Source organism: Mobula hypostoma, chromosome 1, assembly GCF_963921235.1.
Source record: "Mobula hypostoma chromosome 1, sMobHyp1.1, whole genome shotgun sequence".
In the NCBI taxonomy this organism is placed as follows: Eukaryota; Metazoa; Chordata; class Chondrichthyes; order Myliobatiformes; family Myliobatidae; genus Mobula; species Mobula hypostoma.
Window position 1 is genome coordinate 211,048,409 of NC_086097.1, and position 144,179 is coordinate 211,192,587.

Here is a 144,179-nt window from a genome sequence, read left to right on the forward strand (position 1 = left end):
ATATCCTTGAAAGATTGGTCACACATGACCTACCACACAAAAAGCCACATTTACTATCCTAATCAGGCTCTGACTATCCAAATACTTCTAAATCCTGTCCCTTAGAATATCTTCCAATAATTTACTCATAATTGACATAATTTCCCAGCTTATTTTTTAGAGCCTTTCTTGAACAACACAACATGAGCTCTGCTCTAGTCTTCCCACACCTTACCCAATGGCTAAGAATATTTTAAACATCTCTGCTTGATCCCTGCAATTTCTGCACTAGCTGCCCACAGGGTCTGAGGGGACTGCTTGTCAGGGCCAGGAGAATTATCCAACCAAATCTGCCTCAAGAAAGCAATGTGCAATCCATATATGATTCATGATCCTACCACTCAGTTATATAGCCTCTGCGTCTGTCTCCCGAGTAAATACAGATGCATATGATTTATTTTATTAAGATCTCCCCATCTCTTCCAGTTCCACACACAAATGACCACACTCATCATCAAGAGGACCTAATTTTTTCCTTGTTATCCTTTTGCTCTTAATATACCCATAGAAACCTTAGGGATTCTTCTTCACATTGTCTGCCCGAGCAACTTTATGTCCTCTTGTAACCCTCCTGATTTTTCCCTTAAACGTTCACCTGTGTTTCTTATACTCAAGCGCTTCATTTCATCCTTGAAGCCTTGGCTTCAGTTAATCCATCATCAAGGACCCCCACCATCCAGGCTACCCTCTCTTCTCACTGCTACCATCAGGAAGGTGGTACAGGAGCCTCAGGACTCATACCACCAGGTTTAGAAACAGTTATTACCCCTCAACCATCAGGCTCTTGAACCAGAGGGGATAACTTCATTGAACTTCACTCACCATCACTGTGAAATGTTCCCACAACCATGGTCTCACTTTCAAGAACTCTTTGTCTTTTGTTCTGTATATTTATATTTATTGCTTTATTGCCTCCTCTGCCCCTTCTCTCTTCAGTCCTGATGAAGGGTTCCGGCCTGAAATGTTGACTGATCATTTCCATGGATGCTGCCCGACCTGCTGAGTTCCTCCAGCGTGTTGTGAGTGTCGCTTTGACCCCAGCATCTGCAGAGTATTTTGTGTTAATAAAAGGACAATGTCTTGAAGAGAATGATGTAGTTTTGATGTAGCCATATAACCCAAAATGTTGACAATTCTGTCCCCCCACCCCAAGAATTCCTCCAGTTTATTTTTTTTTTATCTTGGAAACGATGGCATAAAAGGTGTCACCATCAGAACAAAATTATTTGAATGAACGTGTGAGAGCAGATGTTATCAAGCTGTGGGCTTGTAATGGATCTTGGTAACTTATCTGTCTCCTGAGTAGGGAGCAATAAGAAATAGATAGAGTAAAAGTAGTGTGAAGATTGGCAGAAAGGATGAACACAATTTCAAATTCCATATGGGAGCAGAAAGAATCAGAATCAGGTTTAATATCATTGGCATATGTCATGAAATTTAACTTAAAGGAGCAGTACAATGAAATCCGTAAGTAAATTATGGAGAAAGAAAATTGAATTACAGTAAGTATATGTACAGTGTCTATAAATGGTCATTAAAATAATAGTGCAAAAATAAGTAGAAATGGAAAGTAGAGAGGTAGTGTTCATGGGTTCAATGTCCATTTAGAAATTGGCTGGCAGAGGGAAGAAGCTGTTCCTGAATTGCTGAGTGTGTGCCTTCAGGCTTCTGACATCCTTCCTGACAGGAACAATGAGAAGAGGGCGTGACCTGGGTGGCGGGGATCTTTAATGCTGGATGCCGTCTTCCTAAGGCATCACTCCTGGAAGATGTCTTGGATACTACGGAGGTTAGTATCCATGATGGAGCTGTCCACAGTACATTTGTAGAGGATTGAGTGTTTTAGTTGACAAACCAAATCTCCTCAAACTCCTAAACATAGCAGCTGTATTGCCTTCTTTACAGCTGCGTCAATATGTTGCATCCATGTTAGATCTCACAGATCTTGACAATCAGGACTTGAAACTGCTCACCCTCTCTACTTTTGACCCCTCCATGAGGATTGGTTTGTGTTCCCTCAGCTTACCTTTCCGAAGTCCTCCAGTCAGTTCTTTGGTCTTGCTGACGCTGAGTACAAGGTTGTTGCTGTGACACCACTTAACTACCTGGTATATCTCACTCCTGTACGCCTTTTCATCACCAATTGAAATTCTTCCAACAATGGTTGCATCATCAGCAAATTTACAGATGGCATTTGAGCTATGCCTAGCCCCACAGTCATGGGTGTAGAGAGAGTAGAGCAGTGGGTTAAGCACACATCTTGTGGTATGCCAGTATGGTCAACGAGGTAGCGATGCTATTTCCAATCCGCACAGATTCTGGTCTTCCGGTTAGGAAGCTGGAGATCCGGTTGCAGAGGGAGGTTCAGAGGCCTCGGTTCTTTATCTTTTCAATCAGGACTGTAGGAACGGTGGTGTTAAATGCCGAGCTATAGTCAATAAACAGCATCCTGACATGGGTATTTGCAATGTCGAGAAGATCTAAGGCAGCATGGAGAACCCTTGAGATCATGTCTGCTGTAGACCTGTTGTGGCGATAGGCAAATTGTAGTGGGTCCAGGTCTTTAGAGAACATAGGACAGCACATAACAGGCACTTCGGCCCACAATGTTGTGCCAACCCTCAAACCCTGCCACCCATATAAGCCCCCACCTTAAGTTCCTCCATATATCTGTCTAGTAGTCTCTTAAACTTCACGAGTGTATCTGCCTCCACCACTGACTCAGGCAGTGCATTCCACACACCAACCACTCTCTGAGTAAAAAACCTTCCTCTAATATCCCCCTTGAACTTTCCACCCCTTACCTTAAAGCCATGTCCTCTTGTATTGAGCAATGGTGCCTTGGGGAAGAGGCGCTGGCTATCCACTCTATCTATTCCTCTTAATATCTTGTACACCTCTATCATGTCTCCTCTCATCCTCCTTCTCTCCAAAGAGTAAAGCCCTAGCTCCCTTAATCTCTGATCATAATCCATACTCTCTAAACCAGGCAGCATCCTGGCAAATCTCCTCTGTACTCTTCCCAATGCTTCCACATCCTTCTTATAGTGAGGCGACCAGAACTGGACACAGTACTCCAAGTGTGGCCCAACCAGAGTTTTATAGAGCTGCATCATCACATCGCGACTCTTAAACTCTATCCCTCGACTTATGAAAGCTAACACCCCATAAGCTTTCTTAACTACCCTATCCACCTGTGAAGCAATTTTCAAGGATCTGTGGACATGTACCCCCAGATCCCTCTGCTCCTCCACACTACCAAGTATCCTGCCATTTACTTTGTACTCTGCCTTGGAGTTTGTCCTTCCAAAGTGTACCATCTCACACTTCTCCAGGTTGAACTCCATCTGCCACTTCTCAGCCCACTTCTACATCCTATCAATGTCTCTCTGCAATCTTCAACAATCCTCTACACTATCTACAACACCACCAACCTTTGTGTTGTCTGCAAATTTGCCAACCCACCCCTCTAACCCCACATCCAGGTCGTTAATAAAAATCACGAAAAGTAGAGGTCCCAGAACAGATCCTTGTGGGACACCACTAGTCACAATCTTCCAATCTGAATGTACTCCCTCCACCACGACCCTCTGCCTTCTGCAGGCAAGCCAATTCTGAATCCACCTGGCCAAACTTCCCTAGATCCCATGCCTTCTGACTTTCTGAGTAAGCCTACCATGTGGAACCTTGTCAAATGCCTTATTAGAATCCATATAGATCACATCCACTGCACTACCCTCATCTATATGCCTGGTCACCTCCTCAAAGAACTCTATCAGGCTTGTTAGACACGATCTGCCCTTGACAAAGCCACGCTGACTGTCCCTGATCAGACCATGATTTTCTAAATGCCCAGAGATCCTATCTCTAAGAATCTTTTCCAACAGCTTTCCCACCACAAACGTAAGGCTCACTGGTCTATAATTACCCAGACTATCCCTACTACCTTTTTTGAACAAGGGGACAACATTCACCTCCCTCCAATCCTCTGGTACCATACCCGTGGGCAACGAGATAGGACTTAATTCTAGCCGTGACCAACTTCTCAAAGGATTTCATCACCATAGATGTGAGTGCTACTGGATGACAGTCATTAAGGCAACTCACGCTGTTGTTCTTTGGCACCGGTATAATTATTGCCCTATAAAGCAGGTGGAAGAATCACCAAAGATTCAATAGTTCAGACCGTTTTTGGTTTTGATTACATTTCAATGTAAATGAAATGGAAGCAGGTGGACTAAAACATGGACTGGTCCACAAAGAGAATGGCATAGTGTGGACCCATAGGTGCAGAGGGCAGTATGGGAGCTCAAGAACAGGATAGGTTGTTCTGAGATTTGGAGAATTGGGAGATTGGGAGTGGACGGTCTAAGAAAGGAGAGGCGAGTAGCAGACAGCAAGAAGAAGGACGAGTCTAGCAAAAGAGGAGAGTCCAAGAGTGGGAGAGAATAGTCTGCCGTTGGTTAATGCCAATCCAAATGCAGGATCATCCACAACGATGGCTGAAGAGACCAGTCAGACAGCAAGGGACACCAAATTCACTACAGGAGAGGACGTCCAGCTGTCCAATGTTCTTGAACTATTGCCTTTACATTTGCCAACCAGTGCCTTCCTAAATAAAATTTGTACATTACATCTGGAGGTGTGTGGCTCCATATCCGATCAGATCATAAACACTAATTACAATTACCTCCACTGTGTATTGCAGTCTAAAATTGAAATATATAATTTTATGCAAAATCATTTTACTTGTATTTCATCACAACTGCAGATTTCCCATTCTCTTTTTATCTGTCAAAATGTCTGACCTCCAGTTACCTACACAAGACTTTCTAGAACTCCTTTTTGAATCTGATGATCTGTCCATTATCTTTTAAGGCCCCTTATTAAAAGCAAACTCAGATTCTTCACATGCACAATGCAATGAACTGGTATTTTTTGCATGTTATTTTGATTATAATAATACATGGCATATTATATCAATTCTGTAAGACTAATGCAAAGTACTCAGACATGTTTAGTGAAAAAGAATTCAAAGTTAAATATTGCAGCACAAATACAAAGTTGTCAAAATGCTATTTAAGTAATCCATTTAGCTCTTTTATTATAAATGTTGTTACAAAAACATTGAATATACTAATTTCACACATTTGCATGACTTAAATCCTAAAATTAGCTATCGTTTATTTTTACCGATGCAAGCAATGTATTTGTTCAGTGAGTTGTACACTTTCAAATACAAAACATCAAAACTTCTTGCAAATCTTGGAAATAAAATGCAAGTAGCAACCCTGATTTAACACATTTATAAATAATGTTAACCAACAAAAATGCAACTTTATCATTTTGTAATAATGGAGAAGTGATTTGGGCAACATCAAAAATTGCAGTATTTAAGCATGCAATGCTGATTTTGTGATTTATATTAAGAATCACTTCTAAATACATTTCTTCACAAATAATATTTATGAATTATGTTCATAGTCTTTTGCAATACTTAATCAGGATACATCTGGTCCCACACCTAGCACAAAAAAGAACAGCAGCAAAATAATTTTATTAAAATTCTATATTGAGAAAATTAAATTTGTTAAACATGCAGTTTACATTCTACTTTACCATATTTAAATTCTATAACTCATTTTAAACTTTCCTCAGACTCTATACAATATAAGAAATAAAACTGTTAATGATTCAGCTGAAAGAGTTACATTTCTTAGAGATGGGTATGGAAGAAGTACTGTTTTTATTACTAACTACACAAAAAAACGACACTGTTTAATTTACAGTCTGTTAGATTAAACATGCTAATTGTTTCAGTACTTATTTTCTTGTGACAAGGAAGCACTGGAAAATTACTGAATAATTGCTCAGTTACTAGAGCAGTTTTTTAAGTTTTGGTTTGACTGATAAATACATATTGCAATTGAAAGAGTGTTATGGTGATATTTATTCCATGAACCATGAAGATACGGCTTCATGACCATAATTCAAGTGAAACAGACATAGTTCATGGAAATAATGACCGTCACCCTTTATCACTGTCACTCAAATGTGATTCTAAGTGCGAATTATAGATGAGAGATTCTGAAGATATTTCATCATCTTTCATTCCAAATCTGGGGTTTAGATTTCAATGTACACAACCTTTTTCAACTGCATATACAAGCACGATGAACCTTGCAGTATTCTCTTGATGCCTATTAAGTATTGTCGGTACTAGCAGCAACATAAATTTTTAATATTCATGTAAATACAAGTAATTCATAGTAACAAACCTTCATTTTCAGCAAGGAAATTCAGATTGCTTGCTGCTCTTTCACCCATCACACCCCTATTTGAGATGAAAGCCATCAGTGGTGCTAAATTACATCTGTTGAGGTGGTGGATAATACCTTAGCAATATGAAACATCTCATCATTAATAGTAGTATTCCGGGGAGTAAACAGGGCAATACATCACGAGTTTTATTGCTTGTTTATTGCCTTTTTGATATTTGATATCAAATTAGTATGAGATTGCATTATTGAACTAAAAATTCAGGAACCTAGGCTAATGACCTGGAGACAATGCTCAAATCACATCACAGCCCAATTGAAAACAAAATTAATTAAAACATGGAATAAAAAGCTTGCACCAATTGATTCGAAATGTCCCCGATTCATTGGTTCGTTCAGGAAAGAACGCCTATCTTTTGTGCCTTATGTAGCCAGTACGCATCTATAGATTGCCACCATGTTTGACTCCCACTTCACTTAGCAAACACTTAGTTACAATCTACCACACCAAATGATGAAAGGATACAATAAATGGACCACTCAGCATTGATCAAAGCATCAGATACAATAAACACAAACTTAGTCCAAACATCCTCTACTAAGTCCTCCCAACTAAGAACTACGTGCATAGCAAAGTTGGAACAGCTTTAACACATATATAAAATAAATACCTAGAGTTATATCTTGCACTCAGCTGCCCAGAATCTGTCATCACCAGCGCTGGGCATGTTGTGTCCATTTTAAAAAAAACTCTCATTAATTAGAAGGACCAGCTCATTTGGAGAGGTAATAAGCACTGAAAATTTTCAACATTGCCTCTGAACCCAAAGACTCATTATGGTAAATCAAATACAGGTAAGTGTAAATTTACAGATAAAATTTACAAGGGTGTTACCAGAATTTGAGGACTTGAATTACAAGGAAATGTTGAAAATGTGAGGAATTTATTCTCTAAAGCATAGAACGAGGGGTGATCTTATTATACAAAATTATAAGGGGAATAGGTAGTGTAAATACATTCACGAACAGAAAATCTGCAGGCAATGGAAATCCAACAACACACACAAAATGCTGGAGGAACTCAGCAGGCCAGGCAGCATCTATGGAGAAAAGTACAGTCCCCGTTTCAGGCCAGGACCTGCCGAAGGGTCTCGGCCCGAAATGTTGACTGTTCTCATTTCCATAGATGCTGCCCGTTCTGCTGAATTCCTCCAGCGTTTTGCGTGTGTTGTTGTGTAAATACATGCAGACTTTTCCTCAAGGTTGAGAGAGACTAGAACCACAGCTTTTAGGTTTTATGGTGAAAAGTGAAATGGTGAAATGTTTCAGGGGATCGTTTTCATTCAGAGGGTGGTGCGTGTGGAAAAAGCTGCCAGCAGAGGTGGTGGGTGTGAGTTCAACTTCAACATTTATAAGTTTCAATAGGTACATGGATGACACAGGTTTGGAGGGCTGTAGTACTGGTACGGGTACATGGGACTAGGCAGAACAACAGGTTGGCTGAGAATGAAAAGGCCAAATGGTGACTCCTGTGTAAACCTCCTACATCTATCATCTACATTCAATTGACGACATGGCACTCTTTTGTTTTGACTAATACTGACCAAGCTGGCCAGATCCTGGAGAATGTTTCTGCTAGAATAGCTTGAAAAAGATATTGAGAGAGAAAAATCGGCCTTGACTTTGTCTATTCTGTCATACTCTGACAAAAGCCCATGACAGTGTTGATGGGAGTACCTATACAGACCTTGTATACACCATCCTCACACTGAGGTTATCCTCGACCCAGTGTGCGGCTCAGCTATCATGCTAAATTCAGACAAAAACAGGACCAGCAATTCAAATCTCACATCATTGAGCCAAAGCACACCATCAGCATGAGGACAATTCTTTAAAGCATCTCAACAGGGCTTTCACTTCCAGGAATTCTGATCTAGAAGGACAACAAGTTGACTAACTTTCCTCTGAGTACAAGTTTCGGCACAATCAGCAGTTAAACCTTTTGCTTGTGGAGTGTAGGGGTAGAGAAAAATACTTTCTATTTGTTTAGTATTACCTAGCTACCAAAATATTTCTGAACACTTAACTCAACTAAAATGGCTTCAGGACTGTTTCTCCCATGTGGTACTTAAACATTAAAATTCAGTTTCCATTATTCTCTTAATTGAGTTAGGCTGTTCATTTATAATTCCCAGTTAGCTCTCTTGCTTGAATCAAAACACCTTCCTACAGACAAAAATTGATTTAGGATTATGTGAGATAATATTACTCAGTTTGCATTGCAAAACACTCCTATATTGTCTTAATGACCAGATATTAAGTAATGAAGGTAAACTCTCAAGTAATAACAAAAAGAATGACTTCAGATAGAAGTGTAATTAAATATAAGATGTCTAATTGAGCTATAGATTTCAACATAAAAATATTGGATTGCACCCCTCAAGAACACCACACCTCCCCCCTCCCCATATATTTTCAGGATATCCCCAAAGGATTTAAAACTAATGAAGTAATTTTAAAAAGTGATCACACTTATAACTAAAGGAACATACAGCAAATTTACACACTGCAAGATCCGACAAGGGAAATTGATAATGTCTAGAAAATGACCTCAATATTTTTCTGTAATGCCTGCAACTGTGCTACAAAGATGCCTGCAAGTGGGACATGAAGGCACTGGACATCAACCTTGAGTCTTGAGAGGAACTTGCAGGGGACCACAGCAGGTGGAGAGGCACCCTGAAACAACACCTTAAGTCAAGCCAGGAAATAATCCTGAAAGCAGAAGACAAACAGGCCCATAGAAAGGAACCATGCATCTCCAGTAGTGCTGAGGCCACACAGATGTGATGCTTGCAACAGTGACTGCCACCCTCATGTTTATCTCGTCAGCCATAGATGCCGCTGCACCAGCAACGCAAGACGCGGCATCAGTGGTCGACTTGACCAACAGAGGGCCACTGATGTTATCTGAGGGATAAATATTGCCCAAAAATACCTAATTCAAAATCATCCACCTATATACTGTAAATGTTTACTTATCAGGTTAATTGAAGAAATGCAAATAACATCCTTTCAAAAATGCACATAAAAATGTATCTTTAATTTCTCAGCACCAAAAACAAAACCAGATTTATGCTTGGAATAGTTATTGTAAAGTTCAGCAAAATTCAACAAATCCTTTCACTCGACATACAGGTTGTATTTCCAGGAACAAGAATCTAAATGAGTCCTCACATACTGAACTCTCATTGCAAAGCTCTGCCAAGCAAACATGAATATGGCTAAATTCAGTAAACTGTTCAGACATATTTCACACCTGATAAGCTTTGACAATTTATTTTGCTAATTTTTTTTTTGCAAAAATATTTTTCCTAGGACCAAGAAATCTGTACAGATTAGTGTTCTGCAGGGTGGTGTCAAACAAGAGCCGTGTACTTATATTCAAAATTGCGACAATCTATATTGGCAATAGCTGTTAGAAATTACAGTTGTTAATGTGTTTTTTTTTAAGAACATATAGGAAATTGCCATTTTCCTCTCCTATATCACCCTGCCGTTGTGTGGTTCCTGTGTTACAGTTCCACACAGTTGCCCATATACACAAGAACCCATAGGCAGAAATGGTCCTTTGACAGCAGAGCCTCACGAACATCAAAAATGCATAGTTCCAGAAGAGAACAAAGGGTGGTAATGGGGGAATGTGGAACCAAACTATCTCTCTTCTCAACCAGCGCCATCAAGGCTGATTGCAATGTCGAGATGAAATTAAGCATCTTATTTCAAAAAACTCCAGAGAATAAACCTGGGACTTCTGGTTATTTATCACACTAAATAAATTGTGAGTCATCCATAAAGCTTGCGTGTGGACACTTTACATCGATGACATACTCACAAGTATGATATTAAAATCTATAATGTAATCTACAGAGGTTCTTCAAAATATAAATAGCTTGCTACATGAATAATAAAAATAAGACAAAGCAACCATTGCAATAAGCTGAAATTGAAATATTTTCTACTTCAAGCTGTGTAAGAATGCAAAGCCAGCGCTTTCTAAAATCAACATAAATGCAAGAAGTCTTAAAAATAACTTTATCACCCTTAATGCTTTACAGTAAATGCACACAAAATTAAAGATTACTTTAGTTTCACAAATACTTCTCTTTACAAAAAGACTAACCCACTAAATAACTGTGCGATTTTGTCTGAAAATACAAATAGCACTTGGACAGAAAGACAAATAGAACAAGGACAATATGCAATCAAAGCACTAAAAGAAGTCAAATTGCAAGATTTGCTCCATTTGACTGGAAGGCTATTCAACTATTGGAAGAAGAATAACAATGTTCCGATCTGTTATTAAGGATCTGAAACTTGCTGTGAAATTTTTAATCTTCCCCTTTTGCACCGGTCTTTGCCATTGTTTCTGAGGTTTACCTTCAATTAGTACAAAACCAGATTGTGCTCATACTGCAAGATATATGTATATTGGATTACTTTAATAAATAAAAAAAATTAAATTTTTTGGTCAGAATGAGGGCTTCGACTTAACAGAATCCTAGTCAATCCTGGCTTAATTGGCAACACACTACCTATAATAGCACCCAGCTATATGAATAGTGCACAAGTTTCAAGCCTCAGCCTGTATAAGCTAACCAATTTTAGTTGGGAGAGGAAGGGACAGTCCTCCAGTTAGTTTCAAGTTGCATTCCATTTCCTATGCACTACCCAGTGGAGAATGCTGGAAGAGCTGAATCACCATCACTATCAGAGTACACCCAGAATGCTGGGTCCTTTATTCAAGGTACTTAAGAATTAATTATAACATATAAGACAGCATCTATAAGAGAAATATGGAGATAAGGATTCAAGGAACACAGAAATTCCAGTGTATTATCATCCTACTTAACGTAGACTTGCACATCCAATTATTCGTTATTGCCAAGTTATAATGCTGTAATTATTTAAAGAAGCACTTATACCAAAATGAAGAAGCCAGTTCAATTCAAATATTAATTTTCTTTAAATTTAGAAAACAATTAAAGGATTACATCAGGTTTTCCTCATTTACTTAACGGTGTATCTTGAAAAGTAAAGAAAATGTTTTCATTTTGGATACTTTCAATTCCTATTTGCATAAAGGTCATTAAAAAAAAAGTTTTCTATCTTAATGCTTCATCCAAACCGATTAGAAGAACAATAAAGAAAAGCTAGTTTTCAAACATTGTTTGAATATAATGGACTCTACAATTACAAGTTCCATAATTCTACACCCATAACTTATTAACTTAAAGGTATAAACATTCACATTAATACATTAAGCTTGACTACCATTTATACACACCCAGTAACACTGTTCAGCTGCCCATATTCACAATTTTAAAATCAGAATTGGTCCAACTAAGACCATTTTTTGCTCTGCAAAGCCACCCACACCCAAGCTCTCATCTTCATACACCAAGATTTGCTCGATTCCAACAGTATGAGGAGAAAGTTTAAATCAGACCAATTATGAGCATGTTATTTTTTGTTGTTTTAACAATGAAATAACTAGTTGGGAATTTCTACTGGGTTTTAAAAGATTTCAAACTTGGCAGTTTCTCAAGTAATGTTTTGTGAGAGAGACCAATAGTGGCAAAAATTCCACCATCATTCAACTCACTACTAGTATAGTCAATAGCCTTTCCTTGCAAAGTGGTCATTTGACCACCAAGTGCTTCCAAAAGGGCATTGCCAGCACAGATGTCCCACTTCTTGATATTGGTTATGTGTAGGTACACATCAGCATGGTCTGGCTGTTTATCATCAGGTATATTCAGCAGAGACAGCACTTTATAACCTACAAATCAAAGTAAATATTCATTAACAAGTTAATTCAATCCAAATAAAATCTAACAAAGATCCAAATTCTCAAAGACTTGAAATTTTTCATGTTAATCAGTCAAGTAATTTTGAATATTTGCTCTATATGCACTCCATATTCTGAATTATTTACACAATATTGGTTTGGAATTTGTACTGAATTATAAAACAGCAGCTTTTCAAGAACAGTGCCCACAAGGAATTAGTAACCTCTGCAGTTTGAATTTCGTTTTTGCCAAAATCAGTTGTAAGGCATCACTTGAGATGTTAGCTCAGACCTAAGACACAAGACATAGGAGCAGAATTAGGCCACTCGGCCCATCAAGTCTGCTCTACCATTTCATCCTGGCTGTTTTATTATCCTTCTCAAGCTCATTCTCCTGCCTTTTCCCCATAACCCATTATGCCCTGACAAACAAGAAATTATTAACCTCCACTTTAAATATACTTAATGACTTGGCCTACATAAGAATTAGTGGCAATGAATTCCACAGATCCCCCACCTTCTGGATAAAGAAATTCCTATTAATCTCTGTTCTAAACAGATGTCCCTCTATTCTAAGGTTGTGCCCTCTGACCCTAAACATCCTCTTCACATCTACTATCTAGAGGGATTTCAATATACAATAGGCTTCAACGAGTTCCCTACTCATTCTTCTAATCTCCAGCAAATACAGACTCAGAGCCAGCAAACACTCATATTTTAACCCTTTCATTTCTAGAATCATTCTTGAGAACCTCATCCAGAACCTCACCAATGCCAGCACATCTTTTCTTAGGTAAGAGGCCCAAAACCACTCAAAAGTACAGTCTTATAAAGCCTCTGGGTTACATCCTTGCTCTTATATTCTAGTCCTCTTGAAATGAATGGAATTTGCCTTCCTTATCACTGACCAAACCAGCAAGTTAGCCTTTAGGGAATCCTGCATGAGGACTCCCTAGTCTCTTTGCGCCTCTGATTATTGAGTTTTCTTCCTGTTAATAAAATAGTCTAGTCCTTTATTTCTTCTACAAGATTGCACGACCATACACTTCCTTACACTATATTCCATTTGCCACTTCTTTGCCCATTGCCCCTATCTATCCTTCTTCAACACTACCGGCCACTCCCCTTATCCTTATATTGTCTGCAAAATTGGCCACAAAGCCATTAATTCCATCAAGATAGTGTCTTCCAGTGAAGACTGACACAAAATATTCATTTAGTTCATTTGTCATTTCATTGCCCCCCCCCCCCATTTCTACCTCTCCAATGTCATTTTCCAATGATCCAATATCCACTCTCACCTTTCTTTTACTCACTTTGAATATCTGAAACAAACTTCTGGTATCCTCTTTTATATTATATATTATATTATTGGCTAGCTTACCTTCATATTTCATTTTTCCCCTCCTTATGGTTCTTTTAGCTGCCTTCTGTTGGTTTCTGAAAGCTTAACAAACATCTAACCTCCCACTAAATGTTGCTTATATTATACAGTTTCTTTTGCTTTTATACTCTCACTTCCCTTGTCAACCATAGTTGCCTCATCCTCCCTTTCAATTACTTCTTCATCGTTGGCATTTATTTATCCTGTACCTTCCAAATTACTCCCAGAAACTCCAGCCATTGCTGCTCTGCCATCATCCCTGCTAGTGTCCCCTTTCAATCAACTTTGACCAGCTCCTCGCTTATGCCTCTGTAATTCCCATGATTTTCCTCATAAATATCTAAAGAGAATATCAGGAACTTTTGTCAGAAAAGTTCCTAATGAACACTGCTAACTATCAGCCTGTAAACGTGTCCAGAATGAATTTACTACATCTGCAGAGTTTGTTCAGATTAGATTTCAACACCATTTTATCTTCTAATAATGCGAATTCACTTTCTATTGATTTCACTAACTTTCTACTTAAATGATTGTAACCAGCCCTTTATGTAATAAAGAAGTTTATGCTTCAGAGTACTCCTCCAAATTCAATAAAAAGTGCGAAATAAAACTTCTTAAAAAGGTTTTCTCCCAAACTTACCTGCTCCTCCAGCTTCTTTAATCTCACTGTCATTCCCAAATGCTTTCTGAGCAAATGCTTTTCCAGTGCCTGTATGTGACCGGGAAATTATAATTTTGGGATTCTTCTCATTGTATGATTTGCGCATGCTCACATTTGATCCTCCACGCACCATTCCCCATGCTGTCAGAGGGGAAAATTAAAATTAAAGCAGATCCAGTTTGCGCAAAATGCATTTTTAAATATCTTTACTTGGTAATTTAATTGCATATGGCACGATAAAAACATGTATCTATTGTGAAATTTTTTTCTACACGTTATAGACTGAACATTCTGTTTGGTCTCTACAAAAAGGATTAAAATTAAAAGTTAGAAAAAGAATTTAAAATAATCTATAGTAAATTGAGTCAGAGAAGTATGAAGGAAAAAATATCCTTAAGTTGTTGTGTGTTATGTGTACTACTGTGCATTACATCCTGATCTGGAGAAAATCTATTGTCTCGTTTGAAGGTAAACAAGTATGTATATATGTGTGTGTGTGTGTGTGTGTGTGTATGTGTATATATATATATATATATAATGTATGTATATGTATATATATATATGTATGTATATACATGTATATATATATGTATGTGTGTGTGTGTGTGTGTGTGTGTGTATATATATATGTGTGTGTGTATATATGTGTGTGTGTGTGTGTGTGTGTATATATATATATATGTTAAATAACAGTAAACTTGACTTAAGAGAAAATTATTTTCCGAAATATTCCTAAGACAGCTATAATTTCAAACATGTTGTTTTATTACTGAGAGGAACTGTGAAAACATAGAACAGTACAGCACAGTACAGGTCCTTTGGTCCTCAATGCTGTGCTGATCTCTATAATCATACTCCATGATCAAATCCTTCCATTTTACACAGCCCAATACCCTCCTTTTTTCTTACATCAACGTGCCTAAGAGTCTCTTAAATGTTCCTATTGTATTAGCTGATACCACCACCCCCAGCACCCACCACTGTGTAAAAAAACCTCTGACATTTCACTAAACTTTCCTCCACTCACCTTGAACACACGTTCTCTGGTTTTGGCCATTGCTGCCCTAGGGAAAAAGGTGCTGGCTGCCCAATGTCCCCCATAATCTTATATATCTCTATTAAGTTACCTCTCATCCTCCATTGCTCCAAAGACAAACCCTAGCTCGTTCAGCTTTTCCAAATTTCCTCTAATCCAGGTGGCATCCTGGGAAATCCCTTCTGAACCCTCTGAAAAGCTTCCATATCCTTCCTATAATGAGGCAAATAGAACTGAATAAATGTTCCAACTGTGATCTAACCAGAGTTTTATAGAACGCAACAAAACCTCTCAGCTCTTGAACTCAGTCCCTTGTCCAATGAAGTCCAACACAGTATATAGCTTCTTAACCACTCTACCAATTTGTATGTCAACTTTGACGGATTTGTGGACTTGAATCCCAAGAGTCCTCTGTTGCTGATTGAACTTGAAGGTGGAGTACAAGGTGAATGACAGTAATCTTACCAGTCTCGCCATTGACCTTGTATTCCACCATCAACTTCAATCTTCCAAACTATATCACCTCATATTTTTCTACAGTACTGTGCAAAATTCTTAGGCAACCTAGATCTTTAGTGCGATTTCAGATTGTGTGGCCGCCACAGAGCCCTGATCTCAACATCATTGAGGTTTTCTGGGATTACCTGGAGTGACAGCAGAAATCTGCAGAAGAACTCTGCGAGATGTTTGGAACAACCCACCAGCCGACTTTCTTATAAAAAGTGCACAACAGTGTCATTCAGAGAACTGATGCAGTTTTAAAGGCAAAGGCCGGTCATCAATGTTCCCTCTAACTTGTAATGATCAGTGTGTGCAAAAATCTTGTGCTGTGCACACCTTAGAGGAAACACTGACTGTCACATCAAATATTGATTTGATATAGGTTTTTAACTGTTTACTGCTTTTTACAGTATTTTTGATATTTAGAAACAGCTCATTTCATTATTTTTGCAAGTGTTTTTGCTTTACATAATTTTCTTACGTGTCTAAGACTTTTTAACACAGTATTGTAGCATGAACCTCATCTGCCACTTATCCACCCAACACCATGTCCTGCTGTACCATACAACAAACATCAACACTATCCACAACACATCCAACCTCTGTGTCACCTGTAACCATACTAACCCACCCCTCTACTTCATCATCCAAGTTCATTTATAAAAATTACTAAGTTCAGGGACCCCAGTATGGATCACCGTGGAAAACTATTAGTCATGAACTTCCAGGTAGAATGCTCTCATTCTAATACCACCCTCTGCCTTCTGTAGGCAAACTAATTCAGAATCTACACAGCCAAGTCCCCATGGATCGATCCCATGCCTCAACTTCCTGGACAAGCCTACCATGAGGAATCTTGTCAAAACACCTTACATATACACCCTGTCGATACTCCACCTTCATTGACTGAGTGTATAATTGAGAGCTGAACTAATAACATTGCAATGCCATGGTTAAGATTTTTACTGCTATGCTGTAGGTATTTCATTATTAGCAGTCTTCTGTAAAAGTAGTGTGTCATGCTGGAAAGCGTGCTTTGGCTTCAGCTAAGATGAAGACACATGTTTTCCAACTCAGGAATGTGAGTCAACCAATCAGGATTGTGGAGAAATTTTTCTCTAAAGTAGCCTGGTTCAAGGTCTTTTTAGCAGGAACTGCGAGAAGACAGGAGAGAAGATGGCTGAGGATGCCATTTAGGGTGCTTGGAGCAGATGAATAGATCCAAGGAGGAAGGGTCAATACTTTGCGACATTCCTGTTTGGTTGAACCCCAAATCATACCGACCCAAGACACCTATTGTTTATGAAAAGTGGCCTTCTCACTGCCGAGTCCTGTGGCTGTTAGCAGAGCTGGCTAACATGCCAAGTTTGCATACGAGCCCAGTGAGGGTATTAAATAATAGGGTAAAAGCTTTTCTACACGAGTTTTTGAGATGTAATTACATTCCATACCTGTAAAATCAGCAAATGGCTTGTGTATTACTCCAATAACTGGTTTTCCATTCACAGCTACGCACACCATTGTCGTAACATACTCCAAAAGATTTTCTACATAAAAGATGAAAACAGCAAGTTATATTAATATGCATGCACTGTAACATATAAACTTTTAAATTCCAATACTGGTCTGCAACAGCTTGTAGCTGTCTTAAATTTACAGAGTTATTTTAAAGAAAATCCTGGGCTTACTCAAGTTGGGAGGCAAATGGACTGTTCAACTTAATTTTGTAATTCTTATGCTGTAATATAGGGAAAGAGTAGAAGCATTTTACTATTCGGTGTTTGTTGGATACAAAATAGTGTTTTTCTGTGAAAACCATTTAAAACTAGGACAGATGTTTTGTTTCAGTCAGATAATAGAACCTACTGTTCTGCAGAAAACAAACCTGCATCAGATTTGGCTAAATCCAGCTGCCTAAACTGCTTGTAGCTGCCCTGGCCTTCGATCTCCTGTCTCCTCTATCTCTCACCTCCATTAACTGACTGCAAGGAGCTCCAGCATATTACCGCTGTCATTTCCCTTTCTCTCATCCAAACCCAACTTCTAACACAGGAAATGGTTACTTCGAGTGCCAGGCTTTAGGTGTTTCAGAAAGGACAGGGAAGAAGGCAAAAGAGGTGGGGGCGTGGCACTGCTGATCAGAGATAATGTCACGGCTGCAGAAAAGGAGGAAGTCATGGAGGGATTGTCTGCAGAGTCTCTGCGGGTGGAAGTTAGGAAGAGGAAGGGGTCAATAACACTACTGGGTGTTTTTTTTTATATAGACCACCCAAGAGTAACAGGGACAACGAGGAGCAGAAAGGGAGACAGATTCTGGAAAGGTGTAATAATAACAGGGCTGTTGTGGTAGGAGATTTTAATTTCCCAAATATCGACTGGCATGTCCCTAGAGTGAGGGACATAAAGGCCTGGCCTCAGCAGCTACCAGTGGCAAAGAATTCCAAAGATTCACCACCTTCTGGTTAAAGAAATGCCTTATTTCCATTCTAAAAACATACCCCTTTATTTTGATGCTGTGTCTTCTGGTCTTAACCTCTCCCACCATAGGAAACATCCTTTCCACATCTACTCTGTCAAGCCCTTTCACCATTCGATAGGTTTCAATGAGGTCACCCCTCCTTCTGAATTCTAGTGAATACAGGACCAGAGCAATTAGATGTTCTTCAGTCAAGTCATTCAATCCTATAATCATTTTCATGAACCTCCTTTGAACCCTCTCCAGTTTCAGCACATCCCATCTCAGCTAAGGCACCCAAACCTGCTCATGACAGTCCAAGTGAGGCCTCACCAGTGCTTTATAAAGTCTCAACATTACATCCTTGTTTTTATATTCTAGTCCTCTTGAAATGAATGCTAACATAGCATTTGCCTTCCTCTCCACAGACTCAACTTGCATATTAACCTTTAGGGAGTCCTGCACATGGACTCCTAAGTCCCTTTGCACCTCAGTTTTTTTGCATTTTCTCTCCATTTAGAAAATAGTCAACCCTTTAATTTCTTCCACCAATGTGCAAGACAATACACTTCTAGACACTGTTTTCCATCTGCCATTTCTTTGAACATTACCCTAATCTGACATGGTCCTCCTGTAGACTCTCTATTTCCTCAAAACTACCTGCCCCTCCACCTATCTTCATATCCTCTGCAAATTTTGCAACAAAGCAATCAATTCAATTATACAAATGATTGACATATAAAGTGAAAAGAATCGGTCCCAACACAGACCCATGTGGAACACCACTAGTAACCAGCAGCCAGTCAGAAAAGCCTCCCTTTATTCCCACTCTTTGCTTCCTGTCAATCAGCCACTGATCTATCCAGACTATAATCTTTCCTGTAATACCATGGGTGTGTACCTTGTTAAGCAGCCTGATGTGTAGAAGGTTGTAAAAGGGCTTCTGAAAATCAAAGTACACAAAAGCAACTGAACTTCATTTGGCTATCCTGCTTCTTATTTCTTCAATGAATTCCAACAGGTTTGTCAGGCAAGACTTCCCCCTGAGAAAACCATGCTGACTACGGCCTATTTTATCATGTGCCTTCAAGTACCCAAGTATCCTTAATAATCGACTCCAACATCTTCCCAACCACTGAGGACAGACTAGCTGGCCTATAATTTCCTTTCTCCTGCCTCTCTCCCTTCTTGAAGAATGGAGTAACATTTGTAATTTTCCAGTCTTCCAGAACCATTCCAGAATCCAGCGCTTCTTGCAAGATCATTTTTAATGCCTCTACAATCTCTTCATCCACCTCTTTCAGAACTCTGGGGTGTACACCATCTGGTCCAAGTAACTTATCTGCCTTTAGACCTTTCAGTTTCCCCAAGAACCTTCTCTCTGGTTATGGGGACCACAAACTTCACGCCCCCTGATTCCTGAAACTTCCACTATACTGTTCGTGGCTTTGACAGTGAAGACTGATGCAAAATATTTATTCAGTTTGGTTGTTATTTCGTTGAGCCCCATTATCACCACTCCAGCATCATTTTCTAGTGGTCCGATATCCACTCTCATCTCTCTTTTACATTATGTGTCTGAAGAAACTTTTGGTATTATCCTCTTTAATAATGTCAGCTAGCTTACTTTTGTATTCCATCTTTACCTTCTTAATGACTATTTAGTTGCCTTCTGTGACTTTGCTCTGTTAGATCATGTACAACCCCCGCCCCCCGACCATATCTAAAGTGATACGAGTGTTATTGAGGGGAATGGCAACAGGGGTACTCTGCACTGGATCGTTAACCCATTTCCTCTCCTGACTGTCACCCAGTTTCCTATGTCCTGCACCTTGGGTGTAACTACCTCTCTATATGTCCTGTCTATCACCCCTTCAGCATCCATAATGATCCAGCGTTCATCTAGTTCCAACTCAACATGGTTTGCTAGAAGCTGCACTGGATGCACTTCTTGCACTTGGAGTGGTCAGGGATACTGGAGGTCCCCCTGCTTTTCCACATCCCACAAGAAGAGCATTCCACTATCCTATCTGTCATCCCTATTGCCCTAGCTGAGCAGGAATAAAAACTTGAGCTTTTCTTTCCTTTGCTTTCTCCGAGTTATATCCTCCATTCCAAACCATTATTGCCCTCTAAATCGTTAACCCTCTTTCCTTTTAAACTATCATGCTTCTCAACCCTACCTTCTTCTTACTGTCTTCTGGCCTCCCAAATCTTGGTCCAATTTACCACGAAGTTCTGGTTAGCAAAATTTCTGTTCCTCCAACAGTACCAAAACAGCCCTACTCAACGTCCAGTGATTCTGGCAAAGGCAATCTATCCCTTCATGCCCTGTATGATCTACCTTTTAACTAGTCATATCACACTCCTTGTTGTTTGTCATCTATACCAATGATCTGGGTGATAATGTGGTTAACTGGATCAGCAAGTTTGTGGATGACACCAAGATTGGGTGTGTACTGCACAGCAAGGAAGACTACCAGTGCTTGCAGCGGGATCTGGATCAACTGGAAAAATAGACTGAAAAATGACAGATGGAATGCAGACAAGAGCGAGGCAAGATAGAAAACCTACAGCACAATACAGGCCCTTCGGCCCACAAAGTTGTGCCGAACCCGTTCTTACCTGAGAAATTACCTAGGGTTACCCATAGCCCTCTATTTTTTTTAAGCTCCATGTACCTATCCAGGAGTCTCTTAAAAGACCCTACCATTTCTGCCTCTACCACCACCGCCGGCAGCCCATTCCACGCACTTACCACTCTCTGCGTAAAAAACTTACCCCTGACATCTCCTCTGTACCTACTTCCAAGCACCTTAAAACTGTGCCTTCTTGTGCTAACCACTTCAGCCCTGGGAAAAAGCCTCTGACAATCCACACAATCAATGCCTCTCATCATCTCTTATACACCTCTATCAGGTCACCTCTCATCCTCTGTCGCTCCAAGGAAAAAGGCCAAGTTCACTCAAACTGTTCTCATAAGGCATGCTCCCCTATCCAGGCAACATCCTGATAAATCTCCGCTGCACCCTTTCTATGATTTTCACATCTTTCCTGTAGTGAGGTGACCAGAACTGAGCACAGTACTCCAAGTGGGGTCTGACCAGGGTCCTATATAGCTGTAACATTACCTCTCGGCTCCTAAACTCAATCCCATGATTGATGAAGGCTAATGCACCGTATGCTTTCTCAACCACAGAGTCAACCTGCGCAGCAGCCTTTGAGTGTCCTATGGACTCGAACCCCAAGATCCCCCTGATCCTCCACACTGCCAAGAGTCTTACCATTCCCAAGGGCGTTGCACTTTGGTAGGTAGGTCTTACACAGTGAATGGTAGAACACTGAGTGTGGTAGAACAAAGGGATCTGGGATTACAAGTCCATAATTCATTGAAAGTTGATAGGGTTGTAAAGAAAGCTTTTAGCACATTAATCTTCATAAATGAATGTATGAGTATAGGAGATGGGACGCTATTTTGAAGTTGTCTAATATATTGGTGAGCCCTAATTTGGAGTATTGTGTGCAGTTTTGGTCTCCTACCTACAGGAAAAATGTAAATAAGGTTGAAAGAGTAAAAAGAAAATTTACTGGAGGACCTGAATTATAAGGAAAGATTCAATAGCTTAGGACTTCATCAACTCTCCCCTCAGTCTTCTATGTTCCAAGGAATAGAGGTGTAAAAAATTATGAGAGGTATAGATAGGGTAAATGCAAGCAGGCATTTCCCCCCCCCCCACTGAGGCTAGGTGGGACTACAACTGGAGGTCATGAGTCAAGAGTGAAAGGTGCAAAGTTTAAGGGGAACATGAGGGAAAACTTCTTCACTCAAAAGGTCATGAGAATTTGGCAAGTGGTGCATGTAAGCTCGATTTTAACGTTTAACAGAAGTTTGGATAGGTACATGGATGGCAGGGGTATGCAGCACTATCGTGTGGGTGCAGGTTGATGGGATTAGGCAGTTTAAATAGTTTGTTATGGACTAGATGGGCTGAAGAGCCCGTTTCTGGGCTGTACTTTTCTATGACCCTCAGTGACTATCTAAATTTGTAAATACTAAAAAAGCAAAATAACTGACAGACTAAATTAAACATACTACAAAAAAGTGACATCTCACGCTGAACTTCCAAAGCATCAAGAAGTATAGCCAACATTCAAGAAACAAGCTCCATGGTAACACAAGTGGTTCAACGACCAAGCTCGTGAGACAACTGCCAGCACTGTCAGCTTGGATCACAGCACCCAACATCACAAGGAAAGAAAACAATACATCTTATTTTGTAAATCCTCTCTCTGATCTCTAATATTTTTTTGCTTTTGTCACAATAGTTCTTTAAAGCAGAATTGTCTTCTGCCTACAGCTGTTTTCAGTGTCAGTCAATTTTTTTTCTTCTGATGATATGTAACAACTGACTGTCCCACTCTTTAGTTTCAGGATTTTTTATAATCTAAGTGTTATCACCAAAGGCAAATGCAATGTAGTTAAAGAACATTTGACAGGAACTAGAAGCATGGCAAGCCAGGGATGATAAATTAAACACAACAGGCCTCAGTCTAATACTAATCTAGTTCAGTAAGCAATAAAATTTGCATAAAATATATTTTATATTCTGTGCAGCAAGTCAGTCAGAAAGTTCTCCCTCTCCCACCCACTCCCTCAATACTGATGCTCTTTATTTCTCCTGTTCTTTCATTTTCTATAACTCTATTCTCCAATGATTTTCATGTGATATTTTTCTGCCTATTCCTTTTTTAACAATCTTATTTTGCTTCACAGTAATATAAACCAGGTTGAAAAGAATTTTTAAAAGAACTCTTTTTCAAAATTCACGCTCCTTCAAAATGGCATATCTATTAATTTATACACAAATAGTACCATGGGAGATGTAGAAATAAAATTCATCTCCACAGTACAAGAATTGTATCATAATGGTCATTCTGCAGATTTTCAAAAACAACTGTCAAAATCTGGTCACCAGAGTAACTAAACCCTAATTGCACAAGCCACACAACACTCTCAGTCCTCTTCCAGCTCTCATTCCCTCACTCATTTTCACTTACTAAGTCCCACTTAAGTGCCCATTTCTTACCTCCAGGACAGATCAATGTCCCACTATCATTTCATACTTTTCTATGAAATAGCCAGACAGTCTTCCCGATTTCTGCCTATATGCAAATCTACCAGCTTAAGGCAACTTTAAAGGATCCCTGCCCATCCAATAACATATAATAAAAACATCCTTTCCTTATGACATAGATGGTTATTTCAGCCTATCAAGCCTATGCTGGCTCACAGAGCAAACCCACTGCTACACCAATTCTCCCATCAAACCATTCTCCCTACATTCTCATAAATTTGCCCCACACTCTACCGTGCACACCTTTCAGATACAGAAGAAAACCTAACCATCTGGTCGAAACCCAAAAAATCACAAAATGAATCTGAAAACTCTACACAGATAGCACTCACAGTTGCAGAAGCTACACCAGTGCAGTGCCCAATGGATCCCAATATCTTCCAAGAACAAGGCATCCACAGCATCACTTGGATTAAATAATAAAGGTAAAAATATACAGATATATACACACACACACAGAAAGGCAATCTCACAATTGTAAAGAAAAAGCAACATAATCTATTCTCTGACTTATTATGATCGATGTCACAACAATGCACTAGTTTAAAAGAAAAGCTGCAACTTAAATGACACATTGCAAGGATTCTCATGTACACAAAGTTAAATAATTAAAATCAAAAATTAAGTCTTAATTATTGAATTTCATTACCTGGCACAGTAATTTTAAGTACATCAAATTCAATAATAGATGTCACACCTGTATATTCCTGGGTGGCGTCAAGAGGGTCAATCCACACGGTAATGCTGTCAGAAGAAACTTCTTCAGCTGTAGTAATTTTGTCTAGGATTTCCTTTGGAATTACATGATCCCATGAAGGAATTTCTGGTATGGCACTGGTATCATGCTCTTCTGAGTACACCTAAGACAAAAAGAACTTTCAATCAGGTTGAGCCCAGTCAATTTCCAACACCATGTGACATTTGTTATTAAAGTATTAGAATAGAAATAGGCTCTTCATACCCATCCAATCGATTATACCCATCAAAACTCATCCCGTTAGCAAGTTTATCATGTTACAACATGCAACAAAATGAAGTTTAATGATCATCACATTTCATACCTATGCTACAAACATTCACATTCAAGTAAAGGGCTCCCTTTGGCTGAACTACTATGTAACACAATGTTTATACCACACAGTAAAAGTGAGAGATTTCATCTCCTGTTTATGGTGAGTTAGCTCATCTTTCCCAGCCAAAATTGGATCAGCCATGATGAAATGGCAGAGTAGACTCAATGGGCCAAATGGCCTAATTCTCCTCCGATATATGATGGCGTTATAGGATAGAGAAAGGAGACTCAGTGAAAGTTGTTTCCACAGATTTTCAGAAGGCCTTTGACATATATATTAATGATCTGGACGATGGGGTGGTAAATTGGATTAGTAAGTATGCAGATGATACTAAGATAGGTGGCATTGTGGATAATGAAGTAGGTTTTCAAAGCTTGCAGAGAGATTTAGGCCAGTTAGAAGAGTGGGCTGAAAGATGGCAGATGGAGTTTAATGCTGAAAAATGTGAGGTGCTACATTTTGGTACGACTAATCAAAATAGGATATACATGGTAAATGGTAGGGCATTGAAGAATGCTGTAGAACAGAGGGATCTAGGAATAATGGTGCATAGTCCCCTGAAGGTGGAATCTCATGTGGATAGGGTGGTGAAGAAAGCTTTTGGTATGCTGGTCTTTATTAATCAGAGCATTGAGTATAGGAGTTAGGATGTAATGTTGAAATTGTATAGGGCATTGGTAAGGCCAAATTTGGAGTATTGTGTACAGTTCTGGTCACCGAATTATAGGAAAGATGTCAACAAAATAGAGAGAGTACAGAGAAAGTTTACTAGAATGTTACCTGGGTTTCATCACCTAAGTTACAGAGGAAGGTTGAACAAGTTGAGTCTTTATTCTTTGGAGCGTAGAAGGTCGAGGGGGGACTTGATACAGGTGTTTAAAATTATGAAGGGGATTGATAGAGTTGACGTGGATAGGCTTTTTCCATTGAGAGTGGGGAAGATTCAAACAAGAGGACATGAGTTGAGAGTTAAAGGACAAAAGTTTAGGGGTAACATGAGGGGAAACTTCTTTACTCAGAGAGTGACGGCTGTGTGGAACCAGCTTCCAGGCAGGTTTGATGTTGTCATTTAAAGTTAAATTGGATAGATATATGGATAGGAAAGGAATGGAGGGTTATGGGCTGAGTGCAGGTCGGTGGGACTAGGTGAGAGTAAGAGTTTGGCACGGACTAAAAGGGCCCAGATGGCCTGTTTCCGTGCTGTAATTGTTATATGGTTATATGGACAAGGTGCAACACATGAGGCTGCTTAACAAGATTAGAGCCCAGGGTATTAAGGATAGAAGATTAGCTAACTGGCTGGAGTGGGGATAAATCGGGCCTATTCTGGTTGGCTGCTGGTGAATAACTGTGCTACGCAAGGGTCAGTGGTGATGATTTAGATGATGGAATTGATGGTGGCCAAATTTGCAAATAACACAAAACTAGGTGGAGGGGCAGGTAGTGTTGAAGAAGCAGGGGGTCTGCAGAAGGACTTTGGTATATTGGGAGAATGGGCAAAGAAGTGGCAGAAGGAAAGTAATGTAGGGAAATATATGGTCATGCACACTGATTGAAGAAATAAAGGCGCAGACTATTATTTTCTAAATGGAGAAAATTCAAAAATCAGAGGCGCATAGGGACTTGGGAGTCCTTGCGCGGGATTCTCTAAGGTTAACTTGCAGGCTGAGTTGGTGATAAGGAAGGCAAATGCAATATTAGCATTCGTTTTGACAGTACTTGAATACAAAAAGAAACTTGTAATTTTGTGGCGTTATCAGACATTAGTCAGACTGCGACTTGAGTATTGTGAGCAGTTTTGGGTCTCTTTTCCAAGAGCTTATGGTCTTATGGAAAAGATGTGCTGGCATCGGATAGGGTCCAGAGGAGATTCACAAGAATGTTTCTCGGAGAGAACAAAAGTGTGAAAAGATGAGGAGGATTTGATGGCTTTTGGCCAGTTCTCACTGGAATTTAGAAGAATAAGTGAAGATCTCAGTGAAACCTACCAAATATTGAATAGCTTAGATAGAATGACTGTTGGGAGGATGTTTACTACAGTGGAGGAGTTTAAAACCAGAGGGCAGAGACATCCATTTAGATTAGATAAAAGGAGGAATTTCTTTAGATAGAGGGCAGTGAATCTATGGAACTGATTACCAAGACAGTAAGGATATTTTAAGCAGTGCTTGATATGACCTTAATTAGTCAGAGTGTCAAAGGATACAGGGAGAAAGCAGGAGAATGGGGTGGAGAGGGATAATAAATCAGCCATGATGGAATGGCAGAGCAGGCTCAATGGGCCTAATTCTGCTCCTACACATGTCTTAAGGTTTTGTGGAATTGCAGAATGGTGTTGCAGAATCTAAATTCAATTCTAAACATATGAAAGTAAACTGTTGGTTAGTTATTTGGAGGCGACTGAGTCTCTGAAAAAGGAGATGAATGTTCTTTATGTGGAAACATGCACTGTGAGGTGACTTTTAAGAGGAGACACTCAGTTGTATCAAACTAGTAACAGTAACTGAAGGTCCACTAGCACTTTCTCAAAGTAAGTAAAAATTACCAGCTTTCCAGCCAGAAATGAATTTGAATTTTAAGTAGGAATTCATAGGGTATATACTTGATGACTAATCAGAGGAACAACAGGACAAGTTTCCAAAGATTTTTCTTACCCTGGAAAAGTGAAATAAAGCTATACTTTTGAACAAATTAATACATTTTAAAATATATCTATGTTTCAAGATCTATAAAGATTTCTAGTCTATCAAGAGACGGAAAAAAACTGATAATTATTTAACATATGAACCTAAGAAATAGGAGCAGGAGTAGGCAATCTGGTCTGATAAGCCTGCTACATGACTCAATAATGATTGATCTGACTCTGCCTACCTGTTCCCCCCCTCCCGCCCCACATAACTCATTCCGTATAATTTGCATTTGATGAGGTAGCCTCTACTACTTCCTTGAACAAATAATTCCAAATACACTACTCTCCAGGGAAAGCAGTTTCTCCTAATTTCCATCCTAAATCTGTTTCCCTGAACCTTGAAGCCAAGTCCCCAAGTTCTAGTCTCACTTACCAGAGGAAGCAAGCAATCAGATTAAGAGAACCGAAAATGGCAATCATAAAATAGCTAATGGAAGAATAGATTCAATGAGGTTAAAAGAAATATTTGGATAAAAATATAAGATTTGTCTGTATGTAATGCCCTGGTTCATATTTTTGACTGTTATGCTGTTCTGTATTTGATTCCGTGCAAGCTGCTTGTTTGGGTAACTGCTGAAGAAAAGAGATAGGAGAATTGTGTGCCATCCAATTAGGATAGCCGGATTAAGGAGAGGTTTCTCTGGTGAGGGACACTAAGGCTGGGCCTGGGTCTTTTGTTAAGGACAGGAAGAAAGAAACACCGGAGAAAAGTGTTATAGGATTTGATCTGGAGCGGGGCCATAATTCGACAAAGCCCAGGATGAGATTAAAGGAGGATCGGCGAAGGGAAACTGTGAGCGCCAACTTGTGCGCATTAGACGCTTTCATTAAAATGGGCCCTTTTCTTTTTTCTTTGTTCTTTCTTTACGAACCCTTCAAATTAAAAATATAAAACTAAATCTTTTAATTGTATGTGGCGTATTGTCTGCTATTTCACGGCACTTATTTGTAACAGGGTAACGAATCACGCAGCATCCACACAAACAGGGGGTTTCGGGGTGGGCTTGCGCCTCAGTCTCAAACATTTCCCTAGACTTAACACAGCTGATGGAATCACTGTTTCATGAAGAAAAGCAGAGAGATGAAAAAATCTAAAATAATTATAAGCATACCAGGTGAAGTTGAGAAACAATAAAATTTCTGTACTGTGAATTCCATATTATTGACAGAGGGATTAAAACAAACAGAAAAATAATAACAAAAAATTCAGTTACATTTTAATAAAAATGAGGGCGTAGACCAGGATGATTGGAAAGGCTAAAAGGACGGGGGAGAGAGGGGGAGAGATATATACACACACACACACACACACACACACACACACACACACACGTAATTAACTTAAATAAGTAGTGCAGAAAGGGAGGGAAAAAAGTAGTGAGGTAGTGTTCATTAGTTCAATGTCCATTCAGAAACTTGATGGCAAAGGGGAAGAAGCTGATCTTGAAACATTGTGTGTGTCTCTTTAGGCTCCTTTACTTCCTCCTTGATGGTAGCAATGAGAAATAGGCATGTCCTGGGTGATGGGGATTCTTAATGATGGAAGCCATCTTTTTAAGGAATTGCCTTTTGAAGACGTCCTGGATGCTGGGGAGACTCGTGCCCATGGTGCAGCTGGCTGAGTTTACAACTTTCTGCGGTTTTTCCAATCCTGTGCAGTGGCCTCTCCACACCAGATGGTGATGCAACTAGTTAGAATACTCTCCACAGTACATCTGTAGAAATTAGAAATTAGAAAGCCACAGTTTGAGGATAGAGGGGAAGCCTTTTAGGACTGAGATTAGGAAAAACTTCTTCACACAGAGAGTGGTGAATCTGTGGAATTCTCTGCCACAGGAAACAGTTGAGCCAGTTCATTGGCTATATTTAAGAGGGAGTTAGATATGGCCCTTGTGGCTACGGGGGTCAGGGGGTATGGAGGGAAGGGTGGGGCGGGGTTCTGAGTTGGAGGATCAGCCATGATCATAATAAATGGCGGTGCAGGCTCGAAGGGCCGAATGGCCTACTCCTGCACCTATTTTCTATGTTTCTATGTTTAGTGACATACCAATCCTTCTCAAACTCGTTACCAGGATAGATACTCAGAGATGTTGACACCTAGGAACTTGAAACTGCTCACTCTTTTCACTTCTGATCCCTTTGAGGGCTGGTGTGTTTCCTTGACATTCCCTTCCAAAAGTCCACAACCAATTCCTTGCTCTTATTGTCATTTGGGCGCATTGCTGTTGCTGCGACACCACTCAGCCACCTGATTTATCTCACTCTTGTACACCTCCTCGTCACCATCTGAATTTCTGCTCACAATTGCTCGGTTGTCAACAAATCTATAGATGCCATTTGAGTTGTGCCTAGCCACACAATCATGCATGTACAGACAGTAGAGCAGTGGCCTAAGCACGCATTCCTGAGGTGTGCCAGTGTTGATAGTCAACGAGGAGATGTTAAATTCGATCCACACAGACTGTGCTCTCCCAGTGAGGAAATCAAGGATCCAATTGCAGAGGGAGTTATCAAGGTCCAGGTTTTGGAACTTGTTGATTGGAACTGAGGGTATGATTGTGTTGAATGCTGAGCTGTAGTCAATAAACAGCAGCCTGACATAGGTATTACTATTGTGCAGATGATCTAAGGCAGAGTGGAGAGCAGTGAGATTGCATCTGCTGGAGACCTTGTGGCGATAGGCAAATTGCAGTGGGTTCAGGTCCTTGCTTAGGCAGAAGTTGGTTCTAGCTATGCCTCTCAAAGCACTTCTTCAAAGTAGACAACACACACAAAAAATGCTGGTGAACGCAGCAGGCCAGACAGCATCTATAGGAAGAGGTACAGTCGACAATTCGGGCCAAGACCCTTCATTCTTCCAATTTGTCCAAGTCCTGCTGCAATCACATTGCTTCCTCAGCACTACCTACCCCTCCACCTATCTTAACATCATCTGCAAACTTCGCCACAAAACCATCAATTCCATCATCCAAATCATTGACAAACAATGTGAAAAGTAGCAGTCCCAATACCGACCCCTGAGAAACAACACTAGTCATCTACAGCCAACCAGAAAAGGCCCCTTTTGTTCACACTCGGTGCCTTCTACCTGTCAGCCATTCCGCTATCCATGCCAGCATCTTTCTTGTAATGCTATAGGATTTTATTTTGTTTAGCAGCCTGTGTGACACCTTATCAAATGCCTTCTGTTAATCCAAATAAATGATATCCACTGCCTCTCCTTTGTCCACCCTGCTTGTTACTGCCTCGAAGAATTCCAACAGATCTGTCAGGCAGGATTTCCCTTGACAGAAACCATGCTGACTTTGACTTATTTTATCATTAGTCTCCAAGTACCCCAAAACCTCGCTCTTAATAATAGACTCCAACACGTTCCCAACCACAAAGGTTCGACTAACTAATCTATAATTTCCTTTCTTTTGACTTCCTCCCTTTTTAAAGAGTGGAGTGACTTTCACAATTTTCCAGTCCTCCGGGATCATGCCAGAATCAAGCGATTCCTGAAAGATCACGACTAATGCATCCATTATCTCTTCAGCAACCTCTTTATCAATCTTTTTATTAATTTAAAAAAGTACATATATACAAACAAGGAGGATTATCTCAGATATCTATATCAATAACAATACATATAAAAGGTAAAATAAACATTACCAAATGAAAAATGTTATCCCATTGATTATCTGAAAGTGACTGTCGAAATTCCAATTCCCACACACCTTTAATTTTATTGTTAGATACCTTTTGCAAATTCAATAACCATTTATAACTTATAGCTATCAGTCCTTTTTGAAATGGTTTAACCTGAAAAAGAGTATCTATCATATTGGGTGGATAAGCAGAGGGAAAATTTGGAAGTAAACTATGTAAAAAATTCCTAATTTGTAAATATTAAGAAGTCTGCATTAGATAAGTCATATTTGTCCACTAACTGAATGAAGGACATTAAACAATCCACCATAAACAAATCTAAAAAAGTTATTATTCCTTTGGTTTTCAAAATTAAAAGGTCTGCTCGGAAATTGATGGTTTAAAAAATAATTAAGATGGATTTTACTAGAAAGAACAAAGTTATTAAACTCAAAAAATCTACGAAACTGAAACCAAATTCTTAATGTATGTTTAATAATGGGTTGAGGTCTCAACTACCAATCTTAGAAAGCAAAAAAAGAAGAGAAGCTCCCAGTAAAGTGGCCAAAGAATACCCCTTCACCGAGTTTTTCTCCAAATCCACCCATAAAGGACAGTCATGTCTGTCTGAATAATGAATCCAAAATGAAATGCATCAAATATTAATTGCCCAGTAATACATTCTAAAATTTGGCAAAGCCATATCACCATGCTTTTTAAATTTCTGCAATAGAGGTTTACTCAATCTAGGATTTTTAATATTCCAAATACAAGATAAAATTTTTAGAGTCTATTCTATCAAAAAACCATCTAGTAACAAAGGAAGGGATTGCTTGAAATACATAAGAACTTCGGTAGCGCTATCATTTTAATAGCATTAATTCCACCAATAAATGATAGTGTCATAGGAGACCACTTAGAAAGTATTTGTTGCATGTATTCAATGACAGAAATCTCTCTCAGAACTCTGGGATGCAGTCCATCTGGTCCAGGTGACTTATGTACCTTAAGACCTTTCAGTTTGCCTAGCACTTTTTCCTTTGTAATAGCAATGGCACTCACTCCTGCTCCCTGACACTAACAGACCTCCGGCACACTGCTAGTGTCTCCCACAGTGACGACAGATGCAAGTACCCATTAAAGTTCATCTGCCACTTCTTTGACCCCCATTACTACCTCACCAGCATCATTCTCCAGTAGGCCAATATCAACTCTCACCTCCGTTTTACTCTTTATATAACTGAAAAAACTTTTGGTATCCTGCTTTATATTATTTGCTAGCCTGCCCTCACATTTCATTTTTTCCCTTCTTTTAGCTTTTTGGTTGCCTTTTGTTAGATTTTAAAAGCTTCCCAATCATCTAACTTCCCACTCACTTTTGTTGCCTTATAAGCCCTTTCCTTGGCTTTTATGCAGTCCTTGACTTCCCTTGTCAGCCACGGTTGCCTATTCCTACCATTTGAGAACTTCTTCCTTTGAGGGAGATACCTTTTGTGCGCCTTGTAAACTACTCCCAGAAACTTCAGCCATCTCAGCTGTAAAAAGCTATCTCGTAAGCATTCAACAAATTCCCTCTATTGTGATCTGACACCAGTCTGATTTTCCCTTGCATATTGAAGTCCTCCATTACAACTGAGTCATTAACTACCCTTATTACATGCCTTTTCCAGTCTCTTTCCATCTCTTACCAACAAAGCAACACCACCACCTATGCATTCCTGCCTGTCCTTTCGATACAAAGTATATCCTTTCATGTTAAGTTCCCAACTATGGGTTTCTTGCAGCCAAGATTCAGTGACGCCCAATGTCACACCAACCAATCTCTAATTGCTCCACGAGTTTGTCCACCTTATTCCAAATACTACACATATTTAAATACAGCACCTTCAATTCTGCAGTCTTTGCCCTTTTGAATTTTGTCTCTGTGGTGCAATTTAACTCTTTTCTCTATTTGCATTTGTACCCAGTCATTGTCTTGTCCTTCCTTACATTCATGTTACACCCGTCACCTACTTGTAAACCTGCTGGCTCATTCTCACTCTATCATACTGGCTCCCATTACCCTGCCATATTAGTTTAAATCACTTCTGACAGCTCCAGTAAATCTGCCCGCAAGAATATTGGTCCCCCTCGGACTTTCATAAGCATCAGTCAGGAGTGGCAAGTCTATTAACAATTGCAAAATACTAGGGAAAAAGGTGCTATACAATAGAAAGTCCAAGTTTATAATGTATCCAGCACAGTGATTCCCAGTGGGGCAGTACCACCCACCACAGGGACAATTACGTGTCCTAAGGGGGTGTCAGGGAATGTAGAAGAAGTGGGTGGGGGGGTTGAATGATGATTCTTGGGGGTGGGGCAGTAACCAGCAACCTAACTGGAGGCACAGGATCTGACCGACTGTATCAGCTCGCTGCCGTTGCCAACATCTGATAATTTTTTTTAATTTTAATTTAGCCCCATTAATGATGGATAACTATGTACAGTGTGATCTTTATGAGTCTCAGGGCGGTGAAGCCTTGAATTCTAACCCTGCTAAGAAACCGAAACTGCAGAAAGTGTGTCAATACAATGTTACGTACCTGGAGAATGGTTTTATTCTGTTCCTGTCAAATATTTGTAATTCTGTACTGTCTAAGGAAGCCATAAAGCCATCAAGTTTGCAGGATCACTTCCATAAAAGACACCATGAAAAGGCTGCTTATTGTACTACTGAGTTTCAGAAGATGAACGAAGCTCTTGAGAAGTGTTGCACGCCAGAGTCATTTGCCAAGTAAGCTAAAAATGACCTTGATAGTGGCCTCATTGCTTCTTCTAACATTTTCAAAATGATAGCAAATGTGAAAAATCTCATACAATTGGTGAAATATTAATAATGCCTGCTGTATCAGAAATCCTCAGCACTGTTCTCAGAATGGATACTAGTATTTTAAAATCGATTCCTCTGAGTAATAAATCTGTAGCTTGTCATATTGACAAAGTGGGTGAGACATTGAGTATCAATTATGCACAGAGCTACAAAAAAAAACAACAGTATTTGGAATACAACCGGATGAGTCAACTGTAAAAGACAACAGGACATTGATAATGGCATATGCACAGTTTCTCAAAAATGAATAAGTTTATGAAGAGATTCTCTTTAGTAAAAAGTTATCAACAAAGAATCAATCTACGATGAACTCAAAATATATATTGAAGATAAAAGTATTCCGATTAGGAACATGACTTTTTGTGCAATAGATGGAGCACCATATGACAGATCGCCATGCTGGTTTAGTGTCATTTACGAAAAAAGAAATTCAATCTGTTTGCAATCCATTGTATAATTCAATGTCAACATCTCGCAGCCAAAAGCCTCAGCTAGTGACTTTTTGAAGCATGACTTTTATAATAACTGTATCAACAAAATTAAAGCGCATCCATTAAATAGAATATTTTGCTGATTATGCCAAGATAACAATGAAGAGTTTGATGTTTGCTTCTTCACACTGAAGTTCATTGGCTGTCAAAAGGCTGCTGCTTAAAATGTTTCTTTGATCTTTTTGACACTGTGGTTGAATTTTTGCTCAAAGTCAACAAGAGCTTGGGAAACACACAGAAAATGCTAGAGGAACTCAGCATGCCAAGCAGCATCTATGAAAAAAAAGTACAGTCGACATATCAGGCTGAAACTCTTCAACAGGACTTGGCAAGAGCTCTTCAGCAAGAGCTTGGGAAACAAGATAGAATGTTTACATGGAAATTTGGCATACCTACTAATCTGTATGACAAATAAACATTCTAAATATGAAACTGCAGGGTGAGAAACTCACTTTAATCCAGGCAAAAAGTGCAGTGTTCACTTTCATTGGAAAATTGGAAATATACAAGCAAAATATTTGAAGAAAAATGTTCTCACAGCTTCCCTGCATGGAAAATATCTCTTTCACAGAATGCGATTCGTAAGAGTACTGCTTACACATGCAGTCACTGAAGTAAGGTTTTCAGAACCGATTCAAGGATCTGGAAATTCTGGAGTGGGTGTAAGTACAAGAAGAGAGCTTGCAAGAAGAAATTATCAAAATTCAGAATGATGAAGAAGCAAAACCACTTTTCAAAAATGTTGGCTTTTGTGCTATGTGGCTACAACGTCATACGAAGTTCCCTCGTCTTTGGAGAAGAGCCAAACTGCTCTTCATTGCATTTCCATCCTCCTACCTTGTTGAAAGAGGCTTAGATGCAGTGAACTGCATACTCAGAAACCATTTGGGCAGTGTTTTGCATGGGGGAATTGGGGCTTTTGTTGTCACAACTTAAACTAAATATTTCAACTCTTGTTAAAAACCATCAAGCTCAAGGATCACAGCTGCTGTATAGCGCACAGGTACTGTGCAAGTTGGGTTTAAAAGACAAATATTTAAAATTTAACAGAGAATCATTTTTCTTATTTTTGCATGTGGTAGACATGTTTTTGCTCTATGGGTACACCGGAAAGTATATTGTGCCTAAGAGGGGCGCTGGCAAATATGAAGGTGCTTTAGGGGGCCGTTGGACTAAAAACGGTTGAGAAACACTGATCTAGCACGAAGAATATAAAGAGGGAAGTTCAAGAATAAAGTCATCTTCAATTAAGATATTAAGCAAACTAATTGGACATATTTGGATAAACAGAAGGCCAGAAGGGATTTGCTAAGAGGAAAAAGAAAGATGTTAAACAACTTAATGAAGAGACATCAGAAGTAGCAGTCATAGATTTTTTTCATGCAAGTACAAGCTAGTGTGCCTCACATCAGGATAATTATTGGATAAAATCCTAGGAGATAACTGAGAAGATTGATGAAGGCCCAAGAGCAAACATGGTGTATATGGACTAGACTAAGAAATTTGACTAATTCTCATATGGGAGTTGATCCAGAAGCACAAGGCATTTGGAATCCAAAGCCAGTTGGCTAACTAGATCTAAAATTAACTTGATGACAGGAGGCAGAGGGTACTCGTGGAAGGCTGCTTTGCATGATTGCAAGTCTGTGATCAGTGGTGGGATCGGTGTTTATGGCATACAATATAAATCAACTGGATCTGAACTTTGAAGGTATGACTAACAGGTCTGCAGACGACATGAAAGTTGGTGGTGTTGTAGAGAGCAAGAAGGGCTGTTTGAGACTACAGCAGGATGCAAGTCAAATGAAAAGTTGGGTGGAGTGTTGGTAGATGGAATTTAGACCAAACAGATGCATGCTGATACATTTTAAGAAATCAAATAAGGGTAAAATATATACAATAAGTAGTAGAACATTAAGGAATGTTGATGGGCAGCAGGACCTTGGCACTCAGATCTATAGTTCACAGCAACAGGTAGACAGGAAGGCACATAGCATTCTGTCCTTCATATTTTTACATTAATATTCAATAATATTTACAATATAAGCTCTGGGCATAACTTTAAATCATCCGTCCACTCAAGCGTTTTGTGACTGGAACTAGATGAAAATCCAAAACATTAAATTGACCATCCCTGAAGCAATTGTCTGACTGCAATTACCAAGTATAAATTATAGAGCATAGAACATGCAGCACAGTATGGGCACTTCTGCTCATGATGTTGTGCTGACTGATGCAAACATTCTCTAACCCTTTCATCCTTGTGCTCATATAAGAGTGTCTTAAATCTCCCTATTCCATCAACTTTTACCATTACCCGGGCACCACTCTCTGTGTTAAAAATACTTTCCTGGGATATCTTCCCTAAATTTCCCTCCACGCACCTTCAATGCACATCCTCGAGTATTGTCCATTGTCACCTGGGAATCCACACGATGTATGCCTCTTATAATCTTATACACCTCCATCGAGTATCTGTAGAATGATCTCCATCACATCAAAGAGAAAAGTCCGAGCTCACCCAAATTTTCATAAGACCTTTCCTAATCCAGGCAGCATCCTGGTAAATCTTCTCTGAGCCTTCCGTAAAGTTTCCACATCCTTCCTATAGCGAGATGACTAGAGCTGAACACAGTAATTGAAGTCTTGTCTAACCACAGTTTTATAGAGGAATAAAGCTCTTGGGCTTCCAGCCAGATATAGGCATCGAAGACAAACTCTGCCATCTTCATTAGGGATGATTTATAGTTTTATAGAGCTTCAACAAACTTCATGGCTCTTGAGCTCAATCTCCTGACTTGAAAGCCAACACACCATACACCTTCTTAACCACCCTATAAACTTCCACAACAAATTATAATTGCTCCTCTATAGTTACATCAAATAGTCATAGAAAAGTATGTGCATAGAAATGTCAAACTGATAAACTCCACAAAAGTATTTGCTGATAATCCAGTAGCCTCTAATCATTAGTTTTCTGAGAAAGTCAATTAGGCAAGAGTGATTACAATGGAATCTCCAATAACATGAATTCTGCCAGTGTCAGCATAACACTACTTCTGTTCTTCAATCTAAATTGATTCCAAATCTCATTGGTGTCAGGGAAGGAAGTGGTCTTTAGCAGAAAAGGAGTAAGATTGCAGAAATTGATTATTGCTAATTATGGGATGAAAAGAGGTAGGAATCAATATGGTGAAATATCAGCTACTTAACGATGTATCAACTGAGGTTGTCGATAAGGATTTGACTACTAGTTTAGGTGCTATAAGGCTTAAGTTCAAGAATTCTAGGGTGTGTAGCAAGTTAAAAAATCTTTTATGAAGTTCTCCTCAACAAGAATAGAATAATTCTCAAATCATGGGTAGTCTAGCTAACGTGCAAATGTCTACACAAGAATAATAGTTTGGATTGTTTTGTGGAAATACAACAAATAATAAAGCTGTCAATAGAATGTTTAGTGTTGTATTAACACTGTAGATCAGTAGAAAATTAAATTAATTGTTTATAGATTTAAGTAAAACAAAGACTTTGAATTGTTCACATATCCAGACCTGAATACACCAATGAAATACGTGATTTCTCATTATGATTGAATCTATATTATTGCCACCAGATTGGGATGTATCAAAAAACTGGAAACTTTTCAGTATGAAACAAGCAGGTTATGTTGAACTTTGATGAAACCCAACAAATGTGGTGAAGCTTTTCTCCTTAGTGTAACATAATTTGAGATAAATTTTCAGAAACATGAAATATCTAGAAAAACAAATAGAAAGAAACTTTCATTATTAGCAGAAGAGTTAACATCCCCGATTCTTAAGTTACTAGCAAAATTATTAAACGAGGAAAGGGACTAAAGGGTAAAACCTCTTTAAATGATTGTTAATAGATGCTCACATTAAAAGCTATGTCTAGATTGTGCTAGGAAAATTGTAAGATTCCCCAATTGCAACTCCCTCCCTTTTCTATTAATGGTGAAAGTTAAAAATAGTAAACACCAATTTTTTTTAAAAATGCAAAAGCAACCAAAAATAAAAATGTGGAAGCACAGACTTCAGTGTTATCAAGCAACAGTCTGATGAACAATCTTCAAGGCTTCTGCTGGCTGCCATAACAACTTCTGTGGAAGTTCACCAGAAAAATAAAAACAAACAAATTTGTGTCTATTAATGGTGTCTACCATTTATACAGGGGTGCAGTGCAGCTGGAATTTATCCTTAACAAGTTTGTTAAAGAAATGAGTACGGTAGCAAAAAAGAAAAACAATGAAGGCCCAAAGAGAACAAAAAAAAAGGCAAAAGCCTCCAAGTGGAGAAACACTATTCCAAGTTCCCTCACCTTTCAAAAACGGGTATCTATCACTTTTCTTTCATCACTCCTAGCTCACATATACTCATGCTATTCTGTATAAAATGTTCAGAAATAACAGATGTATTGCAAAGCAAGAGGAAATGAGACTTGGTTGCTGTCAGAGGGGGAAAAAAGCCAAAACAAAATGAAAAAGTTGCTTCAAGATAGTCAAAACCATATTTTTGACTAAAATGATTTTCATTCCAGACAATAAAAGGAAAATCACATGTGTTTAAATATCTGTGAACAGAACAAAAAAAAGTATGAAAAGCAAAAATCTGAGGATTTTGAGAAGGAAGTTCTTCAATACTAAAAACCTTCTTTAAGATAAAGGAATGTGAGATCATGAAATCTGTTGGTTGGCACCATATTAACTTCAAACTTGAACATGCCTATAAATTGAGAACAACAGTTCACTCGTGCAATTTGCTAGTTAGTAGTTTCTAAAATAAAGACTGTATTCGATCTTACAGAAAACACGAAGACTCAAAGCAGATCCCACAATTAGCATCTCTACTGACTGCATTTGAACAAAGAATTAAACAAAATTCAGCCAACTTCCTCCATAAGAATCATGATACCCATCTACAGTACTCCCTTTTGCCCACATTAGAGTCATAACCCTCTAAGGACCAAACCAAATACTTCTAAATGTTGTGATTTTAATTGGCTTTACTGCCTACTCTGGCATAGCGTTTCTGATAACCACCACCATGTGTTCAAGACTCAAATATGGTCAAAGAATGTATAAATTATACAACCTTGAGATTTGCTTGCTCACAGGTAGCTACGAAGCAAGAAACCCGAAAGAACCCAATTTAACAAAAAAATAAAAATAAAAGACCAACACTCAATCCATGAAAGAAAGAAAAATACAAATCATGCAAACAGCTGAAGTGAACAATAGCATTCTGAAGCAAAATTGAGTACTCAGATACGAAATTTCGATTGCCTGACCTCAGTGGTTAGGGAAGTGTTGGAATCTATTATTAAAGATGAGGTTTCAGGGTACTTGAAGACTAATGATAAAATAAGTCAAAGTCAGCATGGCTTCATCAGGAAATCTTGCCTGACAAATCTGTTAAAGAGTTCTTTGATGAAGTAACCAGCAGTGTGGACAAAGGAGAGGCAGTGGATGTCATTTACTTGGATTTTCAGAAGGCATTTGACAAGGTGCCACACAAGAGGCTGCGTAACAAGAAAAAAATTCTTCAGGAAAGATACTGACATGAATAGAGAAATGGCTGACAGGTAAGAGGCAGCAAGTGGGAATAAAAAGGACGTTCTCTGGTTGGCTGCCAGTGACTACTGGTGCTCTTCAGAGATCAGTATTGGAACCGCTACTTTTCACGTTGTTTGTCAATATTTGGATAATGGAATTGATGGCTCTATGGCACAGTTTGCAGATGATAAGAAGATAGGTGGAGGGGTAGGTAGTGCTGAGGAAGCAATGCAATTGCAGCAGGAATCAGACAAATTAGAAGAATAGGCAAAAAAGTGACAGTGTTGGGAAATGTACGATATTGCATTTTGGTAAAAGGAACAATAGTGCAGACTATTATCTAACTGGGGAGAGGTTCAAACATCAGAGGTGCAGAGGGATTCCCAGAAGGTTAACTTACAGGCTGAGTCTTTGGTAAAGAAAGCAAATGCAATATTGACTGAATGTTGATTTAATTTCAAGGGGAATAGAATATAAAAGCAAGATAATGCTGAGCCATTATAAGACACTAGTCAGGCCACACTTGGAGTATCATCAACAGTTTTGGGCTCCATATCTCAGAAAGGATGTGTTGTCATTGGAGAGAGTCCAGAATAGTTTCAGGAGGATGATTCCGGGAATGAAGCGGTTAACATACAAGGAGCGTTGGGCAGCTTTGGGCCTCTACTCACTGGAACTTACAAGCGTTTGTAGAAGAATGCGCAGCAATCTCATTGAAACCTACCGAATGTTGAAAGGATGAAATAGGATGGATGTGGAGAGGATGTTTCCTATGGTGGGGGTATCCAGAACAAGACAGCACAGCCTCAAAATTGAGGGAAGACCTTTTAGAACAGAGGTAAGGAGAAATTTTTTTAGCCAGAGAGTAGTAAATCTGGGGAATGCTGTACTACAGACTCCAGTGGAGGCCAAGTCCTTGGGCATATTTAAGGCAGAAATTGATGTTTCTTGATCTGTCAGGGCATCAAAGGACATGGCGATAATGCAGGTGTATGGAGTTCAGTGGGATCCAGGATCAGCATTGATGGAATGGTGGAGAAGACTCGATGGGTGAATAGCCTAATTATTATGCTCCTATGTCTGATGGTCTGATGAAGCTTTTTTTAAAAATTTAATTCTAGATTTGCTTCGTTATTTACTGTAACCCCAGAGAAGGCCCAAAGCCTCACTTATCAGTTCCTCATATTAGTGGGCACAGAGCATAGCAGCAGGGGCAGTATTCATAGCTTCAGCACCATGAAGATGACGTTCACCGAGAACAAGCAAAATCTGCTCTCGTCCCAACACCCTTTATTTGCAGTCTATCTGCTCCTGATGAACCTCATTCCACCACATCCTTTCAGTACTGTGGTAATCAGAACTAAACAAGATAATCCAAATGCAGTCCAAAAAAGTATTTTGTACAGCTACAACATGATAACCCTACTCTTGTACACAGTACCCCAGCCTCCCATCAAAGGCCTTAAATGTCCTACTCACTGTGTCGTGTGTGCATGTGCGTGTGCGTGTGCGTGTAATAAAAAAAGAGGATCTTTTCTGATAACCAATTCTGGTGTTGTTTGCAAACCAGCTCATCAGACCCCCTACATTCTCATTCTGTTACTTGTGTACATTACAAACAACAAAAGGTCCCAGGTGATCCCCGGCATATGCTACTTGTTATTGACTTCCAGTCAGAAAAACACCTACCTACCTTCTATCACCATAGAAGCCATTCACCTGGTTTGCAAAGAATGCAAATGAGGTTGCACCATTAGAATAACTAACAAACATGATTTCCCAAACAATACCACACAATTAAAGTATTCACCCGAGCCTTAAGTGCTCTAGCAGGGATGTGCTGAAGGAATAGGAGGAATATGGTTAACCTATGCATGCTTAAGTACTTCACTTGCACTACTGCTGAAACATTTGCTTTGCTGCAAATACATCTGCAGATAGAAAATATTAAATTATCCATTCCTTCTACAAACATTCTCTTTCCTCCAAATGTTATTTTTCACAAAGCAGTCTACTGATGATGCTGGAGCGAAATAAATCTTCAAACATTTCACAAATGGCATTTTAATGTCGGAAATAGATAGAATCAATTTACACTTAGCCACCACAAACCTTGCAACAATCAATAATGCAAAGGCATGGGACATTCATCAACACACAACAGACATATTTGCCCAAGTTAACTTATTAGAGTTATGAAGGGAATTTAAAATTTAGATGCTAGGCAATTTCTAAACTTTTCACTTGCTTTCAGTAGGACGATCATTATGAAAGATGCAGCAAATTTTAAGATTGTGATAGTTCTTTAAGATGAATATAGAGAGAATGTTTCCTCTTGTGGGACAGGGTAAGATTTAAAAATAAGGGATCACCCATTTTAAGGCTTTTCTTTTCTATAGATGGTCTTTGAATTTCCCTTCCCCAAAGTGTGGTGGAAGCCTTGAAAACTTAAGGCAGTTGCAGATACAGTGCCTTCAAAAAGTATTCAGCCCCCAGAACTATTTTCACATTTTACTGTTTCATTTTCTAAATTTAAAACATATTGAAGGATTCTTTGAACTACAAAACATTGTGCAAAAGAAAAATCCCAAAACCTGTCAATTTACTAAAAATCAAAAACCAAAATTGTGAAGCTTAAAAAAAATTCATCCCTACTGTATTTACCCCACCAATATTCAATCTGTTGGTGCAAAAAATAGGAGGATCACCTATTTTCAATGAATTCATAAGAATACTGTAAATACTGCCCTCCTCCCTCTAAGATCCAACAGTATGGTAGATTTTCAGTAAACTAAACCAAATAGAAGACTAAAGAGCATTCAAAACAAGTCATGGAAATGGCAATAGAGAAGCACAAATCCGGGGAAGGTTACAAGACCATCTCAAAAGCACTAAACATACCTCAGAGCTCAGTGCAGTCCATTGTGAAAAAGTGGAAGTATGAAATCACAGCCACTCTCTCTAGGTAGGGCCACTCCTCTGAACTTAGTCGCTGGAGAAGAATGGCACTTGTAAGACAGGCTACTGTGACACCAACAGTTGCTCTTATTGAGCTGCAGAAGTCAGTGCCTGCAACTGGAAATGAAGCTCTTGGCTCCAGAATCTCTAGGACCTTGCAAACAGAGGGTACTTAAGGAAGAGTGGTAAGAAAGAGTGGTATATCCTTGGTTGTAAAAAATTTGCAAAGCATCACTTAGAAGATACAGTAAAGATGTGAATTACAGTCTTGAGACTAAAGTGGAACTTTCCGGCCTCAACACTAAGATTTACATGTGGCGTAAATCTAATACGGGCAGGTAACACCATCCCTACTGTAAAGTATGAAGGAGGTAACATCATGCCATGGGGATGCTTTTCAGAGACTGGAAATCTGGTCAGGATTGATGCTGCTAAATACTGGATAAAAAACTGCTAGCATCTGCCAGAAAGCATAAACTGGGGAGGAAATCACTCTTTCAGCAGGACAACAACCCAAAGTACACTTCCAGAGCAACCATAGTGGTTTCAAAATGAAGAAAACTAACCTGGGCAATGTTTGTGCAATTTTGCAAGGAGGAATGGACAAATCTTGCTATTAGTTGTGCAGAGCTAATAGAGACTACTGACTGTAATAGCTGCGAGAGGTGGTTCAACCAAGGGGCGGTGGGGGGGTGGGGAGAGGAGTGAATACTTTTGAACTGCTGACACTTCTGTTTTTGAATTTTTAGTTCTTTGTGTTTTACAATTTTCCCTGACTTTTTGGCTCTTCTGTAAAAAAAAAGAGCACATGATTCACAAATAAAAATTCTCAGTTAAATTGATAAAAATCCTTGGTCATAATACTCACTTATGGTAACAAAAAGGTTGTGTGCTTACAAAAGATAGATACTTCAGCATCAAGGTGTTAAAGGCATGTAGACAGGAATGCAAAATTGATATACAATCAGATCAGCCATAGTCGTATTAAATAGCAGAGCAGGATTGAGGGGTTTGGTCCTATTTGCTTCTTTTATTAGCCCTGAAAAAAATCAAAGCAATATAGGCACATTGTCACTGCATTCCTACAAAATCTACAGTAGTACAGTACTGAGAAGTTGTGCAACGTTAAGATGTTAAAATGAAGCCCTCTAACTCAATCCTAAAAATAGGCTTTTAACCAAGATTACTCATTCCACGCACTTTCAGGCTGGTGATGCACACGTGTGTTTTCACCCAGATTGGAACTTCATTTTTTAAAAGTTCCAGTCTGTTGTGATATCTGCCAAGTTTGTCTACACCCATTGGACCCATTTGATGGCTAGAAAAGTGAGGGAAATAACAAATACAAAGTTACAAATTTTTATAGAATACAATTATGATTTTGTTGATACACAATTTTCAGCCAAGTCTATTACGAATTTATCCAGTACAGTCAAATAGTAGTGAGATTATGCATGTCCTCATGCATGGGAATCCTTTCATTTTGCAGAAGCAGTCAAGTGGATTCATCAGTACTGATTGTATTTATGGTTATTAACATGCCCTTGCTAGTTTTAACTGTTTTTTGTAATGTGGAAGAATACTAACTCTTCAGCTGAGAGGGGTCTTGAACAGTATCGTGCAGGTCACAACAGACCCGATGCCACAAACGCCAACTGAAATTGATCAAAATTCCCCTTTCGTACAGACGATTTTGGCTGGTATTTTGCCAATAATAATCCTTCAATTAATGTCCAGAAAACAATTATCTCATCATTATAATATTAGCATTTGATAAAACATTTAGTGTGCAGAACAGCTATTGCATTTTCCTGCGTAGTATCAGCAACATAATGCTAATTGATTACTTAAGTAAAAAGAACATTGGGACAGTCTGATGTTACTAAAATCTAATTACCTGACTACAATGATCCCCTAATGTAAAATCAGAATGCAGTCTAAAAACATTTAAAAATTAAAATAGTTTTGAGAGTGGAATACTATTAATTTTCACTACCGAGAGTACCAAGTACTATACAGCAGGGCAAAAGTTATTCTGCCTCTCAGCTTCAGCAACCTGTACTGGATCAGACCTCGGGGTGCCTGCATGGCATTTGGCTTCCACACATTGTTCGAGTTTCCTTCCACATCAGCAACATACCATTCAGTTTGCTGGCTACTGAAAACACACTCCTCAGTATGGGCAAGTGGCAAAAGAATCAAAGGTAGCTGATGAGCTTGCAGGAGTGAATAAGATGTAAGACTACTGGAAATAAGAAGTATGGTCACGGAAAATAAAAACAGAAGATGCTCAAAATCCTCAGAAGGACAAGCCACATCTGTGAGAAAAGGAGTGAAGACTTCAGATTGAAGGCCCTTTATCAGAAAGATGTTCAACATGAAACAGGTAAAGCTTCTGTTGCCACTGAGTATTTGATTTTCACTCAAGGATAATAGGACTTGCATGATTGCTTCATGCGGGTGGCAGGCTGGAGATACGTCTCTACGTCACTCCTTCCCTCCGCTAGCCTACAAGTCACCCTTGGGCAAGGTGTAGCCCACCTTCCTCCCATGCCAGTAAGGATCATGTGAAACCATGGGAGCAGGTGGCAGGTGGTCATAAGTCCTGGTTATGTAAACATTGACGCCAGGCAGACAATCTCTGAAGAGTACTGATAATGGCTGGAGTCACCTGTCTTGTAAAGACACTGCCCAGAAGGCAATGGCACAGCACTTCGGTAGAAAAATTTGCCAATAACTTTTCATGCAAGGAACATGTTTCCTCACCCACTGCTGATTGATGCAATGAGACTTCAATGTGTCAAGTGTTGAGTTCTCTCTCCCACTTATGGCCATGGGACCATGATCACCTATGTCAAACGACACAGCACAGTGATGACGATTGCTCCATGGGAACCAGTCACTGGGTTAAATGGGTCCTCGTTTCATAAAGTGCATTGAATCTGAAGTAATTTTCAGGAAAATAAACCATCCCAGTTCTCCTTTCAGTCAACCTGGGGACTAATGATGATCAGTGGCAACAGACTTCACCACTGGTGTGAAGGGACCATTTGAAACTATAATGAAAGGAACAATAAACACCAATAGCACCTGGTACCTTCTGGCTATTTCAATGCAATCCATGAATTGTTGCCATGGTGATAACCAAAAACATAAATTTTCTCACAAAAAAAATCTGAAAAAATTAAAGATCAACTAGTTAATGCTAAATAAATTTCCTTTCCTTCAAATGATACAACATGACTATTACTACAGTGCACACACAGTGGTAGAAGGGTGGCAGAGAGAACTCAGCGCTTGACATATTGAAGTCTCATTGCATCAATCAGCTATGGGCAAGGAAACAAGTTCCTCCATTTTGGAAGAAGCACTGAAGATGGCAAGGACATAAAATGTGCTCAGGATGGGGTAACTTCATTAATCAAGAGTGTCTTGGCAACAGCACTGCTGACCAAGTCCTATAACACATGGCTGCCAGACTAGATCTGCAGCAAGTAGAGAGCAACCATCTCAAGGATCTTACCCCTCCCAAACAAACTGTGAAAGATACACCTGTCTATGGTAACACTGTTGGAAATAACTACTGCACAATCCTGATTCACTACACAGGCACCCTCCTTCACATTGTACAGCACCACAATCATACCAAAGATTTTCAAAACCAATCTAACAGCTCAAAAGTGAGTATCCATATTTTTCCTTAGTTTAAGGACAATAGTGATAATCTAGGAAATTATAAACCTGTGAGTTTCACATCAGTGGTAGGGAAGCTGAGGAAAGAATTCGGAGATCCAACTTACTCACAGTTGGAAAAAGCTTGGGTGTGTTAGGGATAGCCAGAGGGCAGATCACGTCTTACAAATTTCACTTTTTTTTGAGGTAGTGACAAAGTTGATTCATGAGGGTGGGGCAGTGGACTTTGTAAAAGCAAACAAAAATCAATAAAATTAAGATGCATAGGATCCACGGTGACTTGGTAGTTTGGGTTTAGAACTGGCTTGCCCATAGAAAGCAGAGTCATGATGGAAGTAGATTATTCTGGCGAGACGCCCATAACCAGTGGTGTTCCACCACAGATCAGTGCCAGGGCTTAATGCCTTGGATGGGTAGCACTGTAGCGCAGCGGTTAACGCAATCGCTTTACAGTACCAGGGATCATGGATTAGGATTCAATTCCTGCCGGTATTTAGGAGTCTGTACGTTCCCCCCCCCCCCATGAAAACATGGGGTCGCTCCAGGTGCACCCTCCCACATTCCAAAGACATATGATTAGGGCTAGTGAGTTGTGGGCATGCTACGTTGGCATCCCAAGCATGGCAACACTTGAGGGCTGCCCCCAGCACATCCTCAGATTGTGTCGGTCGTTGATGCAAAACAGCGCATTTCAATGAATGTTTCGATGTATCGATGTGCAGTACGTGTGACAAGTAAAGCTAATCTTCTTAAAAACATAGATGGGCTGAATCAGTACATTTGCAGATGACACAAAGGTTAATGGAGCTATGCAGAGGGCTACACTGACATAGCAAGATGTACGTCAGTTACAGATACAGTGGAGAAATGGTAGTGGAGTTTCATCCAAGCAACCGTGAGGTGTTGCACTTTGAGAGACAAATGTAAAGGGAAAGTATACTGTTAACAGCAGGACCCTAAAAGCACCGACATACAAAGAGATCTTGGGGTCCCAATCCACAGCTTAGTGAAAGTAGCTATACAAGTAGATGGGTAGGGGGGTAAACTAGGCATAGGACATGTTTCCCTTCACTGTTGGGGTATCAAGTATAGAAGAAAGGAAGACATGTAGCAACTATATAAAACGTCAGTTAGGCCGAAATTGGGAGCACTGTGTGCAATTCCGTCTGCCCCATTACAGGAGGCTTTGGAAGGTATGTACAACAAAGGAGAACTTGAATAAACTTGGGTTGTTTTCTCTGGAGTATATAAAGTGAGGGGAAACAGGATAGGTTTAGAAAATTATGAGAAGCATAGATTGAGAAGTAAAATCAGTAAGAATATTTTCTCCAGGGAAGAAACGTTAAACGCTAGAGGACTTGCATTTAAAAATAAAAGTGGGAAAGTTTAAAGAAGATGTAAGGGCAAGTCTATTTTTATGCACGGGGTAAGTGCCTGAAATAGGCAGGCAGGGGCAGTGGTGGCAGTAGATACAACAGTGGCATTTAGATAGAGACATGGATATGCAGAGAATAGCGGGATATACATTCAGTGGCCACTTTACCTGTAAACCTGTTCATTAATGCAAATATCATGCCACAGTAATAATGCATAAATGCATGCAGACATAGTCAAGAGGATCAGTCGTTCAGATCAAATATCAGAACACAAAAGAAATATGATCCAAGTAATTTCGGCCACGGAAAGATTGTTGACGTTAGACAGGGTGGTGTGAGCATCTCAGAAACTGCTGATCTCCTGGGATTTTAGTGCACAACAGTCCCCAGAGTTTACAGAGAGAATGGTGTGAAAAACAAAAAACATCCAGTGAGCCAGAGGTCAGAGGACAATGGCAAGACTGGTTCAAGATGAAGGGAATGTGACTGCAACTCAAAAAAAAACTGGTTACAACAGTGGTGTGCCGAAGAGTATCACTGAATGCAAAACACATTGAACCTTGAAATGGATGGGCTACAGTGGCAGAAACCCTCTAACATACACTCAGTGGCCACTTTATCAGATATAGACTGTACCTCATATAGCGGCTATTGAATAAACAGTCAATCATACACAGAAGAGATTTAACATCATGTTTGGCACAGAGATTATGGGCTGAAAGGCAAGTCGCTGTGCTGTACAGTTCTATGTTCCACTTTTTAATACTACAAAAACAGAATATGTTCCTGTGCTTTACTATTCTATTGTTCAATAATAAAAATACCAGATGAATATAAACTTTTAACTTTTCCTCATTTTAACTTGGAACATTAACTCCTTTTCTCTCACTATAGGTATCACTTGATCTACTAAATATTTCCAACATTTTAGCTCCAAGAAATTATCAAAGTACATATATGTCACCATATACAACCCTGAGATTTTCAGATTCAGGTTCACTATGATAACCAGCATCTGTCATGAGTTTTGTTCACTTAGCAGCAGCAGTACAATGCAAGACATGATAAATATAGAAAAAAATGAATTACAGTAAGTATATATGTATACTAAATAGTTAAATTAAAAATAGTAGTGCAAAAATAGAAATAATTTTAAAAGTGAGATAGTGTTTATGGGTTCAACGTCCATTTAGAAATTGGTTGGCAGAGGAGAAGAAGCCATTCCTGAAACACAATGTGCGCCTTCAGGCTTCTACACTTCCTTCTTGACGTTTATAATGACAAGAGGTCACGTTTTGGGTGATGGGGGTCCCTAATAATGGACAGCACCTTTGTGAGGCATCGCTCCTTAGAGATGTCTTGGATACTGTGGAGGATAGTACCCATGATGGAGCTGACTAATTTCTTAGACATTCACAGCAAATACCAAGAAACAACAGAATCAATGAAAGACTACTCACAATCAAAGTGCAAAAGGCAACAAACTGTACAAATACAAAAAGTAAAATAATAATAAATAAATAAGCAATAAGTTTCAAGAACAAGAGATGAATAATCCTTGAAAGTGAGTGCGGTTAGTTCTGTGTTGCGGTGAGTGAAGTTAACACCACTCGTTCAAGAGTCTGATGGTTGAGGAGTAGTAACCGTTTATGAACCTGGTGCTGTGCATCCTGAGGCTTCTGTAGGTCCATCCTGATGGCAGCAGCCAGAAGACAGCACGCCTTTGACAGTGGGGGTCCTTGATCACAGATGCTGCTTTCCTGTGACAGCACTCCAAAAGGTGAGGCAGTGCTCAAAGGTACGGCAGGCTTTACCTGTGATGAATTGGGCTGTATTCATTACTTTTTGTAGGCTTTTCCATTCAAGATTATTGGTGTTTCCATACCTGGCCAAGATGCAACCAGTCAATATGCTCACCACTGCACATCTATAGAAGTTTGTCAAAGTTTCAGATGATATACTGAATCTATGCTAACTTCTAAGAAAGTAGAGACACTGCCGTGCTTTCTTTGTAATGGCATCTACATGCTGGACACAGACAGATCCCCTGAGGTAATAACACAGAGGAATTTAAAGTTGCTGACCCTCTCCACCTCTGATCCCCTGCAGAGGATTGGCTTACGGACCTCCGTTTCCCTCCTCCTGAAGTCAATAAGCAGCTCCTTGGTCTTGTTAACACTGAGAGAGAGGTTGTTGTGGGGCACCACTCAGCCAGATTAGGCCAACCACAGTGGTGTCGTCAGCAAATCTGACTAAGGCATCGGAGCTCCGCTTAGCCTCATAGTAATAGTTGTAAAGCAAGTAGAGCAGGGGCTAAGCACACAGCTTTGTGGTGCCCCTGAGCTGATGGAGATTGTGGAGATGTTGGTGTCAATCTGAACTGACTGGGGTCTGCAAGTGAGGAAATCAAGGATCTAGATGCACAAGGAGGTATTGAGGCTTGGGTCATGGAGCATATTGATTAGTTTTGAAGAAATGACAGTATTGAATGCCGAGCTGCGATCAATGAAGAACACTCTGATGTACACATCTTCACTGTCCAGATGTTCCAATGTTGAATGAAGAGCTAATAAAATTTCATCTGCTGTTGACCTTTTGTAATGATAGGAAAATTGGAGCGGATCGAAGTCACTGATCATGCAGGAGTTGATAGATTTCATCACCATCCTCTCAAAGCACTACACCACAGTGGATGCAATTGTTAATTTTGGTTTACAGCTTTTGCACGTTTTTGCTCTTCAAATGTCTTTTATAATGATCCATACATGAACTGTGTTATGTATCTAAAATAAAACTTAATATCTTTATCAATGAAATGGGAGGGCAGAAATGAAATTTCTAGTTTTACATGTGAAATATTAACCTGTGTTTCATTCCACAGACACAGTCTGATCTGCTGCACGTTTCCACCAAGTTTCCAGCATCTGCAGGTTTTTTTTTGATTAATGAAACGAAAGGTACCAGGACAAGGAGGAGTTTAAGACTTGCATTTGAAAGATAAATAAGAGCAACTCCGAGGCCACAAAATCAGTGTTAACAAAGGTGAACTGACACATTAGATTAAGGGATTAGTCAGTCAGTAGCAGATAGTCAAGGAGATTTTTCAGGGGACAAAGATAAAGATAAGCTTTATTTGTCACATGTACATTGAAACATTTGACAATCATCGGGGGATCAGAGGTGGAGAGAGTCAGCAACTTTAAGTGCATTATTTGCATCAGATCAGTGAGGATTGTGCTGAGTAGCCCACAATTGTTGCCATTCTTCGGCACCATTATGGCATGCCCACAAAACACTAAACCTAAATGCACATATTTGGAATGCAGGAGGAAACTGGAGCACCCAGATTAAGCCCACACTGTCACCGGGAGAACATACAAACTCTTACAGACAGCAAGAATCAAACCGCGATTTTACAGCTGGCACTGAAAAGCAGAGTGCACTAACCACAACGCTACCATGCCACAAAGAAATGATTTAGCCGTCTGATAGTGAAGGGAGATCTCACTATCCACGGTTAACCAAAACCGTCAAAGATAACATCAAGCTTAAAGAAAAAGGACAGGATTGTGCAAAGACAGACAGCAGGCCAGAAGAGTGGATTGAAGAATGAACAGATCAGGGCAGTCTGCATAATGCTACTACAGAGCCAGCCACCTGGGTTTAAGTCCCGCCACTGTCTGTGAAGAGTTTGCACGTTCTCCCCGTTCCCTTCAAGTGCTCCATTTTCCTCCCACATTCCAAAGACACACAGGTTAATACAAACATTTGTAGATTAATTGGTCACTTGGGTGGCGTGGGTTCATGGGCCGGAAGGGCCTTTTACCGTACTGGGTCTCCAAATAGAAATAAATAAAACTAAAAATAATAAAAGGATTAATAGGGAAGCAAAATATTAGAACATGAAATAAGAGCAGCCAGTAACAGAAGTCCAAATAGCAATAGTTTCTATAGATACTTAATAGAGAGAAGAGTTAACAAATTGAGTACCGGTCCTATAGAAAGTGAATTTGATGATACTGAAAAACAAGAAGATGGCAGGTAATTTGCAAACATGTTCACTGTAGGGAATAAAAATTATATCCCATTAACAAGGTGGAGAGGAAGGGAGGAAAGAACACAAGAAAGTCACAATCACCAGGAAAGTGATATTGAATAAATTGTTGGATCTAGACACAGAACAGTGCAGCGCAGGAACAGTCTATGTGGTCTATCACAAGGCCAATCTAAACTACTCCCATCTGCCTGAACGTATTCCATAGCATACTATTCACTGTCTGTTCATATATCTGTCTGAATGACTTTAAAATATTGCTATCGTATGTGTTTCTACTACCTCCCCTGGCAGTGCACTCCAGGCACCATCCACTCTGAACAACAAGCTGGCCTCTCAAATCTGCTTTCACATTTTGGGCCAGGCGTGACCTGTACAAAATAGACGGGTTGCACTTGAATCCGAGGGGGACCAATATCCTGGCAGGGAGGTTTGCTAAGGCTTTTGGGGAGAGTTTAAACTAGAATAGCTGGGGGATTGGAACCGAACTGAGGAGACTGAGGAAGGGGCAGCTGGCTCACAAATAGAGACAGAGGAAGGGGTGGTTAGCATCAAAAAGAGACAGTGCTAGAGGGAGGAGAGTCAGGTGAAAGGGAAGGGATGCGCTCAGACTAATGGTTTGAGATGTGTCTATTTGTGGCCATTACAGAGACCTGGATGGCTTAGGAGCAGTTATGGTTACTTAGAGTGCCAGGCTTTAGATGTTTCAGAAAGGACAGGGAGGGAGGCAAAAGAGATGGGGGCATGGCACTGCTGATCAGAGATAGCGTCACAGCTGCAGAAGAGGAGGAAGTCATGGAGGGATTGTCTTTTGAGTTGCTGCGGGTGGAAGTTAGGAACAGGAAGGGGTCAATAACTCTACTGGGTGTTTTTTTTATATAGACCACCCAATATTAACAGGGATATCAAGGAGCAGATAGGGAAACAGATTCTGAAACAGTGCAGTACTAACAGGGTTGCCGTGATAGGGGATTTTAATAGGGATTGGCAGCTCCCTAGAGCAAGGGATTTAGATGGGGTGGAATTTGTTAGGTGTGTTCAGGAAGGTTTCCTGACACAATATGTAGATACGTGTACAAGAGGAGAGGCTGTACTTGATCTGGTATCAGGAAATTAACCTGGTCAGGTGTCATTTCTCTCAGTGGGAGAGCATTTTGGAGATAGTGATCACAATTCTATCTCCTTTACCATAGCATTGGAGAGGGATAGGATCAGACAAGTTAGGGAAACGCTTAATTGAAGTAAGGGGAAATATGAAGCTATCAGACAAGAACTTGAAAGCATAAATTGGGAACAAATGTTCTCAGGGAAATGTACAGCAGAAAAGTGGCAAATGTTCAGGGGATATTTGCGTGGCATTCTGCATAGGTATGTTCCAATGAGACAGGGTACAGCAGGTGTACAAAGGCTGTTGTTCTAGTCAAGAAGAAAAGAAAAGCTCACGAAAGGCTCAATAAAACTAGGCAATGATAGGGATCTAGAAGATTATAAGGCGAGAAGGAAGGAGCTTAAAAATGAAATTAGGAGAGCCAGAAGGGGCCATGAGAAGGCCTTGGCGAGCAGGATTAAAGAAAACCCCAAGGCATTCTACAAGTATGTGAAGAGCAAAAGGATAAGACGTGAGAGAATAGGACCAATCAAGTGTGACAGTGGAAAAGTGTGCATGGTATCGGGGGAGATAGCAGAGGTACTTAATGAATACTTTGCTTCAGTATTCACTATGGTAAAGGATCTTGGCGAATGTAGGGATGATTTACAGCGGACTGAAAAGATTGAGCATATAGACATTAAGAAAGAGGATGTGCTGCAGCTTTGGGAAAGCATCAAGTCGGATAGTCACGAGATGTACCCCAGGGTACTGTGGGAAGTGAGGGAGGAGATTGCTGAGCCTCTGGCAATGATCTTTGCATCATCAATAGGGACGGGAGAGGTTCCGGAGAATTGGAGGATTGCGAATGTTGTTCCCTTATTCAAGAAAGGGAGAAGAGATAGCCCAGGAAATTATAGACCAGTAAGTCTTACTTCAGTGGTTGGTAAGTTGATGGAGAAGATCCTGAGAGGCAGGATTTATGGACATTTGGAGAGGCATAATATGATTGGGGATAGTCAGCATGGCTTTGTCAAAGGCAAGTCGTGCCTTACGAGCCTGATTGAATTTTTTGGATGTAACTAAACACATTGATGAATGCAGAGCAGTAGATGTAGTGTATATGGATTTCAGCAAGGCATTTGATAAGGTACCCCATGCAAGGCTAATTGAGAAAGTAAGAAGGCATGGGATCCAAGGGGATATTGCTTTGTGAATCCAAAATTGGCTTACTCACAGAAGGCAAAGAGTGGTTGCAGACGGGTCATATTCTGCATAGTGCCTCAGGGATCTGTTTTGGGACCCCTTCTCTTTGTAATTTTTATAAATGACCTGGATGAGGAAGTGGAGGGATGGATTAGTAAATCTGCTTATGACACAAAGGTTTTGGGTGTTGTGGATAGTGTGGAGGGCTGTCAGAGGTTACAGCAGGGCATCGATAGGATGCAAAACTGGGCTGAGAAGTGGCAGATGGAGTTCAACCCAGATAAGTGTGAGGTGGTTCATTTTGGTAGGTCAAATATGATGGCACAATATCGTATTAATGGTAAGATTCTTGGCAGTGTGGAGAATCAGAAGGATCTTGAGGTCCGAGTCCATAGGACACTCAAAGCTGCTGCACAGGTTGACTCTGTGGTTAAGAAGGCATAAGGTGCATTGGCCTTCATTAATCGTGGGATTGAGTTTAAGAGCAGTGAGGTAATGTTACAGCTATATAGAACCCTGGTTCGACCCTATTTGGAGTACTGTGCTCAGTTCTGGTCACCTCACTACAGGAAGGATGTGGAAACTACAGAAAGGGTACAGAGGAGACTTACAAGGATGTCAGTTATGATCTCCGGTCAGAATAACACCCCACTGCCACTATCTTCTGTCCAAGCCAATTTTGCACCCAAATTACTAATTTACCATGTGACTTAACTTCCTGGATCAGCACATCTTCAAGGGCCTTCTCAAATGCTTCACTAAAGTCCATGCAGACCACATCCACTTTGTTACTTCATCAAAAAACAATCAAATCTGTGAGAGGGGACCTCACGCACACAAAACCACGTTGATGATCTCCAATGACTTCATGCCCTTCTAAATGTAAGTAAATCCCTTCTTCAACAATTTCCCCAGCACTGCTGCAAAATTTCACTAGCCTGTAACTTCCTGGATTATCCCTGTTGCCATTCTGAAACAAAGGAACAATACAGCCAATTCTCCAATCTTCTGGAATCTCACCTGGGGCTGAAGAGGATCCAAAGACCTCTGCCAAGGTCCCAGCAAATTTTTCTCTTGCCTCCTTCAGTGTCATAGAAATATGTTTCACGGACTTACCAACCATAACATTTTTCAATGCAATTCAATTCTTCTCTTTAATATCACATACCCCAATGGGAGGTACTCATTTAGGGGTTTATCCATAGAGCTAGAGGACACGTGTAAATTCCCTCCTTTGTCTTTGAATGAATCCAACACTTTCCTTATTTACTTCCCTTACTTCCCTTACTTTTAAATACATATAAATACTTTGGAGTTCTCCTGTGAGCTAATAGGCCCCTGTATTCCAAATTATTTGATCTTAAAGTACAAAACCTGCAAGTGAGGTAGTTGATGCATTGATTATAATCTGTCAAAGTTCCCTAGATTTAAGGATGCCATTCAAATGGGAAGCAGAAAATGCAATTCATTGATTCAAAGTGACACAGAAAACAGAATACTATAGGCCAATTAGGTTAATATCCGCCATATCAAATATTAGAAATTTATATTAAAGACCATATAGCATGCTACTTGGCAAACAATTGTGGTAACCATGGCAAGAAAATATGGTTTAGTGAAATGAAACTATGGTAAGTTTATTGCAGTTCAGTGGAGGTGCACCATGAATATACAGAAGTGAGACACAGCAGCTATTGAGTGGTATCCTCGTGCTCAACATCTGTAAGACGAAGGTATTGATTGTACACTTAAGTAAGGGAAAGTCGGGAGAACACACACCAATCCTTACCGAGCTGTCAGCAGTGGAAAGGGTGGCCAGCTTCAAGTTCCTGGTTGCCAACTTCACTAAAGATCTGTCCTAGGCACAACATATTGATCGGGCATGCCAACAGCTACATTTCATTAGGAGTTTGCAGAGCTTTGTATATTACCAAAGACTCTAGCAAATTTCTAAAGATGCACCAAGGGGAGCATTCCGATTGGTTTCATCTCCTTCTGGTATAGAGGCGCCAATGCACAAGATCTGAGAAAGCTGCTAAGGGTTGTAAACTCAGCCAGCCACATCATGGACCAGAGCCTCCCCACCGAGGGCATCTTCAAAAGGCGATGCCTCAAGGTGTCAATCATCATTAAACACCTTCACCATTTAGAAGGTGCCTCTTCCCATTACAACCATTAGAGAGGAGGGCACAGTAGTCTGAAGACACACACTCCATATATTAAGGAACAGCTTCTACCCCTCTGTCATCGGATTTCTTAATGGTTTATGAACACTTTCTTACTATTTTCTCTTTCAGAACTACAGTACGTCTTAACAAATATACATTACTATAACTTATATAATTTTATGTATTGCTGTCACAAAACAAAAAATTTATGACATATGCAAGTGATAATTTAACTTGACTCTGAGCTGCGAGGAATAGGAAGCCAGTGGGTGCATTATCCTTAGACTTTCAGAAGGCACTTAATAAGGTGCTGCATCAGAATCAGGTTTATTATCACCGGCATGTGACGTGAAATTTGTCAGAAGTTATTGCGGAAAATAAATGCTTGTAGTTAAAGCAATAACCTATTAGTGTTGGTAGAAACAGGCAAGAGTTCAGGAGTGCAATGATCTTTTGCTCAGTGGTAAATGTTACAAATGGGATGCCAGAGTCCTAATTGCCAGAGTTTAGAAGTATATTGGAAGATTTTAAAGAAAAAAAACAAGATCCTGAGGAGTCTTAACAGGGTATCTGTGTAGAAGAATACACAAAATGCTGGAGGAAATCAGCACGTCAGGCAGCATCTATGGAGAGGAATAAACAATCTACATTACAGGTCAAGACCTTTCATCAGGACTGGAAAGGTGAAGGGTCTTAGCCCAAAATGTCGACCGTTTATTCTTCCCCATAGATGCTGCCTAACCTGCAGAGTTCCTCCAGCATTTTGTGGTATGTTACTCTGGATTTCCAGCATCTGCAGAATCTCTTGTGAGTATCTGTGTAAAGGATGCACGGGCATAAATCTAGAACTCAGTGCCATCGATTAAAAATAAGGCACTTCATTCAGCACCCCCCCCAACCTTAAGGTAGAGATAAGCTTTATTTATGACTTTCTCTCTTCTTCAAATGTCTATGTACGGTCTTTGAACTTTTAAGGAGACAGAGAGTTAGACAGATATGATAATAAGATGGCAACTACCTTAATTCATATCCCCATTCCAACATGTCGAGCCATGGCTTCCACTTCTGCCACGATAAGGCCACCCTCAGGGTAGAGGAGCAACACCTCATATTCTGCCTAGGTAGCCTCCAAACTGATGGTGCCTTCCAGTAACCTTTTTGTTTTCTCCTTCCCTCTTCTTCTATTCCCTACTCTGGCCTCTTACCTCTTCTCGGCACCTGCCTATCACCTCCCCCCGATGTACCTCCTCCTTCCCCTTCTCCCACGTTTCACTCTCTTGTCCGATCAGGTTGTTGCTTCTCCAACCCTTTACCTTTCCTACCCACCTGGCTTCACCCATCACATTCTAACTTGTCCTCCTTTCCCTCCCCAATCTTTTTTTTTATTCTGGCGTCTTCCCCCTTCATTTCCAGCCCTGATAAAAGGGCTAAGGCCGGAACGTCATAGACGTTGCATTTTGCTCTGTGTTCCTCGGGATTTCCAGCATCTGCAGAATACGATAATGAGGGTGGAGGTGGTAGTGAAAGGTTATCACCAGGATATGAAAATGTTCAATTTACAACAGATCAGCCATAAATTTGTTAAATAGCAGAACAGCTTTGAGGTTCTGAGTGGGCAAGTCCTGATCCCAATTAGTATGCAAGACCAGTGGCGCACAAACTCTGGGATGTACTGTATAAATCAAAAATTAAAACTGTGGAGCACCAAGTAACATTTTGCACAATAACCGTGTAATTTTTCGGCAGTCCTGAAAACAAACCACCTTCTTCATAACTATCCAACTTCTTGAGGGCGACGGTAGTTTAAAATCGGGAAATGTTTGAAATTCTAAGGTTACGAATTCTATTCGTGACCGGCATTACTTACCACTGGAAACAGTTTACGATCATACTTACACATCTCCTCCAGGAATGAAAATATATTTACATCTTAATAAAAAAAAACACTCTATCACTCAACATATCAAGATTTCAACATAAAATCCAGACGGAGCATTCACTGTACACACCCCAAAAAAAAATATCCCCGCATTTCATTGCTCCAGCCACACCGCCTTGTTGCACCCCAAAACTCACCTGTATGGATGGAAATGTATTTTTAATTAAGTGATACATCTTTTGATGTGATAACAGATCTCCATTGGTGAGCATCTCATTTGCCCCTTCTTTAGTTTTCCCTTTGCTTTTCCCGTGGAGCTCGCCCTCTTCCATCACTCGCTTCACCTCTTTCCCTCCCCGGACGGTAGCTTCTACCGACAATGCCAGCAGCTCTCTCAGATCGATCCTGTCCGTCCCGGGCAGTTTTCTGAAGATGGCGATCCTGCCAGCCAGAAACCCCGAATAGAAATGATAGAGCACTCCGACAGCAAGCAATGCGAACACGGCTACGCCGAGCGGAGACAGCCGTATGCCCATAGGAGCCATGGCCGTCAACAAGCCGCTGCCGTGCAGACAGAACACCCCGGGAGCTGACGGCGGCTGCTGGCGAACGTGGCTCGCCGCAGGGATTCTGTCGTCCTGGAGCCGGATTCTGGTACGCGAGCCCCAGGCTCCACGGACCGAAGCGCCGATGGTTCGCAGCCCTCGCCGCTGCCACCGTCAATCAGCCGTTACACTCGCTCTTGCACCTTGCAGCTGCCGTTCCTGGCCACGTCCTCTATCGGTCATAGGGTAAAGGTGATACAACTACTTCTGGGTCATCAAAGTCACTTTACTTCGGTGCCAGGGGCTGCAGGTTAATGGTCCTGAATAAGAATTATCCCTGCACGGGCTTAATTGGTGCTTATATATTATTTAGGGAGGGGGTGCAAAGGGAAGGTTTGGAGTAAGGCCTATCTTTTTGTGGTTTGTGGACTGCACATTAGAGCTCGTTCCGAAAGTTTTTTGTTGGGCGTGATATTCTTTATACAAATTGAATAGAGCGTGCCTTTAATTAAGATAATGCCCAAATTTGAGGTAAAGATTTTTAATGGGTGATTTTAGGCGTACCTACATACATTTGCCTGCATAAATCAAAAACGAGCAGGAACATATTTTAAAACAACAGGAATTCTGCAGATGCTGGAAATTCAAGCTGAAGCACCTTCAATTACTCCAAAAGACAGAGGTTTGGTAAAAATACTGAAAGGCTTTTATTCGCTGTACAATACAACGTCCACAATGAGTGTCTGCCCCTGGACTGAGGGAGAGGGGCAAGACAAACACCTTTATCCAGGACTCTGTGGGAGGAGCCACAGGGGCAGTCAGCAGAGGGGTGTGTCCAGACAGGTAACTGAGTTACAACATATATACATGGTTTACCACACAAGCAACACACATCAAAGTTGCTGGTATACGCAGCAGGCCAGGCAGCATCTCTAGGAAGAGGTACAGTCGACGTTTCAGGCCACCCTTCCTCAGGACAGGAAAATGTTTACCAAAAGCGGGGGCGGGGAAGGGAAACAATACTGTAAATCTGTAATAAGGGAAAATGCTCTAAACGCAGCATATCAGACAGCGTCTGTTGAGAGAGAAACAAAACTAAAGTTTCAGGCCAATGGACTATTCCTTGATGAGAAAAGTTATAGAGAAAGTGAAGAGAGACTGAGAGAATAAACACAGAAGTCTCTAATAGATGGTGATCAGATGAGATTAAGTACTCTAAATAGGAGATGAAGGTCGTGATTCCAATGGTAATCCTGGAGGAGATAGAAATGAGCACCATCTTGAGGAGCACCTCATCTTCAAATATGGCACCAACAGATTTCCTGATACAAAGCTAAATTGCCAATGTCACGTAATTAGTCTTTTCAGCCATGCAGGCCACATTTAAAATATTTACTTTGTTTTCTTTACAAGGATAGAGTCATCTAACACATCCACACTGAATGTGGGCATCCATCCGTACTAATTCCTTAATCTGACTTTTGGCTCATAGCACTATTCATGCTCATCCACACTTAAAAAATGCCGTCAGCTATTCTGCTTCCACCACTCTCCAACTGTTAACAACTATGGGTCAAGGGTGAAAGGTTGAAAAATTAAGAGGAGCCTAAGAGGAATTTTTTTCACTCAGAGTGATGCGAGTGTGGAACGAGCTGCCAACATTTAAGAGAAGTTTGGATAAGTGCATAGGGAGAGTGATGGATGCCTATGGTCCAAGTGTGGATTGATGTGAGAAAACAGAATAACAGTTTTGTATGGACTAGATGGCAGAAGGGCCTGTGTCTGTGCTGTAATGCTCTATGACACTCTTAGGGTGAAAAAGGCCTCTCTCAGATCTCCTCTAAGTCTCTTAAACCTTAGTCTAAATTGATATTGTCAAGTTTTATTCAGAGAGTCATAAAAAAATCAAGCACAGAAACAGGCCCTTCAGCCCATCTAGTCCATGCCAAACCATTTTAGCTGCCTATGCCCATCGAACTGCGCTGGGACCATAGCCCTCCATACCCCTACCATCCACGTACTTATCCAAACTTCTCTTAAGCATTGAAATCAAGATCTCGTGCACCACTTGTGCTGCAACTTGTTCCACACTCTCACAAACCTCTGAATGAAGAAGTTCAGAATCTAATATCACTGGCACATGTCGTGAAATTTGTTGACTTTGCAGCAGCAGTACTATGCAATACATAATACTGGAGGCAAAAAGTCTGTGAATTGCATAGAAACATAGAAAACTTACAGCACAATACAGGCCCTTTGGCCCACAAAGCTGTGCCAAACATGTCCCTACCTTAGAACTACGTAGGTGGCAGACATCCCACCTCTCCCAGAAGTTCCAGGAGTCTCCTACATATTGATAGTGGCTCCCTGACGCCCGCAAATTATATACAATATCCCGGAAATCAATTTTTTGAGAGGGAGAGAAAGAGGATGAGGAAGAGCAAGAGCATCCTGAATGGTCTCTCTTCATGCTAAGCAGACCTATCAATTTTCTTTGTGGGCGGGCTTTACAGTCGACCTCAAAAATAATGACAGTGTTGCTCGCTGCACTGTTTGCAACAGTGACTTTCCTATTGCTCATGGTGGGTTAAAATGTAAAACACAAGTTGAGGTGAGTTTAACAGGTGTCATTCATTCATTAGCATAGCTAACGTTATTTGAACTAGCTAGCTAGCTGCTAAGGAGCTACACTATTGATGTCCTACGTGACAAGGCCAAACACCCTGCAGACTTGGTTAAAATTGTAATAGAATAGAAAAACAACTCCATGATAATATAATATAAGTACATCTTTTAATGTCACATTTTCTTCGTATACCCAACTTGGTTTACAGATTAGACAAAATCACTAAATAAAGTATTACATACACCCTTGGAGGCCGACCGGGGGTGGGGGGTGGGGAATGGGGAGGCAGGGGTGCTACCTTCCTGAAATGAGTTTTTGCAGGGTGGGATGTCTGCTATAGCCCTCTATTTTTCTAAGCGCCATGTAGCCATCCAGGAGTCTCTTAAAAGACCCTATCGTTTCCGCCTCCACCACTACCGCCGGTAGCCCATTCCATGCACTCACCACTCTCTGCGTAAAAAACTTACTCCTGACATCTCCTCTGTACCCACTATGGTAATACAGTAATAGTAATCTGGTTATAGTCCCAACCAACCTCATTGGAAAAAACCTGCATGCATTTACCCTATCAATACTCTTCATAATTGTATAGACCTCTATCAAATGTCCTCTCAATCTTCTAGATCCCAAGGAATAAAATCCAAACCTATTCAATGTTTCCTTGTAACTCACGTCCTCCAGTCACAGCAACATACTTGTAAATTTTCTCTGTACTCTCCCAACCTTATTTACATCTTTCCTGTAGGTAGGTGATCAAAACTGCACACAATACTCCAAATTAGGTCTCACCAATGTCTCATACAACTTTAACATAACCATAAGACCATAAGATATAGGAGCAGAATTAGGCCATTTGGCCCATTGAGACTGCTCCACAATGTCATTATGGCTGATCCAATTTTAATCTCAGCCTCAATATCCTGCCTTCTCCCCGTATCCCATCATGTCCTGTCTAATCAAAAATCTATCAACCTCTGCCTTAAATATATATAAAGACTTGGGCTCTACAAATACCTGTGGCAAAGAATTCCATAGATTAACCACTCTCTGGCTAAAACAAAAATCTTCCTCATCTTAGTTCTAAAAGGATGCCCCTCTATTCTGAGGATGTGTCCTCTGGTCTGAGACACTTCCACCACAGGAAACATCCTCTCCACATCCATTCTATTCACAATTCTTTTTTCACAATTCAATAGGTTTCAATGAGGTCACCCCTAATTCTTCAGAATTCTAGTGAATACGGTCAGAGAGCCATCAAATGCTCTTCATATGACAAGCCTTTCAATCCCAGAATCATTTTCATGAACCTGCTTTGAACCCTCTCCAGTTTCAGTATATTCTTTCTAAGATAAGGGGCCAAAACTGCTCATAATACTCAAAGTGAGGACTCACCAGTGCTTTATAAAGTTTCAACATTACTTCCTTACTTTTATATGCTAGTCCTCTTGAAATGAATGCTAACATTGCATTTGCCTTCCTCACCACAGACTCAACATGCAAATTAACCTTTAGGGAATTCTGCACAACTCCCAAATCCCTTTGTGCCTCAATTTATTGTATTTTCTCTCCATTTAGAAAATAGTCAACCCTTTCATTTCTTCTACCAAAGTGCATGACCATACACACCAGACACTGTATTCCATCTGGCATTTCTTTGCCCATTCTCCTAATCTACCCAAGTCCTTCTGTAGCTTCTTTACTTCCTCAAACCACCTGCCCTTCCACCCATCTTCATATTGTCTGCAAACTTTGCAACAAAGCCATCAATTCCATTTTCCAAATCATTGACATATAAAGTAGGAAGAATTAGTCCTAACACAGACCCCTGTGGAACATTACTAGTCACCAGAAGCCATCAGAAAAGGCTCCCTTTATTCCCACTCTTTGCCTCCTGCCAATCAGGCACTGCTTTATGCATGTTAGAATCTTTCCTGCAATACCATGGGCTTATGTGTGGCACCTGTCAAAGGCCTTCTGAAAATCCAAGTACGCAACATCAACTGATTTTCCTTGTCTATCCTGCTTGTTATTTCTTCAAAGAAGTCCAACAGATTTGTCAAGCAGATCTTCACCTGAGGAAACCATACAGACTACGGCCTATTTTATCATGTGCCTCCAAGTACCCTGAGACCTCATCCTTAATAATCGACTGCAACATCTTCCCAACCACTAAGGCCAGACTATCCTGCCTATAGTTTCCTTTCTTTTGCCTCTCAGCCTTCATGAAGAGTGGAGTGACATTTGCAATTTTCTAGTCTTTGGGAGACATTCCAAAACCTAGTGATTCTTGAAAGATCATTACTAATGTCTTCCCACCTCCAGTACTCAATAGTTTGATTTATGAAAGCCAACATGCCAAAAGCTTTTCCTGACGAAGGGTCTCGGCCTGAAACGTCGACTGCACCTCTTCCTAGAGATGCTACCTGGCCTGCTGCGTTCACCAGCAACTTTTATGTGTGTTGCTTGAATTTCCAGCATCTGCAGAATTCCTGTTGTATGCCAAAAGCTTTCTTTACAACCCCATCTACCTGTGACACCACTTTCACTGAATTATAGACCTAGAAACATAGAAAACCTATAGCATAATACAGGCCCTTCAGCCCACAAAGCTGTGCCAAACATGTCCTTACCTTAGAACTACCTAGGCTTACCCATAGCCCTCTATTTTTCTAAGCTCCATGTACCCATCCAGGAGTTTCTTAAAAGACCCTATCGTTTCCGCCTCCACCACCATTGCCGGCAGCCCATTCCACACACTCACCATTCTCTGCGTAAAAAACTTACCCCTGATATCTCCTCTGTACCTACTTCCAAGCACCTTAAAACTATGCCCTCTCGCACTTGCCATTTCAGCCCTAGGAAAAAGCCTCTGACTATCCACACGAACAATGCCTCTCATTATCTTGTACACCTCTATCAGGTCACCCCTTATCCTCCGTCGCTCCAAGGAGAAAAGGCCGAGTTCACTCAACCTATTCTCTTAAGGCATGCTCCTGAATCCAGGCAACATTCCCAGATCCCTTTGTTCTACCACACTCCTCAGTACTCTACCATTCAGTCTCTGATAAAAGAATAGATTTCTTGCAGTATGTCTTAACGCCACCCCAAGTAATTTCTTTTTTTGTCATCTGACAAGAACCTAACACATACTGTCTGGTTTTATCTCTCTTTGGACTGATAAATAGGCTCTACTTGTCACATTTCCTCAAAACCTTTGACTCTCAATCGGTGTAGGTTAGAATAACTAATTGATTTGTTTGACTGGGTGCTTGAAAGATAAATTTAAGTATGGACTTACTGCACTTGGATTCTAATCCATTACAACAGTGAAAAGCAATTACTCCAAGAGTGCCCAGCGATTGTTGTTTTGGGACATTGGAGGCCTTCCCTAACTTATAAATGCCTAACGTTTGTACAGCTGTTACATACAAACAAACATTTGGAAGACTAGCACGATGAATTTGCCAGCAGCTCTGGGGCAGCCAGGTGGGTACTCGATTTGCACTGCATTTCTGGCTTGCAAACTGGTTGGGTTATGAACATTTCACATGAACAGAACCCTGAGCAGGACCTGTGTCGCACTTTACATGAATATGTTATGCAAAGCAGTGACACAAGCTGTATTCTAATCCGAACCAGAATAGGTGGACCTGGTTTACATTCATGCTAAACTTTTAAAAATCCTAAAACTGAATGTAGTCTGACTTGGTTTCTGATGAAGTGTCTCGGTCCAAATCATCGACCATTTATTCCCCTCCATCATCATCATCATGGCTTGGCTTCGCAAACAAAGATTTAGGAAGGAGGCTGCCCACGTCTGCTGCAAGCTCGAGGCCAATACACGACAGGCAGATCTGGTCACAGCGGCTGCAAGGGAAATTCTGTTCTGGGTTTGGTGCTGCTGTGTCACGGTTCTTCCTCCTTCTCCTTTTGTCCTCAGTGCCAGCCCTGCATGTGTTCTCGAAGGAGGAGACAGACTGGTGAATGGTGTGTTGCCAGGCCTCGCGATCAGAGGCTAGATTAGACCGCTGGCAATGATCAATGTGACAGGCACCAAGGGATTTCTTCAGAGAGTCCTTGTACCTCTTCTTCGGTGCCCCTCTGTCATGGTGGCCAGTGGAGAGGTCGCCATACAGCACAATCTTGGGCAGGCGATGATCCTCCATCCTGGAGACGTGCCCCGCCCAGAGCAGCTGCATCTTCAACAGCATGGCCTCGATGCTGGTGAGCTCCGCCTGTTCAAGGACTTCGATGTTGGTGATGAAATCCTCCATAGATGCTGCCTAACTTGCTGTGCTCCTCCAGTATTTTCTGTGTGTTTATCAAGATTTCCAGCATCTGCGGAATCTCTTGTGCTTATGGCTTGCTTCCAGTCCTCATCAGATGATCAGAGGTGCAGAGGGTCAGCAACTTTAATTTCATCGTGGTTATTATTTCAAAGGATCTGTCCTGGGTCCAGCATGTAAGTGCAATTATACAGAAAGCATGGCAGTGCCTGTGCTTCCTTAGGAGTTTGAGAAGATTTTGCATGAACATCTAAAACTTTGACAACCTTCTATTGATGTGTAGTGGAGAGTATAGTGACTGGCTGCGCCACAGCCTGCCCTTGAATAGCAAATCCTTCAAAAAATAGTAGACTTGGCCCAGGTCATCATGGGTAAAGCCCTCCCCACCCTTGAGCACATCTACACAAAGCATTGTCGCAGGAAAGCAGCCTCCATCACCACCTAGGACATGCTCTCTTCTCACTGCTGCCATCAAGAAGGAGATACAGGAGCCTCCGGTCTCACACCACCAGGTTCAGGAACAGTTATTACCTCTGAACCATCAGGCTCCTGAACCAAAATTGATAACTTCACTCAAATGTCCCATCACTGAATCGTTCCCACAACCAATGGACTCACTTTCAAGGACTCTTCATCTCATGTTCTCAATAATCATTGCTTGTTTATTTATTTTTACTCTTTCCATTTTTGTATTTACACATTTTGTTTCTTTTGCACACTGGTTAAATGCCCAAGTTGGTACGGTCTTTCATTGAATCTTTTCTGGTTATTCTCCCGTTATGGATTTGAGTATGCCTGCAAAAAATGAATATCAGGGTTGTATGTGGACACATATATGTATTTTGAACTTTGAACCCATTATAGATTTATTGTAGTCCTCTCAAAATGAATGCTAACGTTGAATTTGCTTTCCTTACCACTGATGCAATCTGCAAGTTAACCTTGAGGGAATCTTGCACAAAGACTTAAGTCCCGTTGCACCTCTGATGTTCAAGTTTTCTCCCTGTTTAGAATAAAGTCTACACCTTTATTCCTTCTGCCAACGTGCATGACCATACACTTCCCTGTGCTCTATTCCATCTGTCACTTCTTTGCCCCATCTCCCAATCTCTCTTAAGTCCTTCTGCAGACTGCCTGTTTCCTTAGCACTACCTGCCCCTGCACCTATTTTCGTCATGTAAACAAACTTGGCCGTAATGTCATCAATTCTGCCATCCAAATCATTGACATATGACAATACCCTCTAAACTACTTATCCATTATCCTAAAACTGTTCCATCTAATTTTATACATCTCTGTTATGGTGAAAAGTTTACTACTAATTACCCTATCTACATCTCTCACAATTTTGTAAAGCTCTATGAGGTTTTTGCTGCAGTGCTCAATTGCATGATGTCAGATTTTATGTAAACATGACCAGAAATATATAATTATTAAAATGAAACTAAATTGAATGAGTGGGAAAGCCCAGGGTTGGTTTTGTTACACAATGCAATAGTGCTCAACTTTAATACTGAGGTTTCTAAACCAAGAAAATGGTTGAATTCAGAAGAATTGGTTCAGAAATGATGGTCAGTCAAAACTTGCATGTAGGCAGACCAATGGCTGCTAAAGTTCAGAACAAACTTGAATAAAGTACTATACATCATAAGGAAAATGCCTGTGTATGAATTTCAATGTATAGTTCATTTTAATTGTGTTTGCCTTACTTGGCATGAGATGAAGTTAGCACACAACAACTTCCCATTTTAATCAATTTGGTAATTAATATACCAAAACAAGCTTTGCATATTCAACAATGCATATCCAACAGATTGGATTATAGAGTTGATATATTATCAGTGTGAAATGAGACTAGGTTGAATGATGTCACAGGGATGGGTAGATATCTTTCACCAGGAAGCATTGATCTTAGCACCCAATAAGTAAAAGAGAACTGTTATTTCCTATCTCCAACAGTTCCAATCAAATGGAACTTTAGCAAAGATGGTGTGAAATATTCACTAAATAACCCATCTTTTGTATCTCTTATTTTTCAGAACTAACAAATGAATAGAACATTTAATGAATATTTCTGTATCATAACCTTTCTTCAGCTGTGGCCTTATCAATTTAATGATCTACAGCTCTATCACTTATGCATTAGCAGTAAAGATCAATCATGCATTAATTCATTTATTCAACACTTCATTCATGTCTGCGACAGCAAAGGAATTCCCTTTATGGTTCTTATATTAATAATTGCTCTGTTACGACTATGCTATGCTGGATCCAATAAAATGTGATGGAGATTTTTGATAAATATTTCCTGAAGCGGTTTCATGCAAAGCAAATACTTAAAAGAGAATGGTTTCATTAATTTTAATTAAGGTATCCACAATAATGACAATGCTTTCTGTACATTTGGATATAAAGGTGCATTCATTCTTCAGTTTTGATTTTCTTACTTCAGACATAATTTCCGACTTCAAGCCAACAGGAACTTGGACAAATATAAACTACAAAGAGTAACTACTGCATTAACAAAAGAAGTACAAACCATTTTCAAAAAGGAGAATGCCATGACATTAAGAATTTGAGAGACAATATCTTCTGCCATACTCCTAGCATTATGTAATAACATTTATTTTGACACAGTGCCAAAGGGAAGTCCTAAATCTTACATAGGTAATGAAAGGACACAGACATGTGGTTCCAGGACTGAACTCCTGAAACATCTCAAAAAACAAATTTATTGTAGACATCGCTTTCCAAATAAAGATCAGATGATGATGATTCCAAAAAGTGCCCGGGAACATGGCACCATTTCTTCAGCACAAACCTCACCTAAGGAAGTGATCTAGGTGAAAACCAGTTCAGGGCTGATGGGGTGATTGAGAATGGGAAGGTTTTCTTATGGAGTTTTTGATATGTTTGAACTAGATGGACTTAAGAACTTGTTCTAATGCTGATGTTTCAATGCAAGTAAAAGTATTGTGCATTTCCTTTCTACACATTCCATAGTTCTAATATACTGACAACCCACAAAATGTTCTCTGTTACACAAATTAAATCCTTCGTACTTTTAAATTATTGTGTTATTGTACAAGTTTGTTTCAAACAAACATTATCACCCTCACACACACAAAATGTTCTCTGTTACACAAATTAAATCCTTCGTACTTTTAAATTATTCTGTTATTGTACAAGTTTGTTTCAAACAAACATTATCACCCTTATGATCAATTTTACAATTGAATTTTCAAAACTCAGAGAATTAAAGATTTTATCAGAATTTTAGTGTTTTGGCAAAATCAGCTACCAAGTCCAAATATTGGCGATTTGTAATCAGGACTGGAAATGGGAACATAGAAAACCTACAGCACAATACAGGCCCTTTGGCCCACAATGCTGTGCCAAACATACCCTTACTTTAGAAATTACCTAGGGTTACCCACAGCCCTCTATTTTCCTAAGCTTGATGTACCTATCCAGGAGTCTCTTAAAAGACCCTATCGTATCCGCCTCCACCATGTCGCAGGAAGCCCATTACATGCACTCGCCACTCTGTGTAAAAAACTTATCCCTGACATTTCCGCTGTACCTGCTTCCAAGCACCTTAAAAATGAACCTCTCATGTTAGCCATTTCAACCTTGGGAAGAAGCCTCTAACTATCCACACGATCAATGCCTCTCATCATCTTATACACCTCTATCAGGTCACCTCTTATCCTCCGTCACTCCAAGCAGAAAAAGGACGAGTTCACTCAACCTATCCTCATAAGGCAACATTCTTGCAAATCTCCTCCGCACCCTTTCTATGGTTTCCATGTCCTTCCTGTAGTGAGGCGACCAGAACTGAGCACAGTACTCCAAGTGGGGTCTGACCTGGGTCCTATATAGCTGCAACATTACCTCTTGGCTCCTAAAATCAATCCTTATATTCTAATGTGAGCTTGGTATACAAGGATTGTGAGCAAAAAGAGAAAATACTAGAAATACTGAGGAAATAAGGCAGAGAAAAAAATAAAACAAACTGCTGGAGGATCTCTGTAGTTCAGAGAATCAGGGAGGCAGAGGGAAGATCGTCATATCAGGTCAAATACATGCTTCAGGACATCTGCAATCTCTTGTGTCTCCAGTGGAGAAAATATGCTAACATTTCAGCTCATAAGTTGTGATGAAAGATTATAAACTGGTTACAGCTCAGGGTCTCAGAGTTCAGAGTTCAATTCCGGAGCCATCTGTCAGAAGTTAGTACATTCTTTCAGTGACTGCATGGATTTCCTCCAGAGGATTTGATTTCCTCCCACATTTTAAATATATACAGGTTAGTAGGTTAATTGTTATTGTAAATTGTCCTATCATTAGGCACGGGTGAAGAAAGTGCGCATGCGCCGGTCGTGAATGCAGCCTGTTACAGCCGTTCCAATCAGTATTCTTACTTTTTAACTTAAGTTACTTTTTGTATTTTTTTTCCTCACGGTAACACGTGGAAGCTGCACCCTCTCTAACATGCTGGTAGAGAGAGTTTTATTTGGGTTTTTAGCGCTGGAAATAGTTGCATTCTGACATGTCTCAGTAGCGGGACAGAAGCATGGTCACATTGTTCATTCCAGGGACCAACTGCTTGCACTTATGCCAGCCGGTTTAGTGAGCAGAGCGGCGGACACCCCTTCTGAAATCTGGAGGAAAACACACAGAGGATGCAGAGGGGGATGTTACGTACCCCGTAACTGGGTTGCCAAACCAGCAGAAATGGATCACTCAGTTGGAGTCTGGAGTACTAGAACTAAGAAAGTTTTATTAAAGAGACAAGCAACACAGTAATCGAAAGGATAATAAATGCAACAATTCAACAATGATAACCACACATGTACACAGAATTAAGATAACAGCACCAATCAAGCTCTATCGTTGTCTAGGGGTTAAATGACCAATTTCAAAATGACTCAAAGTTCAGTCCAGTTTGTAGTTCAGTTCGCAGTAATCGTTGCCATGGCGATGGACAAGGTGGGGGGAGAGAGACAGAATGGGAACAACTGATCATTCAGCACAGCTTCACTCACAGACCAGCGGGATGGCTCACAAACAGCTTTTGGGCAGGTCCTTGGTGATGTCACCTGAGGTCACCGACTGTGACCCCTCCTCCAGATGCGGTCGATCCTCTGCAGTGAACCCGGCACCCAGGCAAGGGCGGACACACACCGGGTTCCCGCTGATCGTACCTTTCCACCCTTGTCGTTGTCTGGGACTTCTCACCCACTCGTGAGAAGCGCACCGCTTCCAGGGTCTCGTTACCTCGGGTGGCGTGTGTGTCTGTCTTAGCGAACCTGTCCCTTTTTATCCCCCTGCTGGGGTATCGCCTGTCCATCACTTCAAACAGTTCAGGGCTCAAAGGGGGGAGCCGCTCCAGACAGCTCTTCCTCCCACATCCCTTCATTACACATCTCCAGACGCTGCTCCATTGTTCCTTATCTCTCCTTCCCCTGAGGGCAGGTGGCAGACCAACTGCTGATGCCACTGATGCTAGCCCAGGCCAGCAAACATCTTAATTTTATGTGTATTCTCGTAACACTTCCCCCCTTTAAGGATTTTTACCGGGAGGTAAAAATTACAAACATGACTACATTATCTGATACCTACACAATATACATCTTTAACAGTTATTTAGCTAATACAGAGAATTTGAAGCTGTCAACACCTTGACAGACAGTCATCACATTTTCTGTTCCTTTTACACGTGTTATTAATAATCCCTTAGACCAGGCTCCAACTCAGCAAACTTCATAGTGGCCAAAAACACTGATGAATTGCGACCAATGTAACCTCTCATTTGGTTTTTGTCCCGGACCACAACAACAAGGGTCGTCCCATTCCGACTCAATTTTCTCTCGCAAGGGCTTAGTAGGAGGGGGACGGGTATTGACCGCAGAGTTATTGCAAAACTTCCTGCAGTACCCCACCATCTCCAAGAGCCTTCTGAGGGCCCTCTTGTCTGTCGGGGTTGGGAGGTCAGCGATAGCCTGCACTGTAGCTTGCATCACTGCCAGCTGCCCCTGTGTCACCACAATTCCCAGGTAAGTGACTCTCGTGTGGCCGAATTCATTTTTTCCAAGGCTCACTATCACGCTGGCTTCAGACAGCCGTGTTAAATTGCCAATACACACCTCTGTGTTCATCAGCCCTTTAGTCACTGAATTACTCAAAAAATATGGGTGTTGTTTGCTTGGCCGCCCTATTGTAACAGACATAACCCAACGTCCCAGTTCTTTGCATTTCCTCGGGACAATCGAACACATGGGTGCGAGTCGTTTAATTACTCCTTCGGGGATTAAGGGAGAGACCTTATCAGTAGACCTGGCCAAAACAATAGCCTTCTCCCATCTGACCGATCCCATCCTAATCTTTTCAAAATGGTTTTTTCCTCTTATCAAGGGGCCCCTAGCTTCATTGATTTCCACGCTAACACCGACTAGGTTTGTTAGCATATCAAAAGCCGGTGACCGTCTCAGTTCGCGTCGGTCATGATCAATAACATTTTTCCCCCTGGGCAGCCGGTAACTCTCTTTCATGATTCCACCAACTGTTTCCTCCAGCACCGCAAAATGTCCACCGGGGGGTACCTCGTGGGCCATGTTAAAAACCTCATCCCCATAACTCTTTTGCACCACCCCCCACTCCTCATCTGCGGATGCTGTACTTGATTTCCCTTTCTTCCTTAGCACTTCCTCATCCGCACAATAGCCTACTAGTTCCCTTGTCAAGGCTGTGTCAGAGAGAGCTGTCTCGGCCAAAACCATCAGCCCCTCGTCTCGCTCCTGCGTCTGCACAAATTCTTTCCTGGCTACTGCTACGTCCGTCCCAGCTCCCTCACTACCTCTTATCTCACTACACCCTGTCTCATACAAGGTTGGCAGAAATGTTTCAGCCAAATTCACCATCGCGGGCGGGGCCTCCATGCTGGCAGGCTGACCCGTCAATCTCACGACTGGGAACACGATCCCTCCGGCGATGTCATTACCGAGCAAGACTTCCACGTCTTTCATCGGTAATTCGGACCTCACCCCAATCGTGACTAGTCCAGAGACCAGGTTGCTCTGTAAATGTATCTGGTGCAAAGGGACTGACTCTGTCCCTTCCCCAACACCTTTGACCTCTACCTCCCCAGTCTGGGTCTCTGAGCTAAACTCTAATACACTCTTCAGTATTAGTGACTGACACGCTCCCGTGTCTCTCCAGATCCGCACTGGAACTGGTTTTAACCTCTCCTTCACTGACACCAGTCCGGCCGAGATAAACCTCTCGCGCCCTTCCTGGACTTTTTCAGACCTGTCCTTCCCTAGCGGTTCGCTTAACAGCTCGATACAGCCATTCAAAATTTCCGCTTTTCCTTTCCCCGTCTCCTTCCTTGGGGCAAAGCACCTGGACGCAAAGTGTCCGACTTTCCCACAATTATAACAGACGACCCCAGGAGACTTCCTACCAGACTGCTCCCGGTCTACCTTATCCTTTTCACTAGTCCCCGGCTTACTTTCTGACTTTTCCGGCGGACTCTCCCCGCCGTCCTGACTACCCTTCTGGTAGCCTTTACTCGGGGCAACCTTCATTTTATGCGTCAACGCATACTCATCCGCTAACTTAGCAGTTGCGGCTAACGTGGCTGCCTCTTTCTCATCGAGGTAGGGTCTCATACCCTCAGGGACACAACCTTTAAACTGCTCAATCAGAACCAGTTGCAGCAGTCTGTCATAATCCCCCTCTACCCCTTTCGAGGCGCACCAACGCTCACAATATGTTTGCATCTCACGAGCAAACTCCAAATACGTGCGGTCCCACCGCTTCCTCGCATTCCGGAACCTCTGCCGGTATGCCTCCGGGACCAACTCATAAATCCTGAGGATGGCCTCCTTCACCACCTCATACTTCTGGGCATCTTCCGCGGATAAGGCGGAGTAAGCTTGTTGGGCCTTCCCTTTCAGTACACTCTGAAGTAAGACAACCCACTTATCCCTCGGCCATTCCTGACTTATGGCCACTTTTTCGAAATGGAGAAAGTACCGATCCACATCGGTATCGTCAAAGGGGGGAACCAGCCTAACCTCCTGGGTCGCCCAGAACCCTCCACCTTGGTTCGGCACGAGCCCCTGCTCGGCCCTTATCTTTAACTTCTCCAGCTCAAATTCCCTTTCCCTCTGTTTCTCCTCTCTCTCCAACTGTCTGTCCCTCTCTCTCTCTTCTCTCTCCAACTGTCTGTCCCTCTCTCTCTCTTCTCTCTCCAACTGTCTTTCTCTCTCTTGCCTTTCTACCTCCTTCTCTCTCTCCCGCCTTTCTAACTCTCTCTCTTTCTCCTGCCTTTCTAACTCTCTCTCTTTCTCCTGCCTTTCTAACTCTCTCTCTTTCTCCTGCCTTTCTAACTCTCTCTCTTTCTCCTGCCTTTCTAACTCTCTCTCTTTCTCCTGCCTTTCTAACTGCCGTACCCGGAACTCGTGCTCGAGTCTCAGTTTTTCAAGCTGTACCTGTACCGCGTCTCCAGCAGGTTTTTCAATAGACACCTCCCCCAGCTCACCTTGGGGAAACACACCTTTAGATACATAGTGCTCTACAATAGCTCTGTGTATCTCCTCTCTCCTCATTGTCGACTTCACCTTAGCAAGATTCACCCGTTTTGCCACAGCTATCAATTCCGATTTCCTGGCATCCTCTAATGCCTCCAAGGTCGGCGCCTTTATAAATTCCTCAACCTCCATTTCTGCTGTTTGTCTTTTCTTTCTTTCGGGAATTTTAACCCAATCAATTTACTCCGTCCCAAATTTAGCGTTCAAAATCGCGGACGAGAACCCCACTTATGTTACGTACCCCGTAACTGGGTTGCCAAACCAGCAGAAATGGATCACTCAGTTGGAGTCTGGAGTACTAGAACTAAGAAAGTTTTATTAAAGAGACAAGCAACACAGTAATCGAAAGGATAATAAATGCAACAATTCAACAATGATAACCACACATGTGCACAGAATTAAGATAACAGCACCAATCAAGCTCTATCGTTGTCTAGGGGTTAAATGACCAATTTCAAAATGACTCAAAGTTCAGTCCAGTTTGTAGTTCAGTTCGCAGTAATCGTTGCCATGGCGATGGACAAGGTGGGGGGAGAGAGACAGAATGGGAACAACTGATCATTCAGCACAGCTTCACTCACAGACCAGCGAGATGGCTCACAAACAGCTTTTGGGCAGGTCCTTGGTGATGTCACCTGAGGTCACCGACTGTGACCCCTCCTCCAGATGCGGTCGATCCTCTGCAGTGAACCCGGCACCCAGGCAAGGGCGGACACACACCGGGTTCCCGCTGATCGTACCTGTCCACCCTTGTCGTTGTCTGGGACTTCTCACCCACTCGTGAGAAGCGCACCGCTTCCAGGGTCTCGTTACCTCGGGTGGCGTGTGTGTCTGTCTTAGCGAACCTGTCCCTTTTTATCCCCCTGCTGGGGTATCGCCTGTCCATCACTTCAAACAGTTCAGGGCTCAAAGGGGGGAGCCGCTCCAGACAGCTCTTCCTCCCACATCCCTTCATTACACATCTCCAGACGCTGCTCCATTGTTCCTTATCTCTCCTTCCCCTGAGGGCAGGTGGCAGACCAACTGCTGATGCCACTGATGCTAGCCCAGGCCAGCAAACATCTTAATTTTATGTGTATTCTCGTAACAGGGATCACAAAGTCGAGGAAAGAGGACCGGGTCGAGACAACAGAGACTTATGGAGAAGAGGAGTTCAGTGGGTAATAAAATGGACGAGTTCACAGCGCTAGCCAGGCATCAGAGAACATTTCAGGAGTGCAGTGTGATGTGTTTCACTGGAACGGGGCTGCACGAGGACATACCCGATCAAAACTTTTCCATGGACGGCTTCCGACCGTTCGGGCTGACCGGAAGTGCACTGAGAGCGGTAAGCGTAAAGGAGTTGGGTGCTTACTGTTCTGGTTAACAATAAATGGTGCAATCCAGGTCATATTACGATGGAGGAACGTGTTTGTAGACTGGATATTGAACTTTTTACTGTTGGACTTCGGCCATATTTCACCGAGATACAACACTGGGCGTCATGGGAGATCGTTCCTCCCTGTGGCCATCGAACTTGCAGCTCCTCCCGTGGAGGGTCAGACACCCTGAGCCAATAGAGTGGTCCAGGACTTATTTTCCATCTGACATAGTTTGCTTTTGTTGTTTGATTGTTTGTGTTTTTGTATTGCTATATTTACGCTCTATTCTTGGTTGGTGTGGCTGTAACAAAACCTAATTTCCCGCGGGATCAATAAAGTATACCTATCTATCTATCTATCTATCTAAGTAGATAGTGGCATGAAGCATTGGGCCAAAGGGATCTGATCCATTCTGTATCTCCAAATCAAAATAAATAAACCAGCTATATTATTTCTCTCTCCACAGGTACCAATTGACCTGCTGATTATTTGCAGTATTTTCTGTTTTTAATTTGGATTCCGAGCAGTATTTTGCATATTGGGATTAAGTATTACAGTCAGTCAGTATTCGGAGGCAGCTCACATGTTGGGTAGAGTAGAAAGAGAAACAGATAAGAGAGAGCAGAAAAGGTGGAAAATTTAGGGAATGAAATGAAAGTTAAAATCTCCAGATGAAAACTAAGGGACATTTGAATCAAGTTTATTATCGGTGACATATCTTATGAAATGTGTTGCTTTGCAGCGGTAACACAGCGGAAGAGTGTGGGTCTCCAGGCTCCTGTACCTCCTCTCCAAGGCGAAGAAGCCATGTCCCAGATCATCAGCATCTTTAAGCATTGCCACTTGACGGTGTTGGGGAGGTTTGTGTCTGGGGTGGAGCAGGGTGAATACAAAACCCTCTGTATCCTCTTGTGATGCTGTGCATTGGATGCTCTGTGCCAGTACATGAAGCAACCAGCCAGAATGCACTCCAGAACACATCTGTAGGAATTGCCAAGCGACATAAGAAAGAGTTGTGGCCTGTGACTTCCATGGTACATTTCAATGTCAACAGCATCACGTGCAGAAAAAGAGTGAAAACTAAGGCTTGGTGAACATCAAGCCGCTCTTTTTGAACCTTATTGTTCCTTGTCACACTTTTTAGCAGTCTCTGAGATGCTGCTGTCACACCTACAGTCCACCAAAGATTTACTCTTGGTTTCTGAGACGATTCAAGAGATTGATCATAAAACTACATGGATGCACACTGAAGGTACAAGCATTTCTTTGCAGGTTGTCTATCTGCTGCCAGCATTTTCCTTTTCAATAAACAATGTGCTGGAAGAAATCAGTGGGCTGAGCAGTTTCCGTGGGAGGAAAGAGCTTGTTGATGTTTTGGGTAAAAATCTTGCATCAGAACCTTACCTTTTTTTCTCCCTCTCTTCACCTGCGAGAAGAGCACTTCTCTTTCAATTTGCCAATCGCCCAATTTTGCTTGGGCACCAGGGAGGCCTTCTGATGGCTTGCTCCTCACTTGTTTCCTTATGCTACCCTTTCAGTGTGCCTTGTGGAATTTTTTTCTGAACACCACAGGATCTCTGATGATGAAGAAGCTGATATTCTTAAGGTTAGAAGCTTCACAAACCCCCACAAATCCACATGATTCTAAGAGACTTGAAAATTGCCAGCATTTTTACAATGTTTTAAAAAGAAAGTAAATCAGTGTGGAAGTTATTAACACATTGCCTTTCTGGGGGGGAAAACTCTAAGAACTAATTACTTCAAGGAAATTCTGCTGGAATCTCAGCGCATTTTCAGGCTAGCACTTTGATGTGATCTTTAATGCCTGTCAAATTCAGGAGAGGTCATGGGAACAAAGTAACAATCTTTACAAGCCCTTCATTAATTTACCATTGACTCTATCAATTGTGAAATTTGGTGTAAAGTCCTGGGCATGTTGGAGGGAATTATGAAGGACAGGATCTACCAGCATTTGGATAGATGGAATCTAATTAGGAAGAATCAGCATGGCTTTATATCTGAGAGGTCATGCTTGGTGAAGCTTTTAGAGTTTTTGAAATAACCAAAAGGATAGAATGGTGTCTATTTAGATTTTAGTAATGTCTTCATCAAGGTCTCACAAAGTCTGATACATTATTTCCCATGTAATCCAGGGAGAGCTGATTATGGATTCAAAATCAGCTTGGAGGTAAGAAGCAGAGGATGGTGGTTGAAAGTTGTTTCTCGGAATGGAGACCAGTGACCAGTGGTGGGACCTTAATTATTATTTGGTGCAAATGCACAATCTTGATCAGTATGTTTGCAGATGATAAGAAATTAGGAGTTGATAGTGAAGAGGGTTCTCGTAGATCATAAGGGGAAGAGTTTCCCTATCTTGATCAGTTAAGGAAGTGGTAAATGGATCTCAGTATCACTAAGTGGTGCATTCTGGAAAGTCAAAACAGTATAGGATTTATACCATGAATGGTCGGGCACAAGGTAGTGTAATGGAACAGAGGACTTACGGCTTAAAGTGCATTGTTTGTTTTAAGTGGCATTGTGGATATTGAACAGGGTGGTGAGCAAGGCATTCAGCATGCTAAATGGATTAAGCAGCATTTTGAAGCAAATGAAATAGCCAATAAAGAATTTCTGTGTTGCTGATTGCAATACAAGGAAAAGCATACAGTTGGCTTAGGAGTTTAACTGCTCCAAGCAAACCAGTATAAATGAAGAAAGAAGTAATCATGAAAGTAATGCAAGAATATTTAAAACTGAAAACGTTGTTGATTAAAGAACGCTTTAGATTTCATGAGCAGAATCAAAAGGAAAGGAGCCCACTTCAGTTTACATGGCTGAATTGAAGAAGTTGTCTGAACATTGTCAGATCAGTAATGGGCCTAATAATGCACTGAGAGATCATATAATTTGTGGAATCTTACAAGAAAGCTTCCAAAAATGGCTCCTAACTGAAGTGGAACTTACATTTAAAAGAGCAGGACAAATCACTGTATCAAAGGAAACAACAGCCAAAGGGGCAATTGAGTTACAGTCAGGAATGAAAGTGAACATGAACAAAATTGCAATGTCTAAACAGAAACCCCCCTATCCAAACAAATTGTGTTGCTGTTGTGGCAGGGGCTCACATGAACAAGACGAATGCAGGTTTAAAGGTGAAAACTGCAGCAAATGCAATGAAGTAGGACATATACAAAGAGCAGGTCAGACAGACAAAACTAAATGGACTGCACAGGGAAGAGAAACAGATAAAAAGTCAAATTACAGTTTCTGAAAGAGCACTCATCTGCATGCTGTTGATGAAAAATCTGATAAGGATGAGAGCGACAAAGGACTAAGTAGCTTTAAGATATAGAGTATGAAAACTAACAAGAGACCAGCAATATGACTCACACCAGAAGTGAACAGCAAATTAATTAAAATGGAATTGGACATCGGCTCGGCTGTTTCAGTCATTCCACAAAACGTGTTTAAATGCCATTTCAAAGATATTGAGCTGAAATCTACAGATATCCAACTAAGAAATTATACTGGAGAAAAGGTAACTCCTGTGGGAATGATATTTGTGTCAGTGAAATGCAGCAACTAACAAGCCACATTGGGCGTGTATGTGGTAAAAACAGGAGGGTCATCATTGGCTGAGAAAACTCCAACTTGATTGGAGGACCATCCACCATTTGTATGACTTCTCCACTGAAACAGAGTCAACTGAAAGCGAACTAAGAAAGATACTGGGTGGTGTCACAGTAGTGTTCAAGGATGGCCTTGGAAAACTCAAACATATCATGGATAAAATAGAGTTAAATAAAAATGCCACACCCAAGTTTTACAAAGCCCATCCGGTCCCTTATAACATCCATGAAAAAGTAACCAATGAGATAGTTTGCATGAAGGCTGAAGGAATTATTTTCAAGTTTATGTGGAGCCCATGGGCAAGGATAATAGTCCCAGTAGCCAAGAAGGGTGGGTCTATCAGAATCTGTGGTGATTTTAAGGTGCCATCAATTCAATACTGAAGGTAGATCAATGCATTCTGCAGACGATAGAAGACATCTTTGCAAACCTTTCTGGAAGGAAATACTTCAGCAAAGTGGACTTAGCTGAGGCCTATCTACAGATGAAGAGAGAAGAAAAGTACAAAATGCTTCTCATTACAAACACACACAAAGGGCTTTATCACTATAGTAGGCTTATTTATGGAGTGGCATAAGCACATGCACTCTGACAGAAAGCTATGAACCAGGTGCTGCAAGGCTGCCAGACACTCAGTGTTTCCTCGATAGCATCATTATTACTGGTGAGGATGACAAAGAAAATCTCCAAAATTTCAAAATATTGTTAAAAAGATTAGAAGGTTATGGGCTCAGAGCATGATGCAACAAGTTTGAATTCTTCAAACCAAACATCACTTACTGTGGTCACATAATTGATGCACAAGAACTACACAAGAGTGCTGAGAAAATTCAAGCAGTGCTAGATGCTCCAAGGCCAAAAGATGTGTTACTATAACAGATTTTTACCAAACCTGGCAACCGTGCTCCACCCCTTAAACTCAATACTGCAGATCAGAAAGAAACGTCAAAGGACAAAGCAGTCTGAGATTTCTTTCCAAAAGGCAAAGAAAATACTGACTTCAGAAAATGTACTCATTCATTTTGATCCCATTGTCCAGTGAAGCTTGCCTGTGCTGCTCTACCTTATGGTGTAGGTGCAGCCATGTCACGTGGTATGAGTGATGGAAGTGAAGGGCCCATGGCTTTTGCATCACATTCCGTTACTGCTGCTGAGAAAAATTACACACAGATTAACAGAGAGGCCGTGACTATGGTTTGCAGTGTAAAACATTTCAGCCAGTACCTGTATGGGAGAGAGTTTACCCTCATTACTGATCATCAACCACTCATGTCCATTTTTCAATCTATAGAAGGATATTCCAGCATGAATGCGGAGATAGGTACTGTTTCTTGGAGGGCACAGATAAAGTTTGAATTTAAGAGGATGACTAATCATAGAAAGGCTGATGGATTGTCCTGTGTGCCCTTGGAGAAGGAAGTAACTGAAAAATGTACAAAAGTGTACACCCCTCTTGACATATTTCCCCTAAACCAAACTGATTGTCTTTCTATTATGGCAAAGATGATTCAAGGGGAAACCAGAAAAGACCCAGATCTACATGGTCATCCAAAATGGCTGGAATATGTAGCAGAAGTTCCAGTTCCCCCATTTTTACCTGTGCTAGGATGAATTTGCCCTTGATGGAGGTTGTCTTATGTGGAGATTGAGAGTGTTGTGCCATCCAAGCTGAGAACTATAATTTGGAGGAGCTACATGCCAGTCATGAAGGTTTAGTTGTTATGTGACCACGGGTTTCGTTTACTGTGGGCGTCACTTTAAGCGCTGGACGAGGCTGGAGTATGACGTCAGTATAACAAAATGCAGATTACTGCTGGGGGTGGGGGAGGAAGAGGAGGATGATGAGGAAGAGGACAAGGAGGACGACGAGGACAACGAGGAGGAGGAGGACAACGAGGAGGAGGAGGTGGTGGTGGTGGTAGTGGAGGGAGGGAGAAAGAAAAAGTGAAGAAAAAAAAGAAAGAAAAAGAAAAGAAGACTTCAGACTGCGAGCAGGAACTTGCTACAGTAATGGGTGAAGTTTGACACTTTCCCATGCCCAAAGGATTGGGTAAATGAGCGGCACACAGTGCATATTGGATATGTGACTGTCACTTCTTATGATCCATACGTGAATTTTTGGAGTATTCTGTGGCGACCACTTTCATTAACATGGATTCGGGTGTGTTATGTGGTGACCACTTGTACTAAGGAATATTCCGTGACTGTCACCTTGTAATACTTCTACGTGGATTTCAGAATACAATTCGACAGCTGAGATCTTCAGTGACTGTTACTTCGTTTTCCCAGCGTGGAACCCGTGGAATTCTTCGTGATCGCTTCCTCGTTGCATTTTAATGTGGATTTACAAGTTTCTCCCCTCACCTATTCCGTGGATAGCTGAAACTTTTCAGCTTCCGTCTTAAAACTTTAGGAACTGCTCCTAAGCCTGACTGTTTGGGAGGCACAAACGCATAACACTGTTAACTTCTGTTTAGAAGAGTAGTTTGTTTAATTTTCTATATTTTGAGTAGATACTAATAAATATAGTGGTTTAACATTAAACCCTGGCTCAGTTTGTGGTCTATTGCTGCTGATACGTAACATAGTCAAAATGGAAGCTTTGTCTTGTAGCCTGGTATAGATCAGCAAATCGAGCAGCTCACCATGCACTGTTTGTGATGTCAACTTATCCAGAAGATGCCATCCCTGGGAATGGCCTGCACTTCCCTGGCAGAGGGCTCATGTGGATTTTCCAGGACCATTCACGTGCACAAATGACTTAATAGTAATGGATTCAACTATAAAGTGGCCAGAAGTGTTCCCAGAAGCATCCACTACAGGCTCACACATTGTTAATGTTTTGAGAATCCTCTTCTCTGGACTGGTGTACCAGAACACTGAGTGACAATGGACCACAGGTTGTTGCAGAGCAGTTTCAGTCATTCCTGAAAATGAATAAAATAAGACAAATTACATCTGCACCGTACCACACAGCTACAAACGACTGTGCAAAAAGGTTTGTCTAGAGTCTAAAGAACGCACTGTGAGCAATGTCAGCAGAACACCCTACACTAACACTGATTCAGAAGATTGCCAATTTCCTTCTTGAACATCAAAATGCTGTACACACCACAATCCACAACTCACCAGCTATGCTGTTCCTGGGCCTTCCCTCGTTCTCATGCTTGGATCTGCTCAAACCCAATCTCAGAAGGAATACGCGGGACAAACTTCTGAGACAAACTGAGGGCTATTCAAACAAGGAAGTTTATTGGTTCACCCTTGGACAAGCTGTCATGGCGAGAGACTAGAGGAGACAAAAAGTGGGTACTTGGAAATGTTAAGGACGGAACTGGAATACTCTTCAACATAGTGGAGATTGTGTCTGATGTCATATGGAGATGCCACATCAATTAGTTGAGGAGAGCAGACTCGGTTGTTAGAGAAGATTTATGTCCAAAACTGTCAGAGCCACTTCCAGGAGTCCACTCCTATAACCACCATGGAGGAGGCCCCAGAACCTGAGATTGTTTCACAGCCACAAGTCTCACCTGCCAAGGAGTGACACCGCCCACCCACACTCACCACCTGTCAGGAAAGACATATCCCATAAGTAAGAAATCCTCCACAGCAATTAAATATTTAGGCCTGAGTGGGACAATTTAAAATTTGCTATGCTGTGGATGTCTATATAATAGTTGTGTTACATAGTACAGGGATCCCCAACCTTTTTTGCACCGCAGACCGGTTTAATATTGACAATATTCTTGCAGACCGGCCGACAGGGTGAGGGGGTGGTGTTGTTAATCATGACTGGAATATAGGTGATAAGTCAACTATAAGTCACATTTAAGTGACTAATACACTCAATTTCGTTTCTAAAAGGGTTTATCTAATGAATTTAATATTAAACACACAGCGCATATTTTACTCGCATGAATATAGTGACAAGTCAATTATAAGTCACTTATAAGTCAATAGCATCATAACATTTTAAGTAACATTTGGATATTAAACACACAGCGCATAATTTCCTCGTATAAACATATAAAATCATTGCAACACACCAATATCGCTGAATCAGTGGGAGCCCTGGGCTTGTTTCCCTGCAACAAGACGGTCCCATCGAGAGGTGATGGGAGACAGCGATACTCGAAGGGGGTTCCTTGTGTTCAGTCTATTCCGCAATTTAGTTTTCATTGCATTCGTTGCAGAAAACCCTGCTTCGCAGAGATATGATTTTGGAAATGGAAGCAATTCTTTCAGTGCTTTCGTGGGCTATCTCAGGATATTCAGCCTTGACTTTGATCCAGAATGCCGGCAGAGATGTTATGTCAGACATACTTTTCAGCCCGCCGTCATTTGCAAGCTCGAGGAGTTGATCTTCTTCCTGCGCTGATATGGATGATTCACCGGGGACATTCACAAATGGGTCACGGACCCATTCCTTTGCATGTCTTGGGTCATTTGCAGTTGGGAAGTAACGCTCGATTTCTGTCGACAGCGAAGATAGGTGATCGTGCACCAGCTGTGAGAAGGATGGTGCAGCCTCAGTCTCTCCCAAAATCCCAGCTGATGTTGGGAACATGTCAAATATCCCCCTGTCCACTCGCCGTCCCCACAGTTCCAGTTTGGCTTTGAAAGCAGACACTTTATCTGCCAACTTGAAGGTAGTTGTCATTCTCCGCTGAAGTGACAAATTGAGTTCATTGAGTAGGTTGAAGATGTCACACAGATAAGCGAGTTTTGCTATCCACTCCTCGTCACTGAGGTGTGCTGCCAGTGGTGACTTATTTCCTGAAAGAAATCTCAGTAGCTACTCTCTTAACTCAAAAACCCTGGCCAGGTCTCTCCCCCTTGATAGCCACCTGACTTTAGTGTGTAAGAGAAGGCGTTTGTGCTCTGCATCCATTTCCTCGCAAAGCTGCTCAAACAAACGTGAGTTAAGGGCTTTTGCTTTGATGTGATTGATAACTTCAACATGTCACTCAATATACTGCTAAGAGCAGGGGACATTTTTCAGCTAGCCAGCATTTCCCTGTGTATGACAGTGTGTAGGCTGGCATTCAGGAGCAACCTCTTTGACTTGGGTAGTGAAACCAGACAGCCGTCCAGTCAAAGCTGCAGCCCAGTCCGTGCATATTCCAACATAGAAAGACCAGACAACAGGAATTCTGCAGATGCTGGAAATTCAAGCAACACACATAAAAGTTGCTGGTGAACACAGCAGGCCAGGCAGCATCTCTAGGAAGAGGTGCAGTCGACGTTTCAGGCCGAGACCCTTCATCAGGACTAACTGAAGGAAGAGTGAGTAAGGGATTTGAAAGTTGGAGGGGGAGGGGGAGATCCAAAGTGATAGGAGAAGACAGGAGGGGGAAGGATGGAGCCAAGAGCTGGACAGGTGATTGGCAAAAGGGATACGAGAAGATCATGGGACAGGAGGTCCGGGAAGAAAAACAAGGGGGGGGGCCCAGAGGATGGGCAAGGGGTATATTCAGAGGGAGAGAGGGAGAAAAAGGAGAGTGAGAGAAAGAATGTATGTATAAAAATAAGTAACAGATGGGGTACGAGGGGGAGGTGGGGCCTTAGCGGAAGTTAGAGAAGTCGATGTTCATGCCATCAGGTTGGAGGCTACCCAGACGGAATATAAGGTGTGGTTCCTCCAACCTGAGTGTGGCTTCATCTTTACAGTAGAGGAGGCCGTGGATAGACATGTCAGAATGGGAATGGGATGTGGAATTAAAATGTGTGGCCACTGGGAGATCCTGCTTTCTCTGGCAGACAGAGCGTAGGTGTTCAGCAAAGCGGTCTCCCAGTCTGCGTCAGGTCTCACCAATGTATAAAAGGCCACATCGGGAGCACCGGACGCAGTATATCACCCCAGCCGACTCACAGGTGAAGTGTTATCTCACTTGGAAGGACTGTTTGGGGCCCTGAATGGTGGTAAGGGAGGAAGTGTAAGGGCATGTGTAGCACTTGCTCCGCTTACAAGGATAAGTGCCAGGAGGGAGATCAGTGGGGAGGGATGGGGGGGATGAATGGACAAGGGAGTCGCGTAGGGAGCGATCCCTGCGGAATGCGGAGGGGGGAGGGAAAGATGTGCTTAGTGGTGGGATCCCGTTGGAGGTGGCAGAAGTTACCGAGAATAATATGTTGGACCCGGAGGCTGGTGGGATGGTAGGTGAGGAACAGGGGAACCCTATTCCTAGTGGGGTGGCGGGAGGATGGAGTGAGAGCAGATGTACGTGAAATGGGGGAGATGCGTTTAAGAGCAGAGTTGATAGTGGAGGAAGGGAAGCCCCTTTCTTTAAAAAAGGAAGACATGTCCCTCGTCCTAGAATGAAAAGCCTCATCCTGAGAGCAGATGCAGCGGAGACGGAGGAATTGCGAGAAGGAGATGGCGTTTTTGCAAGAGACAGGGTGAGAAGAGGAATAGTCCAGATAGCTGTGAGAGTCAGTACGCTTATAGTAGACATCAGTGGATAAGCTGTCTCCAGAGACAGAAAGATCTAGAAAGGGGAGGGAGGTGTCGGAAATGGACCCGGTAAACTTGAGGGCAGGGTGAAAGTTGGAGGCATAGTTAATAAAGTCAACGAGCTCTGCATGCGTGCAGGAAGCAGCGCCAATGCAGTCGTCAATGTAGCGAAGGAAAAGTGGGGGACAGATACCAGAATAGGCACGTAACATAGATTGTTCCACAAAGCCAACAAAAAGGCAGGCATAGCTAGGACCCATACGGGTGCCCATAGCTACACCTTTAGTTTGGAGGAAGTGGGAGGAGCCAAAGGAGAAATTATTAAGAGTAAGGACTAATTCCGCTAGACGGAGCAGAGTGGTGGTAGAGGGGAACTGATTAGGTCTGGAATCCAAAAAGAAGCGTAGAGCTTTGAGACCTTCCTGATGGGGGATGGAAGTATATAAGGACTGGACATCCATGGTGAAAATAAAGCGGTGGGGGCCAGGGAACTTAAAATCATCGAAAAGTTTAAGAACGTGAGAAGTGTCACGAACATAGGTAGGAAGGGATAGAACAAGGGGGGATAAAACCGTGTCGAGGTATGCAGAAACGAGTTCGGTGGGGCAGGAGCAAGCTGAGACAATAGGTCGGCCAGGACAGACAGGTTTGTGGATCTTGGGTAGGAGGTAGAAACGGGAAGTGCGAGGTGTGTAAACTATGAGGTTGGTAGCAGTGGATGGGAGATCCCCTGAGCGGATAAAGTCGGTGATGGCGTGGGAGACAATGGCCTGGTGCTCCTTAGTGGGGTCACAATCGAGGGGTAAATAAGAGGAGGTATCCGCGAGTTGTCGCTGTGTAGAGGTCAGTATGCCAGACTACAACAGCACCCCCCTTATCGGCGGGTTTAATAGTAAGGTTAGGATTAGTGCGGAGGGAGTGGAGAGCAGAGCGTTCCGAAGGAGTGAGGTTGGAATGGGGATAAGGTGCGGTGAAGTCGAGACGGTTGATGTCCCGTTGGCAGTTAGCGATAAAGAGATCCAGAGCAGGCGGAAGACCAGAGCGGGGTGTCCATGAAGAAGAGGAGGGTTGAAGACAGGAGAAGGGGTCATCGGTGGGGGTGGAAGAGTCCTTGCCGCAGAAGTAGGCTCGGAGACGGTGGAAGAGAAGTTCCGCATCATGGCAAACACGGAACTCGCTGAGATGTGGGCGAAGGGGGACAAAGGTGAAGCCCTTACTGAGGACAGAGCGCTCTGCCTCCGACAGTTGAAGGTCGGAGGGGATGGTAAAGACCCGGCACGGATGAGAGCTGGGATCAGAGGGGGGAGGCTGGGGGTGTCAATGGAGAGGAGAGGGTTGGGGTGAGAGGAAGATGGAGCCTCTGAGGACCCAGGAGCTGATGATGGGATCTGAAGGAGATGGGATTGCAGAGTATTGGTGGGGGAAGGGGAGACGGGAGTCACAATAGCAGCACATAAAGACCCGGCCTGGAGTTCAAGGCTTTAATCTTGAGAGCTCGGATCAGAGGGGGGAGGGGGGAGACTGGGGGTGTCAGTGGAGAGGGGACAGAAAGACCAGTCCAGTTTGCCTGACATGTAGTCATTCAAAGACTTGAATAGTTCTGCCCCAGTTGTGTTAGTTGGCAGTGGCAGTGCAAACAACATGTCCTTGTGCACATCGTCTTGAAATATATATCGCACATAAACCAGCAGTATTGCCTTGTTGTCGACATCGGTAGACTCGTCGACCTGGATAGCATACCATGGTGACTCGTTAAGCAGTTCCAACAGCTGTGCTTCGATGTCCTCCGCTATGTCATCGATTCTCCTTGAAACTGTGGTAGCTGAAAGAGAAACCTGTGCCATCTTGTTAGCTGCAGCTTCTCCCAACAGTTCATGGCACATGTCCTTGGCAGCAGGCAGAATCGATTCTTCACCTACAGTGAAAGGCTTCTTAGCCTTAGCAATACGACTAGCCACTAAGTACGACACTCTCAGAGCAGCAGCATTTGTGGAGCTGGTGGCTCTCAGCACTTGCTTCTGTCCCGCTTGCTCACGTTTTATCCGCTCAAAAAACTCGACGGGTTTGTCTTTAAGTGCAGGGTGCTTGGACTCAAGGTGTCGAAGCAGTTTTGAGGGCTTTATTGCCTCATTAGACAGATTGTCTCCACATACCACACATGGGGGGCTTGGAGCGTGTGAGTCACCGGTCGCAATAGAGCCATATTTTATATACGACTCATCGTATTTTCTGTTGAAGGAAGCTTTCTTTTTTTTTGCCGTCTCGGCCTCAGCTGTCTCTGTGTTATCATCATCGTTAGGCCTTTTTTGTACCCTACCACCCCTTCCAAAGAAACTCTCAAGCGACGTTTGTTTTTTACCCATCGAGTAGTTGTAGGTTACTGACCGACTGATGACCTCGAGTGGGTAATGATCTCACGTGCGTTCAAGTTCAACAGTGGGCGTGGCAGGGAATGAGAAAAGGTGCAGCTGACTCATATTGTTTCATATTGCCAAATCATATCGTTTCCTCATGCAAACAACAGGATGCTGGATATTCAAGCAACACACATCAAAGTTGCTGGTGAACGCAGCAGGCCAAGCAGCATCTGTAGGAAGAGGTGCAGTCGACGTTTCAGGCCGAGACCCTTCGTCAGGACTAACTGAAGGAAGAGGTTAGTTAGAAGAGTCTTCCTTCAGTTAGTCCTGACGAAGGGTCTCGGCCTGAAACGTCGACTGCAACTCGTTTCCTCATGGCCCAGTAGCACATGCATTGCGGCCTGGTGGTTTGGGGACCACTGATATAGTATACTATCTACTGTATATAAGATGTCTAGAGAGCAATACCTTACATAATTGAGTTGAGATGCATTCTATATTTGAGTAGGAATTTATAGCTAAGCAAAGGAGAGTGTTGCTTATTTAATATTTCAGTAATATTTGAATAATATTGTAAATACTTTGTTTGATTAAGCATTCTTTGTTGTTTGCTTAATACATTATGAGTTATATTGAAGAAGTGCATGGATGGCATACGTCATTACACCACCATGTCATATGTGAGCACCTCACTAAAGAATAGTAAGTAGACCCATATCCATGGCTCCTGTGTTTTCCTTTCGATTAGTTTCTAGAGTTACAAAACATAACAATTTCTCATTTAACATTGCTTCCAGTACACATCTGAAAACCAGGTGGAGCATTTTATATTTCACTTTTTATTTGTTCTGTCTTTTCTCCGTGGAGGAGAACTTAGCCTCTGTTTAATGCATCCTCATGTTGTCAAGTCTGAAAGCAAGAAAATGATGGGTGAAGATGATGGCCAAAGACCCATGTCCCACTATTCTAAATACAACACAGTAAGAGTCCATCACGTTACACTGCCTCTATAAAGTGATTCTTCCAATCATGTGGAAACCTGTCTGTTAAAAAGAGAAGAATTACACCAAATATCTTCCCCTAACATGGAAATTTTAGCACTGTAATTTGTGGAACATAAGGGGATTAGTGGAACAAATAGGAGCTATGCATTAATGCAAACTCATGTCCTCATCAGACAATAGGTCCCCTGATGACCCATCAACCTCAATACATGTCTAATCTCTATCACAATTTCTTCCCTTTTCCATATCCTTTCTATCATGTTTAATGTACCTTCTTCAATAAACTCCAACTTTGCCTTTGCCTATCCTCTCTCTCACACCACTTATTCATATTGTATCAACAAAGTTAATATATTTATTGTACTGTCCTTCAAAACTGGAATCATCATCAGAAAAAAACCTTTAAAAATCATTAATTTCAATTCTTAACTTTCTTTTCATCTCAAAGTTATTTTTATTTTAATTTCCTTCACCTCCATTTCCAAAGTTCTGTGTCAAAGTTGAAAGTAGGAAGCTTGACGTAATACTCATAAATGAGCAAATGTTAATAAAATTTTTAAAGGGGGGGGTAAGTAGTAAGTTAAGTATTTGCCAAAAATTTGCAAAGTTTGAAGCTTGAATGATCAGAGGCTCTACAATGGGGTTCAACCCTGGGATCCACGGACCCCTCAGTTAATGGTAGGGGTCCATGGCATAAAAATGATTAGGAACCCCCGCTCTATGGGTAAAAGTAGTAAAGTTCTATGTTTTCTATATTCTTTGTACTGGAGAACAAGTATTTAACATGGAAGAGTGAATGCTTAAAGGAGACATGTGGGCAAGTATTTTTTTACATGGCGGACTGGGCTGTGAGGGGCAGTGGTGGAAGCAGATATGATAGTGGCATTTCAAAGGCTTTGAGATAGATACAGGAATATGCATTGAATGGTGGGATATGCATCCTTTGAAGGCTGAAGAGATTTAGTTTAATTTGGCACCTTATCACCTTATAAGCCACATAATCACTGGCCACAGGGTCTGCTTCTGTACTGTACTTTTTGTTCTATATTCTATGGATATAAGTGATATAAGGTTCAGAACTGCAGGAAAACATGAAGTTGAGTGAACTGTAGAGATAGAGACTGGTGAGACCACAAAGACGTTGTGAGTAAGAGTAAAGGAACGATGCAATGAGAGTGAACAATTGAGTTTGAATGCAGTCATGATGTCAGCCTGGTAAAATGTAAGCGCTTGATATGTTCCATATTGGAGCAATTCAAGCATTATTGGTCAATGGGCCAATTACAGTCGTGCTATTGAGGGATTCAGGGTACAACATAGTTGTTAATGTCCTGCCAATATTACTCACTTCCCAGCAACAGCCTGCTCCCCTCCCCAGTCATTCCTCCTGCTCTGAGGAAGCATGGTGCCTTGTTATTTCCACAGGTCCAATTTCTCTGTTGTGCAGACGATGCAGTTTGTTGGTACTGAAGAATTTTTGCTGATTTATCAAAGCATCTGAAATAGAGCTTTATCCTGCTGAATGCTTGTTCAGAGACACGGTTGGTGGTCATGTGGTATTCACTAGATTTCTCCTCTACCTCATTACTCAGATTTCAGAGTTACGCCATTCACCATGCTCTAAAAGGATTATGTTATCTTTGTGAAGTCAGCCAGCAACTCTGCTTCCAGGGACAAGTGTTTGAGAAGATGGGTTGCTGCAGAACAGAAAACAGAAAGCTGCCTAGAGATTTTAAACACAAGAGACTCTGCAGTTGCTGGAAATTCAGAGCAATACACATGTAACCCTCTCATCGGGGTTCATATACAAACTTGGCTTGTTAGCTAACCCTGCCTACAGTCATGTGACTTAGCACTGAGAAGGCCATCTTTCGTAGACGATGTATGTCTAGGGTCTGTATGATCTGGGGTTTAATCAAACAGGAAAGTTGGAATGTTCCAATTAAGGAACATTGATTGTACTGAACGCCGTGTAAATACTGCCCATACACAATTAATAGTCGCCAAAGAATTACAGATTATACACCAGCATAAAATTATAAAGAAAGTATATTTACCAATTTTTCAACTTTATCAAACTGTTAACAGGAAAAGAAAAGGAAGAAAAAAGGGCCCATTACAGTTAAACAAGTCTAAATGTGTACATAAACATTGGTGATCATTTCTGGAGTGGTTGGGTGCATCACTGAACTCACATGCTGAACGTTCTGAATGAAAGATATCAGTCACAGCTCAAACTTCCCTCGAGGACCGTCTTTAACAAATGGGCTAATTCAGGACTATTGGCACTTCTTCCTTTGAACCATTCAACTGCACAAAGCACTTCTTACCACGGGGTCTCTCCTTTGAACAGCATTCGACGGGCATCTTCTGTTGTGCTCCACTCCGCAGTTTCCACCCAAAAGACCCCAAACCAGCCTATTGTCCTTCAGAAATCTGATCCTGCCCAGTTCTCTTGAATCTTCTACTGGGCAGAAAGTTATAACATGCATCAAGACAACCCTGATTGGCTGATACAACATCCCTAAATTGGACAAAGTGGCTCCTTATCTTTAGCTGAAGCCCAGACATTCTTACGAGCAGAACTCACAGCTTTTTCAGAAAACTGCTGAAATAAAAATACCTCACAGCATAGCAGTAGAAGTCTCAACCAGGGTATTACATACACACAATGATGGAAGAACACAGCAGGTCAGGAATATGCAGTTTATGTTTCAGACCAAGACCCTTCACCAGGACTAAAAAGGAGAGGGAAATAGCTGGAAATAGTGAGGGGAGTGGAAGGAGTACAAGCTATATCAGTGAGATGAAAAGAGATTTGGGGACCGCTTTATCCAGCACCTTTGCTCCATCCACTGAGATTCTGAACTGTGTGAATGTGTACCCATTACTCTATCATATTACAGTAATTCTTGCGCTACCATTTTATCAGTGTGAACTTAGAAATCTTGTAAACCTTATCATCTTATTTTTAAGGTAGCATATTTTTATTACTTTTTCCTACTTCCCTTCTAATATTTGTATATCTGTGCAATGCTACTGCGACACTGTAATTTCCTTTGGGGTCAAGTATCTGTCTACCTATTTCTCGGTAACCACCCAGTCTAATTTGACTTCCCATTGACATTCCAGCATGTCTGTCTACTGACATGCCTCTTCTACTGCGTTGATAAGGCCACACTCAAGTTGGAGGAGCAACACATCGTATTCTGCCTGGGTATCCTCCAACCTGATGGCATGAACATTGATTTCTCTAACCCAGTAATTTCTCCTCCCTCCCCCTTCTTTCTTTTTCCATTCACCATTCTGGCTACCCCCCCCCCCTTTTCACCTATCCTTCAATTCCATCTGGAGCTCCTCCTTCCCTTTCTCCCATGGTCCAATGTCCTCTTCTATCAGATTCCTTCTTCTTCAGCCCTTTACCTTTTCCACTTACCCTCTCCAAGATGCTTACTTCATCCCCCTTCCCTCCCCCACGCACCCACCTTCCCCCTCACCTGCTCTCAGCCCAAAACATTGACTGTTTGTTCCTCTCCATATATGCTGCCTGACCTGCTCTTTTGCCTGGGAATTCTGCACGCATTTACACAAACATCTTTTTTTTTTGCCTACAGCATAGTGAAGCCCTTGCAGGCAATAGAAGTCCTAGTAATTTCCGGGTGCCATAATTATTATTTTCACTTTCCGCTCAACAGAGGGAGTCCATTCAGCCTATTAGGTACATACCAATGCTAGCAGTCCCACTTCCCTCCACTCGCCGGCTTCTTTTCCTGTAGCCCTTATTCTTTCTTATCTACAGTATTCCTGATCAACTCCCCTTTGGTACCCTTATTGCGAGATAATATACAGGAGTCAATTAACTTCCAAACTTTGGGACATGGAGGAAACTGGAGCACCCACCAGAAACCCACATGATCACAAGAAAAACTTGCAAACTCCACACAGGCAGCACCTGAGATCAGCATAAAACCTGAGCCTCTGGAGTGTGAGGCAGTGTTGGCTACTGATGGAACACAATGCCAGCCTTAATAGTTCCATGAATATAAGAAACTGTTCAAAGTTCCAAACATTAGATGCTTTAAATTTGGGAAATTGAGTTACACTGCTCATTATGGAGTTGACTGATACCAAGAGGACTAGAAACATTAAAGGGCTGAGTTGAAAAACCAACAGCAGCCAGCTAAGCAGCACTGACTTCAGTATATTACCAGCGATTATGCCAAGCTAATTAGACCGTAAGACCATAAGATATAGGAGCTGACTGAGACCATTTGGCCATCGAGTCTGCTCTGAGATTTCATCATGGCTGATCCATTTTCCTCCTCAGCCCCAGTCTTCTGCCTTCTCCTTATATTCCTTCACGCCCTGACTGATCAAGAATCTATCAACCTCTGCTTTAGATATACCCAATGACTTGGCCTCCACCGCCGGCTGTGGCAATGAATTCCACTGATTCTCCACTCTCTAGCTAAGGAAATTCCTCTTCAACTCCACTCTAAAATGACACCCCTCTATTCAGAGTAAGTGTCCCCTGGTCTTAAACTCTCCCACCATAGGAAACATACGCTCTATCGAGGTCTTTCAACATTTGATAGTTTCAATGAAGTCACCCTTCTTTCTTCTGAATTCCAGTGAGTACAGACCCAGAACCGTCATATGACAAGCCTTTCAATCTCAGGATCATTATCCTGAACTTCCTTTGAACGGGGTGAGAAGAGGAATAGTCCAGATAGCTGTGAGAGTCAGTAGGCTTATAGTAGACATCAGTGGATAAGCTGCCTCCAGAGATAGAGACAGAAAGATCTAGAAAGGGGAGGGAGGTGTCAGAAATGGAATAAGATTCCCCTTGTCCTCACCTACGACCCCACCAGCCTCCGGGTCCAACATATAATTCTCCGTAACTTCTGCCACCTCCAAAGGGATCCCACCACTAAGCACATCTTTCCCTCCCCCCACCTCCGCTTTCCGCAGGGATCGCTCCATATGGGACTCCCTTGTCCATTCGTCCCCCCCATCCCTCCCCACCGATCTCCCTCCTGGCACTTATCCTTGTAAGCGGAACAAATGCTGCACATGCCCTTACACTTCCTCCCTCACTACCATTCAGGGCCCCAGACAGCCCTTCCAGGTGAGGCGGCACTTCACCTGTGAGTCGGCTGGGGTGATATACTACGTCCAGTCTCCCGATGTGGCCTTCTGTACATTGGCGAGACCCAACGCAGACTTGGAGATTGTTTCGCTGAACACCTACATTCTGTCCGCCAGAGAAAGCAGGATCTCCCAGCGGCCACACATTTTAATTCCACATCCCATTCTCATTCTGATATGTCTATCCATGGCCTCCTCTACTGTAAAAATGAAGCCACACTCAGGTTGGAGGAACAACACCTTATATTCCATCTGGGTAGCCTCCAACCTGATGGCATGAACATTGACTTCTCAAACTTCCGCTAATGCCCCACCTCCCCCTCATACCCCATCCATTATTTATTTATTTTTATACACACATTCTTTTTCTCTCTCTCCTTTTTCTCCCTCTGTCCCCCTCACTATACCCCTTGCCCATCCTCTGGGCTTTTCCCCCCTCCCCCTTTTCTTTCTCCCTAGGCCTCCTATCCCATGATCCGCTCATATCCTTTTTGCCAATCAACTGTCCAGCTCTTGGCTCCATCCCACCCCCTCCTGTCTTCTCCTATCATTTCTGATCTCCCCCTCCCCCTCCCACTTTCAAATCTCTTACTAGCTCTTCTTTCAGTTAGTCCTGTCGAAGGGTCTCGGCCTGAAACGTCGACTGTACCTCTTCCTAAAGATGCTGCCTGGCCTGCTGTGTTCACCAGCAACTTTTATGTGTGTTGCTTGAAATTCCAGCATCTGCAGATTTCCTCGTATCTATCATATTATGATCACTTTCCCAAAGGGTTCTTTTACCTTAAACTCTCTAATTTATTCCAGTTCATTGCACGATACCCAATTCAGAATAGCTGATCCCCTAGAGGGTTCAACCACGAGCTGCTCTAAAAAGCCATCTTGTAGGCATTCTAGAAATTCTCCCTCTTGGTATTCAGCACCAACCTGATTTTCCCAATCTCCCTGCATATTGAAGTTCCCCATGACTATTGTAGCATTGCCCTTGGCACGCATTTTCTATCTCCCGTCGTAATTTGTCAACCACAACCTTACTACAGTTTGGGGTTCTGTATATAACTCCCATCAGGGTCTTCCACCTTATAATTTTAAAACTCAGCTTATGTTTTTGCAGCCAATCAGCAGATAATAAGTCAGTAAAGTTTATTGAATGTGGGGTTTAGGGGTGAATGGGTTACAAGGAACTTCATTGCTAACTTCATTATCACATCAGTTGCAAAAATTTGGAGATGTTTGCAATAATTGGGAAGCAACTTGGAGAGTATTGAAGTAATTGATTTGTCAATGTGTCACCATAAATGGAAAGGCCCTGACTGAACTAGCTACTGCACATCTAAACAGTAACTGCGGCAGCACCTGAGGTCATCTGATTTAAGGGTCCATGTTACGGTTCGTGCTGAGCAGCTCTAAAAGAGAATTTTCTGATCTTCGGGTTGTTCCCAACAACACACTCACAGAGGGACATCAAGTGCTGCTGGTTGTTCCCAACAACACACTCACAGAAGGACATCAAGTGCTCTGTGAAAGATGCTCCTTGGTCTGCTCAGAACTGTTGGCTTTCCTACACAGTGAAATGTTTGTAAGGGAGAGGGAGTGCTGCTGAACGACACATTCCAGGATGCAGGAGTATGAACTAATGGATGAACTGGAGCTTGGTGCAGCCGATACAAAGGATTAGTGGGGAAAAGACCACAGCCTAGGGCCCTTCTGCTTCTGGACATTGGGAGGCTGAGTCCAGTGGAGAAACCCAGCAAACCACAAAAAGGTGTATCACACCCCAGGGGCCACATGGTGGCAATAATGCTATGTTTTAAGAAGTGTTAACTCTACTGAATGTATTGACCAAATGACGCTAAGAATGTAAAGAGGTTTACATTGTGCTTTTCCTTTCTGATATATGCAGTATATTATTATGAATAAAATTTATCTTTTAACATTAAAAACATTCATTTTTGTTCTTCCTACTCTGACCAGAATGAGATGATAATAATGGAATCCTCAATGTCCCTGAACAGCCACATAATGCTTAGAATATAGCTGCCAAAAATGACTGCCACATAAAAATGAATCCTAGAAATTTCCTGGCTCTCAGATTCACCATTAGATTCATTTACTTTGGTCTCTCATAAGTTGGATGCTTAGGGAATAAAACCCCCTGTGACTGTGGTAAAGTTAGGAGTTGTCTCCCTGAAGAAAGGACCTTTGTTTCCTCTGGTTCCAAATGCTAGGAGCTGTTATCAATACCTACAGATATGGCCTTGAGTGAGATGGAGCAAAGTATTGAAAGTCCTAATAAGAGTAAGCGACACTTAGCTCAGTCACCAAATATGTGGAGAATCTGGGTGGATGAAGCATTGCCCATCTCAGTGATGCAAATTGAAAAAGAGACAAAGATGATTGAGCAGATAGAGCATTGGATGTTGTCTACAAGAACTTCAGTAAAAAATTTGTCAAGATAACTCAAGTTACGCTGGTCCAGAAGATTAAGTGGCATGGGATTTATGGTGAGTTGGTAAACTGGTTCCAAAAGTGGTTTGATCATAGAAGGCAGAGGGTGGTGTTATGGTGTTAGAGGTGAGTTTCTCTGACTGGAGGTTTGTGACCAACAATATTTTGGAAGGATCAAGGTTGGTACCTCTGTTGATTTGTAATATATATTCACAATTTAGATGAAAACGTAGGTATTCTGATCAGTAAGGGTGCAAATGGCACAAAGTTTGTGAAATTGTGCAGAGTAAGTAATGTTTAAGGCAGACACATGAATAGAGGGGAAGTAGAGAAATACAGACCATATGCAGGCAGATGAGATCAATTTAGATTGAACATAAAACATAGAACGTAGAACAGTACGGCACAGTACAGGCCCTTCAGCCCACAATGTTGTGCTGACCCTCAAACCCTGCCTCCCATAAAAGCCCCCACCTTAGATTCCTCCATATACCTGTCTAGTAGTCTCTTAAACTTCACTAGTGTATCTGCCTCCACCACTGACTCAGGCAGTGCATTCGACGCACCAACCACTCTCTGAGTAAAAACCTTCCTCAAATATCCCGCTTGAACTTCCCACCCCTTAACTTAAAGCCATGTCCTCTTGCATTGAGCAGTGGTGCCCTGGGGAAGAGGCGCCGGCTATCTACTCTATGTATTCCTCTTATTATCTTGTACACCTCTATCATGTCTCCTCTCATACTCCTTCTCTCCAAAGAGTAAAGCCCTAGCTCCCTTAATCTCTGATCATAATCTATACTCTCTAAACCAGGCAGCATCCTGGTAAGTCTCCTCTGTACCCTTTCCAATGCTTCCACATCCTTCCGATAGTGAGGCGACCAGAACTGGACACAGTACTCCAAGTGTGGCCTAACCAGAATTTTATAGAGCTGCATCATTACATCGCGACTCTTAAACTCTATCCCTCGACTTATGAAAGCTAACACCCCATAAGCTTTCTTAACTACCCTATGCACCTGTGAGGCAACTTTCAGGGATCTGTGGACATGTACCCCGAGATCCCTCTGCTTCTCCACACTACCAAGTATCCTGCCTTGGAGTTTGTCCTTCCAAAGTGTACCACCTCACACTTCTCCGGGTTGAACTCCATCTGCCACTTCTCAGCCCGCTTCTGCATCCTGTCAATGTCTCTCTGCAATCTTTGACAATCCTCTACACTATCTACAACACCACCAACCTTTGTCTCGTCTGCAAACTTGCCAACCCACCCTTCTACCCCCACATCCAGGTCATTAATAAAAATCACGAAAAGTAGAGGTCCCAGAACAGATACTTGACAGCATGGTTGGCACAGACAAGATGGGGCAAATGGCCTGTTCCAGTAGTGTAGTGTTCTATGTTCTATGTTTACTTCACTAAGTTTTAACAGTTATTGTAACATCCTATTCAGTCATCAACAAATTCACAATTGATTGATAATCTCTTTGAAAAGCACAGTTGAGATGGGGGAGGGGGGGGGTGCTCCAAGGAGCTGAATACAAGGTTCTATGTGCATAACCCAGTTTAACAGGACTGACGCTAAAACAACATTGCTTGAGGATTGACACTTTTTTTTTAAAAAGTAGACCTAATGGGAAAATTCTTTCACAGAAAAACATTTATCAACACTTGGAATAGATGTTGATACAGTATAGAGTTGTTGCGAGATTTGGAGTAATTTAAAATCAATTGTTTCTCAGAACAGAGACCCTTGTGACCTTCTGGATGGATGAATTACTCACTTGCAATGCAATGCCTCTAAACCCTCAGAAGTTTGCAAAGATTTGGCATAACATCTAAATGTCCCGGGGGTGGGGGTGGTGGATGTTGGGAACAGACCCAATTGCAAGGCACAGATACTGAAGTACTAGGAACAGGAATGGACAAAACTATATGACAGGACAGGACACAGACTAGGAGTAGGGACAGGAACACAGACTAGACTCGGGAAGCAGGACCAGGACGAGGGACTGGGAACAAGGAGCCTGGGTGTGGACTCTAAGCCAGAGACTGGACAAGGACCCAGAACCTGGGTCTTGACTCAGGCTCGGACCCCAAAACCAGGCAAAGACGAGACGAGGCTTGGGTCCTTGGAGGCTCAGGTTCTTGGAAGCTAGACAAGGACATGACAGGGCAAGGGTACTTCGAGGCGACTCCTGGGCAGGACACGGGACTCCACCCCATGGAGAAAGGACAGGAAGGGACAGACCCAACCACAGGGTAACAGCAATTGGCCTGGCTTACCCAACGGAGGCAAGGGACAGGAAGGGAGCTAGGTCTGGGATGGCTCCAAGACTCAAAGCGGCTGGTAACCTCGGCAGGCTACAGAACAGCCAAATCCATATCTCAATGACTGCACTAGCCTTCCACCAGTGGATTGCTCCAAGGGGAGACTGATGAGACAACCCAGCAACCATACTCAATCCCAGAGCCATTTATATTCCCAGCCCCAAGATGAGCATCAGGAGGTTATGGTTAAGTCCAACCGAAACAAGGGACAGCCGGAAGACCCGGAGTCCGGAGTCCATGGACCAGACCGTGAACCGGAATGCGGACTTCGGAGTGGACCGTGACACTAAAAACTTTGACAAACTTTTATTGACGTGTGATGGAATGTTTTTTGACTGAAACACCGATGCCCTTGAACAGAAAATCCATCAAAATGTAATGGATACAGCTCAGTCCATCTCAGTCCTCTACACAGAGTTCTGTTGCAGGAGAGCAGCATCTATCAATAAGGAACCCCACCACTTGGGCCATGCTTTCCACTTTCTGCTGCCATAAGGAAGAAGATACAGGAGCCTCAGGACTCATACCACCAGCTTCAGGAACTGTTATTACCCCTCAATCATCAGACTCTTGAATAAGTGGGGATAACTTAACTCAACCTCACTCTATCCATCAGTGAACTGTTCCCACAATCTATGGACTTACTTACAAGGACTCTTCATTTCACATTCTCAGTGTTTATTGCTTATTTATTTATTATTGTTGTTTTTTTCTCTTTTGTGTCTGGACAGTTTGCTGTCCTTTTCACTTTGGCTGTTTGCTGTACTGTTGGGTGCAGTCTTTTATGGATTCTGTTGTATTTCTTGCATTTAGAGCATACGCTCCATTTGTCAATGTGGAGCAGAGAACGGGTTTGTAAGTCTAGCAGGAGCAAAGGATGTTGGGAATGGTCAGGATGGAGTGCTGCGGGAGGGTTGTGGGACAAGTGGCAAAGAAGGAGTGTCAGAGGCGGGGTGTGATGCAAGTGCAGGTTCATTTGATTTGAAGCAATTGGTTTATTGATCATTATAGAAGATCTCTCTGGTGCTTCCTGCTCCCTCCCCTCTTCCTTCCCCCACCCATGATTCCCCTCTCCCTACCTCTGTCCCGCTCTCAGTTCACAAAAGAGTCCCATATCAGAATAAGATTTTTTCATCACTCATATCTGAACATAGAACATAGAAATCTACAGCACATTACAGGCCCTTCGGCCCACAATGTTGTGCCGACCATGTAACATACTCTAGGAACTGCCTAGAATTTCCCTAGCGCACAGCCCTCTATTTTTCTAAGCTCCATGTACCTATTTAAGAGTCTCTTAAAAGACCCTATTGTATCTGCCTCTACCACCATCGCTGGCAGTGCATTCCACGCACCCACTGCTCTCTGTCTGGAAAACCTACCTCTGACATCCCCCGGTACCACTTTTAAACTATGCCCTCTCATGTTAGCCATTTCAGCCCTGGGAAAAAGCCTCTAGCTATCCACATGTTCAATGACTCTCATCATCTTATACACCTCTATCAGGTCGCGTCTCATCCTCCTTCACTCCAAGGAGAAAAGGGTGTTAACTCAACCTATTCTCAAAAGGCATGCTCCCCAATCCAGGCAGCATCCTTGTAAATCTCCACTGCACACTCTCTATAGAATCCACATCCTTCCTGTAGTGAGGTGACCAGAAATGAGCACAGTACTCCAAGTGGGGTCTGACCAGGGTCCTATATAGCTGTGGCATTACATCTTGGCTCTTGAACTCAATCCCATGGTTGATGAAGGCCAACACATCATATGCCTCTTAACAACACTGTCAACTTACGCAGCAGCTTTGAGTGTCCTATGGACACAGACCTCAAGATCTCTCTGATCCTCTACGCTGCCAAGAGTCTTACCATCTGTCATGAAATTTGTTTCCTTTTGCAGCAGCAGAACAGTTTGTTCGTTATGTGCCATGTTTTATGTTGTGGGTGGTCGTGGTCCTTCCATGACCATAATAGTTCTTGGCAAATATTTCTACAGATGTGGTTTGCCATTGCCTTCTTCTGGGCAGTGTTTCTACAAGATGGGTGACCCCCGCTATTATCAATACTCTTCAGAGATTGTCTGGCTGGCATCAGAGGTCACATCTTCAGATTACAAAAAAGGTGCATGGGCGTGAGATAGTTCAGCTGATTGAGTAACACACATAAATACTGGAGAAACTCAGCAGGCCAGGCAGCATCTATGGAAAAGGGTATAGTTGACGTTTCAGGCTGAGACCATGCAGCAGGGCTAGAGAAAAAAAATGAGGAGTAGATTTAAAAGCTGGGGAGGGGAGAGAAAAATACAAGGTGATAGGTGAAACTGGGAGGGAGAGGGATGAAGAAAAGAGCTGGGAAGTTGATTGTTGAAAGAGATACAGGGCTGGAGAAGGGGAGTCTGATAGGAGAGAACAGAAAGCCATGGAAGAAAGAAAAGGGAGAGGAGCACCAGAGGAGGTGATGGGCAAGCAAGGAGATAAGGTGAGAGAGGGAGAAGGGCATGGGGAATGATGAAGGGGGAGAGGGCAGGTTTGTTCACCAGAAGTTCGTGAAAACGATGTCAATGCCATCAGGTTGGAGGCTACCTAGGCAGAATATAAGGTGTTGCTTCTCCAAGCGGAGTGTGCCTTCATCGCAACAGTAGAGGAGGCCATGGATTGCCATTTTGGAATGGGAATGGGGAGTGGAATTAGAATGGGTGGCCACTGGGAGATCCTGCTTTTTCTGGAGGATGGAACGTAGGTGCTCAGCGGAGTGGTCTCACAGGAGGCCACACCGTGCTTGGTGGTGGGATACCGTTGGAGATGGCAGAAGTTCTGGAGAATTATGTGCTGGACGCGGAACTGGTGGGGTGGTAGGTGAGGACAAGAAAAACCCTATCCCTGGTAGGGTGGCAGGAGGATGGTGTAAGAGAATATGTGTGTGAAATGGAAGAGGTACAGTTGAGGGTAGTGTTCATGGTGGAGGGAGGGAAGCCCCTTTCTTTGAAAAAGGAGGACATCACCTTCATTCTAGAAGAATGAAAAGCCTCATCCTGAGATGCAGTGGAGACGGAGGAAACCTACTACTTCTCATCTTTTTTTCCTCCAGTCCTGCCGAACGGTCTCGGCCCAGAATGTTGACTGTACTTTTTCCATAGATGCCGCCTGGCCTGCTGACTCCCATCAGCATTTTGTGTGCATTGTTTGGATTTCCAGCATCTGCAGATTTTCTCTTGTTTGTCAGCTGATTGAGTGTTATTGCGACAACAAAGTTGCACCCAACGTCAGTAAGATCAAAGATTTCAGAAAGGGTAAGATGAGGACACACACAGCCATCCTCACTGAGAGATCAGAAATGGAAAATGGAAGCAATTTCAAGCTCCTGGGTATCAACATCTCTAAGGATCTATCCTGAGCCCAGCATATTGATGTAGTTATAAAGAAAGCACAACAATGGCTATATTTCATTAGGAGTTTGAGGAGAATTTGTATGTCACCAAAGACACTCACAAATTTTTACAGATGTATCTTGGAAGGCATTCTAATGGGCTGCATCGCCATCTGGCGTGGGGGAGGGGTGGCCACTGCAACAGATCGAAATAAACTGCAGAAAGTTGTGCGCCGTCATGGGCACTAGCCTCTCTAGCATCTAGGGCATCTTCAAGGAATGATGCCTCAAATAGGTGGCATCCATCCTTAAGGGCCTCCTTCACCCAAGATATACTCTCTTCTCATTGTTAAGTTTCAGGAAGGAGGTACAGGAGCCTAAAGGCACACACATAATGCTTCAGAAACAGCTTCTTCCCCTCTGTCATCAGATTTCTGAATGGACATTGAACCCATGAACTCTACCTCACTACTTTATTTTCTGTTTTTTCTCTTTTTGTTCTATTATTTAACTTAACTTAAAATATATATACGCATATTCTTACTTATTCAATTTACCATTTTTATTATTATATATCGTACTGTACTGCCGCTGATTAATAACAACTTTCGCAACATTTGCCAGTGATATGAAACTTGATTCTGATTCTGATAATCAGGACTCGTGATGTGCACCAGATGCTCATCTGACTATCCACCACCTGCTCCCATGGCTTACTGTGAACCTGGTCGGGGAGCTAGGCACTTGTTACACCTTGTCCACCAGTGACCTGCAGGCTAGCGGAGAGAAGGAATGTCTTGCACCTCCTCTGGTATCTCCAACCTGCCACCCTAACAGTATAGTGCAATACAGAAAATTACTACAGTACTGTGCAAAAGTCTTAGACACCCTAGCGATATGTATGTGCTAAGAGTTTTGCTCAGTACTGTATATGTATTTTAATAATAAATTAACTTTGAACTTTGAACGTGATCTATGAAAAGTCAACTGATTGTTTCTGTAGAAATAGCTCCTAACATGACAATTCTGTTGTCTTCTTTTGTTACCTCCAGAGGGCAGAAGATATCTGTGAGAGTCATCATTTGCAAACCACATAAACTTGTCTAACATTATTGAATCCAGGTTTTGGGTGAGAATATGATTTCCTGTTTATGTAACCAAAAAAAGGACATTCAGCTAAAAGAGCTGAAGGACAGTCACTCAAACATCACGGCAAGGCATTTCAATCAGAACTCCTATAATTCTGCTTCCAAATTGTGTAATGATTTTGAATATTGGAAATAATAGCAGTGCTTATTATGTTTGGTTTAGCTATTTTAATTATACATTAATAGCATATTTGTACTTGTTTTTCTTTACAAATCCGAAGACAACCAATTTTTATCAAGCAAGGTCACAGATGAGCTAGTTGTAAATGAACTGCACTTAAATAGTGACACAATAGTTTCAACTTCCACACAAATCCCACAACTGTAAATTTAGTTTAACAGATTAATCACATAATTCATTTTCAATTTCTTAATACAATATTCTTATTTAATTCCACAAAGTTTTCATTATCCAAGTGTGACTGGTTGGCAGCAATGAGGATGAAATAAATCAATGAATGAATTTGAATTTTAATGCAACATCATCGTTCCAGAACATAACACCATGGTTACGAGAAGTGGGAGTACACAATTCGGCCTAATTACCCATTCTGTAAATGTACTTATATCTTTTATCTCAGAGTAATTTTCCTGCACTATCACAATTTCCTTTGATTCATTTATTATCCAAAAATTGCCCATGCTCTGAATTGCATATACACAGATTTAAAATGGACTTTTTTGTTCTAATTGTGTTTTCTTGTCAAAAGTGGCGATAATTTTCAATTATTTTATGTTTTTGTGCAATGCTGCTGATATGATGCTGTGGGCCTGTGATGCTGCTGCAAGTAAGTTTTTCATTGCACCTGTGCATACTTGTTCTTGTGCACGTGACAGAAAACTTAACTTTGACAATTTGACTTTGACTTTGAACTAAACCTCTACTATCCTAATGACAGAAAACCGCAAAACACTACCATATGTGTGAAGAAATTTATTATTTCTCAGTCTTGAATCGCTGGCCCCTTAAAGTAAGACTGTAAACTCTAGTTATAGACTCCCCAACCTATAAACATCATCCCTAAATCTATCCTCTCAAGCACCTAATTATGTTGTATGTTGCAATCAGATCACGTCTCATTCTTCTAAGCAGTAAAGGTAATAGCCCAGACTGCTTGGTTTCTCTTCACATGTGAATCCCCCACCCATTCCAATAACAGATCTGTTGAACATTCATTGCACTCACTTCACTGAATCAGATTCAGAATCAGGCTTATTATCATTAGCATATGTCATGAAATTTGCTGTTATGTGGCAGCAGTACATTGTAATACATAATAATAAAAGCTGTAAATTACAGTAAGTGTGTCTATATGTACTAAAAAGTTAAAATAAATAAAAAGAAGAAGAAAAATAGTAGTGAGATAGTGTTCATGGGTTCAATGTCCATTCAGAAATCTGATAGCAGAGGTGAAGAAGATATTCCTGAATCATTGAGTGTGTGCCTTCATGCTCCTTTTCTCCTCCCTGATGGTAGCAATAAGCAGAGGGCATATGCTGGGTGATGGGGTTCCTTAATAATGGATGCCATCTTTTTGAGGCATTACTCCATGAAGATGTACTGGATGCTGGGGATGCTAGTGCCCTTGATGGAGCTGACTGAGTTCACAACTTCCTGCATCTTATTCTGATCCTGTGCGGCCAGTTAGAACGTTCTCCACAGTACATCTGTAGAAATTTGGGATAAGTACGTCCTTCTTTAGGTGGAGAGAAAAAGAGAGAGACCTTACCTAAAATCAATGGTGCAATCTCACCAGAACTCCAGATAGTAAATTCTTTAAAACTGGGTTGATTTTAGCACATTAATGTTCCATTTTTAAAATTCCATTTAAAAATATAGGAAAACTCACTTCTTAAGATTTGTGAATCAATTATGTTTGCAATTAAATATGGTGTGGGCTTTACATATGTTACTTTGCTTTTCACTGGATGTATAAATCGATTGAAGGGAAGATTAACAAGAAGCAAACATTTCGGTATTGTATCATTTATTTTATATGAGGCGTATTTGGTCAGCACTTGGGTCTCTGGAACTATTCAATTCACTCGTGAGTGCAGTTTTCTCCCATTACCACAGTTAATCCCAACATAATTTGTTGTGTCTGTGCACAACTACATATATACTAAATAAATGTACGGACGTGAGAGATGGCTTTAACTGGTGTATTCACATGACAGCAAGAGAGATAGGGAACAATGCATAGTCAACTGCACATGCACAGCCAACAGGTCAACACGTAGTGCTAGGTGGGGGCGGGGGTGAGGTCATTACTCTAAAAGAAACTGATCCATACATTATACTTCCTTCCCCTTTAGATTAATGCAGCATAAAACTGTATATGTACAAAACATTTAATCTACCTTTCATAACCCACATTCCAAATAAACATGCTTTCACAACAGCAGTCTAGGACGAACTCCACAGTTCTAAAGATTCAGTCCTTTAGGTGGCACTGTTTCTTTCAGGATCGTGCCTCTGGACCTGTCACGTGGCATCAGGTTTGGTAGGTGTCTTGACTAAGACACCATTCTCAGTTTCCCATGTCACTCTGCTGTCAGTGACATCATCACTGAGAGGTAAGTCTGACTGTAATGTGTCCGTCTTGTTGGATGCAATCGACTCAGGTGTGTTCTTTGGTTGAGTATCCTGTATCTGGTCCACACGACGTCTCCATGTCTGATCTCCAACATCCACTGTGCTCATCAGTGGTCCAGTACTTGTAGCTATCCTACTGGGTGTCCACTTGTCTTCTCGGTAATCACACGCTAGGACTTCCTGTCTAACCTCGAAGCTCCTTGCTACAACTGGCTGAACTCTTTATTCTGCACTTCCCTGCATAGATGTAGTTTCAGCTGGTCTATGCGAGATCTCTGATTCCTGCTCATGAACAGTATTGTAGGTGTTTGATTTGTCGTCGCATGAACAGAGTTCCGATTCATAAAAAGGAAATTGTCCACCTTGTGCTGTAGAGAAATATCCTCCTCGTCCATCACTTTAATGGACTTCCTGAAGGTTTGGATAAACCTTTCAGCAAACCCATTTGTTGCTATGTGGTGAGGAGCTGACTGGAAATGTCTGATGCCATTTTTCTTCATGAACAGTCAGAATTCTCCTGACGTGTATTGTGGTCCATCATCACTACCAATTTGTTCTGGTAAGCTGTTTCTGTCCACAGAACGGAAGCAGTCTTTGCTGAGGTGGTTGACTTCATTGGTATGACCTCCAGCCACTTCAAATGAGCATCCACAGCAATTAGAAACATGGAATCCATGAATGGGCCAGCAAAGTCAATAAGTACTCATGCCATGATGACAACGGTCACTCCCACGGGTGTAACAGTGTCCGTGGGGGTGCATTTTGAACTTTTTGGCATTTCAAACGGCTTCTGGCAAAGTCTGCAATCTGTTGATCTATTCCCAGCCACAACACGTAGCTCCAGACGAGACTCTTCATCTCAACTGTACCCAGGTGTCCTTCATGCAGATTTTCTAACATACTGGTGTGCGGTTTAGAGGGAACCACAACATGACAACCACACATCAGCATACTTTGACATATTGACAGTTAGTCTCATCTCGCTGAGAACTCTGGAAACATGGAAACGTAGGGTTACCATGAGCTGGTCATCATTGCATGGCGATTTCATAGACTTTTGACAATGTCGGGTCATTCCTTGTTTGCTTTGTATTTCAGAATATGCTACCGGCAACTAGTCCATCAATGCGGTGTGGAACACTTCTGCTGGATCACAGTATGAAGACCTTTCTTCTTCAGTTGTTCATAGTGGAAGATGTGACAAGCCATCAGCATTGTTGTTTGGTATCATTGAACTCTATGTCATAAGAGTGGGCTCCTAGGAATAGTGCCCAACATTATAGCTGGGTAGCAGACATCAAGGTAATTCCCTTCCTAGGCAGGTGACCTGTTATTAGTGTAAGTTTTCTCCGTAGAGGTAGTGGTGGAACTCCTTCATTCCCCATACTAAACTAAGGGCCTCTCAGTATATCTGTGCATAGTTGTGTTCTGCACTTGACAGTGATCTTGAAGCAAACGCAATCAGGCATTCAGATCCATCTTTCATAAAGTATGACAAAACAGCTCCAATGCCATACAGGGATACATTGCATACCAGTCTGCTGGGCAGGGATGGGTCATAATGGGTGAGCAGTTCATCAGATGTTATTAGTCTCTTTGTTTCCTTGAATGCTCTTTCACATCTTTCTGACCATTCCCACTTTGCTCCTGTCTGTAACAGTGCATTCAATAGATGCAGCACTGTAGCAATGTCTGGGAGAAACCAGTGGTAGTAGTTTACGAGGCCCAAGTATGACATGAGTAGTGATACATTTTCCGGTTTGGGTGCCTGTTGCACTACCTCAGTCTTCTATTGTGACTTATGTAAGCCATGCTTGTCAATGACATGTCCACAATATGAGATTTCATTCTCGACAAACTCACACTTCTCTCTGTTTGCATGCAGACCACACTCACTCAGACTGGTAAGCACTTTACCCAGGTTCTGGAGGTGCTCTTCATCATTCTTGCCAGTCATGATGATGTCATCAAGATAACATTGTGTTCCTGGGATATCTTGGAGCACTTGGTCCATTCTTCTTTGTCAAATTGCTGGAGCTGATGCGATGCCAAAGTATATTGGAACAGTCTCTTGTGAATGTTGATTGTGAGGAACTTCCTGCTTGACTCCTCAATCTCCATTTGCTGATAGGCTTATGACAAGTCAATCTTTGAAAATCTCTCCCCACCTGCCAAAGATGCAAACCTGTCTTCTATTCGTGGCAGAGGATACTCAACAGCCCACAATACCGGGCTGATGCTTACTTTGAAATCCCCACATATATGAACAGCTCTGACCTTTCCTTTCTTGATCACCGGGACAATGGGTATGGCCCAATCACTCCACTCAAACTTGGAAAGAATTCCAGGTGCCTCCAAGCTCTGAAGTTCAGCATCCACTTTAGAATGTAGTGCATAAGGCATCGGATGCGCTTTATTGAATCTTGGTATTATTGCTTCATCCAGTTCAATGCTGACCTTCATGCCTTTGAGTTTACCAAACACCTTCTCATTCACATTAGGCAGCTGTGGCAATTAGTGCATTCGGGCTCCCATTGCCTGTTGATGCCACTGAGAGTTTTGATTGAGTGCCAGTCTGGTTGGATTTTCCTCAACTATTCACGGCCAAAAAGTGCTGGCCCTCCATTTTTCAATACATAAAGCTTTAAGTGCTGTGTCTGGCCTCCATACATCACCTTCACTTTCAGTTTGCCTTCAGGGGAACTTTTTGTCTATGTGGGTCTTTAGCATCGCTGAAGTCTTCTCTAATGGCATCTTTGAAAAAAGTCTGTTGTAGGCAGTCTCTGGAATTATAGACAAAGCTGTGCCCGGTTCTATTTTCAGTTTTACACCAGACACATCTATTGTGATCCGTATGATTTTGCAATCTGCTTCAATAATACAATACTATTCTAGGCATGACAGTTCACCTTTGTCAGACTCTATGTTGTCTGATTCTGTTTTGTGTTGGGGACTTTTCACTTGGTTGTGCTTTTTGCTTGCCTTGCATATGCTCTCTATGTGACCTTGTCTGTGACACTTACTGCAGACTTTTTCTTTGAACCACAGTGAGGATTTGCCACATTGATACCATTTTTGGCTTGTTGTAACATTCAGGGACATTTTGTGCATTTCACATTCTGACCTCCTTTTCTGTAATTCTGCTGCATCATTTACTGAAGTTTCTAACGTATTGCAATGGTCAATGCCCCTTCTAAGGTAAGGTCTCTTTTGAACAGTAGCCTCTTTTGAGTGCTTTGACTATGCATGCCACATATAAGTCTGTCCCTAATGCATCAGAAAATCTATCTCTAAAGACACAGTACTGGGAAAGTTTGAGCAGTTCTGCAATGTAATCAGAAATGCCTTCATCTTTTGACTGGTTCCTTTTGTAAAATCTAAATACTCAGCTATTACCAGCAGCTTAGGGCTCAAGTGATTTTGTAAAATTGTAACAATTTCATCGAACATCTTGCTTGCTGGCTTTTCGGGGGTTACAAGGTTGCGTAAGAGACTGTACATTCTTGGGCCCATTAAGCTAAGAAGTGTAGGGGCTTTCTTTGATTCCTCCACATTGTTCACATTACAATACAGGATGGTTTCCTTCAGGGAAAATCCTGCCTGACAAACCTGTTGGAATTCCTTGAGAAGATTACAAGTAGGATAGATAACAGGAATGTAGTAGATGTTGTATATTTGGACTTTCAGAAGGCCTTTGACAAGGTGCCATACCTGAGGTTGCTTTCCAAGTTAAGAACCCATGGTATTACAAGAGAGTTACTAACATGGTTAGAGCATTGGCTGATTGGTAGGAGGCAGCGAGTGGGAATAAAAGGATCCTTTTCTGGTTGGCTACCAGTGACTACTGGTGTTCCGCAGGGGTCGGTGTTGGGACCAGTTCTTTCTACGCTGTATATAAATGACTTAGATGATGGAATAGATTGCTTTGTTGCCAAGTTTGCAGATGCTGCAAAAATTGCTGGAGGGGCAGGTAGTGTTGAGAAAACAGGTAGGATACAGAAAGACTTAGACAGATTAGGGGAATGGGCAAAAAAGTGGCAAATGAAATACAATGTTGGAAATGCATAGTCATGCACTTTGGTGGTAGAGGTAAATGTGTGGACTATATTCTAAACCGGGAGAAAATCCAAAAATCTCAGATGCAGAGGGACTTGGGAGTCCTTGTGCAGAACACCTGAAAGGTTAACCCGCAGGTTGAGTTGGTGGTGAGGAAGGCAAATGCCATGTTAGCATTCATTTCAAGAGGTCTAGAATACAAGAACAAGAATGTGATGCTGAGGCTTTATAAGGCACAGGTGAGGCCTCACCTTGAGTATTGTGAACATTTTGGGGCCCCTTATGATGTTCTGGCATTGGAGAGGGTCCAGAGGAGGTTCACAAGGATGATTCCAGGAATTAAAGGGTTATCAGACGAGGAACGTTTGATGGCTCTGGGTCTGTACTCGCTGGAATTCAGAAGCATAAGGCGGGATCTCATTGAAACCTTTTGAATATTGAAAGGCCGAGACAGAGTAGATGTGGAAAGAATATTTTTCATAGTGGGACAGTCTAGGACAAGAGGGCACAGCGTCAGGATAGAGGGGAGCCTTTTTGAAACAGAAATGAGGAGAAATTTCTTTAGCCAAAGGGTGGTGAATTTGTGGAACTTATTGCCACATGTAGCTGTGGAGGCCAGGTTGTTGGGTGTATTTAAGGCTGAGATTAATAGGTTCTTGATTGGACATGGCATCAAAGGTTACAGGGAGAAGGCTGGGAACTGGGGTTGAAGAGGAGATTAAAAAAAAGGATCAGCCATGATTGAATGGCGGATCAGACTCAGTGGGCCAGATGGCCTAGTTCTTCTCCTATGACTTATGATCTAATATGTAATGCTAAGGGGTGGGGTGGGGTGGGGGGTTCATTGCTGTAAAAGAAATAAATCCATACATTGCATCATTCATCTAGACTGTAGAGGGAGCCAAAGCAATACTGCTGTGATTTACCACTATTCATTCAATAATTCCTCAGGGGGATACAGTAATAGATTTTAAGGCTCTCTGTTGTTCAAGAATCTAGTAATTTGGCTACCGAATAAAATACTTAGCACATATTAGATACAGAGCATGAGTTATAATTATACACACAAGAAAGAGGAAAGCCAAAACTATCTAAAAAAAAATTTTGAACAATCTTTTTATGTTCAAAATAAATTTATTATCAAAATACAAATATGTCACCATATACAACCATGAGATTCATTTTTTGCAGGAATATACAGTAAATCCCAGAAGCACAGTAGAATCAGTAAAAGACCGCACCCAACAGGACGGACAAGCAACCAAAGTACAAAAGACAATAAACCTGTGCAAGCACAGAAGAAAACAAGCGTGCTTGGCTATGCCTGTACCTCAGGTTTTACCAGGTTCTGAGAAAAAAAATAATAATAATTTCTTCACGATTGAAGAAATGCAAATATCTGAAGTTACTATGGATATGCAGAAAGAGGTTATAAAAATACCCGCAACTGGAAACATACTGGCAGTGATAATATTCATAATTATTGCTATAAAACATTTACTTTTCTTCATCAGTACCTATTAATGCATATCAACAATTTTCACAAAAATCCTGAAAAAGTGCCTGAATTTTTGACAGATAAAACATATCACTAAGGAGGACATAAATAATCTTCCAGAAATAGTAAGGGACAGAGGGTCCAGTGAGATGGAGGAACTGAGCGAAATACATGTTAGTAGGGAAGTGGTGTTAGGTAAATTGAAGGGATTAAAGGCAGATAAATCCCCAGGGCCAGATGGTCTGCATCCCAGAGTGCTTAAAGAAGTAGCCCAAGAAATAGCGGATGCATTAGTGATAATTTTTCAAAACTCGTTAGATTCTGGACTAGTTCCTGAGGATTGGAGGGTGGCTAATGTAACCCCACTTTTTAAAAAAGGAGGGAGAGAGAAACCGGGGAATTATAGACTGGTTAGCCTAACATCGGTGGTGGGGAAACTGCTGGAGTCAGTTATCAAGGATGTGATAACAGCACATTTGGAAAGCGGTGAAATCATCGGACAAAGTCAGCATGGATTTATGAAAGGAAAATCATGTCTGACGAATCTCATAGAATTTTTTGAGGATGTAACTAGTAGAGTGGATAGGGGAGAACCAGTGGATGTGGTATATTTGGATTTTCAAAAGGCTTTTGACAAGGTCCCACACAGGAGATTAGTGTGCAAACTTAAAGCACACGGTATTGGGGCTAAGGTATTGGTGTGGGTGGAGAATTGGTTAGCAGACAGGAAGCAAAGAGTGGGAATAAATGGGACCTTTTCAGAATGGCAGGCGGTGACTAGTGGGGTACCGCAAGGCTCAGTGCTGGGACCCCAGTTGTTTACAATATATATTAATGACTTGGATGAGGGAATTAAATGCAGCATCTCCAAGTTTGCGGATGACACGAAGCTGGGTGGCAGTGTTAGCAGTGAGGAGGATGCTAAGAGGATGCAGGGTGACTTGGATAGGTTGGGTGAGTGGGCAAATTCATGGCAGATGCAATTTAATGTGGATAAATGTGAAGTTATCCACTTTGGTGGCAAAAATAGGAAAACAGATTATTATCTGAATGGTGGCCGATTAGGAAAAGGGGAGGTGCAACGAGACCTGGGTGTCATTATACACCAGTCATTGAAAGTGGGCATGCAGGTACAGCAGGCGGTGAAAAAGGCGAATGGTATGCTGGCATTTATAGCGAGAGGATTCGAGTACAGGAGCAGGGAGGTACTACTGCAGTTGTACAAGGCCTTGGTGAGACCACACCTGGAGTTTTGTGTGCAGTTTTGGTCCCCTAATCTGAAGAAAGACGTCTTTGCCATAGAGGGAGTACAAAGAAGATTCACTAGATTGATTCCTGGGATGGCAGGACTTTCATATGAAGAAAGACTGGATGAATTGGGCTTGTACTCGTTGGAATTTAGAAGATTGAGAGGGGATCTGATTGAAACGTATAAGATCCTAAAGGGATTGGACAGGCTAGATGCAGGAAGATTGTTCCCGATGTTGGGGAAGTCCAGAACGAGGGGTCACAGTTTGAGGATAGAGGGGAAGCCTTTTAGGACCGAGATTAGGAAAAACTTCTTCACACAGAGAGTGGTGAATCTGTGGAATTCTCTGCCACAGGAAACTGTTGAGGGCAGTTCATTGGCTATATTTAAGAGGGAGTTAGATATGGCCCTTGTGGCTACGGGGATCAGGGGGTATGGAGGGAAGGCTGGGGCGGGGTTCTGAGTTGGATGATCAGCCATGATCATAATAAATGGTGGTGCAGGCTCGAAGGGCCGAATGGCCTACTCCTGCACCTATTTTCTATGTTTCTATGTTTCTATATCTTTTACCTAAAGGGGAAATCAAAAAAGATCCATCAAAACATCACCCTATTACTTGTTTACAAACTATTTATAAAATTGTAACATCATGTATCTCGCAACTAATCTCCACTCACTTAGATAACCACAATATACTTACAGAAGAACAGAAAGGATGCTGTAAAGGTATGAAAGGGTGTAAAGAACAACTGACCAGTGGTGTGCTTCAGGGATCTGTTCTGGGACCCCTACTCTTCGTGATTTTTATAAATGACCTGGGTGAAGAAGTGGAGGGATGGGTGAGTAAATTTGCTGATGACACAAAGGTTGGGTGTTGTGGATGGTGTGCAGGGATGTCAGAGGTTACAGCGGGACATTGATAGGATGCAAAACTGGCTGAGAAGTGGCAGATGGAGCTCAGCCCAGGTAAGTGTGAGGTGGTTCATTTTGGTAGGTCAAATATGATGGCAGAATATAGTATTAGTGGTAAGACTCTTGGCAGTGTGGAGGATCAGAGGGATCTCGGGGTCCGAGTCCACAAGGCATTCAAGGCTGCTGCGAAGGTTGACTGTGTGGTTAAGAAAGCATACGGTGCATTGGCCTTCATCAATTGTGGGATTGAGTTTAGGAGCCCAGAAGTAATGTTGCAGTTATATAGGACTCTGGTCAGACCCCACTTGGAGTACTGTGCTCAGTTCTGGTCACCTCACTATAGGAATGATGTGGAAACCGTAGAAAGGGTGCAGAGGGCATTTACAAGGATGTTGCCTGGATTGGGGAGCATGCCTTATGAGAATAGGTTGAGTGAACTCGGCCTTTTTTCCTTGGAGTGACGGAGGATGAGAGGCGACCTGTTCGAGGTGTGTAAGATGATGTGCGGCTTTGATTGTGTGGATAGTCAGTGGCTTTTTCCCAGGACTGAAATGGATAGCACGAGAGGGCACAGTTTTAACATGCTTGGAAGTAGGTACAGAGGAGAGACCAGGGGTAAGTTTTTTAACGCAGAGAGTGGTGAATGCGTGGAATGGGCTGCGAGTGACAGTGTTGCAGGCGGATACAATACAGTCTTTTAAGATACTCCTGGACAGGTATATGGAGCTCAGAAAAATAGACGGCTATGGGTAACCCTAGGTAATTTCTCAGTTAAGGACATGTTTACAGACGACACAAAGGTTGGTGGTGTGGATAATGTAGAGGATTGTCGAAGATTGCAGAGAGACATTGATAGGTTGCAGAAGTGGGCTGAGAAGTGGCAGACAGAGTTCAACCCGGAGAAGTGTGAGGTGGTACACTTTGGAAGGACAAACTCCAAAGCAGAGTACAAAGTAAATGGCAGGATACCTGGTAGTGTGGAGAAGCAGAGGGATCTGGGGGTATATGTCCACAGATCCCTGAAATTTGCCTCACAGGTAGATAGGGTTGTTAAGAAAGCTTATGGGGTGTTAGCTTTCATAACTCGAGGGATAGAGTTTAAGAGTCGCAATGTAATGATGCAGCTCTATAAAACGCTGGTTAGGCCACACTTGGAGTACTGTGTCCATTTCTGGTTGCCTCACTATAGGAAGGATGTGGAAGCATTGGAAAGGGTACAGAGGAGATTTACCAGGATGCTGCCTGGTTTGGAGAGTATGGATTATGATCAGAGATTAAGGGAGCTAGGGCTTTACTCTTGGGGAGAAGGAGGATGAGAGGAGACATGATAGAGGTGTACAAGATAATAAGAGGAATAGATAGAGTGGATAGCCAGCGCCTCTTCCCCAGGGCACCACTGCTCAATACAAGAGGACATGGCTTTAAGGTGGGAATTTCAAGGGGGATATTAGAAGAAGGATTTTTACTCAGAGAGTGGTTGGTGTGTGGAATGCACTGCCTGAGTCAGTGGTGGAGGCAGATACACCAGTGAAATTTAAGAAACTACTAGACAGGTATATGGAGGAATTTAAGGTGGGGGGGGGGGTTATATGGGAGGCAAGGTTTAAGGGTAGGCACAACATTGTAAGCTGAAGGGCCTATATTGTGCTGTAGGTTTTCTATGTTCCTGGTTTCTATTTTGTAATTCTAAATCAAGCCCGGCAGCAAAACAGAAATATTTTATGTTGCTCTATTGACTACCAAAAGGCATTTGACTCAGTCCCACACTCGTGGTTAATAGAAGTTCTTAATATATATAAACTACACCCAATACTTGTGAAATTCCTTCAACATCTGATGAAGCATTGGTGTATTATAATCACCCTATCTATTAACAACCAAAAACAAATAACCACCATTATCAAAATAAACCGAGGCATTTTCCAAAGTGAATCTCTAAGTCCACTGTGGTTCTGTCTAGCTTTAAAATTGCTCTCTAATTTACTGAATCCAATGAAAATTCGGTATCAAATCAGAAAAAACAAAACTAATTATACCTTGACACAGCCTCTAGACATGGATCGTTTGAAATCATATGCTCCTTCATCAGTAAAGTTAAAGCAATTAATTCAAGTAGTGGAACTATCTTCAAATGATATAAACATGAACTTTGGACTGGTTAAGTGCAGAACAATAAACATAAAGAAAGGCGCAATAGAGCTAATAGAATATAAATCAGAGCAGCAGGATATAATACAACAATGGATGAATATGAAACATGTAAGTATCTGGGACATCAACAAGCAAAGGAAATAGATCATAGTGTGATGAAGGAAAAACTTTGGATAGTATTTGTTTCAAGGCTTAAGAAAATCTTCCAGAGCTCAACATACCCATATTAACAATATACCCATACTAACATATTCTTTTGGCATAATGCCTTAGTCTGAAACCAATCTGGAAAATTTACAAATAAAAATAAGAACTGAAATAACAAATTTCAGAAAACGTTATGTATATTCAAATGCGCTTAGATTAACACTACTTAGGACAGAAGGGGGGAAGAGGAATAACCGGCATTAACAATCTACACACTGTCAGCTAAAACTTCTTAGAATATACTTCCATCAATGAAAACAGGATTCAGCACTCCAAGCGAGCATATGCAATTCTGATAAGAACTACACCCACTAAACCTAAATGAGAGCAAAACCCAGAAAATGAAGAAATTATTAATATTGAAGAAGAAACTAACCAATTGAAGAGCATGACCCTCCATGGAAGACAATAGACAATAGACAATGGACAATAGGTGCAGGAGCAGGCCATTCAGCCCTTCAAGCCAGCACCACCATTGACTGTGATCATGGCTGACCATCCACAATCATCCCTTTTCCTGCCTTCTCCCCATATCCCTTCACTCCGCTATCCTTAAGAGCTCTATCTAACTCTTTCTTGAAAGAATCCAGAGAATTGGCCTCCACTGCCTTCTGAGGCAGAGCATTCCACAGAACCACAACCCTCTGTGTGAAAAAGTTTTTCCTCAACTCCGTTCTAAATTGTCTACCCCTTATTCTTAAACTGTGGCCTCTGGTTCTGGACTGCCCCAACATAGAGGACATGTTTCCTGCCTCTAGCGTGTCCAATCCCTTAATAATCGTATATGCTTCAATCGGATCCCCTCTCATCCTTCTAAATTCCAGTGTATACAACCCCAGTCGCTCCAATCTTTCAACATATGACAGTCCCGCCATCCCGGGAATTAACCTTGTGAACCTACACTGCACTCCCTCAATAGCTAGAATGTCCTTCCTCAAATTTGGAGACCAAAACTGTACACAATACTCCAGGTGTGGTCTCACCAGGGCCCTGTACAGCTGCAGAAGGACCCCTTTGCTCGTATACTCAACTCCCCTTGTTATGAAGGCCAACATGCCATTAGCTTTCTTCACTGCCTGCTGTACCTGCATGCTTACTTTCAGTGACTGATGAACAAGGACACTTAGACCTTGTTGTACTTCCCCTTTTCCTAACTTGACACCATTCAGATAGTAATCTGCCTTCCTGTACTTGCCACCAAAGTGGATAACCTCACATTTATCCACATTAAATTGCATCTGCCATACATTCTTGCAATCTGAGCAGACTGGACGTTGACAACGAAGCTCCAAACACTTGGCTCACAGTTGGAGACCTCTTCCCAGAAACGGAAGGGTTTCTTGTGGCAAAAATATATAAAAGAGGATAAATGTAGAAAATTCCAAGAAAAAGCAGAAGCAATCCAACACATTACAGGATCCTGCAGCAGTTTAACTCAATCTGATTACTTACACAGACACAATCAAGTGGCAAACATCATTCCACAAAACCTTGCTTTAAAATACAGACTCTAAGGAAATCACAGCTTACTATAAATACAAGCCTGATCCAGTTTTAGAGTCAGAATCCCACAAATTATATTACAATTGATCCATTATCACAAATAGGATATTCCATAATAACCATCTGAATATAATAATACAGGATAAACAAGCAAGAACAACTTAATAGATATAGCCATTCCAAACACACATAACTTACAGAAATCAATGTGAAAAACTCCAGAAATTTCCTGAAGTAAAAGAGGAAATTGAAAGACTATGGAACATTAACAGGGTATGCATTACCCCGACTGTAATATCTACAACTGGTATCATCTCAAAGGCATTACACAATAACATTAAACAATTAGGGCTACACAGCACCATCCATTTAACCCAGGCAACCTGTTCATATTCTATACCTTCATAGTATGGTCCAGGTCAATTTTGACCCGGCCCAAGAATCCTCTCATAACAAGTGTCCATACCAAATTTTGAACCACAGATCTATTTAGAATGTATAAATAGCCTATCTGACATTAATAAATGGGTGATTAATCCTTAATTAATGTTTCAGAGATCATTTCAATAGATATGGGTCAAATTTGACCTGGAACAGCCTCAATGTACAAAAATTTGTAGCGCCTGTACAAAAGTATAAAATTTTTAAATATTTTCATTTTTGCGCATTTTGGGTCATCTTAGGAAAAGTCATCAAACTTCAACTGAAAAAAATGGCATTTGGGGTGTTTTTACTGTTGTCAAATGTCAAAAGGGGTCAAATTTGACCCGAACAATATGTAAGGGTTAATCTTCGGAAAACCACAATACTACACACCACTAGAATAGCCTGAAAGGTCCTTGCATTTGAGAAATGAGCCTACTTGGCTGTTCCCGTACCTCGGGTTTTACCAGTATGAGCTGAGAAAAAATAAATCTCTACAATAATAAAATAATAATAAAACAATAAATATCAAGAACATGAAACGAAGATTCCTTGAAAGTGAGTCCATAGGTTGTAGGAAAAGTTCAGTGATGGGGCAAATGAAGTTGAGTTGAAATTATCGGTTCAAAAGCATAAATGTTGAAGAATAATAACCCTCCTGGATCTGGTGGTATGGGTCCTGAAGCCCCTGTATCTTCTTCCTGAGTCAGCAGCAATAAGACAGCATGACCTGGGTGATGGGGTTCTTGTTGATGGATTCAGCTTTCCTGTGACCGCGCTCAATGGTTGGAAGGGCCTGACTCGTGATAGACTGAGCTGTATCCATTACTTTTGTAGGATGTTCTGCAGGCTTGCAAAAACACTTTTTGCTAGAAACCTACGCACTATAAAAATAAAATGCATTCTGGAAAAGTAAAATAAAATATTTGATTTGGTCCATAGTACACACAGATAGCTTATAACAATATCATATATAGTTGTTTAGATCACTGTTTTTGAACACAGGCACACATTCTAGGTTTTAGATCTCCAAAAGTGCAGTGCAGTGCACATTTATGGAACAAATCATCATGCACACACTAATATGGGAAGTAGCTGAGAAGGTAGACCCTGAGTCCAAGGCTAATCAGGTATCACACTGTGATTTTGAAATTAACCATACTCATCACCATCCTTCCTGAGACCGAACACTCATAAAACAGCAGGAATCATCACCTGTTTGCAGGTTAACTTCTAACTGATTTTGATGGAATCCTGTAGGTGTTTGGTGCAAGTTTATAGACAGTAAACTATACAGGTCAGTGCTCTGAACCCTAATGCTATCAGTCTACAGTCTACTCTGATGGGAATTTGTCTTGAAATGTACAGTCTGCATAGTGAAGGTGGCCAAAATATGGTGCAATGAAAGAAGTTTTAAAAAAATTGGACAAATGACAGTGATATTCTAACTCCCTGTTATATTTTTCTAACTTTTGCCCTGCAGCTCCACAAAAGATTCATGGCAGAACAGCACAAAATCAATCACAGTCTAATTTGGTTCATGTTATCTTTGATCCAAGCATGCTGCACATAAAAATGAACTATTCTGAACCATCTCATGTAAAAGTGTAAGCTTTGATCATTGTGGCCAAAGGACTAACTATACAGTACCTGTATATTTTTATAATGGTGTAATTGCCCTCACCAATCAGAAAGGACATATTTTTAGCTTTGAGGAAGCTGATTGCAATTTTTCATATTTGACTTTGATGTAATGTCACTTCTATGGGAGGTCAATATATGAATACTGGGTTTATTTTCATAATTATATTTTGGATATATGTTCTAATCTGTTTCCCCCAGTGCTAAATTCTGATTGTATTTAATTGATTTTAACGTAAACATATCACATATATAAAAAATGAAGAAACACAAAACTAAAATACAACCTATTTTCGTGTAAAAGATTAAAGAAGGGAAGCTTCCTCGTATGGGAGCTATTGCATTTAAATTACATCATGATCTAAAAGCACATCATATTAAAGGCACTAACCAACTACATTGTGACAAGATCTCCTTTCCTTCTTGCTATGATATTTTCCATTCATTACAGAAGGACATTTCTGGTAGATAAAGCTAAAAGGATTGCTGTTTGTTTAGTTCTGAATCATAGCTCAAGGTTAGCGAGGAGAAACAAAACTGATTGGTTTGTTTTTCTTTCTGTTCCTTTTAATAAGACCAGAAGACATAGGAGTAGAATTAAACCATTCAGCCCATTGAGTCTGCTCTGCCATTTCTGACTTGGTATCCTTCTCAACCTCATTCTCCTGCCTTCTTCCCATTATCTTTAATGCCCCCCACTAATCAAGAATCTATCAACCTCTGCTTTAAATATACCCAACGACATGGTCTCCATTGCCATCTACGGCAATGAATTCCACAAATTCCTCCCCATCTTTGTTCCAAAGGGTCATCCTTCTATTCTGAGGCCGGTACTAGACTCCCACTCCATGTACATTCTCACCACATACACTAATACTAATCAGAAGTGCCTGAAGTTCCTGTTTTCAGTGCTTGATTATATAAACCTCAGTGACATATTAAAGAAGTTTAATCACAATCAGCTATGGTAGTGTTAATTCTTAGAATATGCAGAAAGCATTCTCTGCCAGTTGACAATTACTGCAGAAAGTTGAAATTATTAAAATAAATTATGCTTTCCAGAATAATAAATGTATTATAATATTCTGATTGCCATGAACATTGTCTGAAATTTATCCACAGATGGGACAGTACTTATCAGAAGATGTTGAATAATTACAGTTAATGGATTTTCATGTGTTTTATGGCAGGTATCCATTTTGGCTGGGATGTAAGGATGAATATATTAAAAGCAAAAGCTATATGTAATGAATTATACATTTTACTTTTCATAAGGCATAATGTTTCTTGGACCAAAAATTTGACAGCCTGGTGTCTCAGCATAAGTAACTAAGACCTCCAGAAATGACCCTGGTAAAGATTATGCACAACACATACTTCTCAAGCAAATTTAATGTGAATGTTTTGGAAGACAGGCATGTAATGTAGAAATAGTTTGAAGCGGTCACCTGTGACCAATTTCAAAAATCTTTAGAATCAGGTCTTGACCGGAAAAACATGTACAAATGACTACATTCCTGCTAATTAAGTGCAGTAGGACTAAGAGAATTAGAATCTGTTTAAGAATGGAACTGTCAGGGTATTGTTTCTCAAGGACCATGAGAGATATCGAGAGATATCTGATGCGGCCTCCCCTACATTGATGAGACCCGTCGAAAACTGGGGGACCACTGCGACGAACATCCCTGTACCAACCGCCACAAGCGGGACTTCCTGGCAGCCGAACATTTGAATTCCCATTTCTATTCCTGTTACGACGTGTTAATCCATGGCCTTGTTTTGAGCCAAGATAAGGCCACTCTCAGGGTGGAGGAGCACCACCTTATATTCCATCTGGATAATCTCCAACCTGATGGCACGACTATTGGTTTCTCCTTACAGTCAATCAATTCCACCCCACCCCTCCAATCTCCACTCTGACCTTTTACTTCCCCTGGGTCCCTTCCTCCTTCCCTTTCTCCTATGGTCCACCCTCCTCTCCCATCAGATTCTTTCTTCTCGAGCCCTTGACCTTTCCCACTTTACCTCCCCCCACCATTTTATTCTGGCATGTTCCCCCTTCCTTCTCTAGGCCCAAAATGTCGTCTGTTTATTCTTTTAAGTGGATAGATGTTATTTACTTGGATTTCCAGAAGATGTTTGATAAGGTGCTGCATAAGGGTGCTCCATAAAAGTTGCATAGATTTGGGGGTGATGTATTAGCATGGATAGAGGGTTGGTTAACTCATAGAAAACACAGAGTTGGGACACATGGGTGTTACTTTGGTTGGCAATCTGTGGTGAATGATGTGCCGCAGGGATCAGTGCTGGGCCCGCAACTGTTCACGATATACATTAACGAACTGGAAGCGGAGACTGAGTGTAGTGTATCTAACTTTGCTGATGATACTTAATTGAGTGGAAAAGCAAATTGTGCCGAAAATACAGAGAGTCTGCAGAGAGATATAGATAGGTTAAATGAGTGGGTAAGGATCTGACAGATGGAGTACTATGTTGGAAAATGTGAGGTCATCCAGTTTGGAAGGAAAATGGAAGAGCAGATTATTATTTAAATGGTAAAAAATTGCAGCATGCTACTGTGCAGAGGGACTTGGGGGTGCTTGTGCATGAATGACAAAAGGTTGGTTTGCAGGTGCAGCAGGCTATCAAGAAGGTAAATGGAATGTTGGCCTTCATTGCTAGAGGGATTGAGTTTAAGAACAGGGAGGTTATGCTGTAACTGTACAGGGTACTGGTGAGGCCACATCTGGAGTACTACATGCAGTTCTAGTCTCCCTACTTGAGGAAGCGTATACTGGCTTTGGAGGTGGTGCAGAGGAGGTTCACCAGGTTGATTCTAGAGATGAGGGAGTTAGACTATGAGGAGAGATTGAGTCATTTGGGACTGTACTCACTGGAATTCTGAAGAATGAGAGAAGATCTTATAGAAACATATAAAATTATGAAAGAGATAGATAAGATAGAGGCAGGAAGGTTGTTTCCGCTGGTAGGTGACACTAGAACTAGGGACATAGCCTCAAGATTTGGGGGAGTATACTTAGGGTAGAGATGAGGACGAACTGCTTTTCCCAGAGAGTAGTGAATCTGTGGAATTCTCTGCCCAATGAAGCAGTGGAGGCTACCTCAGTAAATATATTTTAAGACGAGGTTGGATAGATTTTTGCATAGTAGGGGAATTAAGGGTTATGGGCAAAAGCCAGGTAGGTGGAGATGAGTCCATGGTCAGATCAGTCATGATCTCATTGAATGGTAGAGCAGGCTGGATTGGGCCAGATGGCCGACTCCTGCTCCTATTTCTTATGTTCTTATGAAAGAGCTAACAAAGACACAATTGAGTTGCTGTCAGGAACGAAACTGAGTGTCAACAAAATTGCAACATCTAAACAGAAACCTACCCTTCTGGCCAAACAAATTGTGTTACGCCAATTTTGTGTTTCTTCTTTCAATTTGTTTCTGGAGTTACAAAACTAGCAATCACTGTTGTTCTTTGCAAAGAAGCCAACAGCTGAGGTCCCATCCACTAGGGCCCTGTATATTCAGTGTACTATATAATACAACTACTATATAGACATTCACAGATGTATTCTAGTCATCAACACTGTCGTGCAAAGTCTTAGGCGCATGTAAAAAATTCTGTCAACAAAAATGTTTCCAAAAATAATGAAATTAAACGTTTCTAAATATTGTGACACTCTGCGGGGGGGGGGGAGGGTATGGTCGACGGCCCACTCCTGTATTTCAAATGACCAGCGCTGTTTATTGTTCTTGTGTTAAAATGCTTTTGTGGGATTATGGTGCAAAGTTCCAGTTCATTTATTGTTACATTTTAGTTTGGGTTATACAGTTATTCGCTTGTGTATTTGTGGATCACTGTAACTGGGGCGTGTGATGGTCACCTTCCCCGTCTGTATGAGACTGACTGGGTTCACTCTCTGGGTCACGGTGCCCGGTGTGTTTTGTGTTTATCACAATAAAACAGTTGTTAAGTTAACGAACTTCCTCATCTGTCATTATGGACCAAATGCTTGCCACAATATCAAAAAAAAATTCTATAAAGAGCAGTAAACAGTAAAAAAAAACAAAATCAAATCAATATTTGATGTGACCACCCTTTACTTTTAAAACTGCATCAATTCTCTTAGGTATGCTGTCATGCAGCTTTATAAGAAAATCTGCTGGTAGATTGTTCCAAGCATCTTGGAGAACTTACCACAGTTCTGCTGACTTTTGCTGTCTCATTTGGTTCTGTGTCTCCACTTAATCCCAGACGGCCTCAACGATGTTGAGAGCGGGGCTCTGTAGATGCTATACATCTGAACCCATATTAAAAAATCCGTATATATAGATGCTCTCCTGTGTCATAGAAAACCAGGCAGCTTTTTTCAACCTCTTTTACTCTATCCATTTCTCAGAAAATAAAATTCAATTTTTGCAAGGACCAACAACCCACACTTAGTTAGTGTTTTTAATACTGGAAACAAAAAAATGAATGATGAGTTACAGGCTGCAGAGTGAGAGTAAACTAAAATCTTGGTCAAAAAGAACAATGTGTTTAAGCTTATGATATTCAAAGCATGATAGTTTGATATTGTGATCATAACATCATTGATCCTCAAACCAGTTAAAGTGATTTCTTTAGAAACCCATTGTCTGTGCTTGGCATGTAGGCAGAACAGATTCAATTAAGATCATTTCTGCCCTTATTTTTCTGTGAAATTGGCCTAAAAGCATTCATTGTTAAACAAACCTATATTGGTCATTTTAGTATTCCTGAGCAACAATAATGGTGATGCATGTTTCACTGGAGCCCATTTTGTCTTAGTAGACAAGGTAAATGGGCAATAGCAAATCAGCAGCTTGTTTTATACCTCAAGAATTTTATTTCCACATGATGTTAACCTGGCTGCCAATTTACCATTACCCATTTTACGCAATCAGACAAAATTAAAACTTCTTAAATGATCAACTTCTGGTACTAACAATTATTTTCTAATTTTTTTAATTTCAGGCTCGTGCTTTGCAAAAGAGTACTCATAATTTCATCTACTAGATTGCTAGAACAGTATGATTATAGAGGCTAACGTCCTCTGTAAGGAGCCTCTGTATGTCCTCCCCATGGAATGTGTGGGTTTTCTCCAAGTCCTCTGGTTTCCTCCCTTGATCCAAAGACCTACCGGATAGGTTAACTGGTCTTTGTAAATTGTCCCATGATTAGATTAGAGTTAAATCAGGATTGTCGTGGGTTGCTGGGTGATGCGGCTCAAAGGGCCAGAAGGGTCTATTCCACGATATATCTCTAAATAAATGAAAATTTAAAAAATCGTTTTATTTTTCCATCTCCAAAAACTAAACACAACAATTTGTATTAGTGTGTTGCACTAATTTAAAAAATCGTCAGTCCAGATTTCAACACTCTCTGGAACAACTTAAAATTTGTTTTGCTTTCAACACTCACATTTCCTAGGTGAGCAGACGGTATGACATATTTCACTAGAAAATTGTGTAATGATGCTTAGCTCTTTTCAATATAATTACCTTTCAATATAATGAAACCAATGGTGTCAAGATTTATTATAATTACTTTGCAAAAGGAAAGACAATTTCTGGTGTTCACATATGCAGAGATCCAGAAGTTATTGACAATGATACACAGCCATGGTTATTATTGAATCATCTTCTGAAATCTTCTCAAGCATTGCAGTCCAGATCCTAATAGCTTATAATGTTTAATCAAAAGTGATTCCATCTCTTTTGCATACTCTCCCCCTCTCCCTCCCCTTCCCCATTCTCTCTCTCCCTCTCCTCTCTCTCCCTCTGTCTTTTCAACCTCTGTATCTATCTCCAACTCCAGTTACATTAAATCTCTGTCATTAGGTATGATCAGATATGATCTCCAGAAAGCCATCTCTTGGGTGAAGTGGAGATTACGGACTAGACTGGAATCAATGAGGAATGCTCGACAGCTGTGGCAGGATTTGAATGCCATTACCTCCTACAAAGTTAAATCTTGTCACATAGGGGACAGCAGAGCTTCAATTCCAGTTAAGCTCAATGTTTTCTATGCTCACTTTGACCACCAGAACAGTGAGGAACCATCACGTAACCCCATGTCTCCCAGTCGTCCTTTGGTCTCAGTATCTGAAGATGACATGTGGGCTGCCTTCAGAAGAGTGAATCCAAGGAAAGCTTCCCGTCTAGACAGAGTACCTGGCCAAGTACTGAAGACTTGTGCTGACCAACTGGCTGGGGTGTTCATGGATATCTTCAGCCTCTCATTCTGGCAGTGGATGGTAACCACCTGCTTCAAGCACGCTTCAATCGTACCAGTGCCCAAGTGGTGACCTGTCTAAATGACTATTGCCCAGTGACACTTACATTCACAGTGCTGAAGTGTTTTGAGAGGTTGGTGTTGAAACATATCAGCTCCTGTCTGAGTGGAGATTTGGATCCTCACCAATTTGCCTATTGAAGCCACAGGTCCACATTAGATGCCATATCATTGGCTCTCACACAACCCTGGACCATCTGGACATACATCAGGATGTTCTTCATTGATTGCAGCTCAGCATTTAACACCATCATCCCCTCAAAACTAATCAGGAAGCTCCAAGATCTGGGCCTCAATACCACCTTGTGCAACTGGACGCTGGATTTCCTCACTTGTAGACCCCAGTCAGTGTGGATTGGAAAAACATCTCCTCCACAATCTCCATCAGCACAGGAGCACCGCAGGGATGTGTGCTTTGCCCCCTGCTCTGTGAGGCTAAGTACAGCTCCAATACGAGATACAAGATTGCTGATGACACCACTGGTGAGGGCTGTATCAAAGGGGGGTGATGAATCAACATATAGGAGGGAGATTGAATACTTGGCTGAGTTGTGTAATAACAACAACCTCTCACTCAATGTCGATAAGACCAATGAACTGATAGCAGACTTCAGGAGAGGGAAACCAGAGGTCTATGAGACAGTAATCATTGGAGGATGAAAAGTGGAGAGGGTGAGTAACTTTAAATTCCTGGTTGTCACTATCTCAGAGGATCTGTCCTGGACCCGTCATATAAATATAAATGCAAAGAAAGCAAGACAGCCCCTTTACTTCCTCAGGAGTATGCGGAGATTCGCATGTCATCAAAAACCTCAAAAAACTCGACAGAAGTCTGGTGGAAAGTGTGCTGACTGCCTGCTTTATGGTCTGGTATGGAAACACCAATACCTTTGAGTGGAAAATCCTACAAAAAGGTAACGGATTCGGCCAATACATCACAGGTAAAGCACTCCCAACCATTGAGCATATCTACATGAAACATTGCCGTAGAGAAGCAGTATCCATCATCAAAGATACTCACTGCATGGGCCATGTTTTTTTCTCAATGCTGCCTTATGGTAGAAGGTTCAAGTGCCTCAGGACTCATACCACCAGGATCAAAAGCAGTTACTACCCCTTAACTATCCGGCTCTTGAACGAAAGGGGATAACTACACTCATTCTGTTTCTGGTGTTCCCTCAATCAATGATCTCAGTTTAAGGACTCTTTTATCTTGTTATTTCACAGTTGTTATTTATTGCTATTAATTTATATTTGCATTTGCACACTTTGTTGTTCATTGATCCTGTTTACAGTTACTGTTTTATAGATTTGCTAAATATGCCCACAGGAAAAAGAATCTCAAGGTTGTATGTGGTGATGTATACAGCATGATAATAAATTTTACTTTAAATTTCGAACTTGTGAACTTTGAACTTATTCAGTTACTCATCTTTTTCGCATGGGAGCAGTTTCTCCTTACTCATCTTACTTATATGATTATAACTCCTTCATGTTCTGAGCACCTCAATTTTCTTTCTACTCTATATTCTGTATTATAAGGAAAATATCCCCATATTTCTAATCACCCTAGGAAACTAGAATTCCTGGTTTGATTTTAGTAAGTACCTCCAGATGCCTGACATCCTCACTTGATGCACTGATTTGCTTCAAATACTCTTAGCTGGGTCTAACAGATGTTTTTGAAATGTCCGTATAATTTTGTTTCTGCTATTCTTTGTTTATTAAGCTAAGTTTCTCTTACGCTTTTTATACCACATTATTGAACTTGTATTCATACAACCCCAGTTTCCACTGCTTTGGCTTAGAAACATAGAAACATAGAAAACCTACAGCATAATCATGGAGGAATTTAAGGTGGGGGGTTATATGGGAGGCAGGGTTTGAGGGTCGGCACAACATTGTGGGCCGAAGGGCCTGTAATGTGCTGTACTGTTCTATAATACAGGCCCTTTGGCCCACAAAGTTGTGCCGAACATGTCCCTACCTTAGAAATTACTAGGGTTACCCATAGCCCTCTATTTTTCTAAACTCCATGTACCTATCCAAAAGTCTCTTAAAAGACCCTATCGTATCCACCTCCACCACCATTGCGGGCAGCCCATTCCACGCACTAACCACTCCCTGCGTAAAAAACTTACCCCTGACATCTCCTCTGTACCTACTCCCAAGCACCTTAAACCTGTGCCCTCTTGTGGCAGTCATTTCAGCCCTGGGAAAAAGCCTCTGACAATCCACACGATCAATGCCTCTCATCATCTTATACACCTCTATCAGGTCACCTCTCATCCTCCTTCACTCCAAGGAGAAAAGGCCAAGTTCACTCAATCTGCTTTCATAAGGCATGCTCCCCAATCCAGGCAACATCCTTGTAAATCTCCCCAGCACCCTTTCTATAGTTCTGTAGTGAGGAGACCAGTACTGAGCACAGTACTCCAAGTGGGGTCTGACCAGGGTCCTATATAGCTGCAGCATTACCTCTCGGCTCCTAAATTCAATTCCACGATTGATGAAGGCCAGTACACCGTATGTTTTCTTAACCACAGAGTCAATTTGCACAGCTGCTTTGAGCGTCCTATGGACTCGGACACCAAGATCCCTCTGATCCTCCACACTGCCGAGAGTCTTACCATTAATACTATATTCCATGACAGTAATGCACCACTAAGCTGGGTGCCAACTGCCGTAAAACAAGAAGAAGAAGAAGAAGACAACTATATTCTGCCATCATATTTGACCTACCAAAATGAAACACTTCACACTTACCTGGGTTGAACTCCATCTGCCACTTTTCAGCCCAGTTTTGCATCCTATCAATGTCCCGCTGTAACCTTGGACAGCCCTCCACACTATCCCCAACACCCTCAACCTTGGTGTCATCAGCAAACTTACTAATCCATCCCTCCACTTCCTCATCCAGATCATTTATAAAAATCATGAAGAATAAGGGTCCCAGAACAGATCCCTGAGGTACACCACTGGTCACCGACCTCCATGCAGAATATGACCTGTCTACAACCACTCTTTGCCTTCTGTGGGCAAGACAGTTCTGGATCCACAAAGCAATGTCCCCTTGGATCCCATGCCTCCTTACTTTCTCAATAAGCCTTGCATGAGGTACCTTAAATGCCTTGCTGAAATCCATATACACTACATCTACTGCTCTTCCTTCATCAATGTGTTTGGTCACATCCTCAAAAAATTCAACCAGGCTCATAAGGCACGACCTGCCCTTGACAAAGCCATGCTGACTATTCCTAATCATATTATGCCTCTCTAAATGTTCATAAATCCTGCCTCTCAGGATCTTCTCCATCAACTTACCAACCACTGAAGTAAGATTCACTGGTCTATAATTTCCAATATGACTCACTGGTCTATAATTACTTTTAACATGTTGATATTTACTATCCCTTGCTCTTCCAACTAAATTTCTTGCATAATAAAGACCAGTGAAAAGAACCAGATGTTACTTGATTTGTGCAAGGATGCCATGTTATGGATCTTCACAGATCTGCATCTTCCTTTTCTGTTAGTGACAGGCAGACAATTATCCAAAAAAATCGCCTTTATAACTGGATAAATGGGCCTTTGAAGCACACAGAAAATTGAGTTCGTAACAAAGGTCACAACAAGCAACACACATAAAATGTTGAAGGATCTCAGAAGTTCAGGCAGCATCTACAGAAGGCAATAAACAGTCAACATTTCAGGCCTCGGTCCTTTGTCATTCCTGATCAAGGTGTTCATTGTAATTAATTACTTAATACTGCAAATTCCTAACAGATCAGGTCAATATTGAAATACAAAGTTCTGGAACAGTAGGTTAGGCAGTTTTTGTGGAAAGAGAGAGAGAATTCATGTTTCAGCTCAGAGACATTGGAACCTGTTCTGACCAAAAGTCACTGACCTGAAGCACTAATTCACTTTCTACATGACGTACTGAGTGTTTCAAACATTTTTTGTTGTTACTGTAGATTTTGTAGGCTGTGCAGCTTCTTTTTAAACTGTGCAAAAGTTTTAAACTGTGCAAAGTTTTAGGCACATATGTACAGCTAGGATGCCTCAGACGTCTGCACAGTAGTGTAGTAATTTTATACCTTACACTGTTCTGCTGTCACAAAAGAATCATCCACATAATTGAAAAGAGATTTTAAACAGCTCACTGTAATTGATATCACTTGTTACTTCAGAGTCATTTCCTGTAACAGGATAAGGATAATATGACTGGGGCATTTATAAGATATCAGTGCTCCATTAACAAGAGAAAATCTGCAGATGCTGGAAATCCGAGCAACACACACAAAATGCTGGAGGAACTCAGCAGGTCAGGCAGCATCTATGGAAAAAAGTACAGTCGATGTTTCGGGCCGAAACATCAACTGCATTTTTTTCCATAGATGCTGCCTGATCTGCTGATTTCCTCCAGCATTTTCTGTGTGATGCTCCATTAATACTGGTTAAACCTCAACATTGTTTATAAAAAAGTTTACATCTCCACAACCCTCTGAAATACATTAAGCATAGAGTCATAGAACACCACAGCACAGATACAAGCCCTTCAGCCCATCTAGTCCATGCTGACCTATTACTCTGCCTATTTCCTTTGGCCTGTACCCAGTCCATAGTTCTCCATACCCCTCCCATCCATGTACCTACCAAATTTCTCTTAAATGTTGAAATTAAATCCACACCCACCACTTTCGCTGGGAGCTCATTCCACACTCTCAACACCCTCTGAGTAAAGAATTTCACCTCATGTTCCCCTTAAACATTTCACCTTTCACCCTTAACCCATGACCTCCAGTTCTAGTCTTACCCAACATCAGTAGAAAAAGCCTGCTTGCATTTACCCTATTTATGCCCCTCATAATTTTGTATACTTCCATTAAAAATTCTCCGAAACCCATTCTCCTACTTTAATCTCCTACACTCCAGGGAATAAATTCCTAATCTACAAACATGAGAATATTTTCAGATGTTGGAAACCAAAGCAACACACACAAAATGCTGGAGGAACTCAGCAAGCCAGGCAGCATCTATGGAAAAGAGTAAACATTCAATGTTTTGGGCAGTCCATCATGCAGTCCTGATGAAGGTTCTCAGCCTAAAACGTCAATTGTTTACTCTTTTCCATAGAGGTTGCCTGGCCTGCTGAGTTCCTCTGGCATTTTGTGTGCGTTGCAAAGTTCTAATCTATTCAACCTTTCCCTAGAACTCAGGTGTTCAAGTCCTGGCAACATCCTTGCAAATTTTCTCTTCACTTTTTCAATCTTATTGATAGACAACTAGACACAATACTCCAAATTAGGCCTCACAAATGTCTTAATCAAATTCAAAATAATATCCCAATATCTGGACTAATTCTGTAAATAATAACTAAAGACTCATGTGAATTTTAGATTGCATATAAAGTTCTAGAAATGGTCAAATAAAACTTAGGTTCAACAAAATAACAAGGAATCATGTATGAAAATAAACAAAATGGAATAGGTGGGGGATTAGTACGCTAATTGTTATGTGGGGATATAACTTCAGTTTTCTAACTGTCAAGCCCTTTAAGAAATGAAATTACTTTTCATTTTCTCATCATTAATATGGGTTCCCCTCCCCTCCCCAATATGGGTCTGGTCTGTTTAATTTCTCTCTAATTAAAAATAAAGGACACCATCGCAGGAATCAATGTTTAGACCGTATGTATGTGTGTATATCTGGTCACCTGATTAAAAAATGGCTTTATGGATTGTGCAAAGGGTGTGAAACAAACTTGCATGGATGATATCAGTCTGCAAGGTTATATTTATCAGAAAAGGATGATTAGGATGGGTCTCAAGGAAGCAAAAATTAGTGGGAAGACAGAGGATTGGGAAGTTTTTAAAACCTTACAAAAGGAAACTAAGAAGGTCATGAAGAGGGAAAAGATTAACTATGAAAGGAAGCTAGCAAATAATATCAAAGAGGATACGAAAAGCTTCTTCAAGTATGTAAAGAGTAAAAGACAGATGAGAGTAGATATAGGACCAATAGAAAATGATGCTGGAGAAATTGTAATGGGAGATAAGGAGATGGCGGAGGAACTGAACATGTATTTTGCATCAGTCTTCACTGAGGAAGACAGCAGTATACCGGACACTCAAGGGTGGCAGGGAAGAGAAGTGTGCGCAGTCACAATTACGACAGAGAAAGTACTCAGGAAGCTGAGTAGTCTAAAGGTAGATAAATCTCCTGGACCAGATGGAATGTACCCGTGTGTTCTGAAGGAAGTAGCTGTGGAGATTGCGGAGGCATTAGCGATGATCTTTCAAAAGTCAATAGATTCTGGCATGGTTCCGGAGGACTGGAAGATTGCAAATGTCACTCCACTATTTAAGAAGGGGGCAAGGAAGCAAAAAGAAAATTATTAGATCTGTTAGCTTGACATCGATGGTTGGGAGGTTGTTGGAGTCGATTGTCAAGGATGAGGTTACAGAGTACCTGGAGGCATATGACAAGATAGGCAGAACTCAGCATGGATTCCTTAAAGGAAAATCCTGCCTGACAAACCTATTACAATTTTTTGAGGAAATTACCAGTAGGCTAGACAAGGGAGATGCAGTGGATGTTGTATATTTGGATTTTCAGAAGGCCTTTGACAAGGTACCACACATGAGGCTACTTAACAAGATAAGAGCCCATGGAATTACGGGAAAGTTACATACGTGGATAGAGCGTCGGCTGATTGGCAGGAAACAGAGAGTGGGAATAAAGGGATCCTATTCTGGTTGGCTGCCGGTTACCAGTGGTGTTCCACAGGGGTCCGTGTTGGGGCCGCTTCTTTTAACATTGTACATCAACGATTTGGATTATGGAATAGATGGCTTTGTGGCTAAGTTTACTGATGATACGAAGATAAGTGAAGGGGCTGGTAGTGCTGAGGAAACAGAGTGTCTGCAGAGAGACTTGGATAGATTGGAAGAATGGGCAGAGAAGTGGCAAATGAAGTACAATGTTGGAAAGTGTATGGTTATGCACTTTGGCAGAAAAAATAAACGGGCAGACTATTATTTAAATGGGGAAAGAATTCAAAGTTCTGAGATGCAACGGGACTTGGGAGTCCTCGTACAGGATACCCTTAAAGTTAACCTCCAGGTTGAGTCAGTAGTGAAGAAGGCGAATGCAATGTTGGCATTCATTTCTAGAGGAATAGAGTATACGAGCAGGGATGTGATGTTGAGGCTCTATAAGGCGCTGGTGAGACCTCACTTGGAGTACTGTGGGCAGTTTTGGTCTCCTTATTTAAGAAAGGATATACTGACGTTGGAGAGGGTACAGAGAAGATTCAATAGAATGATTCCGGGAATGAGAGGGTTAACATATGAGGAACATTTGTCCACTCTTGGACTGTATTCCTTGGAGTTTAGAAGAATGAGGGGAGACCTCATAGAAACATTTCGAATGTTGAAAGGTATGGACAGAGTGGATGTGGCAAAGTTGTTTCCCATGATGGGGGAGTGTAGTACGAGAGGGCATGACTTAAGGATTGAAGGGTGCCCATTCAGAACAGAGATGCAAAGAAATTTTTTTAGTCAGAGGGTGGTGAATCTATGGAATTTGTTGCCACGGGCAGCAGTGGAGGCCAAGTCATTGGGTGTATTTAAGGCAGAGATTGATAGGTATCTGAGTAGCCAGGGCATCAAAGGTTATGGTGAGAAGGCGGGGGAGTGGGACTAAATGGAAGAATGAATCAGCTCATGATAAAATGGCGGAGCAGACTCAATTGGCCGAATGGCCGACTTCTGCTCCTTTGTCTTATGGTCTTATGGTCTTTTTACTCCTGAAAATTATCATTTCCAGTGTAACATAATAGAGGATTCAAACTTATAAAAGCTTTCAATAAATGAGAGAAAGGGAGTTCAGTTCTGCATCTGAAAGTGGTAAAACTAGAACCAATCAAGATTACTGCCAAGATATTACCTGGGAATTCAGATGGTTACTTATCTCAGACACAGCTGAGTGTACCCAGAATTTTCGGTTTTTATTTTTCTTTCCTCAGAAATTGGTAGGAATGCTAACTTGCCAACAGAGGGAGTAGTCAAGACAAATCTTATATGTATGTATCAAGGAAAAGGGAATGCAGGCCTTAGCAGTTAGTGTTTGATAAGGACCAATATATGGGTGTTTGTGCAGCAAAAGCATGAACTACCTGGACCAAATTCCTATGATACATTCCACATAATTCTCTTCTGGAATATGATATTACACCAATATGATTGGTGTAATTTCCCCCAAGAGTCATAATTTGGTGCTTATTATTGTTTGGTCATTGGCCAAACTTGTAAGCCTCCAGGGAAGTGTCACCTCTAAACTCCAGGGTGAATATCCTAGGAGTAAAAATCAGCACAACATTCTCAGCCAAAATAGCTGATCTGAAGCCCCAGAACACAGAGATTGCTGCCAGGAGGAGAGACAAACAACCAGGAACAACATTTCAAACAAATCTCTGACCAAGTATGTCATAATGAATGTTTTTAACAGTAACATTATTTTGATGGTAACCCTGCTTAGCTAATTATTACAAGCTTAGTTTATATTGAAAGGTCATAGATAATTAAAACAGCAAAATGCTTTATTGGAACTCAGTTCAGACAAAAAAATATAATCTGCAATTTGCAACAATTATTTTTTGTGTGGCTTATTTGCAGTAGAAAGTGAAATAGCATTAGAAGCAGTGTGTGACAACACTGTTTTAAGAATATTTCTATCTAGTTTTTTTTTGGGCATCACTAAAATATCTAGTATAATTATCATTTACTCTAATGAAATGAAAGAAATGCACGGAGCCACATATGGCAGAAACATTTTGATGTGCTCATCCAAGACCTCTGAAGCTGATCGTACCAAAGTTTGTGGGGCTAGAGGGAGCCCCCTTTGGTTTGCTTGTCAGTTGTTCATTGCTGGTATCACCCAATTTATATTGTGTATAAAGGATTTATAGCTATGATTACCTATATGATTGAGTTAGGGAGAAAAGATAAAATAGATTCTTGATGGAAATTGAAGTGAAACTCTGTTTATTATTTTCATAAATACTTGGCCCAAGACAAGAGAGCTATACCATTCAGGTTCTTCGCTTACTGATTATGATACTGCCTGGTGATTCATGAGTTCAGATCTCTAGCATGTTATAAAATTGAATTAAATAGATATGGTAATTTGTAGGCTAGTTCCCAATAGTTCTCATAAAACTTGCCAGATTATTATTAAAAACTCTCATTAGTTACAGTGGTTGATTCTTTTACGGCTCTCAGGGACAATTGCAGCTATGCACATTGCCTTGACATGACTGCCAAAATCCCAGAAACTAAAACATCTTTAAATATTGAAATTAAAATCTGGAACATAAAGGTTTGGTCTGTGCTTATAAATATAATTTAAGGTTCTCAGATTCCTGATCAGATGAGGTTCTTAATACATGATTCAGAAGTAGATAATAGCTTGACCAGAGAGAAAAGTACCAAGTGCAATTATGAAGAAAGGACAGCAGGGCCTCTGTGTTTGCGAAGATTTGGCATGACATCTAAAACTTTGACAAACGTCTATAGATCTGTGGTTGGATGACTGGCTGCATCACAGCCTGATATGGAAGCAATAATGTCCTTAAGCAGAAATCCAACTAAAAGTAGTCTATACGGTCCAGTCCATCACAGGTAAAGCCCTCCCCACATTGGGCACATCCACCCAGAGCATTGTTGCGGGAATGCAGTATCCATCTTCAGAGATCCCCACCACCTAAGTCATGCTCTCTTCTCACTGCTGCCATCAGGAGGAAGAAACAGGAGCTTCAGGGCTCACACCACCAGGTTCAGGAACAGTTACCACCCCTCACCATCAGGCTTTTGAACCAAAGTGGATAACTTTACTCAACTTCACTTGCCCCGTCACTGAGCTGTTCCCACAACCTATGGGCTCACTTTCAAGGACTCTTCATTTCATGTTTTCAATATTTGTTGCTTATTTACTTATTATTAATGTTATTATTATTTCTTTCTTGTTTTATTTGGACAATTTGTTTCTTTTACACACTGGTTTTCTCCCCTGTTGGTGCAGTCTTTCATTGATGGATTTATTGAGTATGCCTGCAAGAAAATGAATCTCAGGGGTATATATGGTGACATATATATAATATATACTTTGATAATAATTTTACTTTGACTTCTGGATAAAGTGTATAAAGTATCTGCTTTATACCCGTTAGGGAGAAAGAGAGAAAATAAGTTCAAGTTCATTGTCATTCAACAATATACATGCACTGCATATAGCCAAACAAAGCAATCCCTCCAAACTAAGGTGCACAACACAGTACATATAACTCACAAACAACACGAAGTACTATTACCACAAATAAATTCATAAAATAATGATATCTATTAGATCCAGAAGATTGGTATTAGCATAAGGTGCATTTAACTATGATAAAATAAAGTCAAAGTCACAGTAAATTTATTAATGATGTCACCATATATAACCTTTTCGTGGGTATATACAGTAAATCCAAGAAACACAATGGAATCAATGGAAGACTGCACCTGACAGAATGGTCAAATAACCAAAAGACAATAAAATATGCAAATATAAGAGTAAGTAAGTAAGTAAATAAATAAATAAATAAATAAACAAGCAAGCAAGCAAGCAATAAATATTGAGAACATGAGATAGAGGTTGTGGGAACAGTTCAGTGATGCAAACAACAGGAATTCTGCAGATGCTGGAAATTCAAGCAACACACATCAAAGTTGCTGGTGAACGCAGCAGGCCAGGCAGCATCTATAGGAAGAAGTGCAGTCGACGCTTCAGGCCGAGACCCTTCGTCAGGACTAACTGAAGGAAGAGTTCAGTGATGGTTGAGTAAAGTTGAGTGAGGGTATCCCCACTGGTTCAAGAGCCTAAAGGTTGAGGGGTAATAACTGCTGCTGAAAATGGTGGTGTGGTTCTGAGGCTCCTGTACTTTCTCCTTGATGGCAGCAATGAGAAGAGAGCATGGCCTGGATGATGGGGGTACGTAATGATGCATGCTGCTTACCTGCAACAGCGCTTCATGTACTGTAAGTGTGCTCAATGGTGGGGAGGACTTTACAAGTAATGGACTGGGCTGTATCCACTACTTTTTGTAGGATTTTCCATTAAAAGGCCTTGGTGTTTCCATACCAGGCTGTGATGCAAATAGTCAATATACTCTCCACCACACATCTCTTGAGGTTTGTCAAAGATTTAGATATTATGCCGTCTATAATAGCAAGTATAATTTGCATTCACACATCACAGTAAAGAATTCCAAAATGCTTCAGTATGTGTACTAAACAAAATTTCACTCAAAAACTCAAATTTCAATTGAGCATTCTACTTTTAGGAATATTCAATGCTCCAAATTAGTTTATAGTGACCAAATTCTTGTTGAATTCTGATCATGGGTTGTCATGATACTAAATAATTATACTTGTTAACCTCATTCACCTTTTAGACTGCATCAGATTTCAGTACATTAAAAATAAGCAATTTGCTCATAAGTCAAGCAATGAGTTTCTATTTCTCAGAAATTTGAATGTATTATACACACGCAAACACACACGATTTTGCAGATGCTGGAAATCTAGAGCAAATGATCACAAAATGCTGAAGGATCTCAGCAGGCCAGGCAACATCTATGGAAATGAATAAACAGTTGACATTTTGGGCCGGACCCTTCTTCAGGATTGGAAGGAAAGAGGAAATTGATCTTCATGCCATCAGGCTGGAGGCTATCTAGAAGGAATATGAGGTGTTGCTCCTCCACTCTTAGAGTGGCCTCATCACAGTAAAAGATGAAGCTATGGACTGACATGTCAGAACGGCAATGGGGATAGGAATTAAAATGGTGGGCCATCAGGAAATGCTACTTCTGGCGGACGGAGCGGAGATGCTCAACAATCATTCCCCTAATTTATGTAGAAGAGGTCGCATCAGGAGCATCAGATACAAGAGGGGACCCCAACAGATTCACAGGTGAAGTGTTTCAATACCTTGTGTACATTGAATATCTATGCTGTAGTATGATCACCAAAAAAGAAATGGGACTAGTATCAGAGGCTAAGTTATTGCATGAAAAATTTTGTTTTTACTTACTTCCGGTTCTTCTTAGTTGATAAGAAAAGTCACTTTTTTTAAAAACTGTTTTTATGTCTGCAGCCAGGCTCATTGCAGGAAGCCTATCTGCACAGACGTCACGTGAGTGTTTGAGGCAGAAAGACTTAAAGAATTTATTTGAGAGTTTAATTCTTTACCACCAGCTTAGAATCACCATTGACAATGATGCGGTGATTGAAATTAGGGTGTACAGAAGGCTAGGATTGAAGAAGTGCAGAGATCTCAAAGGGTTGAAGTGGGAATAGAAGAAAAGGGAAGTGAGAGCTGCAAAAAAAAAGGTTATGCCAAGAGTAGATTTGAAAACCACAATAAGAATTTTAAAATGGAGTTGTCGGTAGTCCAGAGGACAAAGTAGGTGAATGGGTTAATGAGATTTGAGGCCATTCGTCTGGAAGTATCTGACAGGTAGGATGAGTTCAAGTTTACATGAGGTAGAAGAGAAAAAGCTCACAATGATAGATAAATAACGATAGAGGTGTACTAGATAAGAGGCATAGATCAAGTGGACAGCCAGAGACTTCTTTTCCATGACAAAAATGATTAATACCAGGGTGATTGGAGGAAAACATAGGAAGATGTCAGAGGTGATTTATTTATTTATTTATTTATTTATTTGTTCTATTTTTTTAAAAAAACAGAGTGGGGGGTGTATGGAACACCTTGCCAAGGGTGGTAGTAGAGACAGATATATTATGGATATAAGAAACTCTTGGATGATAGAAAATGGAGGGCTATGTAAGACAGAGGGTTAGATGATCTTAGAGCAGGTTAAAAGATCAGCACAACTTTGTGAGCAGATTGGCCTGTGCTATGATGTGATGCTCTATCTATGTTCTAAACTGGATGAAGCTGGCAGATGGGAGCAGAGTTAGTGACAGGTCGGTGTGGGCTATTTTACTTCATTAAACGTCTGGATAAACAGCCTAGAATGTCAGAATGCTGGAGCAGGGACCCAGACACAGATCAAGTACTGTACACTCTGATATTTATTGAGTAACAAATCCAGAGGGGCAACAAAGTCAGTGTCAAAGTTCAGGCGGAGATCAAAGAAGCCAGAGAAATCCAAAAATCAGAATCAGCAAGCCGGCAGAGTCAAAAACCAGAACAATCAAGATAAACAGGCAAAATCAGGGTCAACAAACGGGCAAGGTCGATACTCAGAGGGACAGAGTTTAGATATGAATGGAAACTCACTGGCACAATCTGGTAAAACACAGGTAAAAAAACAAGACGAAAATACATTGAGCAATAAACAGCGAGACAGATGATAGGTGGAGCACAATGAGACACAGGTGGCAGCAATACAAGTAATATTGGTTGGCCTCCTCAGTCTGGCCATTGGTCTGTGGGTGGAATCCTGAAGACAGACTCACCAAGGCACCATGAAGATTAGATTTTTAGATTATGAGAACACTCAGTCCTCTTTTATTGTCATTTAGAAATGCATACATGCATTAAGAAATGATACAATGTTTCTCTGGAGTGATATCACAGAAAACAGGACAAACCAAAGACTAACACTGACAGAACCACATCATTATAACATATAGTTACAGCAGTGTAAAGCAATACCATAATTTGGTGAAGAACAAACCATGGGCACGGTAAATAAAGTCTCAAAAATCCCCGAGTCAATCGACTCCCGAGTCCCCGATAGCAGGCGGCAAAAGGGAGAAACTCCCTGCCATAAACTGCCAGGCACCGTCAACTTGCCGATGCCTTGGAAGCAGCCGACCACCGCCAACACTGAGTCCATCCGTCCGAAAACTTCGAGCCTCCGACCAGCCCCTCTGATACAGCCTCCCGAGCGCCATCCTCTGCTGAGCGCCTTCGACCTCGCCCCGGCCACTGAAACACGCAAAGCTGAGGATTTCGGGGCCTTCCCCTCCAGAGATTCTGGTTACCACACAGTAGCAGCAGCAGCGAAGCGGGCATTTCAGAAGTTTTCCAGATGTTCCTCTGTACTCTCACATCCATCTCCATCAAATCAGAATTGTGCACTGTCCTCTACTTGACAGATAACAGACATCACTACTGAAGTGGCCGCGTGCGCTGCCATCGCACCACCATCTTCTCCTCCTCCTAACGGAATGCCCTCCAGAAGTTGGATGTGAATTGAGGGCCCCTGTCTGACATAAAACCTACAGGTAAACCGTGTAATTTGAAGACACGCAGTATTAGTAATTTGGCTATTTCTTTGGGAGAGGGGAGTTTAGGTAAAGGAATGAAGTGTACAGACTTGGAGAAGCGATCAATTACTGTGAGAATGGTGGTGTTACCATCTGATGGGGAAGACCAGGGATGAAGTCCAGGGTAATGTGGGACCAGGGTCTCTTGGGGATAGACAGGGGTTGTAACAGACCAGCGGGTGGCTGGTTAGAATTCTTGCCTTGAGCACAGACAGAACAGGCTGAGACAAAGTTGCAGATGTCACCCTCCATGGAGGGCCATCAGAACTGCTGACTGATGAAGGCCTGAGTACGCTTGGTTCCAGGGTGACAGGATAACCGGGAAGAAAGACCCCACTCCACTACCTGTGAGCGAACAGAGCTGGGAACATAAACACGGTTAGTGGGGCATTGACTAGGGGCTGTCTCGCTCTGTTGAGCTGCTTGCACCATGGCTTCAATGTCCCATTGCACTGCACCCACAAGACAGTGAGCAGGGAGGATGACATCAGGGACCTCAGGGGTCTCAGGGAAAGGAAATCTTCAGGAGAGGGCATCAGGTTTTCCATTCTTGGAACCGGGGCAGAAGGACAGAGTAAAATTGAATCTTGAGAAAAACAGGGACCAACGAGCTTGACGGGAGTTGAGACGTTTGGCAGTACGGATATATTTCAGATTCTTGTGATCACTCCAGACCAAGAAATGCACCTCGACTCCCTCCAGCCAATGCCTCCACTCCTCCAGAGCTAGCTTCACAGTCAGCAGCTCCTGGTTTCCGATATCGTAATTCTGCTCTGTGGGAGTAAGGCGGTGAGAGAAGGTGGCATAGGGGTGTACCTTCTCATCCTTGGCCGAATGCAGAGAGAGAACAGCTCCTTCACCAATGTCAGACGCATCCACCTCCACAATGAACTGCCGGTCGGTGTCGGGTTGAATCAGAATGGGGCAGAGGTGAAACGTTCCTTCAGGTCAAAGAGTGCTTTGTCAGCAGCAGGGGACCAGGAGAATCTGACAGCCGATAAGGTAAGAGCAGTGGGTGGTGCAGCCAGTGTACTGTAATTTCTGATGAAGCAGCGATAGAAGTTAGCAAAGCCCAAGAAGTGTCGCAACTCACGACGAGTCGAAGGGTGGGGCCATTCGACCACTGCCTTGACCTTCTGTTGGTCCAAATGAATGGAACCACCTGAAATTACATACCCCAGGAAGGAAATGGTATTGTGATGAAACTCACATTTCTCAGCCTTCACAAAGAGCTGGTTCTCCAGAAGGTGCTAGAGAAGTCTGTGGACGTGACCTGTGTGTTCAGCAAGCGACTTAGAAAAAAATCCAAATGTCATGGAGATACAAAAAAACAGATTGATTCAGCATGTCCCTGAGAACGTCATTTACCAGGGCTTGGAAGACAGCGGGGGATTTGGTGAGACTGAATGGCATGACCAGATACTAGTAATGGCCCGAGGTGGTGTTGAAGGCCGTCTTCCACTCGTCCCCTTTGCGGATGCGGTCAAGAATGTAGGCATTACAGAGATCAAGCTTGGTGAAAACTAAGGCTCCTTGCAGTAGTTCAAATGTCGAGATCATGAGTGGAAGAGGGTAATGGTTCTTAACAATGACTTCATTCAGGCCCCGGTAATCAATGCATGGATGTAAGGAGCCGTCCTTCTTTCCATTAAAGAGAAAACCGGCACCAGCAGGGGAGGAAGATGACCGGATGATGCCTGCAGCCAGTGACTCTTGAATATACTTACTCATGGCTTCTGTTTCAGATAGACAATGGAGTACAGGCGGCCCCTTGGGGGAGACGTGTCAGGCAAGATGTCAATGGTGCAATCATATGGACGAAGAGGTGGCAGGGAAGTGGCCCAGTACTTGCTGAACACAGCCTTGAGGTCCATGTATTCAGGAGGGATGGCACTAAGGTCCAGAAATTCCTGGGGGGGGGCAGAACTGGGTTTGGAGACAAAGGGATCTGAGCATGGCAGAGGCAGTGGGAGTGACAGAATGGGGCCCAGACTACAATCTTGCGACTGAGCCAGTCAATGTGGGGGTTGTGTTTAACTAACCAGGGATGACCCAGGACAATGGGAGCTTGAGGAGAGTCAATATCATAAAGGGTTAACTGTTCATGATGGTCGCCAGATAAACTGAGACTCATCAAGGCTGTGACATGGGTGATGTTAGCCGGTCTCTGACCGCTCAAGGTGTTGGCCATCAACGGTGACTGGAGAGTAGACATGGATAACCCATACTGGGCAGCCAAGCCAGAAATCAATAAAACTCCCCTCCACACCAGAATCGACCAAGGCGGAGACCGCTCACCATTAGAAGCCCCACTCCAGAGAAGCAGGCAAGAGAGTGAGTGGTGTCGAGGGGGGCAGGACAGGGGTCACACTCACCAGCACTCCTCGTCTTACTGGTGAGCGCTGGCTTTTACGGGGCAGGTGGCAACGAAGTGGCCAGGAAAACAAACAAGAGCACATGGCAATACAAAAACACAGAATGATGGCTAAGGGGAAACACACAAAAAGACAGAGTTCAACTGGATGTACTGACATAGATTCTGTGATGCCAACAGTTTACAGCCTCTGTCTGGGAATCAATTGAATGTGCAGAATCAAGTTTATTATCACCGGCATGTGACATGAAATTTGTTAACTTAGCAGCAGCAGTCCAATACAATACATTATATAGAAGAAAAAATAAAATAATAATCATAATAAATAAGTAAATACATTTTTTTCAGTATACTTTATACAGTATACGTATATTGAATAGATTAAAAGTTGTGCAAAAAACAGAAATACTATATATTTTTAAAAAATTCAAGTTGATTTCTCCCTCCATACAATGAAGAAAAGGCATTGAATCATGGAGACAGAAAACACAGAAGCAGGCCCCTCAACCCGTTAATCAAATTTTGCTAAACTTTTGCAAATTTTTAAAGATGTATCATGGGGAATATTCTAATTGGTTGCATCACTGCCTGGTATGGAGGCTCCAATGCACAGGACCACAGGAGGCTGCAGAGAGTTACGGACTCACCCGTCTGTACCATGAGCAAAAGCTCCCCATCATGAAGGGCCTCTCCAAATGGTAGCGCCTCAGGAATGCAGTATCCATCATAAAGGACCCTCACCTTCTGGGTCATGCTTTCTTCTCTTTGCTACCATCAGGGTGAATGTACAGGAGCCCGAAGATGCAGACTCAATATTTTGGGAGCAGCTTTTTCCTCTCCAACTTCAGATTTCTGAATAATCCAGGAAACCATGGACACTCCCTCCCTATTCCTCTTTCCACTATTTATTTATTTTATTTCTTTCTGTAAATTATAGTAATTTTTTATGCCTTGTACTGTACTGCTGCCACAAAACAATACATTTTGCAGCATATATCAGTGCCAATAAATACGATTTTGATTCTAAGTCCACCTAAATCATCAAGTATGTAATCGTACAAATTCTACACTAACCCCATTCCAATCAACTCTCCCCTTCCCCCTCAGTTTCTACCACTCATGTGCACACTAGGGTGAATTTAGAGTAGCCGATTAACCTACCCTCATGTACAATTTTGGCATGTGGGCGTGAGGGTGGAACCAGAGTACCCTAGGGAAACCCACACAGTCACAGGGATAACTTGCAAACTCCTCACAGATGGCACCAGGGGTCAAGCTTGCACAGTGAGGTAGCAACCCCACTAGTTACGCACTGTGAGAAGTTGAAAAGGAAATAATTTCCAAGAAATATTCAACCTAACGTGGACCTAATGTTGTCCAGAAATTTAATCTTCAAGATCGATGAAGCATTTCTTTGTCACAGTAGTTGAAGTGTCATTTTAAATGTCACCTCCACAAGGGCACATCGGACACTGTAAATGTAATTTAACAGGTACCAACCCAGATGCCTG

The 144,179-nt window shown here is 41.6% G+C and overlaps 1 protein-coding gene across 1 annotated transcript; it reads right to left on the reverse strand.

Moving 5' to 3' along the window:
* Positions 1 to 5,112: 5,112 nt before the first annotated feature.
* On the reverse strand, positions 5,113 to 58,854 carry bpnt2 (3'(2'), 5'-bisphosphate nucleotidase 2). Its single transcript, XM_063063926.1, has 5 exons — positions 58,283 to 58,854; positions 24,038 to 24,200; positions 17,202 to 17,297; positions 14,193 to 14,354; positions 5,113 to 12,159 (listed from the first exon to the last, which is right to left on the reverse strand). The coding sequence occupies exons 1-5, from the start codon at positions 58,628 to 58,630 to the stop codon at positions 11,885 to 11,887; spliced, it is 1,044 nt and encodes a 347-aa protein (XP_062919996.1). The 5' UTR covers positions 58,631 to 58,854; the 3' UTR covers positions 5,113 to 11,884.
* Between the last annotated feature and the right edge of the window lie 85,325 nt (positions 58,855 to 144,179).

Bases quoted from the DNA above. Each gene is read 5' to 3' on its own strand.
- bpnt2 (XM_063063926.1), bottom strand. From the start codon at position 58,630: ATGGCTCCTATGGGCATACGGCTGTCTCCGCTCGGCGTAGCCGTGTTC. The intron at 24,201-58,282 runs GTGAGTTTTGGG...TTTTTGTCTTAG, and splicing joins ATACATTTCCATCCATACAG to GTGTACTCAGAAGAGCATGA. The intron at 14,355-17,201 runs GTATGGAATGTA...CCCCTCTGACAG, and splicing joins GCCATTTGCTGATTTTACAG to CATGGGGAATGGTGCGTGGA.